This window comes from Cibotium barometz, chromosome 23, assembly GCF_041138505.1.
Source record: "Cibotium barometz isolate CiBa-2024 chromosome 23, ASM4113850v1, whole genome shotgun sequence".
NCBI classification, from domain to species: domain Eukaryota; kingdom Viridiplantae; phylum Streptophyta; class Polypodiopsida; order Cyatheales; family Cibotiaceae; genus Cibotium; species Cibotium barometz.
The window spans coordinates 2,631,795-2,775,973 of record NC_141068.1 but is presented as its reverse complement, the minus strand read 5'-3'; the positions used below and the strand labels follow the sequence as shown (position 1 = coordinate 2,775,973).

At 41.7% G+C, this 144,179-nt stretch overlaps 1 protein-coding gene across 1 annotated transcript; it reads right to left on the bottom strand.

Annotated features, from left to right (window-relative positions):
* Positions 1-59,817: 59,817 nt before the first annotated feature.
* LOC147625549 (Peptidase S24/S26A/S26B/S26C family protein) lies at positions 59,818-114,441 on the bottom strand. The gene is made up of 4 exons (XM_086817057.1): positions 114,335-114,441; positions 61,483-61,878; positions 60,789-60,954; positions 59,818-60,688 (listed from the first exon to the last, which is right to left on the bottom strand). The coding sequence occupies exons 2-4, from the start codon at positions 61,713-61,715 to the stop codon at positions 60,563-60,565; spliced, it is 525 nt and encodes a 174-aa protein (XP_086673183.1). The 5' UTR covers positions 61,716-61,878; positions 114,335-114,441; the 3' UTR covers positions 59,818-60,562.
* Positions 114,442-144,179: the final 29,738 nt, after the last annotated feature.

Sequence of the window (144,179 nt, the reverse complement as noted above, 5' to 3'; positions counted from 1 at the left end):
TTTCTATGCATAAAAATATGCATAAAAGAATGATTTTTTATTATAAAAGTGTTACTTTTATCATTATTGATTTCTATGCATAAAAGTATGCATAAAAGAATATTTTTTATTATTATAAAAGTGTTACTTTATCATTATTGATTTCTATGCATAAAAGTATGCATAAAAGAATATTTTTTAATTATAAAAGTGTTACTTTTATCATTATTGATTTCTATGCATAAAAGTATGCATAAAAGAATAAATTTTTATTATAAAAGTGTTACTTTTATCATTATTGATTTCTATGCATAAAAGTATACATAAAAGAATATTTTTTTATTATAAAAGTGTTACTTTTATCATTATTGATTCTATGCATAAAAGATATTTTTTATATTAAAAGTGTGATTTTCATCATAAATTATTTTTATGCATAAAAGATATTTTTTTATATTAAAAGTGTGATTTTCATCATAAATGATTTTTATGCATAAATGAAAGAGTGATTTTCAACATAAATGATTTTAATAAAAGTGTCACTTTCATCAGAATTGGATTTTATGTGCATAATAAGATGCATATAGAATCTTTATAATTAAATAAGGGTTCTCCTTAATCCTCTGTCTAATTTCCACAAAAAATTAGAAAAATGAATAAGTAGATAATCTGTGAGAAGAAATGCTACCGTTTCATATTCACTAAGATGGTAATAATGAGAAAATTCAATTAAACTATCGAAGTCGGAGATCGAGATAAATGATTATTTTACTCCTCCTAAGAAATTCATGTTTTAGAAATCTGTAAGCAAATATTCATTGAACGAAATTTAGAAAAAGAGAAATTAAAATAGTACCTTTCGAGAAAGATAGTTTAAGAAGAACCTTTCTAGACCCAAACTCTGATTCAGACTATTGACCAAGACCTAATTCCTTCGTCAATTTCAATCAATGATGATGTGCCCAGTTCTGGAAAAATGTACTCAAATCTCCAACCAAATCTGAAACTAAGTTACGACTTTTGATGTTGATCTGAGGATCAAGTTAACAGAATTCAAGGAATTCTGTTTGGAATTCAGACCTGGATCTAGAAGTATTGGGATATGGATTTAAGATTTATTCATGGTATTCAAACAAAATCAAAACTATAAACTTGCATAGAAACCCTATTTTCTTAAAAGACTATCTTACGCCAGAATGCTGGAGGGAGCATTTGGCATATATGTTTATCTAAGGGAAGTTTGGTTGCAACAGCCGGCGGGGAGTGTTCAAGGGACAGCTCATACGGCAAAAACCTGCTTAGGTCTTGACCAGCCTGGGTATGGTGAAAAATGGTGTGCTTCCGGTACGATGGGCGAGGGCCAATGAAGTGGTCCCTGAGTGAAGTACCAAGACACCTAAGGAGGATCTTGGAGGGTTCTTACCAGGCGATGCACGGGCTCACGGTGCTTAGGACACCCATACGTATGTCGAGGAAGATATATATATGTATGTTGATGAAATGATTATTGTAATCTGTTACTGGATCTCGTTGTTGACTAGCTGGTCCCCCAACGGAGAGTCCAGAGTGGTACTGTTTTTGTGAAACAAGGGATTAAATGGAAATTTTGAATTATGAAATCTGTGATCATATCTGTTTTGTCAATGGATTATCTTTATATTAAAGTTTTAAAGAGGAGTGTGTGTGTATCTGTTTTCTAAAGCTAAAGTTAAGAAAGGCAGTTCAATTATGGGTGGGTGAGTACTTGCTTGGATCTACTGATTCCAGTTACAGGGTGGTAGCTAACCCATGGGCCGGAGGCTAGAATCAATAGAGTTTTAATAATCAAACTGAAAAATCTTAGGATTACGCTAGGATTCGAGTAGCTAGTTAATTCCTTGATAAATTTCTCAATTGAGTGGATCAACGGTTGTGCCTGATCTTGATTAGGAAAAAAGCATTGAAATCACTCAGATGATCAAATTATATCAATGATAATTTCCTTCTATCTGGTTTATTCAGGTGAAGGATAGTTTAGAATTGATCTCGTTAGAAAAATTCATTTAAGAAAAATCAAAATGTGGAATCGTTCCCGCTTTCCAGGCATGGGAAATTTTCCCGGTTTTGGTTTTCGAAGTGACACCAGCCTAGTCTCGTGCCTGGACATTCGTGGGCGAGGCCCCGAGTGAGAAACCCTACCCCGTGCATGAGGGGACTGCTTCCGCTATCAGCTACCGGGAGTTCGGTGCACGGAGGGGGCAGAGGGATCTCACAGTTGGTATCAGAGTAGAAATTGCCTAAATTTTTAATAGAAATCTTGGAAAGAAATGTTTTTCACTTGTTAATACTATGTGAATGAACATAAATTGAAAACTTATAAATTGAATTGGAAATTTATAGATGGACACCCCGAACCTATCTTGAATTCCTAGACTCTCTCAAAGTCAGGATATGATAGCTTTTGTGTTTGATCACCTCGTCAACTTTGCTATGACCCGAATGAGCAGAGTGAGACTTGCTCGCCATTTTGAGAGTCTTTACTTTCCTGATCCTCTTGAGCGACGTCGGTATATGTGGTTCAATGGAGGACGGTGTATTAATATCAGTACTAGTAGTCAACGTCAGAGGCTCAGGCAAAATATTTCCTTGGCCATGATTCTGATAAGACTAGGGCTTGTTCAGTATGTTCAACTCTTTGATCATTCACCCAAGAACTTCAGAACTTCATGCCAATTTTTTAGATTTCTTAGCCGCTTTATCCTGAGAAATAGAATTAGAGCACCTCTTTGTGTAATGAATCGTGTGTACCATGGTATGTCTTCTTTGCAGTTTCGCTTCTTTATGTGATTACGACTGAGGCGGTGATTCTGGAGCCGAGCTACTCTATGTACATATTGTAACTTTTATATAAATATAGAAATATTTTTTGGAGGAAAAAAAAATTCCCTGTTGTATAAGTGATTGTTTACGGACGATCTGATAAACAAAAATCTGTTATCAGACATATGTCATAGATCTCCAATAAGATCATTGTCTTGTTTAAGAAAGTGTTTTCCGAACCTCTTAAGTCTTAGGATCTCATAGATGATATCAAAATAAAAATTCAATAATATATAAATTTTTGGCAGAATCATGAGACGAGGAAACCGTGGCTGTCAACCAGACCCTCTCTTTGAAGATGACGAGCTTGACCCTGATGTTCGCAAGGCTCTTCATAGGACTCAGCCAGGACCCTTCAAAGGAGAAGGGGAGAACTTGGGTGAGGCTATGGAGAAATGGGTGGAAGCCATGGAAGAATATTTTGATGTCACAGGTTACAATGAGCGGAGCAAAATGGCTCTTGCCCGGCTGAAAATAGTGGAAATAGCCAGGGTAGCATGGAGGAACCACTGTGACACCAACCGTCTGGACATAAATACTCAGTCTTGGAACGACCTAAAAACTATCTAAGAAAGAGATTTTGTCCCCCTGGATTTTTGGAAACCAAAATGAACGAATTCTTAGAGCTAAAGAAGAAGAGAAAAACCATCGAGGAATATTACCAGGCCTTTGCTCTTCTACTCAAATATTCACCACCTCTAGATGAAGAATAGCTCATGGGCCAGGTTCATTCGGGGAATGAACGAACCCTTGGACACACTGGTCAAAAATGCCAAGCCAGTGTCCATGGTTGAAGCAGTAAGAATGGCAAAAGATTTTGCCAAAGCCTTCGTAGTAAAGGTCCTGCCAAAGCCTGCACCCTCTAACTTTAAAAGATTCCAAGCCCAGGGAAGTACTTCAAACTTTCCACCCCCAAAGAGGTAGCAAGGCCTGAATCAGAATCAGGATGCAGGAAGATTTCAAAGTGAAGGAAGACTCTTTCCCCAGAATACTTTCTCAGGAGCCCCCCCTCTTTCAAGAAATCAGAAGGATGAACTCAGAAGTGAAAACCAATGTTTTGGATGCCAAGGTTTTGGTTACCAAGTGAAAGACTGCCCGACTCCTACCATGTCAAGGGGACAGGAAAGTCAAGGACCCCGAATTCAGAGACCAACCCCTTCATACCAGTCTAATCAAGGTCCGTCGTCTCGCCCAAGCCAAGAAAACCCTAGAAGTACTCCAGCTCAGCCATCTGCCTCTGTTCAGAGTAACCTCAGAACTCCTTCCCAGAACTAGGGCAACAACCAAAGAGAAAGAGTTCCGCCTCCTCAGGCTGCAGCAGCCAGAGCAGTCACAATTTCAGATGTAGTAGAAGAGGAAAGAGGGCAGATCTTTGCTGCAATTGAAAACCAAGGACCTAACTGTCAGTTCTCAATCATCCATACTCCAACAGAATATCAGGGTAAACCTTTTAAGCTTTTGATTGATTCAGGAAGTTCTCATTCATTCATTTCCCCTGGATGCTTGCGTAAGCTAGTCTTAGAACAGAAATCAGGGAAACCTATGCAAGTTGAATTGGCCAGTGGGAAGATTCTTTTCACTCACCATGAGACAGATCTTATCCAGTTCAATCTAGATGGTAATGTAACCAACTGTTAGTTCAAAGTCTTACCTCTGGGAGTTTTTAACGGGATCCTTGGAATGGATTGGCTCCACAAAAATCAAGCTGACATACATTGCCACAATGGAACCATTTCCTTCCATGACCTTCACGATGAGAACAAAGTTCAAGGAATTGGAGTTTCCGGATCCCCAAACCTTCAGTTAGTAGTAAAAGCTTCCAGGTTGCTGAAAGGACTTAAAAAGAAGCAGCAAATTTATGTTGTCAAAATGAACCCAGTAGACTCAAAGCTTAAGGCTAAAGAACCAGAATGGTTAAGTGAGTTTGAGGATCTATTCCTAACAAAACTAACTAAAATGCCTCCAATCCGGGAAGTAGATCATGTGATTGAATTAACCCCTGGAGCTCAGCCAGTAGCCCTACGCACGTACAAAATGCCAGTTCCTGAAGCCATCGAACTCAAGGAACAGCTTAGGCAGCTGTTAGAACAAGGGTTTGTAAGACCCAATGTTTCACCTTGGGGTGTGCCAGTTCTCTTTCAGAAAAAGAAAGATGGAACGCTTAGACTCTGTGTGGACTACAGAGGTCTAAATCAACTGACAGTTAAGAATAAGTATCCTATCCCAAGAATTGATGAGCTTCTGGACAGGCTAAATGGAGCCTAGATCTTAACAAAGATAGATCTCAAATCCAGGTATTACCAGATCAGGATCAATGATCAAGATATACCAAAAACAGCCATCAATACTCACTATGGGCATTATGAATTTACTGTCATGCCGTTCGGATTAAAAAATTCCCCAGCTACATTCAATCGCTTAATGCAAGACATTCTCAGAGAATACTGGATGATTTTGTTCTAGTTTTCTTTGATGACATTCTTTACTCAAAGAACGCAGCTGACCATGAGACTCATGTCAGAAAAGTTCTTGAGATTCTAAGGAAGCACCAACTCTTTGCAAAAAAGAGCAAATGCACTTTCTTTGCCGACCATGTTGAATACTTGGGATTTCTGGTATCCAAAGATGGAATTTCTCTAGATTTCGCAAAAGTCCAAGCAGTCATAGATTGGCCTGAACCAAAGATAGTGAAAGAAGCCAGAGGATTCTTGGGATTTACTGGTTGGTATAGAATTTTTATACCAAAGTATGCTCTCATAGCTTCCCCCTCTGACTAACCTTCTCAAAAAGAATACCCCATTTTAGTGGTCTGCCAAGTGCCTGAGTGCTTTTGATAAGCTGAAGACCGCCTTGGTAACCAGTCATGTTCTGAAGCTGCCAGATTTCTCTCTACCCTTTGAGGTAGTAACTGATGCAAGTGGTTTTGCCCTGGGAGGTGCACTCATGCAGGAAGGTCATGCAGTGTCCTATGAATCCCGAAAGCTCAGAACGCATGAGAGGAATTATGCTGTTCACGACCTGGAATTACTTTCAGTAGTCTATGCCTTAAAGTTGTGGAGACATTACCTACTGGGAAAAAGATTCACTTTGATGGCATACCATCCGAGTTTAAAGTGGATATTCACTCAAAAGGACCTCAACATGCGCCAAAGAAGGTGGATGCAGACCCTACAGGAATTTGATTTTGAAATCAAGTACCGCCCAGGCAAAGAAAATGTGGTAGCAGATGCCCTCAGCAGAAAAGCCTCCTTGCTTGCAATTACTGTAATATCAAATCCTTTGATTATTGAAGTAAGACAGAAGGTCATGCAGGATAGATTCTTTGGCCCTATTGCTACTCTACTTATGCAGGAAAGCAAAACTCCTCAGGAGTTGAACAAAGTTCAAGGGTACAGCCTGGATGATGGCATTATGTATTATAATCGCAGGCTATGCATTCCCAATGATGAGGGAACCAAGGATCAAATTTTGAATGAAGCCCATGACAGCCTTATAGTAGGACATCCACGTTTCATCAAAACCTACATGTCTATAAAGAAAAGCTTCCTTTGGCCTAGTCTGAAAAAGGATGTATTGAATCATGTACGTCAATGTCTGACATGCCAAAAAGTCAAAGCTGAAAGAGTAAAAATGCCTAGGAAGTTACATCCATTGGACAGATGAAGTGGGAATGTATCAGTATGGACTTTATTACTGGATTACCTTCAGTGCAATCTGGTTACAACTCCATTTTTGTGGTAGTTGACAGACTAACCAAAGTTGCCCATCTGATCCCAGTAAAAGAAACCTACACTGCAGTGGATGTGGCTAGAGTGTTCCTCAAAGAAATCTTCAGATTGCATGGCCTACCCAGGAGAATAGTAAGAGATTGAGATCCCAAATTTACTTCAAGGTTCTGGACTACATTTTTCAAGCAGTGGGAACTTTCTTGGATCTCGCACAGCTTATCACCCTGAGACCGATGGACGAACTGAAAGGGTAAACCAAGTAATCCAAGAGATACTTCAGTCATGCTGTGGTGGCAGGGAACCCAAGAAGTGGCTAAGCTATCTGCACCTAGTCGAGTTTGCCTACAATGCTTCACTGAAGTATCAGGATGAGCCCTTTTAAAGCTCTGTATGGACAAGATTGCTTAACTCCATTAACTTGGTCCGACCCATTGACTAGGGTCGAGATGTCCAGACAGATGCTTGACGACATGGAGCAGCAGATGCAGTCCATTCGTAAAGATATTAAAGCTGCCCAGGATCGACAGAAGCAGTATGCAAATAAGAAGAGAACAGACAGGAAGTTTGAAGAAGCAGATATGGTCTTCATTAGAGTATGGCCCAAAAGAAGTTCTCTATCTCTTGGAAAGTACAAGAAGTTATCCCCTAGATATTGTGGGCCATATCTGATTACATAGAAAGTAGGTGACTTAGCCTACAAGCTTCTTCTGCCTCCTCATCTCAAAGTTCATAATGTATTTCATGTAAGCCTTCTAAAGACATATGTGCCAAGCCTAAATCATGTGTGCTTGATGATGAAATTCTAACCTCTTCAACCCAAGGGTGGATGGAACTCCAACCTGAAGAAATTCTTGATGTTCGAGAAAAGATTCTCAGGAACAAAATTCTCAGAGAATTATTGGTAAAATGGAAGTTCTATCCTTTTGAAGATGCCACCTGGGAGAATGAAGCCGATCTGTTTGCAAGATTATCCCCAGTTTGCGAGATGAGGACATCTCGCGTTTTTCAAGTGGGAGAGAATGTAAGATTCCTCCCCAGCCTCTCAAGATGTCCAGCATCGTCCCTTGTAATCAAATCCCTCTTCACAAATATTAAAGATCTTGTTTCTACCAGTTTTGGCCTAGAGAGAGAAAATATTCTAGAGAGAGAATATTTAGATTTTAAATATTTTTGGATAAAAAATATCTCATCTTATTAAAATAAGTTCCCCTGAAACAGAAGTTCAAAAAGATCTTCAGAAGGTGCATTAGAAATTAAGTATAATCTGTTCAAGAGGCATTATCCTGGGGGCGAAGATTTTTTTCAAAATTTTAAATTAAGGTTCCTATGGACCAATAAGATTCATCCAAATGTAGGAAGGAGATAAATAGAAGAATAAAATAAAAATCCCCCAAAAATGAGTAAATACTCACATAAGATGAAGAGTTGACTAAGGACAAGGTTAATAGTTAAAAAAGAGAGATATTTAGGTGAAATGATGCATTTTTGACACCTCTGTGTGGGGGAATTCTCATCATGAAGTAGGTGCCTATTTCACATGCTTGAATGAGTTTTAAACTCCCAAATAATGAGATATTTTTATCTCTCCTCTCTCCGGTTTCAACTAGATCCAAAAAGTGAGCAAAACTGACCCAAAAATGGTCAAAAATTGACCAAACTGATTTGAAAAATTCTAGAATCAGTTGGCTTGGTTAGAAGCTCACTTTTTCCTTTCTCTTTGATTGTTTACATTAGAATGATTTAAATACTCTTGGTAAAGTTCTAATTAATTTTAGTAAGTTAAAAATTGAAAAATGGTCAGCCATACAAAGGAGGTTATGGCAAAATTTTCTAAAAATTTTTGAAATAAATTTTATTTTTTATTAATCAAAAAGAGTAATCCCCATCGTTAGAGTATTCTAAAAGTGTCATTTTCATTCATGCATAAAAAGATGCATATTGATTAATTTTTATAAAAGAAAGATTTTCAATAGAATTAAATTCTATGAAAGATACTTATTGATAAATTTTTTATTATGAAAGTGTTACTTTCTTCATTATGGAATTTTATGCTTAAAATAATGCATAAAAGTATATTTTTTTATTACAAAAGAGTTATTTTCATCATATTGATTTTTATGCATAAAAGTTTACATAAAAGAATATTTTTTTAATTATAAAAGTGTTACTTTTATCATTATTGATTTCTATGCATAAAAGTATGCATAAAAGAATTTTTTTTATTATAAAAGTGTTACTTTTATCATTATTGATTTCTATGCATAAAAGTATGCATAAAAGAATAATTTTTTATTATAAAAGTGTTACTTTTATCATTATTGATTTCTATGCATAAAGTATGCATAAAAGAATAAATTTTTATTATAAAAGTGTTACTTTTATCATTATTGATTTATATGCATAAAAGTATGCATAAAAGAATATTTTTTTATTATAAAAGTGTTACTTTTATCATTATTGATTCTATGCATAAAAGATATTTTTTTATATTAAAAGTGTGATTTTTATCATAAATTATTCTTATGCATAAACATATGCATAAAAGATATTTTTTTATATTAAAAGTGTGATTTTCATCATAAATGATTTTTATGTATAAACATATGCATAAATGAAATTCTTTCATGATAAAAGAGTGATTTTCAACATAAATGATTTTTATGATAATAAAAGTGTGACTTTCATCAGAATTGGATTTTATGCATAATAAGATACATATAGAATCTTTATAATTAAATAAGGGTTCTCCTTAATCCTCTGTCTAATTTCCATAAAAATTAGAAAAATGAATAAGTAGATAATCTGTGAGAAGAAATGCGACTTTTGATTTTGATCTAAGGATCAAGTTAACAGAATTCGAGGAATTCTGTTTGGAATTCAGACCTGGATCTAGAAGTATTGGGATACGGATTTAAGATTTATTCATGGTATTCAAACAAAATCAAAACTGTAAACTTGCATAGAAACCCTGTTTTCTTAAAAGACTGTCTTACGCCAGAATGCTGGAGGGAGCATTTGGCATATATGTTTATCTAAGGGAAGTTCGGTTGCAACAGCTAGCGGGGAGTGTTCGAGGGACAGCTCACGCGGCAAAAACTTGCCCAGGTCTTGACCAGCCTGGGTATGGTGAAAAATGGTGTGCTTCTGGTACGATGGGCGAGGGCCGACGAAGCGGTCCCTGAGTGAAGTACCAGGACACCTAAGGAGGATCCTGGAGGGTTCTGACCAGGCAATGCACGAGCTCGTGGTGCTTAGGACACCCATACGTATGTCGAGGAAGATATATATATGTATGTTGACGAAATGATTATTGTAATCTGTTTTACTGGATCTCGTTGTTGACCAGCTGGTCCCAACGGAGAGTCTAGAGTGGTACTGTTTTTGTGAAACAAGGGATTAAATGGAAATTTTGAATTATGAAATCTGTGATCATATTTATTTTGTCAATGGATTATCTTTATATTAAAGTTTTAAAGAGGATTGTGTGCATATCTGTTTTCTAAAGCTAAAGTTAAGAAGGGCATTTCAATTATGGGTGGGTGGGTACTTGTTTGGATCTACCGATTCCAGGCAGGGTGGTGGCTAACCCATGGGCCGGATGGGGTTAGGCTGGAATTAGTAGAGTTTTAATAATCAAACTCAAAAATCTTAGGATTACGCTAGGATTCGAGTAGCTAGTTAATTCCTTGATAAATTTCTCAATTAAGTGGATCAACAGCTGTGCCTGATCTTGATTAGGAAAAAAGCTCGAGCATGGGAAATTTTCCCGGTTTCGGTTTTCGGAGTGACCACCAGCCTAGTCTCATGCCCGAACATTCGTGGGCAAGGCCCCGAGTGAGAAACCCTGCCTCGCGCATGAGGGGGCTGCTTCCGCTGTCAGCTACCGAGAGTTCGGTGCGCGGAGGGGGCAGAGGGATCTCACATTGGGGGTGGCATTGAATGGCTTTGGTTCTCTTCTCGATCTTGGATTTGTTAATTAATGGGGTGTTTATAGAGGCATAAGGCACGAGTTTCTTTGACCTTGGAACCTAAATGTAGGGTTTTCTTTATAGAATCCTTGAGCTTCTAGTAGCTTTGTTGGAATCAACCTAAGTGTTACTACTAGTGTGACATTTGGTGTTGGGATCGTTGCTGGACTCTCTTTGGCTTAGGATGTTGTGGTGCAGATGATGAGGTTTTTAGGACATAGAAGGTTTTCCCTTTGAAAAGCCTTGAGCCTCTTAGACTTTGAGTGGGGTGTTGAGTTTAGGGTAAAAGACCCTTACTTATTAAGGCTCTAAATTTGGTAGACCCTTACTTATTAAGGCTCTAAATTTGGTAGACCAAATGGTGGCTGCTAGGTCTTTGCTTTGGCATCATACTTGTCTTGGCTAGCCAGGGTACTCTTAGGTACCCACTCCTTCTTGGTGACCTCCCTGAAGGGTCATTTTAGGGGGTGGATTTCATCTCTGTCGGCAAGGTTTAGGATTTCCATAATGATTAGAAGGGGTGGCCGATGTGTTAAGGTAAGAGGAGTATTATGACTTCGAGGATTGGATTCACGTATACTCATCCCCATTGAAGCTTGGGACAAGGTTTGCATGATTAGATGGTGTCATCCATGTTTGTGCTTGATGCATTCGAAATGGAACCAATGGCGAAATTGACTCACCTTGAGTTAAAGTTTCCCCAAAAAGACTTCACATGAACCAGTGCTCTAATACCATGAGAAGGATGTGGGGGAGAGGGTTAGCTTGAACTCCTTGCCAAGCAAACACAAATGCACGAGAATAGACAATCACACAAGAAAGATAGATGACTGAATTTTCTTCTATTCTCTTCTCTTCGCTACAACCATATATAAAGAGATAAGAGTACATACTATAAGGAAAAGTACTATCCTATTATAACTTACAAAGGTCAATCCACAGTGTAAACCTGATAACATGAGCTGGTGCTATAACTATACTATAACTCTAGTACACCAAAGTGGCTGCACAACCTATAAACCACTGGTGACATATTCCCCATAATCTCATCCACCCAGCTAGTGGCGTAAATATGGAAGCTATCACCTAGGCTAGTCTCATCAATGTTCGCAACACTAGTTGAGCTCGATCTAGCTACATGGCTCGCCTTACTTGACATTGGGCCTAGCCACAACATGTTGTCTTGGCAGACATGGACCTCATTAGGTCACCCACCTCTCGCACCACCTGCGTGAATTTTATATGACCGTTGATTGTTTTGAAGCTGAATTTTATATTGGAGCTAAACCTACATCTTGTAATTTTATGTGAACCCCATAAATATACAATAAAAGAGAACATCATCCTCAGAAGGTGATAGATCATGGCCACGGCTTGCATCGTCAGACTAGGAAAGGAGAAACGTAATGCTTGAGCTTTCCTTATGGAATGGTTACCGTATTTCTGGGGTGGTGGGTGAGTGCCTCGAACTTATCAACATCCCAAGTCTTGTCCTCCAATCATGAGAGCCATCACCTCAAATCCAAGTGGGTGTGGAGATCCAAAGCCAATTTTTTGTGAGCAACTGAGATGTGAGTAATCACATTTTCATAGACAAACTTGGCAGTAGATCATCTCTTATTAGCATTCTATATAGCTTTGGCCTCAACGGACCCACCTCCAATGCCAGCTCCAAAGCTTAAGCAAGAATGGAGGCTTCCACCTTGACTCATGTGCCAACACCATCTTCAAAAAAGTTGGTAGAGCCTTTGGACTCCAAGCAACAAGAGGAAATACCTTGCCCATATCCATCCCTATTTTCATTAAAGAAGTACCACCCATGGTGCCAAACCCTAAAGACAATTTTGCACACACTTCCGTGGCACTACCGAGCAACCCCATGGCTCAAAAAGATCACCATGACCCCACAACACTTGTGTGTGCCACACCACAACACCAACTCGTAAGCTCTATAGAACTAGAAAGACAACGGTAAATCAAGCGTGCCAACAAAGACGACCATGGTGGCACCCAAGCTTTCATTGTGGAATGGCAAATGATTATGTGCTATTGCCAATTGCGCATATAGTAAATATGTAATGTGGCCCTTCCCCAAGTGTACAGTTACTACCTTCACTGAAAATGAGAAAAACACAAAAAACCTAAAAACATATTGAGAATCATTAAAAAAACAACTAAAAACATGCACATGCGGTGTCACACGCACATGGTACACACACACACATTCACACATTATCTTGAACGTGCATGTACACACACATTTGCACTTGCACGTGTATACCTTCACCTAATTGTACCTCGGGCACCCACCTTCATGCACGTGCACACCCATTTACACTCACACACACACACACACGTGGACCCCACACAGTCACAATTGCACACTCACTTGCATTTATTAACTGGCACACGCATGTACCCCTCACACATTTGCATTTGTGCATCGAGCATGTAGATTTTTACCATATGCACATGCATGCACGTGCACTACACCCATGTGCACCACATCCCATGCACATTTATGTCGTGCATACACACTCATGGACACATTCACTTGTGCACAGCTTTGCTCCATGCATACACATCACGCACGTGCACTCACTTCTGCACCACCCACACACACTCGTGCTGCAAACACCTTTGCACACGTACTGCATTTGCACTTATGAAAAAACCAACCCCTCCCCTTATTTTATTTTCTTTAAATTAAAAACACACACACACTCACACAAACATAAAATTGAAAAATTAAAAATCAACTCCACTCAAATCCAACAATCGATTAATTTATTAATTATTGATTCTATTTTGACATGATTCGGGTGTGTTTTGGGCCCCGTTTCTGGTTGTGCAAGTTTTTTGTAGGCACCTTGTAAAGTGTCGATTTTGAATATGAAGTGGGAATGCATCAGTATGGACTTTGTCACTAGATTACCTTCAGTGCAATCAGGTTATAACTCCATTTTTGTGGTAGTTGATAGGCTAACCAAAGTTGCCCATCTGATTTGAGTGAAATAAACATACTCTGCAGTGGATGTTGCCAGAGTTTTCCTTAAGGATATCTTCAGATTGCATGGTTTACCTAGGAGGATACCAAGATCCCAAATTCACATCGAAATTCTGGACTGCATTCTTTGAAGCAGTAGGAACTTTCTTGGATCTCAGCACAGCCTACCACCCCAAAATAGATGGCCAGATAGAAAGGGTGAATCAAGTAATTGAAGATATCCTTCGGTCATGCTGCAGGGAACCCAAGAAGTGGTTTAGTCATTTGCATCTGGTCGAATTTGCTTACAATGCTTCTTATCATCGGAGCATTGGGATGAGTCCTTTCAAAGCTTTGTATGGACAAGATTGCCTTACACCGGTGACTTGGTCTGACCCATTGATCAGAGTCGAAATGTCTAGACAAATGCTTGATGACATGGACCAGCAGATGCAATCAATCTGTGAAGATATAAAGGCAGCCCAAGATGGTATGGGACACGAGATTAATCCTTTGTGAAGGATTCCGATACATACTTATCTCTACATCTATGTGGGATAATTTCTGGTGGTATGGGACACTAGAATTTATTACACATAGAAGTCCTTGATACAATATATTTTGTTATAAATTAGAGAACATACTTAAGTTTATATAGTATATGACAATTGATCTCCTTTACTCACAATAAGTAAACACGCATCTGAGGTCAATTGCTTATCCAAGCAGGACAATGAGCTGGATAAAGATGAACCATTCGATGTAGACATTGGCTTTGATGGTGATGTTCCAAGTCATTTAGAGGAGGAAATTACAGCTGAAAGTGAGCTTAGCCATGTGATTGATTGTTTAATTGATGAGGAGGAGAAGGTTCCCCTTCTAAAATATCACCATTTGTCGAAGTGGATGGGAAGTTGATCTCTAAAAGCACACTTGTCAGCCAATTGAATGGTATTCCCACACTATCTAAAGATAGAATAACAAGAGTATAAATGAGCATATTTTTTGTTGCAAAAGAAGGCAATGATTCATACGGGAACATGTTTTGGTATAGGGTCTGATTGTGTAGTATTGTTTGGAAGCACATCTTTGAATGCAAACAAAAGGACAAGAGGAAAGGGAAAACTTGGGAATACTAGTCAGGGAATTGCCTTGGAATGGTAGTAAGCATACGGAGAAAGATTTGGACTTGTCTAAAAGAGGCAAGAGGTCCCTTTGATCTATTAGATTAGCCACTAAATGTTCAAATTTATTTGTCATAGTATCAACAAGCAAAGGGAACCAGAACCTATAGTTATGATCTTGTTGACCACCAATGTGTCGATTTAGAGTCCATAATATCCTTGGCTAATCTCAACTATGATCCATAATCAAAGAAATACCATCTCGATCAGACAACGACGAATACATGAAGGGTTGAAAAGGTAAATTTAATTTCTTGAGCATTTGATGTGAGATCCTGCTACCCACTCTATGCACCAGATTCCCGAATGGTAGCACAGCAGAAGTAGATCTCTCTTGCACGGGGTAGGGTTTCTCACTCGGGGCCTTGCCCTCGAATGTCCGGGCACGAGACTAAGCTGGTGGTCCTTCCGAAAACCGAAACCGGGAAAATTTTCCATGCTCGGGAAGCGGAGACGATTCCACCATTTTTATTTTATTAAAGAATTTTTCTAACGAGGTCAAGGTACTGAACTAACCTTCATCTTAATAAACCAGATAGAAGGGAAACTATTACAGACTTAACTTGAAAGAATCAACGCTTTTTTTTAATTGAATCAGGCACAGTCATTGATTTATTCTTTAGAGAAGTCTTCAAGATTCTAATTAACTACTCGAGTTTTAAGCATATTCCTATTAATCAATTTTATTATTAAAACTCTACTGATTCCAGCCTAACCCCATCCGGCCCAACCACTGGAATAGTAGAACTAAACAAGTACTCACCCACCCATAATTGAATGCCTTTCTTAACTTTTGCTTTAGAAAACAAATACACACACACTCCTCTTTAAACTTTAACTTATAAAACAATCCATTGACAAACAATTGCAGGTTACACATGTAATAACTCAAAATTTCCATTGAGTTTTTGTTTCTCACAAAACAGTATCACTTTGGACTCTCCGTTGAGACCAGAAGCTCAACAACGAGATCCAGTAAAACAGATTACAATAAACATTGGTCCATCATAAAATATCTTCCTCAACATACGCATGGGTGTCCTCGGCACCACGAGCCTGTGCATCTCCTAGTCAGAACCCTCCAGGATCCTCCTTAGGTGTCCTAGCACTTCACTCAGGGACCGCTTCGTCGGCCCTCGTCCGTCGTACCGGGGAAGCGCACCATTTTAACCATACCGAGGCTGGTCAAGACCTGGGCAGGCTTTGCCACATGAGCTGTCCCTTGAACACTCCCCGCCAGCTGTTGTAACCGAACTTCCCTTAGAAAACACATATACCAAATGCTCTCTCCAGCATTCTGACGTAAGACAGTCTTTTAAGAAAACAGGGTTTCTATGCAAGTTTTCAAATTTGATTTTCTTTTGAATACAATGAATATATCTTAATTCCGTATCCAAGACTTCTAGATCACAGGACTGGATTCTCAAGCAGAATTCCTCGAATTCTGAATTCTTAATCCTTAGATCAAAATCAAAGGTCTCAACTTAGTTTCAGATTCGGTGGGTGATTTGAGTATAGATTCAGAAACTGGTCACATCATCATTTCTTGAAACTGACGAAGGAATTATGTCTTGTGGTCAAAGTCTGATTCAGGTTTTGAGTCTGGAACGGTTCTTCTTGAACTATCTTTATTAAATGGTAATATTTCAATTACTACTTTACTAAATTTAAAACTAATCATTTACCAATATTCATGGGAAGATTAGTCATAGGATTAAGAGAACTCTTATCTTGATATAAAAATTCTTTTATGCATCATTTTTTTTGCATAAAAATCGATATTAGTGAAAGTAACACTTTCACAATTTAAAAAATTCTTTTATGCATCCTTTTATGCATAAAAATCAATAATGATGAAAGTAACTCTTTTATAATAAATAAAAATTCTTTTATGCATTATTTTATGCATAAAAATCAATAATGATAAAAGTAACACTTTTATAATTAAAAAATTCTTTTATGCATCCCTTTATGCATAAAAATCAATAATGATGAAAGAAACACTTTTATAATAAAAAAAATACTTTCATGTATAAAAATCCATTTTGATGAAAGTAACTCTTTCATAATTAAAAAAATTATTCTTTTATGCATAAAAATCCATTTTGATGAAACTAACACTTTTATAATAAAAAAATTATTCTTTTATGCATAAAATCCATTTTGATGAAAGTAACACTTTCATAATAAAAAAATTATTCTTTTATGCATAAAAATCTATTTTGATGAAAGTAACACTTTCATAATTAAAAAAATATATTCTTTTATGCATAAAAATCCATTTTGATGAAAGTAACACTTTCATAATAATAAAAATTATTCTTTTATGCATAAAAATCTATTTTGATGAAAGTAACACTTTCATAATTAAAAAATTATTCTTTTATGCATAAAAATCCATTTTGATGAAAGTAACACTTTCATAATAAAAAATTATTCTTTTATTCATAAAAAATTATTCTTTTATTCATAAAAAATTATTCTTTTATGCATAAAAATCCATTTGATAAAAGTAACACTTTTATAATTAAAAAAATTTCTTTTATGCATAAAAATCCATTTTGATGAAAGTAACACTTTCATAATAATAAAAATTATTCTTTTATGCATATAAAAAGAAATAATAATCAATATGCATCTTCTATGCATGAAAATGACACTTTTAGAGTATAGAAATGATAGGGATTACTCTTTTAGCATAATAAAAGATAATACTTATTTCTAAAAATTTTGCCATAACCTCTTTTGTATGGCTGACCATTTTTCAAATTTTTCTACTTAATTTGTCTTAAAAAATTAACTCTAATTGATTTAAAGTAGTCTAGACTAATCAAAATTCACTTATAAAAGAGAAAACATTATAAAAAGTTTAATTCCGACAATTATCACTTAACTAGGATAAAGAAGGGTTGATTCTAAGAAGAGAGAGGGGAAAAGCCTTTCGATCAAGGCATAGCGTCCATTTATCACTTCAAACAATCATAAAAATTTAGAAAAGTCTAAAAATCAATAAAGAAAATTACAAGATCTCTACTTACATAATTTTTGGGAGCTTTCCTTTGGCTTGATGGTTTGAGGGTTCTACTCTTGTTTGTAACAAGAGTGGCCACCAATCTTTGGAAGAGGGAAACGTCAAAAACTAGTGAATTACTAATAAATTCATAGTTCTTGGCTTGGGAGGAATAGAGTAACAGTGCATAAATACTATTATTTTTCAACAAAGGGGGAGGCTTATATTTATAGGAAAAATTGAGCTCCTAACCAAACAAACTGATTCTAGAATTTTCCAAATCAGTTTGATCAATTTTTGACCATTTTTAGGTCAGTTGGCGGTAACTTTTTGGAACTAGACTTGAATTAGGAGAGAGGAGAGATGAAATATCTCAATTTTGAAGATTTAAAACTCAATTGCACATGTGAAGTAGGCACCTCATTCATGAGGGGGAATCCCCATTGTGAGGTGTCAAAAATCCATTTTTTTAGCTTTTCCTTTGGTCCTTAGTCATGTGAGTATTTATTCATTTTTGGAATTTTTTAAAAATCTAGACCCCTAGGATAAGGCCTCTTGAATAAATTATACTTAATTTCTAATGTACCTTCTGAAAATCTTTTTGAACTTCTGTTTCGGGGGAACTTATTTTAATAAGAAGAGATATTTTTCCATCCAAAAATATTCAAAATCTAAATATTCTCTCTCTAGAATATTTTCTCTCTCTAGATCAAAACAGGTAGAACAAGATCTTTTATATTTCTAAAGAGGGAATTGTTTATAGGGGAAGATGCTGGACATCTTGAGAGGCTAGGGAGGAATCTTACATTCTCTCCCACACTTGAAAAATGCGAGATGTCCTCATCTCGCAAACTGGGGATAATCTCGCAACAGATCGGCTTCTTTCTCCCAGGTGGCATCTTCAAAAGGATAGAACTTCCATTTAACCAATAATTCTCTCAGAATTCTGTTCCTGAGAATCTTTTCTCGAACATCAAGGATTTCTTCAGGTTGGAGTTCCATCTGCCCTTGGGTTGAAGAAGTTAAGATTTCATCATGAAGCACATGATTCCGGCTTGGTATATACGTTTTTAAGAAGGCTGACATGAAATACATTATGTACTTTGAGATGAGGAGGCAGAAGAAGCTCGTAGACTAAGTCTCCTACTTTCTTTGTAATCAGATATGGCCCACAATATCTGGGGGATAACTTCTTGTACTTCCCAAGAGATAGAGAACTTCTTTTGGGGTGTACTCGAATGAAGACCATGAAGACCATATCTGCTTCTTTGAATTCTCTGTCTGTCCTCTTCTTATCTGCATATTGCTTCTGTCTATCCTGGGCATCTTTATATCTTTACAAATTGCCTGCATCTGCTGCTCCATGTCATCAAGTATCTGTCTGGACATCTCGACCCTAATCAATGGGTCGGACCAAGTTAATGGAGTTAAGCAATCTTGTCCATACAAAGCTTTGAAAGGGCTCATCCCAATACTTCTATGATAAGAAGCATTGTAGGCGAACTCGACTAGGTGCAGATAGCTTAGCCACTTCTTGGGTTCCCTGCCACCATAGCATGACCAAAGTATATCTTCGATTACTTGGTTTACCCTTTCTGTTTGACCATCGGTCTCAGGGTGGTAAGCTGTGCTGAGATCCAAGAAAGTTCCTACTGCTTCAAAAAATGCAGTCCAGAATCTTGACGTGAATTTGGGTCTCGATCACTTACTATTCGTCTGGGTAGGCCATGCAATCTGAAGATTCCCTTGAGAAACACTCTGGCCACATCCACTGCAGTGTAGGTTTCTTTTACTGAAATCAGATGGGCAACTTTGGTTAATCTATCAACTACCATAAAGATGGAGTTGTAACCTGATTGCACTGAAGGTAATCCAGTAATAAAATCCATACTGATACATTCCCACTTCATCTGGGGGATGTCTAAAGGATGTAGCTTCCCAGGCATTTTTATTCTCTCGGCCTTGACTTTCTGACAGGTCAGACATTGACGTACATGATTAAGCATATCCCTTTTTAGACCAGGCCAAAAGAAGCTTTTCTTCACAGACATTTTTATTCTCTCGGCCTTGACTTTCTGACAGGTCAGACATTGACGTACATGATTAAGCATATCCCTTTTTAGACCAGGCCAAAAGAAGCTTTTCTTCACAGACATGTAGGTTTTGATGAAACCTGGATGTCTTGCAATAAGGCTGTCATGGGCTTTATTCAAAATTTGTCCCTTGGTTCCCTCATCATTGGGAATGCATAGCCTGCGATTATAATACATAATTCCATCATCCAGGCTATACCCTTGAACTCAGTTCAACTCCTGTGGAGTTTTGCTTTCCTGCACAGACATGTAGGTTTTGATGAAACCTGGATGTCTTGCAATAAGGCTGTCATGGGCTTTATTCAAAATTTGTCCATTGGTTCCCTCATCATTGGGAATGCATAGCCTGCGATTATAATACATAATTCCATCATCCAGGCTATACCCTTGAACTCGGTTCAACTCCTGTGGAGTTTTGCTTTCCTGCATAAGTAGGGTAGCAATAGGGCCAAAGAATCTATCCTGCATGATCTTCTCTCTTGCTTTAATAATCAAAGGATTTGACACTACAGTAATTGCAAGCAAGGAGGCTTTTCTGCTGAGGGCATCTGCTACCACATTTTCTTTGCCTGGGCGATACTTGATTTAAAATTCAAATTCCTACAGGGTCTGCATCCACCTTCTTTGGCGCATGTTGAGATCCTTCTGAGTGAAGATCCACTTTAAGCTCTGATGATCTGTCATCAAAGTGAATCTTTAACCTAGTAGGTAATGTCTCTAAAATTTCAGAGCATATACTACTGAAAGTAGTTCCAAGTCGTGGACAGCATAATTCCTCTCATGCATTTTGAGTTTTCGGGATTCATAGGACACTACATGACCTTCCTATATGAGTGCACCTCCTAGGGCAAAACCACTAGCATCAATTACTATTTCAAAGGGTAGAGAGAAATCTGGCAGCTTCAGAACGGGATTGGTTACCAAGGCAGTCTTCAACTTATCAAAAGCACTCTGGCACCTGGCAAACCATTGAAACGGAATATTCTTCTTGAGAAGATTAGTCAGGGGGGAAGCTATGAGAGCATACTTTGGTATAAAAATTCTATACCAACCATTCAATCCCAAGAATCCTCTGACTTCTTTCACTGTCTTTGGTTCAGGCCAATCTATGACTGCTTGGACTTTTGCGGAATCTGGAGAAATTCCATCTTTTGATAGCATAAAGCCCAAGTATTCAACATGGTCGGCAAAGAAAGTGCATTTGCTCTTTTTGGCAAAGAGTTGGTGCTTCCTTAGAATCTCAAGAACTTTTTTGACATGAGTTTCATGGTCAGCTGCATTCTTTGAGTAATCAGAATATCATCAAAGAAAACAAGAACAAAATCATCCACTGAGAATGTCCTGCATTAAGCAATTGAATGTAGCTGGGGCATTTGTCAATCCAAACGGCATGACAGTGAATTCATAATGCCCATACCAAGTATTGATGGCTGTCTTTGGGATATCTTGCTTATTAATCCTGATCTGATAATATCCTGATTTGAGATCTATCTTTGTGAAAATCTATTTGTTAAAGCTGAAAATGGTGCATAGTGTCATTTTATGTCATTCGACACCTCAGAATTTCAAACTTTCATGCCAAGTCTACAGACTCCTTAGTTGCTTTATTCCTAAGGAGAAGATAATAGCTCCTTTTTCAATAAGCAAACGTTTGTATCAGGGCATGGTTATGGCCCTGTACCGTCATCTTATGCATCTCCTGGGGAGATTTTGAATTCTGGAGCCGAGTTGCTCTATGTACATATTGCAACTTTGATAAACACCTCATGAGGGCGGGCACACCCACAAAAAAGGCCTTGGTGTATAAATCTAGACAGGAGATGACTTCTATGTTTTCTGGAGAAAAATTCCCTGATGTATAAGTGATTGTTTATGGATGATCTGAGAAAGAAAAATCTGTTATCGGACATATGTCATAGATCTCCAATAAGATCATCGTCTTGTTTAAGAAATTGTTTTCCAAATCTCTTAAGTCTTAGGATCTCGTAGATGATATCAAAATAAAAATTTAATAATATATAAATTTTTGGTAGAATCATGAGACGAGAAAACCATGGCCGTTAGCCAGACCCTCTCTCTGAAGTGACGAGCTTGACCTTAATGTTCGCAAGGCTCTTCATAGGACTCAGGCCAGGACCCTTCAAAGGAGAAGGGGAGAACCTAGGCGAGGCTATGGAGAAATGGGTGGAAGCCATGGAAGAATATTTTGACATCACAGGCTACAATGAGCGGAGCAAAATGGCTCTTGCCAGGCTGAAAATAGTGGGAATAGCTAGGGCAGCATAGAGGAACCACTGTGACACCAACCGTCTGGACAGAAATACTCAGTCTTGGACTGACCTTAAAACCTATTTGAGAAAGAGATTTTGTCCCCCTAGATTTTTGGAAACCAAAATGAACGAATTCTTAGAGCTAAAGCAGGGGAGAAAAACCATCGAGGAATATTAATAGGCCTTTGCTCTTCTACTCAAATATTCACCACCTCTAGATGAAGAGCAACTCATGGCCAGGTTCATTCGGGGAATGAACGAACCCTTGGACACACTGGTCAAAAATGCCAAGCCAGTGTCCATGGCTGAAGCTATCAGAATGGAGAAGGACTTTTGCAAAGCCTTCATCGTAAAAGTCCCACCAAAGCTAGCTCCCTCATCCTTCAAGAGATTTCAGACACCTAGAAGTTCTTCCAACTTTCCGCCTCCAACAAAGAGACACCAAGGTCCTAACCAAAATGTGGAAACAGGAAGCTTTCGAAATGAAGGAAGACCTTTCCCCCGAAGTACATTCTCCGGAACTCTGGCTCTCTCCAAAATGCGAAGAGAAGACCTTCAAAAGCGAGAACAGATGCTTCGGATGTCAAGGTCTTGGGCACCATCTCAAGGATTACCCATCTCCTTCTGTGGGCCAAGGAAGCCAGGGTCCCAGAGTTCCGAGATAGACTCCTTCATATGAGTCCAATCAGGGTCCCCCATGCCCGAATTAGGGAAATCCTAGGAGAACTCCAACTCAGCCGTCTGCCTCTCGAGAGCCTCAGAACTCCTTCCCAGAATTGGAATAACCAAAGAGAGAGAGTTCCACCTCAGACTGCAGCAGTCAGATTAGTCACAATTGTAGAAGTGGTGGAAGAGGAAAGAGGACAGATTTATGCTGCAATTGAAAACCAAGGGCCAAATCGTCAATTCTCCGTCATCAATACTCCAGCTGAGTATCAAGGTAAGCCTTTAAAGCTTTTGATTGATTCAGGCAGTACTCATTCTTTCATTTCCCCTGGATGCTTGCGTAAGCTAGTCTTAGATCAAAAATCAGGGAAACCTATGCAAGTTGAATTGGCAAGTGGGAAGATTCTTTTCACTCACCTTGAGACAGATCATATTCAGTTCAATCTAGATGGGAATTTAACTGACTGTCAGTTTAGAGTTATACCTTTGGGAGTTTTCGACGGGATCCTTAGAATGGATTGGCTCCACAAAAATCAAGCTGACATTCACTGTCATAATGGAACCATCTCCTTCCATGACCTTCACGGAAACAAAGTTCAAGGAACTGGAATTTCAGGATCCCCTAGTCTGTAGTTAGTAAAAGTACAGAATCATTGGCAATGAGAGATTCTGCCATAGCATTGCACGCTAGTCGCAAGAGGCGTGTACTGCCCTGCAAACCACTTATGCTATCGTCTCTCCATTGGGTCTGGAAAATATAAATACTCGAAATGGCTTGCGAGTCTTGCTCGACTTGTTCGAGTCGAAGCGGAAGAGATGAGATGCTCAAAGGCAAACGCGGTCATGTCATGTGACTGGGTGAGGTCGGGATTACCGGATAAGTATGGAACTTCCATCTATAATTTCCAATTCGATTTATAAGTTTTCAATTTTTTTTAAGTTTATTCAACATAATATTAACAAGCAAAAACATTATTTCTCAAAATTTTAAGCAATTTCTGCTGCTGTTACGTAAATTTTACAACAGCGCTCTGATACCAACTGTGAGATCCCGCTGCCCCCTTTGCACACCGGATTCCAGGAGCAGAAGTAGATATCTCTTGCACGGGGCAGGGTTTCTCACTCAGGGCCTCGCCCTCGAATGTCTGGGTAGGAGACTAAGCTGGTGGTCCTTCCGAAAACCGAAACCGGGAAAATTTCCCATGCCCGAGAAGCGGGGACGATTCCACCATTTTTATTTTATTAACGAATTTTTCTAACGAGGTCAAGGTACTGAACTAATCTTCATCTTAATAAACCAGATAGAAGGGAAACTATTACAGACTTAACTTGAAGGAATCAACGCTTTTTTCCTAATTGAATCAGGCACAGCCGTTGATTTATTCTTTAGAGAAGTCTTTAGGATTCTAATTAACTACTTGAGTTCTAAGCGTATTCTTATTAATCAATTTTATTATTAAAACTCTATTGATTCTAGCCTACCCCATCCGGCCCATGGGTTAGCCACCGCCCAACCACTCGAATAGTAGAACCAAACAAGTACTCACCCACCCATAATTGAATGCCTTTCTTAACTTTTGCTTTAGAAAACAGATACGCACACACTCCTCTTTAAACTTTAACTTATAAAACAATCCATTGACAACAATTACAGGTTACACATGTCATAACTCAAAATTTCCATTGAGTCTTTGTTTCTTACAAAACAGTATCACTCTGGACTCTCCGTTGAGACCAGCGGGTCAACAACGAGATCCAGTAACAGATTACAATAAACATTGGTCCATCATATAATATCTTCCTTGACATACACATGGGTGTCCTCGGCACCGCGAGCCCGTGCATCTCCTGGTTAGAACCCTCCAGGATCCTCCTTAGGTGTCTTCGCACTTCACTCAGGGACCGCTTTGTCGGCCCTCGTCCATCGTACCGGAAGCGCACCATTTTAACCATACCAAGGCTGGTCAAGACCTAGGCAGGCTTTGCCGCGTGAGCTATCCCTTCACCAGCTGTTACTACCGAACTTCCCTTAGAAGACACATATACCAAATGCTCCCTCCAGCATTCTAGCATAAGACAGTCTTTTAACTCTTTTATAATAAATAAAAAGTAGCTCTTTTATAATAAACAATAATGATGAAAGTAACTCTTTTATAATAAATAAAAATTCTTTTATGCATAAAAATCAATAATGATAAAAGTAACACTTTTATAATTTAAAAAAATTCTTTTATGCATCCCTTTATGCATTAAAATCAATAATGATAAAAGAAACGCTTTTATAATTAAAAAAATATTCTTTCATGCATAAAAATCCATTTTGATGAAAGTAACACTTTCATAATTAAAAAAATTATTCTTTTATGCATAAAAATCCATTTTGATGAAAGTAACACTTTCATAATAAAAAAATTATTCTTTTATGCATAAAAATCCATTTTGATGAAAGTAACACTTTCATAATAAAAAAATTATTCTTTTATGCATAAAAATCTATTTTGATGAAAGTAACAATTTCATAATTTAAAAAATTATTCTTTTATGCATAAAAATCCATTTTGATGAAAGTAACACTTTCATAATTAAAAAAATTATTCTTTTATGCATAAAAATCTATTTTGATGAAAGTAACACTTTCATAATAAAAAATTATTCTTTTATGCATAAAAATCCATTTTGATAAAAGTAACACTTTCATAATAAAAAGTTATTCTTTTATGCATAAAAATCTATTTTGATGAAAGTAACACTTTCATAAAAAAAATATTCTTTTATGCATAAAAATCCATTTTGATTAAAGTAACACTTTCATAATAAAAAAATTATTCTTTTATGCATAAAAATCCATTTTGATGAAAGTAATGTTGGAATTCATGGTGGCTCAAAGAAGGTGATGATGTTCATGGGGTGAAGACAACATTAGTGGCTAAGTAAAGGTGATTAGTATTAATCACATAATTAAGCTAATGAGAGGCATAATGAAAGATGAGAATTTAAGATGTGTTGTATCTCTTCCATTAGGTATGTGCCTTTATATAGGCAAGAGTATAAAAGGATTAGCCAAATGATTAAGCCATAATCCCAATTAACATTCTCCTAGATTTGAGCACCCATCTCATAGAAGTGTGCACCCAAAGCCTAGAGTAGAGAGCAAGAAGTAGAGATTCTCCACTAAGGCATATAAAAAAACTGAAAATAGGACCATCCAAAAGGAGCTACTAACCCTTAGAGAAATAATCTGCTGAGGTCCAAATCTAAAGCCAAGCTACTAAACCTTAGAGGAGCCATAAATTCCAATACCCTCCCTGGACCTCAACATGGCCAGAAAATAAGACAAGAGCGTCCAAAAAGTGTGAAGGAATACCAAAATACCCTCCCATGTTCCAAACACTAACTATGGGACTAACCAAAAAGATTTGCCCTCCCAGGAGAGGAAAATGTCTAAAACGTTACATGAGCTACATCATGTGGTGTTGAGAGGTAACCATACAAAAGTCCCACTACTACTACTAAGAAAGTTTCATGAGCTACATCATGCGGTGCTCAGAGGTAACATACATCAAAAAAGACTTCAAAAAGCCCAATCAGAATCAATAGAAGCAAAATTTGCTTCTTCTTCCTTTGTCAAAACTCCTCCTTAATCCTGTGACTTTGAGTATTTAGAATGATCCCCCCTTGATTATATGTGTGTATGCAAGGTGGATTTTGAGATGAGTATAGAAATCCCATTGTCCCAAACAATGCTGATACAGATTTATACCCGATTTTGGATTAACAAATTGACCACTCAAATCAAGGAAAAAATCTGATTTGATGCTTTACAGAGGTTTAGCAACACTCAAATGTGAGATATGAACCATCAATGGCCCTAAAAACCTCAGATAACTAACACTAATCAAGGTATTAGTGAATGTAATTTTCTAGTTTTTGAGCAGAAAATACCTTGATTTGTAGAGCACCGTCGTCGGAGGGGCAAATCAAGGGGCTTTCTTGATACGAACCTTTGGCAAGCTAAGCAAGTCCTCAATGGTAGGTTTGAACCCTCAATGGTCCAAAATCACCTCAATGATTAGCATTAATCACTTGATTAACAGAGGTAAAAAACTATTTACAGTGCACAAGAAGGGGTAACTTGGAGTGTTTAATTGAAGCCCTTCCACAATTCTTCTTCAAAACATCTTCAAGGGGTACTTATAGCAGAAGATCTAGTTGTGTTTGAAGCCCATAAACATGAGATTCACCAAAGTATGCATACCTTCATCTCTCTTTGACCAAAATGGCTAAGCAAGACCAATGCTGTAGTGATTTCTCCAAGCGTTTTTTTTGAAAAAATAATATTGCAGACGGATTTGGCAACCTCAAAAACCCCCGAAGACGAGTAGATTCACTCTGATTTGAAGCAACTAAGCCGCCATGACGTTTTTGCCCAAAAACTTGCGTTATTTTAATTCGCTTCTCTTGGCTACTTTAATGGACCAAAAAAGCTCAAAAGTTGTGAGCTCGTAGCTCTTATCATACAGTAGCTACAGCAAGGAGGACTTGGGCAAATTCAAACCGAAGACGATGAATTTGAAGAAAAACTCCAGATTGCTACGTTTTGTTAATCGTTTTCTTCCGGCTTCTTCGTGCGTGAATTGGCTTGATTTGAGACAGCCGGAGGATGTGCCTATGAGCTGTTGTGAAGCTTAAACTCGAAGTCCTTGATTTGGTTGTGTATCTAAGGAGAAATCGTGGCTACAATGGTAGGGGGTAGAAGATAGAGATGACCTAAATGAGAAAAATAAAAAAATAGCTAATTATTCACTAATCAAGATGAAGGTATGTGAGGATGAGGCTAATGAGAGTGGATTAGATGATAAGCATAGCATAATCACTAAATAACCTGGCTCTGATACCATGTTGGAATTCATGGTGGCTCAAAGAAGGTGATGATGTTCATGGTGGCTCAAACAAGGTGATGATGTTCATGGTGAAGACAACATTAGTGGCTAAGCAAAGGTGATTAGTATTAATCACATAATTAAGTTAATGAGAGGTATAATGCAAATGTGATTAGTATTAATCACATAATTAAGCTAATGAGAGGCATAATGAAAATGTGGACAGCATATAGATGAGAATTTAAGATGTGTTGTATCTCTTCCATCAGGTATGTGCCTTTATATAGGTAAGAGTACAAAAGGATTAGCCAAATGATTAAGCCATAATCCCAATTAACATTCTCCTAGATTTGAGCACCCATCTCCTAGAAGTGTGCACCCAAAGCCTAGAGTAGAGAGCAAGAAGTAGAGATTCTCCACTAAGGCATATAAAAAAGCTGAAAATAGGACCATCCAAAAAGGAGCTACTAACCCTTAGAAAAATAATCTACTAAGGTCCAAATCTAAAGCCAAGCTACTAAACCTCAGAGAAATAATCTACTAAGGTCCACTACTAAAGCCATGTAGAGGGGCCATAAATTCCAATAAGTAACACTTTCATAATAAAAAAATTTATTCTTTTATGCATATAAAAAGAAATAATAATCAATATGCATCTTCTATGCATGAAAATGACACTTTTAGAGTATAGAAATGATAGGGATTACTCTTTTAGCATAATAAAAGATAATATTTATTTCCAAAAATTTTGCCATAACCTCCTTTGTATGGCTAACCATTTTTCAAATTTTCCTACTTAATTTGTCTTAAAAATTAACTCTAATTAATTTAAAGTAGTCTAGACTAATCAAAATTCACTTATAAAAGAGAAAACATTATAAAAAGTTTAATTCCAACCATTATCACTTAACTAGGATAAAGAAGGGTTGATTCTAAGAAGAGAGAGGGGGAAAGCCTTTCGATCTAGGCATAGCGTCCATTTATCACTTCAAACAATCATAAAAATTTCGAAAAGTATAAAAATCAATAAAGAAAATTACAAGATCTCTACTTACATAATTTCTGGGAGCTTTCCTTTGGCTTGATGGTTTGAGGGTTCTACTCTTGTTTGTAACAAGAGTGGCCACCAATCTTTGGAAGAGGGAAACGTCAAAAACTAGTGAATTACTAATAAATTCACAGTTCTTGGCTTGGGAGGAATAGAGTAACAGTGCATAAACCTATTATTTTTCAACAAAGGGGAAGGCTTCTATTTATAGGAAAAATTGACCTCGTAACCAAACAAACTGATTCTAGAATTTTCCAAATCAGTTTGGTCAATTTTTGACCATTTTTAGGTCAGTTGAGCTAACTTTTTGGAACTAGACTTTAATTAGGAAAGAGGAGAGATGAAATATCTCAATTTTTGAAGATTTATAACTCAATTACACATGTGAAGTAGGCGTCTCATTCATGAGGGGGAATCCCCATTGTGAGGTGTCAAAAATCTATTTTTTTTAGCTTTTCCTTTGGTCCTTAGTCCACTCTTTATCTTATGTGAGTATTTACTCATTTTTGGGGCTGATTTTCTTTATTTCTTCTATTTATCTTCTTCATACATTTGGATGAATTTGATTGGCCCTTCAAAATCTTATGGAGTTTCTCATACCGAGGTGGTGTTGGATTTATGTTTTGGATTATTGGATGTGCCGTTATGTCTTCCTTTCAATCCAAGAGGTCACACATTTGTTTTCATGATTGGATGATCTACATTGTGGTTATCCATTCGACCCAGGAGGATTGGCTAGTCGCGTCACCGACATGGACTTTCTATATTCTTTGTTCGATCCAAGCAGTTTGAGAGCCATTGCTTTGGATTCTACATGACTTGGATTTACATTTCGTCCATGCGGTTGCAGTTATATGGGATTACCTCATCTTCGGGGCGATATTCATAGTTTTCCTATTTGATCCGGGACGATACATACTTAGCCTCGCCTTCAATGATAATTTTCAACATTGGCCATTTGATATGCATTATATGGGCTCTTATGACTCCTATAACAGAAGATGTGCATTCGGGAATTTTCTGGATAGATTTGGCAAATGCACTTTTTTGAGTCTTTTGGTGATCTCAATGAGCTGTAATGGTTACTATGATGGTAGTTTATGATATGTAGATGCTTTGGCATCATGCACATGTCATTTTTAAGTGTCCATGAGAGATTTGCAAATGGTTTTGACATCGACTTGGGCTACCATAGCAGTCCACTATGCTCAAGAGAACTTCTTTCATGATTGGAGGGTCTAGTTTCACATTGCTTTCATGGATGAGGCTACTTGGCAATCTTTAGAGTATGTGAAACAATATAGTATACTTGAGGAAGGTGTGTGCTTGACCAAGTGGCATGATTTGTATGGAGAAAACATCAAATACTTGGGATTATAGGTATGCTGTAATTTCTAGACAATTTTGGTGAGGTTCATTGTTGGGGTCGATGCTCTACTCCAACAAGCTTCAATGGTCATCACAATGGAAGAATATGAAGCGGGACATGTTTAGCTAAGTGTATGCATCATTTGCGGCTTATTTTATGGGATTTGTTTGAAGAATTTTTCAAAGGATTTCATCTACAACAAGGACTGCCACACAACAGTTCCACACATATACATTGGAGATGAGTTTCATGGACTTCCTTAGATTTGAAGAGCATATTTGGGACCTTCACCACTTTCCATTGATTTCATTTGAGGCTATGTTGAATTATAGATATCTTGTATGATTTTGAAGACAAAATCTTTGGAAAGGGATGGTTTTTGTAATGAAGCGCAACTAAGGTAAAAAACATGTAAATAATGGGCCATGGACAAGGCTACTATAAATAGGGCCTTGGGTTCATTGTAGGGATCTTTTATTCATTCATATCTTGGACATCTACATGTACTCTTGGCTTCTTTCTTCGAGATGGCCTTTCATGGTCTAGGGCTCATAGCAAGCTTGATAGGTATCCTCATGGTGGTAAGAGGTTAAATAACTTAGGCCTTATGCACATACCTTCTTTGCTACATGTACTCTTGGCTCCTTTCTTGGAGATGGTCTTTCATGGTCTAGGTCTCATAGCAAGCTTGATAGGTATCCTCATGGTGGTAAGAGGTTAAATAACTTAGGCCTTATGCACATACCTTCTTTGCTACATGTACGTATATGGATTTATTTTATTTTTATCATAATCACATGTGTTTCTCATATGTGTTTGATGCCCATCAAATGGATGCTAAATGGATGCTAGATTTGGACTTTATGTGTTGATTTCTTGATCTTTGGTCTAGATCCATTTCAAGATCTCTATTTGGGTACATGGATCGCATTTGATTAGGTAAGATGGAGGATTCTCCAATGGGCATCTTCACCAAGTACAAGTGTGACGTGCTTGAATGGAAGGCTAGTAGCCTTTGTGAGTGTATAGATGCCAAGGCATGTTCATGAACCCACAAGCAAGAGCACACAACTAGTGATGCCCCAAGATCGAGAAAGTAATCTTGAAGAAAACCCTCTGTGTGGCCCACACATATCTCATTATCTTGACTAATGGCCACACTATGCTGTGGTCTACCATGGCATGCCACATAATCATATACCATGCATGTCAAGTGACATGATGCACGTGAAATTAAATGCTCCATTCCCATTGATCATAGAATCATGTTGGTATCCATAGAATGTAAAGGCACATACTTCATAACTAACATCCCTATAAGCTTAGGTGTCATCATCTCAAGAACAACATGTTTGCTACCAATGCATACTTCATCATCAACATATATAGTATGCATAAAATCCATGTGATAGTCATGATAGGAATATAATATGTCACCTTAGGACTATCATCATCTCTCCCATGAACAACATGTGTACTACCCATATATGCATGATCATCAACACATGTATGGACAATCTTGTCATGTGATAGTTCTCCCTTGTATGTGCATCATGATCCACATCTTCTAAGACTTCATAGTCAAACAAGAGACAATCATATGTCTTCCAACCGAGCTTGAAAATAGATCATACAATGCATTCTCATGAATCTTCCACGAACCACTCGATGTGTCACCTAATGCATGATCATCCAAAGCATGGTCATCACATGTATCACCAAAAAATTTGTCATCATCCCATTCATCATCAACAAATGAGTACTCATCCAAAATGTCATCAATGACCATGTCTTAAAAACCTCGTGGTGTCATATTATGAGCTAAAAATTCTTCAATTAGAGAACTTATGAAAGCTATCCAATCGCACCCATTTTTAGCTTATGTATCCTCTTTAACTACGGATACATTGGTGACTTGTCGAGAAAGATTCGGCAACAAATTATCTTCATCTTCTTGTTGTCCATAAATTACAGCACAAGTGTCTCATCCACTTCAGCACAACGACAATGTGTGCATAAAGACCCACATAGTTATACTCTATATAATGACCAAATGTGATAGTGAATGGAAGTCCTCTTTTGCATTTTCTCAAGCCAAAATCTTGCAACATTGTTTCCCCGCTCAAAGTAAGAGGAAGACCAAGTGTAGGTACCAACAATTCACATATATTACCCTTGTTTATCTTGGCTTCACTCGTAGAGGTTTTAACACCAATCATTGCACATTGTCTTCTTCCAATCACTCCCTTTTTGAAGAAAATAAAGTTTGACTATGTGCCTCATCATGTGTACCAACTTGATACATGGGTATATCAAACTCATTTGTCCCACCTTGTTGCAGAGGCATCCTCAATACACTTGTCCCCTCTTGGTGCATCAATGGTAGAAGTGCAATTTTCCTCCTAAAAATAGAACCACAACTATGATCACCTTGTTGCAAATTAAGTATGAAGTGTCATAAGCTTGCAGTTTGACTATCATAGCTTAGTTTGACTATCATAGCTTGAGAATTTTGTCTCTCTGTGCATCAAACAAATCTTTCCTAGAGGACATCCAAGTGCTCATTTCTTCTCCCCACCATTAAGCATTGACAATGCATAGCTCCTTGCTTGCATTGCATCAACATACTCTTCATATCAATATCCTCATCAATTAAGAATTACATGTAAGAATTAACAAATTGAGCAAAGTCTTTGTAATCCTTCTTAATAAAAGAAGGCAATTCTATCCAGCTATCATGACCTTCCACTTGTCTTTGTGGAAAAGACATGTGCTCCCAATCACGATCAGCCAAGCCCTATCCTTATCCCCAAGCATCTCCTCATTTATCATGATGGAATGATTTTATTTTAAATAAGACTATTTAAAATTGAATAAAAATGGATGTCCAACATCCATTTTATTTTAATTTGGATGTCCAACATCTTTTATTTCAATTTGGATATTTCAATGTACATGTTTATGTTCTTGTTTATAGCTTAAAGGTTGAACAACATCCTAGGCATGTTGTTACAATTTTGATGGTTTTTTTACATTTATCTTTGTGTACTTTGGATGTCTCACATCCAAATTTTTATAATCTAGTGAGATGTGGGGTGAGTTATCTATTGCACATGGGTTGAAAATTTTGGGTCCGTCGTGGCACACAGTTGGAACAATAATGATCCCGCTCAATAGGACACATTAGCAGGGGGTGCGAGCGACAGTACGTCCCCCAGGAGGGATCCTAAGGGACACACCCCTACACGTACCCCTTAACCCAAAGGGTCGTTTATGGTATGGCCTACATGGTTTTTGAGATGCAACTATTAGTGTTGTTGATAGTCATTTGCATGCCACTTTCTTAAAAGCGCAGCGTTTAGAGGTTATATCAAGTAGGTTCACTTCTATCCTCCTAAGTCAGCACTTCAAACATGCATATGGATGTTTTGCATCCAAATTGATGCAATTTGGATTTTCGATATCCAAATTGTAATGATTTGAATGTTGAACATCTAAATTGTGGTGATTTAGATGTTGAACATCTAAATTGTTATACAAAACTTTGGGGCATCTTTATGTATAAGTGCATGGAAATCTCATCTCAAATGTGCATCAAGTGTCATTGAAGAATCCATTGAAGATACCAACAAAGCAATGGAGTTGCAAACATGGAAGAAGTATGTGGAAACCTATTGAACCTCACCAACAACATCAAATTCTTGTAATGGATCTTTTGATTGCGTATGAAATTATAAATGCCACATGTAAGAAAGCTTTATAGTCCTTCATTTGAAGCTTACACATCTCACACACATTGTTCTTATAGATTCATTTGAAGCTTACACATCTCACACACATTGTTCTTACAGATTCATTTGTAGAATCTAGATGTGCATGAGAGTACCCTTGGCATTGGAGGAGAGGCCAAGGGGGATTACATCTTGAACTTTCTATGTGGTGAGTGCCGTGGGAAAGCAGTACAAAAATGGATATAGTAACATAGTGGCAAAGACATGGACTCAACCCTTGTCTCGGATTGAAACTTGGTAAAGGGGTGAGAAGTGCTTGGCAGCCAAAAAATTGGCAAGCATCGGTGTGCTACATTGAATCAATCATCACTAAGTGGCAAGACTTCCATTGGCAAATGCAAATGCAAGGGTTGGCAATGGATACATGCATGGTTTTGTGGCGAAAAAGTGCAAAGATGGACAATTGCCGGTGCATTGACTATACGCATTAGATAGCCTATGATACTGTGCTTTTGGCTATGTGTATTGATGTCTTGATTCATGGAGATTTGGCACCAAATACAAAGGAGGTTATGCCAAAATTTTGATTTGGTTATTTCTATAGTAGCAACACAAAACACCAATTCAGTCTAGACCCATTAGTACTTATTTTAAGTGGTTTACACATCTTGAATCTACGTTTGGAGTCCTCAAGCACCCAATTCTAACATTGATTGTATTCTTAACCCCAGCAAAGTTCATCACTAGGTCAAAACCTGGCCGAGTAAAAAACAAGTAGTTAATTTTGACATTTGAGTATATGGGTGGTTAGTACATGTCATAAGCATCCCAATAAACCAAAGATACCTTGATTTGGAAGCCGTTTGCAATGTCAATCGACATAGAATACCTAGCCTTTGATTGAAGGAAAATGGTTGGGGGGTGAATAGTACTAACCAATAGTTTCCCATTAAGCTAATACAATCAAGATTCCAACCAATATTCAAGGTGTTAGGGCCATTTCTTCATTTTCAACAGTGTGATACTTTGAAGCCCTAAAACAGAGAATATTTGGGCATCTTAAAATTTTACTATGGCCTAAGGGGGTAGACCTCAAAGAGCAAAAGAGGCATCAGTTGAAGAAATGAAAGAGAATGCAAATATGGGTAATGTGCCCATGCATGAAGAAGGCGTGGACATTGATGAGGGATTGGAGCATAACTATGATGAGCTGGTTACTAACACTCATGTGAATGTAAGTGGGCATGCTAGCCCAAGTGTGCAAGTGACACCGGCAAGCAATGATACACAAGCAATACTTGACATGATGCATGTGATGATTTAATCAATCAACCAAAATCAAGCCATATTGGTTGATAGCATGAACAAGAATCAAGCCCAATAAGCTAATGCCTTGATTGAAAGTATGAACCGGAATCACAAGTCTTTGCTTGAAGTTTTCAAGGGGGATTCCATCCACAAGCAAAGAGCTCTGGTGAAAAAGTTACCTACACAAGGTAATGCAAATGTGCTAGATCGGGCAAAAGGGTTGAGTCCACAACAACTTGGAGACTTCTTCAATCAAGCCAAGAAGATGGGTGGCAATGAGCATGTGCAATTGGAAAATAAAGAAAATTTGCCATCAAAATCATTATCTTTTGGGAGTTTGCCCCCACACACATTCCGTCTAGATCACGCACTGATTCAAAAGGGAAGCGTGTGGATTTCGATTTTACAAATGTAGATGAGTCTTGGGATCATGATGTCCCATCCGTGAGGTCATGCATGTGTAATGCCCAATAGGATAATGATGAGTTCAAATGCATCAAGGATAAGGTTGTCTTCTCAAAATTCAAAGGAGAAGGATCAAGAAATGAGGAATATGATGAATGGGTTGGAACCCAAGAAGTGATCGTGCTAAGGTGTACTTTGCCTCACTCCACATGGAGGGGTATACACATAGTGATTGTATTTTCAATCAAATTATCATAATTATATTAATTAACTAACACCACTGAGGTAACATTTAATTAATACAACCTTAGTACATGAACCCCCCTTCCCCCCTCCTCTTGCCTTCCTCTACTCGTAGAATGAGACCTTAAATAGAAAGGACATGGGTGATTGTATGCAAATAGAAAGGCCAAGGAGAGCATTAATCATCATTACATGCTAAAATAAAACTTTAGAAAAACACTTATTCTTGAAAATTTCACAATGGAAATGCAAAACATGTTTTTTTTAAGAAGCCACATGCAATGTCTTACCTGCCCTTGCATGTCTCTATTTGGGATCTCGAACATAAATGAGGTCTCTCTCTCTCTCTCTCTCTCTCTCTCTCTCTCTCTCTCTCTCTCTCTCTCTCTCTCAGGCACACACACACAGTGAGAGGAATTTTCATGTAGCAAAAAGGAGACGTACATAATTTAGGTGGGGGAGATGCCTTGTTGTTGAGAGCAGCGTGAGCATGTGACGAATCGTGATCATAGTCGATTGGCGAGAGGAAAGGCTTGGTCAAGGGTGCCGGTATACATATTCACCCTTTCTTGTTGTTACGTTTTAAATAGAGGAAGTATCAAATTAATAACTCATATAAGGTGATTGTGCACATTCAATGCAAAAGAGATCTCTTTGATGACCGCATGTAAAGGCCAAGGTGTGCACACATCACATTCCCTCTATGTTGGTGTTTTAGGATACCTTAAAGGCTTGCATGTAGGAGTCTTGACCACCATTAGAGCCTTGTCACCTGCCAACCTTTACACCTTGTGAGTGAACTTGCATGTAGGAGTCTTGACCACCATTAGAGCCTTGTCACCTGCCAACCTTTACACCTTGTGAGTGAACTTGCAAAAATAATAAAAAATGATGGGGTGGCATTAGGGCGGTTGCTTGGATATTTTTGGTTTAGGGGGTTATGGTGTTGACCGTGAGGTTTTTGGACCCAAATAAAACGTTTTACCTCATAGAAGCCTTGAGCTTCTAATACCTCGACTAGTAGGCTCCAGTGGGGCGGCTCGGGTTGAGAGTACCACAACTCTATAAGAGATTTGTCTTGCTTGGTAGATTTGTCCCTTAAGGTGGGCTTCGGACCAAATAGTGGCTGGCCAAGGTCTTTGCTTACATCAAACCTGCCTTCGCTAGCTAGGGTACTCTTGGGTACCCACTCCTTCTTAGTGACCTCCTCGAGGGATCATTAAGGTTGACGTTTGGAGGGTGGTCTTCATCTTTGTCAACAAGGTTTTGGATCTCCATTAGGGGTTGGATGGGGTGTGGTGGATGCATTGAGGTGAGAAGATGGGTTATGTGTTAGGGGTGAGGCTTTGGATGAAGGTCAACAACCAATAAAGGAAGAACACACATTTTTTCTATCATAAAAAGTAAAAACTCATCATTAGTTATTACAATCTATTTTTTTTCCCTCGCTCCTCTTCATTTGATTAATCAAGCTCTCCGAGCTCTCTCCCAGCTAGTTGTGTTTATGATCTTATGTGTGTATGAGTTAAGTCTTTTGAGTGGATTAGTTTACCTCAAGCTTCTCTTGTGTATAAGTTAAGTCTTCTGAGTGGATTAAGTCTTCTTGTGTAACCTCCTATGGAAATTTTTGAAGGAGAAAGTAAAGTGTTACTTTATGTTTAGCACTCTTGTGATAAAAGGAAATATGATGCTTCTGTTACATCTTATGAGTGTAATTATTTTAGCCCACGACTTTGTTTTACATGCATGGCCTGAAAGTTTAATACTTGAATTGCTATTGACTAAAGACAGACTTGCGTATGGAATCATACTAGCTTGTGGATTTATCTTCTAGAAATGTATTGGCCTTTTGTATTTGGTGTTATGAGTTGGATGCATGGTATACTTTACGTCTAGTTTCCTATGGCAGCAAGACCAAGTAAGTGGTTGAGGAATACATGCATATACTATGGGTAAAGCATTATATATATCCATATTGCATTCCCATGACCATTGGGAACAAAGCTCTAAAAAAGGACGGATTACATTTCTTGGTTGGAGATTTAGCAAAGGTCCATGTTTCCCCTATCACAATCTGACATGTAAGGGGGGTGCTTGGAAGAAGCACTGGTAGTATTAAGGATAAGCTAGCGTACCCACATCAAGGGGTGCATTTGCCTAGGGTTTTCCATCCATTCCTAGCTACTAGGATCACCCAATATTGGTAGGTGTTGATTAGGAGGACACACTCCGAAAGACATACAATTTTTGAGCTTTAGATGTGTTTAGTTTATTTCTTGGTGATTTGCATGATTTTGAAGGTCCACAAGATTTAGTTTTCATTGTATTGAATCAAGAAATAGCTTAGCATTTGTAATTAAGAGTCGATTCCACTTAAAAAAACATAAGCTTTGAGATCCATTACATGTGGATTAGTGTGAAGTTAAATTTTTTCATCCATTTTATATTTTTTCATGCATTGTTGGAATTGGTAACTTAGAAGGATGTAAAATTAATCAGAAACAATCTAAAATTAATAATCACTTGCACAACCACCATTAGGAACTTTAATTACTTTTCATCAAGTCAAAAAATCTAAAAAAACTCCAAAAACTAGGCATACAAGGAGGACTTATTCATACAGTCCCCCCATCACAGGGCTTTAAGATAAGGGTAAAGAGTCAAAGTCTGCCAATCAGTAGAAAGCTCAAGCTTCCACCTTGGAGCAAGCAGCTAGAGATGGAGTGTAAACCGCAAAAGCTACAGTAGTCCCTAAAAATGCTAATGAACCTAAACTAGAGGTTTAAGAGAAGAAGACTTCAAAGAGCATGTGAAACCGCAATGTATGATACTAGAGGTTTAAGAGAAGAAGACTTCAAAGAGCATGTGAAACCGCAATGTATGATCAGTTATCAAGGACAATGGTGTTATGACTATCGAAATTGTTTTGCATGAGAGCTACGAAGCTACGTCCTTAAAGGAGACATCCAATAATATATCTCTCAAAATTGATCTTCCCAAAGAAAACAAGCCCATTGATTAAGAAAACCTTCCAAAGAAACTCAAGGATCCCAATCCAATGTTACAACAGAAGGAGCAAGAAAGAAGCCTAAGAGCTTCTAAGGATGGTCAAGGCTGAATTAGAGTCTATTCTTGAGCAAGTGATTGAGTATGAACTACTCATCCCCCACCTGAGTATCCTCAATCCCATATACTAGAGCCAATCCTAGAATCTATGAGGGAACCTTAGAGCATGTAAAAGGTCTTGATCAAATCAATGATCATTCTCAAGGGGTTGCAAAAAGAGTGTCATGTGCATGACATGTACATGCTAATGAAGGGAAATAGAATAAAGAGAAGTTTAGGGCATGAGCCAGGCCCAAGTGTAGGAGAACCCTAAAAAGTCTAGAAGGCTGTCGGCATGTAGCTACTGTAGTAGCTGGCCACGATAGAGATCATGGACATTAGGTTGGGTGGAGTTATCTATTGGGGGCCGATAGCCAGCAGGTTTCTTGGATGTGGAGAGCCTATAAAAGGCTAAGCCAAGATCATTGTTAGGCATTCAATCCTTTTGGGGTTGAGGCAGTAGACGAGAGCTCTCTTGAGTCATGAAAGCCTTTTATGGGGCAGCCTATGGCTTGGCAAGTTGTACACCTTTTTATACTATATTGAATATACTAAAACTCAACTATCTCTCTCTCATGTCTCCATTTTCTATTTGCTATTTTTCATCAAGCATGTTCCTAAAAGGTATTTAGGGTTAAAAGAATACTCCCATAGCTTCTGCATAATGACATTGGTATCAAAGATTTAGGTTGGTTTCTGAGATATTGTTGTTGCCCATGTCCCACCACCCACCCTTGCTGCATCACGCCTGGATGAAACCATAACCCATGCCTTGATCTTTTGGTGGTGTGGTGACCAAGCAACATTGTATTAGCATCAAGCTCAGCAAGGCTAAGCAATGATGGTGTCCTAGTCACCATAATATTTTCTCCAATGTAATACGTGATACTTCATTCTGATCCCATAAGAGGCATCATGTCTCCTAAGGAAAGGTTAATGTGCATCCCTTACACTTTGGTAGGTCGAAGCCCACCTCTAACTAAGGTGAGAATATTACTTGAGGGACATATCAAGCCTCTTATTCTTGGAAGTTTGAGTCTTGATAAGTTCTCTTTTATAAGGAAATTTTCAACTTTGGAGAGACTTACTCGACTAGATGATTGGGAACTTAAGATCCCACACTCCTGAACCTAAAGAGGAGGAGGATGAGCCATGCTACATTGAGCACCCTCTCCTTATACCCAAGACAAAAGAACAGCTGAAAGCGCTCGTAAAATAAGTCGGGACACTATTTTGAAAAGCAATGAAAGTAATGCCATGTTACTTGTCATTTATGAAGGAATGGTGGTCTTTGTAATCTTGGATGGCAGAACCCTTTAGGGAGGTCACCAACAAGGAGTGAGTACCCAAGATTACCTTGGGTAGCCAAGGAAAGTATGATTCCCAAGCAAAAAATCCTATCCATGAGTGGCGATTTGTCAAGTGGGAGTACCATGCGATAGAGTTTTATCCACACCTTTAATCCTGTTGGATTCCTATCGTGTAAGAACCTGAAGGCTTCTATGACTTTCGTTTGGTCCAAAAACCTTGCAGACTGCAACCCACTCTCCAAAGTTAAAGAGGGTGAGGCAGTGGCTTTGAACGCAGGTTTGAGTCTAGTAGCCAACATTCTGTTGGTCCTAACCAAGCTGCTAGAAGTGCAAGGCTTCTACGAAGAACACCCCTACATTTGGGTTTTGAAGTCAAGAAAATCTATTCCACGAGTCTGTGTAACCATGCCATCAAATGCCAAACCAAAGATGGAGTGGAGATGCCTCACACCAACCCCAAAGCTTAAGTAGGAAATGGAGAACAGTGGGTTCCACCTCGACTCATGTGTCGACACAATCTTTAGAAAAGTTAGAGGAGTCCATGGATGCCAAGCATTAACAGACAAAACCTTGCCTATGCAATGGTCTTACCCATTCTTGTTCCCATTAAAGAAGAGCCACCCATGGTGTCAAAGCCTAAAGAGAGCTATGCAGACACTTCCGTGAGTGGCACCATAGAGCAACCCCAAGGCTAAAAAAATTTACCATGATTCCACAACGCCAGTGTGCACCATGTCGTAACACTAACTCGCTAGCCTAGAAAGACAAAGCTCAATCAAGTGCGCTAGTAAAGCCAATGGCAATGCCATCAAGGCTTCCATCGTGGATGGGCAAGCGACTCTCCACCTTTGATCAATGAGGCCACATGGTAAGCAAAACATTAAAACCATGTTGTACATGTAACATAAGACTTCCTATTAATAATACATACATATATACTTGGGAATGATTAAAAACTTGCAACCCAAAACAAAATCTAAAACAATCAAACTACTAAAAACACATGTATGCACCTACATGCACACCACATATACACATCAATACTCTCTCTCTCTCTCTCTCTCTCTCTCTCTCTCTCACACACACACACACACACACACACACACAAAACCTAAAAAAACCTTGAAAAAAAGGATTGCGTGTGCCACATGGCAATGTAGGCCCATGTGTGTGCCATGTGGCACTCTTTAAAAAAACAAAATTAGGGGTACATGTGCCATGTGGCAATGCAAGCCCATGTGTGCCATGTGTCACCCCATTTAAAAATTTCTTGAAATAAAAGAAATGTGTATGCCACATGGCAATGCAGGCCCATAAGTGCCATGTCACACCCACACTAAAAAATAATCTTGAAAAAAAAAGGTTATATGTGCCACGTGGCAACTTAAGCACAAAGTAACACGCATATATATTGAGCTCATAACAGTGCCTCGCAATTGCAAGGTCTCTCTACAGCCCATGTGTCACCCAAAAAAGTCATAAAATTTATTTTAGGTCCACTGCCATGTATCAAACGATCTAATGATCCTAATTCCCCAAAAGGGGATGTCAAGTAAATGTCAAAGAACACAATAAAGAGAGGCAAAGAAAGCAATAGGTTGGAGAAATCTTTAATTTTGGAGGAGTATACACACAAAATACATTTTCTACCCATTGCCTATGCATGTCACTTGCACATTTCATTGCAAGTGTAGAATTTTTTTTCACATCTTACACCTCATGGTATGTACACATACATGCACCTAAAACTAACGTCATTAATGCTAACTCTTCGGGTGCATCTCTTTGGATGAGGGAACAATGCACTTGCGAACCCCATCAATGCTAGCACTTCAGGTACATGACTTGGATGGGGAAACGATGGCAGGTGCACAAGCTTAGCCCATGGTAAGACCCATCATTTTGAGAAACCTCAACCTTCCAGGTACCTCCAAAAAGCTTCAATGCATGAAACCTCTGCTTTGAATCCACTTCTACACACTAACGTAACCTTGCCTTAGCCAACATATTTGCTATGAAGTAGCCTAATCTCTAAGCAGCATGCTATAAGATCGGGACATAACTATTGCACCAAGAATCCAAAGAGCTTCAATGCATGGAACCTCTACTTTGACTCCATTTCCACACCAAAACAACCTCGGCCTCTAGCCAATATATTTTCCATGAAGAAGCCTAATCTCTAAGCATCACACTATGAGATCAGGACATAGTATCAAGTTGCACCAAGAAGATTCAGACCACCATCTATTTACGCAAATCATTCCATGGTGGTCCTAGTCCTCATTCCATCACTCACAAGGTGCGGACCACTTCTAGAAACTACCTAATTTTGAAGGGTCCCAACTATTTTTCATAATAGAATATGTTAGTAGGTTTGTTTGTAGAGGTTTCCCTCTTGTATCCTTGCTTTTTGTGATCTCTAGGGAACCATTGTGAAGGTTATCTCGTCTTGCCTCCATCTAGGCATAGGGAGCCCTTCCCTTCCTTCACCCAATTGGCAACAAAGGAGCATTCTAGCATGACAAATGTGTGACGATGATGCGAGACAGACAAGCTACCGTACCCACATCCAGAAGTTGAAATTGTCGCTCTAAGGAAAGGCCCAAATGATACATTATTCGGTAAGTCTAAGGTAAGATCTAGACGTGAGCTTGGGACAAGGGTTTGCAAGACTGGACCGAACAAAAATAACCTCCCTATTGATGCTTAGTACACAACATCCCTTTTTGGGAGCAAACATTGACTTTGAATCATGAGTAGCTACTAGTGATTCATCTAGTGAGGACTCCTCAATGGAAGGATCCCACAATGCCCACAGTTACCCATAGAAGGAGAAAATTGCATAGGAAGCGTAAGAAGTATCTTCTCCCCATGGAGATAGACCTTCATTTTCTTCGCTATGTTGAGGTTGTGGTGGATGTACATGACACCCACTCTAGACAATGGAAAGCTAACATAAACAAGACCACTCTTTAGGCCAAGTCAGTGGCCTTAAAGGTGACAAGGAGCCCATGAGCTCTGAGAAAGCCAAGCTCTGTCAAGTTATCAAAATACAAGCTCAATATTGTCAAGGTTGAGGTAAAGAAGAAAGACAAACTCAAAGAGCTCCCTAAGCCTCAAGAGGAAGATATGAGACAAGTGTATGAGTTACTTTAAGTCTTACAACATCGGGGACAAAGTGGTACACAGTGAGAAGGCTAGAAGAAGCCTGGGTGAGAGTCTCATGCTTAATATGAGACGGCCCTAGAGAGGTCAAAGAAGTAACTCTTGTTTGCCCACATGAAGCTACTGCCAAATACCTCACCCTTGAGCAAGAAGAAGATTTGATAGCCTTGCTGAAGGAATTTCATGATATTTTTGCTTGGAAATGCATTAACATTAAGGGTTCTTTCTGAAGCAGTGAAATACACCAACCCTCTCCAAGAGTGTGTGTACAACCATCCAAACATAGAGGCTACCACAAGAATCTCAAGTATGGACAAATCGTCATAGAAGAGCTAAACAGGCTCACTGGATTTGCGTATGAAGTTTAACACATTGAGTGGTTGTCATTGATAGTGATGTTCCCAAAGATTGCAGGTCACCATAGTGTAGCTTGGAGGACCTTATACCAAAATGGTCTTACTTAAGAACAGTAAACAAAGGATCTTCATGAATGCACTTTCTCACATGATGTTGTGTTGCCCCTTCGTGTAAAGTATCCCCGCTATCTATTGATAGGGGCCGCAATCCTAATGAGGCATCTAGTTATGTCCTTCTTGATGGGACAGGCAATTGGAAATCTATTGGGCTAGAAGTGGGCAATGTACTTACTCCATTTCAGTACATGGTCAATGTGGAACAATGGAGCATCGAAAAGACCATCTTCCACTCGTAGAAGGCAGTCTTCGTTTGGGGTTCTGGAATGGTGATCACCATGGACATGCACTGAACCCTTCGACACAGTGATGGTGAAACTAAATTCCAAAAGAAGTGGGCAATGTCTTTACTCCATTTTGGTACATGGTCAATGTGGAACAATGGAGCATCGAGAAGACCATCTTCCACTCCAAGAAGGGGGTCTTTATTTGGGATTCTAGAATAGTGATCATCAAGGACCACACACGGCAAACCTTTGGCATTTATCGCAGTGTTTGCCAAATTTTGTTACATCTTCAAAGAGTGTAGGCCACCATAGTCTAGTCTGGAGGACCTTATTGGATGTGTGTTCCTGAGAGAGAGTGTGTGTCCTCCACCTATACCAAAATGGTCTTACTTAAGAACAGCAAACAAAGGATCTTCATGAATGCACTTTCTGACAAGATGTTGTCTTGCCCCTTCCTGTAAAGCATTCCTGCTATCTATTCATAGGGGGCCACAATCCAATGAGGCATCTAGTTATGTCCTTCTTGATGGGATAGCCAATTGGAAATCTATTGGGCCAAGAAGTGGGCAATGCCTTTACTCCATTTTGGTACGTTGCCAATGTAGAACAACAGAGCATCAAAAATACCATCTTCCACTCCTACAAGGGAGTCTTCATTTGGGATTCTGGAATGCTGATCACCATGGACATGCAGTGAACACTTCTACACAGTGATGGGGTGAAAATAAATTCCAAAAGAATGAGCAACCATCTAGTGATACACCTTGTGATTCAAGGCTTGTTCACCAAATATAAAGCAGTGCTTGACGATCGACAAAGAAAAAAAATTCATATCCTAGAGACAATGTCTATACTTCTTTACAACATATACATGGCCAATCCCTCTCTTTCATTAGTTCTATAATTGCTTTCCAACATCATTAAGTTGACGGCTCTAGCAAAGTTTTTAGGGAATTCCATGTTGGGCTTTCTTTCGTTGGTTGTATAATTGCTTCCAACATCATTAAGTTGATGGCTCTATCAAAGGTCATAGGGAATTCCATGTTGTGCTCTTGGTGGTGCTAACATGCATCCAATAGCAAGTGTTGAAGCATCAATATGCACATGGAAAATTAGATCCCAATTAGGGGATCTAAAAATGAGTGCACTTGCTAATGCCTTTTTCAAATTTTTGTATGGCCATTGGCATATTCGTCTATCCATTTGAAGACAATCAGCAGCTTATACAACGGTTTGGCTCATATATGGCATATAAGAATATGAATCTTCTATAATACCTTACATGTCCCATGAATCTACTACACCCCCCTTGTAGTCAATGGGTAGTGCTAACTTAGGGATCACACAAATCTTATTCTCATCTATGGAGGTGCTGTTCTTGGAGACAGTGTGTCTAATGACATCTTGTGACCCAGAATTAGAATTTGAGTAGAGTCTACATCTCTCAAAAACAAGTCTAAGATGAGCAAGATGTTCCTTCTCACTTTGAGTGCACCCAAAGGTCATCAATGAATATCTCCAGTATCTTCCAAAGTAGGTTCTTGAAGGATTTACACGTCAAAAGCATTGGAAGGTGGGCATTAGTCAAGCTAATGGCATGACACGATAAGCATAGGTTCCCCATTCCATAGCAAATAATTATTTGTATTGCCTTGGTTGTAGCCTAAGAAGGCATCCAAGTAGTTATAAGTCTATACTCATATATGTCTTTCCAACATGTGGTCAGTGTAAGCTAGAGAATCATGATCGTGAATTGTGGCGGCATCAATTTTTTTTAGATTAATGACAATCTAAGCTTTATGTTCTTTGGAAACAATCACTATCACTGACAACCACTTGATGTGTTAAATTTCATACGCAAATGCAGTGACGATGAGCTTATTAGGCTCTTATTTGACAATTTGTTCGTACGTGGGATTCATGTGGTAGGCTCTATGTTTGGATGGTTTTACACACACTCGTGGAGAAGGTTGGTGTATTTCACAGCTTCTGAAAGAACCCTTCATATTAGTGCATTTCCAAGCAAAAATATCATGAAATTCCTTGAGCAAGGCTATCAAAACTTCTTTTTGCTCAAGGGTGAGGTATTTGGCACTATCTTCATGTGGGCTAACAAAAGTTACTTCTTTGACCTCTCTGGGGCTGTCTCATATCAAGCATGAGACTCTCTGCCTAGGCTTCTTTGACCCTTCTCACTGTGCACCACTTTGTCCCCAATATTGTAGGACTTAAAAGTAACTCATGCACTTATCTCATATCTTCTCCTTGAGGCTCAGGGAGCTCTTTGAGTTTGGCTTTCTTCTTTACCTCAACCTTGACAATATTGAGCTTGTATTTGATAACTTGGCAGAGCTTGGCTTTCTCAAGGTGTGGATAAAACTCTATTGTATGGGATTCCCACTTGACAAATCGCCACTCATGGATAGGCTTTTGGCTAAGCCTTATGGCTAAATGGTGACTACCAAGTCTTTGATTGGGAATCATACTTTCCTTGGCTACCCAAGGTACTCTTGGTGGGTACTCACTCCTTGTTGGTGACCTCCCTAAAGGGTTCTGCCATCCAAGATTACAAAGACCATCGTTCCTTTTATAAACGACAAGTAGCATGGCATTTCTTTTGTTGCTTCAAAATAGTTTCCCGACTTATTCACACGAGCGCTTTCAACTGTTGTTTTGTCTTGGGTATAGGGAGAGGGTGATCAATGTCGCACGGCTCATCCTCCTCCTCTTCATGTTCAAAAGTGTGGGATCTTAAGTTCCCAATCATCCAGTCAAATAAGTCTCTCCAAAGTTGAGCTCCCTATAGTCATCATCATACCAACTATTTTGGGGCATGCTCCTAGGACGTGGTCGTACTGTGGGCTGCGTGTGTGAGAAGGTTGTCGCTCTGCAGCTGTATGTAAAGCCTCTGTCAGGATATGTGTGAGCTCTGCTAATGGCCTCTGTGGATCCTCTACACTCAACAAGCTGTAGATCTCTGCAGTGTATACTCCATCAGTCTCTCTACAGAAGGTATATCTCGGGTGATAGGAGGACTGCCTAACCTAGCGGGTACTGTAGTGGAAATCTACCGTAAAAAAGGAGAGAAGTGCATGATCCACCGTAACTCCGATGGGCTTGGAGCCAATCGCAAAATCCTGGATACTCGGGATGAAGGTTGGCGAGGCTAATCCACTGTGTTGGCCCCATGTCTATGTGGAAAGCAAGTAAAGCCACTGGCAAGTGGATACCTCTCTAGGCCATTTAAAATGGCCAGCCCATGTGCAATCCCCATCTCCAAGAGGTATCTCCCATACTCAGTACACTCCACCTCATGTCTATGTGGAAAGCAAGTAAAGCCACTGGCAAGTGGATACCTCTCTAGGCCATTTAAAATGGCCAGCCCATGTGCAGTCCCCATCTCCAAGAGGTATCTCCCATACTCAGTACACTCCACCTCATCCTGTGATCTCCAGGTCAAACACATCTCCTCCACATCTGTCTCTCTCAACATCTCCTCCGAAGTGTCAAAGAAGGAGGTCTGGTACTGAGCCGTTCGAGCATCTAAATCCCCAAGTATGATAACGTCTCCCTCCCTGGAGAACTCCCATATGTCCTCATCTAGAATCATATATGGATATTGCCCCTTGGGCACTGCATAATGAGATATGCTCGGTGGAAAGTAACATATAGCAATGTATAGGGGTCTACCCTCATCTGCCCTCACTCTGACCCACATGTACCTCGCGCTCTCATCACGGCGCATAACATGGATGAGTGGCTGAAGCTCCTCTCTAAAAAGAACTGCAGCTCCTCCAGATCCGCGAGACCACCATGCTTTGAACGGGCCTCCTGTCTACAAGTCGTCTCCCATCTGAAGAAGAGAGAGAGAGAGAGAGAGAGAGAGAGAGAGAGAGACAGAGACAGAGTTGAGTTTTAGTATATTCAATATAGTACAAAAAGGTGTACAACTTGGCAAGCCATAGGCTTCCCCATAAAAGGTTGCCTTGACTCAAGAGAGCCCTCGTCTACTGACTCAACCCCTAAAGGACTAAATGCCTAACAATGATCTTGGTTTAGCCTTTTATAGGCTCTCCACATCCAAGAAACCTGTTGGCTATTGGCCCTATTAGATAACTCCACCCGATCTAATGTCCATGATCTCTATTGCGGCCAGCTATAGTAGCTACAACCGACAGCCTTCTAGCCTTTTTTGGGGTTCTCCTACACACTCTTGAGCGTGGCTCATGCCCTAAACCCTCTTGAGTGTGCACGGCTCATACACATGACACTCTTTTTGTGGCCCCTTGAGAATGATCACACATTCGATCAAGACTTTTTACATGCTTTGAGGTTCCCTCATAAATTCTATGATTGGCTCTAGTATATGAGATCAAGGATACACTCAGGTGGGGTGAGTGGTTCATCCTTGATCACTTGCTCAAGAATAGACTTTGATTCAGCCTTAATCATCCTTAGAAGCTCTTGGGCTTCTTTCTCGTTCCTTCTACTGTAACGTTGGATTGGGATACTCCTTGAGTTTCTTCGGAAGGTTTTCTTAATCAGTGGGCTTCTTTTCTTTGGGAAGATCAAGTTTGAGCAATAGATTGTTGGATGTGTCCTTTAAGGAGGAAGCTTTGGAGCTCTCATGCAAAACCACTTTTGATAGTCATGACATCATTGTCCTTGATAACTGATCATACATTGCGGTTCCACATGCTCTTTGAGTCTTCTTCTCTTAAACCTCAGGTTCAGGTCCATTAGCATTTTTAGGGACTACTATAGCCTTTGTGGATTGCACTCCATCTCTAGTTGCTTTCTCCGAGGTGGAAGCTTGAGCTTTTTGCTTATTGGTAGCCTTTGACTCTTTACCCTCGGTCTTATCTTAAAGCCTTGTGATGGGGGGACTATATGAATAAGTCCTCTTTAATTGCCTAGTTTTTGGAGTTTTTAAAGATTTTTTGAAAAGTAATTAAAGTTCCTACTGATGGTTGTGCAAGTGATTAAGCATTTTTAGATTGTTTCTAATTAATTTTGCATCCTTCTAAGCTATCAATTCCAACGATGCATGAAAAAATATAAAATAGATGAAAACAATTAACTTTCACACTCTAATCCAGACCTAATGGAACTCAAAGCTTATGTTTTTGAAGTGGAATCGAGTCTTAATTACAACTACTAACCTATTTCTTGATGCAATACAATGAAAACTAAGTCTTGTGAGCTTCAAAATCATGCAAGTCTTGTGAGCTTCAAAATCATGCAAATCATGCAAATCACCAAGAAATAGGGATAGATCCAAAACAAAATGACTATACATATCTAAAGCTCCAAAATTGTATGCCTTTCGGAGTGTGTCCTCCTAATCAACACCCACCAATATTGGGTGATCCTAATAGAGCTAGGAATGGATGGAAAACCCTAGGCAAATGCACCCCCTGATGTGGGCACACCAGCTTATCCATCGCATTCTCAAAGATTCAAAACTATAATAATCCCCTTAATACTACTAGTGCTTTGCTAAAACTCCAACCAAGAAATGTAATATGTCCTTTTTTAGAGCTATGTCCCCAACGGTCATGGGAATGAAATATACATACATATGATGCTTTTCCTATAGTATATGCATGTACTCCTCAACCACTTACTTGGTCTTGCCATAGAAAACTAGAAGTAAATTATATCATGCATCCAACTCATAACACCAAATACAAAAGGCCAATACATTTCTAGAAGATGAAGCCACAAGCTAGTATGATTCCGTACTCAAGTCTATGTCTTTAGTCAATAGCAATTCAAGTATTAAACTTCCAAGCCAAGCATGTAAAACAAAGTCGTGGGCTAAAATAACTACACTCATAAGATGTAACAAGAAGCATCATATTTCCTTTTATCACAAGAGTGCTAAACATAAAGTAACACTTTACTTTCTTCTTCAAAAACGTCCACAGGAGGTTACACAAGAAGACTTAATCCACTCAAAAGACTTAACTCATACGTACATAAGATCGTAAACACAACTAAGTGGGAGAGAGCTCGGAGAGCTTATTTAATCAAATGAAGAGGAGCAAGGAAAAAAAGCAGATTGTAATAACTAATGATGCGTTTTTAATTTTTATGATAGAAAAAATGTGTGTTCTTCCTTTACTGGTTGTCGACCTTCATCCAAAGTGTAAGGTTCCCCCCTTCCAAAATAGGGGAAACACTTAAGATAGTCTACTAAGTCTTAACTTGGATAAAATTTCCTACTCGTTGTCGACACCTTGACCATGCAAAGATTCAAGGATACGATTTGTAAGTAAGACCTAGTCCTATCCCGCAGGGGGAGCGTAGTCTTCTAAAAAATCAAATCACCCATAAGGTAATTGATCATAATTTGGGCGACTACTAATCTTGATTCCTAGAGACAACGCTTTTTTCCTCATCCATGTAAGGCACACCCGCTGGCCTAGTCTTCTAGAATAGAGTTGCCCGAGAACCTATTTAAATATCTAGCGTAGGGCTTTCACTTAATCTGTTGGAAAGCTACCCGACTAATCAGGTCCACCGCTCGTAGGATGGTGCCGTCGGGGCATTCCATTCTCCCACTTTCCACCCAGGACTCACGCGTCAATTTATTTTCTAATTAATCCTACCACACCGTTTGACATAAATAAACATGTTCCTTAATTAGGACCCTTTCACAAGGTTCGTTAAAATGGCCTCTTTCCACAATATAATAATACTAAAGATAAGATATATATATAAGTTTATATAAGAATCAATTCCATACAAGCTAAACCGGCTCTCTTATTCTTTTCCTTTATACTGCCGATGATCTAGAATTCGGCCTTCCAGCCTCTACAGACTGGGCAAACCCTACGGGACCATACACCTCGACTTGTTGGTAGCTAGCGAGAGGACTCAAGCCGGCCTATCGTCCCCTCGGGCTCTGTCGCTCAATCCTCCCGCCCCTCAGAGGGATGTCTATGCGCTAGGGTGGGCTTATTCACCGCACTAGCTTGGGCCCTCAGAACCAGGCAGCATCACAATCACTCGCCTCAATCGGCGAACCTCATTCTCCCAATGGTATGAGGGATACCATGGGCCAACTCCGCGGGCCTTGCTAATGACGTTGCCCGGCTACATAAGCACGGAAACGGAGTTAGCGTCGAAGCAAGGAGAAAATACCTGTACTCTTTTTCTTAAAAATAGCAATTTTAATACTAACTATCGATTACAAATTACATCATTTCAAATAATAGTTTCATAGAATTTCTAACATTTTTCAATAGAAAAATTCGCATCTTCTTTCTTGATTTATTGATATTAATATTAAAGAATAATCTAAAACTCCTTTTAAATGATGACCAAGCTAACCTGGCCACCGCTCCCTTGTGGAGCTTGCAATCAACAAGAGGGTTGGAGCCGCATTAGGAGCATTTTCTCTAGTCTCACGTTGCATGCGTCTCTCAAGGTGACATTTTGGCATTTCCGGGATAGGGCCATCTTGATCACCGCCTCGTAGTGCTCGCGATCGCCATACTTCAGCCGGATCTCGATTCCGAGATCGTTTGCTCACTCTATGAGCAAAAAATCGCAGCGTGTGAACCTTCTCTAAGCTCAAAAACCTCTTATTAAAGTCTATGCAAATGGGGGGGTGAGATGTCCTAAAGGGCAAAAACGTTTTGCTTCAAGGAGGTGAGGGTTGTAAGTCCCTTCACACCGCAGGCGAGGCGGAGGGGGGGGGAGAAGAGTTAAGAACACCCTCTCCTCAAGGGTGGGGAGATGGCTGATAAGGGGGTGTTGTGAGGAAGGCGGTGAGGGCTACAAGGCACGATTATAGGTGCAGTAAGTACAGTCGAGCACGACTATGGGTACAGCAAGTACAATCAGGCAACAGCTTCTACACAGTATGTAGGCTAATGCTAGGGTTGCAGCTACTGCACAGTTTCGCACAGCATGGCGGTACGGACTGGCAGTACGGCCTCGTGCTGGGTGTTGGGTGCAGCCTAGGGGTGTACTCTACGCAATGTGTTGCTGGCCATGGAGTACACGGGGGTTCATATAGGTGCAGGGTACGGTACATAGCAAAGTACGGGTGAAGGGACGATTGTGCACCATCAAAGTGCACTCATCATTGGTTTGCATGAGCCTAGGGAAAGGTATGGTGGCAGTGCACAAGCAAAGGTGTGGTACGCATGTACCCTTTTGGCCAGAGACATTGGCCAGAGACAGCATGGACATCCACATGGCGATATGTGTGGACCATATAATGGGTGGTCGGCCTTTGGTCCTTACGCGGCCATTGTACGGGCACCGTGGTGAATGTGTACGGTCTTTTTGGGTGGGGTCTCCAAATTTGGGACGTCGGCCTCGATTTGCATGCCAGAGCACCCGAGAGCGAATGTTTTTTTTCAGCGAAAATGTCCGGGATGTTCCCCTGGTCGTTGGAGTGTAGACTATCCGTAAATCGAACACCCGATCATGCATTTATTAAGGTTTAAATGTCGTCGTTTTTTAAACTAAAATAACTAAAATTCGCGTTTAAGCTTGACCTGATGTCCGTTTTGGATGCTGTAAAATCTTATATTATGGTATAATCATGCGTAGATTCCAAATTTGGAATTGAAATTTCAAGATTCTAAGTGGAAATGGCTCGTTAATAAAATCACTGATTTTTACACCATAAAAACTGATAAATTCATCTATTACAAGGACATTTTTTTAATTAATGAAGATGGGCATGTTACACAAAGCCTCACCCCTAACACATAACCCTCTTCTCGCCTCAATGCATCCGCCACACCCCGTCCAACCCCTAATGGAGATCCAAAACTTTGTTGACAAAGATCAAGACCAAGCGTCAACCTTAATGATCCCTCAAGGAGGCCACTAAGAAGGTGTGGTACCCAAGAGTACCCTAGCTGACAAAGGCAGGTTCGATGCAAGCGAAGACCTTGGCAGCCACCATTTGGCCCGAAGGCCACCTTATTAAGGGACAAATCTGCCAAGTCATATAGAGGTGTGGTACTCTCAACCCGAGCCTAGTTGATGTATTAGAAGATCAAGGCTTCTATGAGAAAAAACCTTTTATTTGGGTCCCAAAAACCTCGCAATCCACACCATAATCCCCTAAACCAAAAAGATCCAAGCAACCGCCCCAATGCCACCCCATTATTTTTTATTATTTTTTAAGTTCACTCACGAGGCATAAAGGTTGGCAGCTAACAAGGCTCGGATGGTGGTCAGGGGCTCCTATGTGCAAGCCTCTAAGGTGGATCCAAAATAACAACCTAGAGGGAACGTGATGTGTGCACACCTTGGCCTTTACATGTAGTCATCAAAGAGATCTCTTTTGCACTGAATGTGCACAATCATCGTATATGAGTTATTAATTTGATACTTCCTCTATTTAAAACCTAACGGCAAGAAAGGGTGAATATGTATACAGGAACCCTCGACCAAGCATTTCCTTGCCAATCGACTCTGAATCAAGCTTCATCACATGCTCAGTCTGCTCTCAACAACAAGGCATCTCCCCCACCTAAATTATGTACGTCTCCTTTCTGAAGATAAAACAAGAAGCACAAACATGCTTTCTTGTCCTCATGGAGAGAGGCCCTAGTTGGTAGGAAACAAAACTAGAGAGAGAGAGAGAGAGAGAGAGAGAGAGAGACCTCATTTATGTTCAAGATCGCAATTAGAGACACACAAGGGCAAGTAAGACATTGCGTTTGGCTTCTCAAAAAAAAACATGATATTGAAAAATTAGCTACTAAAATAGGGCACCAAAATGTTGTTTTGCATTTCCATTGTGAGTTTTTCAAGAATAAGTGTTTTGTGTAGGTAACTCTTCCACCGGAGCTCTTTGCTTGTGGATGGAATCCCCCTTGAAAACTTCAAGCAATGACTCGTGATTTCGGTTCATAATTTCAATCAAAGTAGCTTGGCTCTTGTTCATACTCTCAACCAAGCTCCCAAAAGCATTAGCTTGTTGGGCTTGATTCTTGTTCATGCTATCAACCAATATGGCTTGATTTTGGTTGATTGATTGAATCATCACACGCATCATGTCAAGTATTACTTGTGTATCATTGCTTGTCAGCGTCACTTGCACACTTGGGCTAGCATGCCCACTTACATTCACATGAGTGTTAGTGACCAGCTCATCATAGTTATGCTCCCAGTACCTTCTTTATGCATGAGCACATTACCCATATTTGCATTCTCTTTCATTCCTTCAAGTGACGCCTCTTGTGCCCTTTGAGGTCTACCTCATTAGGTCATGGCTAAAAATGAAAAATTGGGTATAAAAGGCTTAAAACTTATGAAATTTGGAGATCTTGAACTCTATGGATAGCCCTAAGTGTCTACTACCCAACTGTGCAAAAATAGTAAAATTTCGAGATGCCCTAATATTCTCTGTTTTAGGGCTTCTAATCACACTGCTGAAAATGAAGAATTGGCCCTAAGACCTTGAATATTGGTTGCAATATTGATGGATTAGCTTGTTCGGAAGCTATTGGTTAGTACTATTCACCCCCCGAACCACTTTCCTTCAATCAAAGGCTAGGTATTCTCTATTTTGACTTTTTGATGAAAGTCAACTATGTCAGTTGATCTTGCAAATGACTTCCAAATCAAGTTATCTTTGGTTTATTGGGAAGCTTATAACATGTACTAACCACCCGTATACTCAAATGTCAAAATTAACTACTTGTTTTTGGACTGTGCCAAGTTTTGACCTAGCGGTGAACTTTGTTGTTTGAAAATTCAATCGATGTCAGAATTGGGCATGTGAGGACTCCAAACATAGCTCTTCGATAGTAATTTCAAGATGTGTAAACCACTTAAAATAAGTCCCAATGGTTTTGGACTTGATTGGTGTTTTTTGCTGCTGTAGAAATTACCAAAATTGTCAAAATTTTGGTATAACCTCCTTTGTATTTGGTGCCAAATCTCCATGAATCAAGACATCAATGCACATAGCCAAAAACATAGCATCATATACTATCTAATTCCTATAGTCAAAATTTTGGCATAACCTCCTTTGTATTTGGTGCCAAATCTCCATAAATCAAGACATCAATGCACATAGCCAAAAACATAGCATCATATACTATCTAATTTCTACAGTCAATGCACCCAACAAGTATCACAATTTTGCCCAATCTTTACACTTTCTCACCACCACAAAACCATGCATGTATCCATTGCCAACCCTTGCATTTGCATTTGTCAAAACGGAAGTCTTGCCACTTAGTGATGATTGATTCAATGTAGCACATCGATGCTTTCCGATCTCTTGGCCAAGCACTTCTCACCCCCTTACCAAGTTTCAATCCAAGGCAAGGGTTGAGGCCATGTCTTTACCACCGTGTGCCTAGATCTCTTTCCGTACTGCTCTCCCACGGCACTCACCGCACGGAAAGTTCAAGATGCAATCCCCGCTGGCCTCTCCTTCAAGGCCAAGGGTACTCTCACGCACATCTAGATTCTACAAATGAATGTGTAAGAGCAATGTGTGTGAGATTCAAATGAATGTGTAAGAACAATGTGTGTGACATGTGTAAGATTCAAATGAAGGATTGTAAAGCTTGCTTACATGTGGCATTTATAATTGCATGCGCAATCAAAAGATCCATTACAAGAATTCTATGTTGTTGATGAGGTGCAATAGGTTTCCACATACTTCTTCCATGGTTGCAACTCCATTGCTTTGTTGGTATCTTCAATGGCTTCTTCAATGACACTTGATGCACATTTGAGATGAGATTTCCATGCACTTATACATAGAGATGCCCCAAAATCAATAGAGTTTGGTTTCAATGATCATCGCTTCATGCATGATATTTCCAAGACATCCCTAATCTTGAAGATTTTCCAAAAAACAATCATGTATCTTGTCGAGAAACCCTAATTATGATGATCAAATTTAACCATAGTGATATGAATGGGAAGAGTAAAGCAAGAAGAAAAGCACTATGGCTTCAATTTTTGGAAAAATTGGTTGGAAACTCTAATTTTTGCAAAGAGGCCATAAGCCCTAATTTTTCACCAAGATTCGAGACACATTTGTGAAGAAGAAAGCATGAAGAAGAAAAGGATGGCAATTATGCAATCATTTCTCCCAAATGAAACCCTAAATGCATTAGGCGCAGCCCGTTTTCCATTATGAGAGTAATTATAGTGCAAATCAAAACCATTAGAAGTACTTTATGCCTTGTGAAGCTTCTAACATGAAGAGACAACATAGGAAAACAAACTTGAGGAGTTGTGATAGTTAGGATATGAAGAATGACCTCTAAAAATGCAGGCGACGTCAAATCGCGCACAGCCGTGGAGCTCTAGCAGTAGGCGGTGGCGATTAGCATCAATTCATTGCCAAAGATCATCACAATGTCTTCCCAAGCCTCCAAGATGAACAAACTAGCTTCAAATCCACCATGGAACTAAAAACGTGAGGATGGAAGATGGAGAAGGGAATGTGCAGGTCCACACCTTCGAATGGTCTTGTTTTCTGTGAGCTTGCAATGCCAAGAAGAAGAAAACTACCTTCATAGCAAGCTGTCTTCTCTTTGCTTCCACCTAGCCAATAGCGCCATTTTTTTCTCTACTTCCAACCAACCAGTAGCGCCCTTGCTGCGTACCATCGACTGCTCTATTACCTGCTACTACCACGTACCATCGATTAATAGCTACGCAGCCACGTCGATTCCCTACTTTTTTTAATTCTTCATTATCCTCTTTCTATTATCAAAAATCAAAACTCTGAAAAGCCTTGTTTACGCGCATGCCCAAAAATAAGTTTCAGACTAAAAATCTTGCATTGTCACCCATTTTTTGCATCACTGCCGAAGGAAAAGTTGTTTGCCATAATATTGTAGGTTTTCTAAGCACTTCAGTTACTGTTTTTTATCACTTTGATTTTTCACAAGCACGCAATCCTTGTAAGAGAGTATAGAAATTGTAAGAGAGTATAGAAACTGCCATAGAGACTTGGCATAAGATCATGGTAAAGACCCTCTCATCCTAGAGTATGTAGAAGTTGTCTCAAGATTTAATGGTGATGGGTCTTACACATCGCAGAGAAAGACCATGTACTTGCTTATGCGTAAGGGGCTTTGGCACCTAATCGAGGATTAACAAGTAGAGGTTAAGTCCCTTCAAAATAACAAAGCATTGGACCTTATTGCTCAAAACCTCGATAAGTGATGATGTGATTAGTCACATTGCTGGCATCAAGGATGCCATGCCAAATTGGCATGGCAAAAGCTTAACAAGATTTTCATCACCGACTCAAAGAGCTCAAAGATCAACCTTCTCATACAGTTTTACAAGCTCGACAAGAAGGACACCGAGACTACAGCACAACACATCAGCAAGTTCAAAGGTATCAAGTAACAACTTAGTGCATTATTCAAGAAGATGAATCTATTGTTTTGTTGTTAAAGAGTGTTGACAATAAACCATATGAATCACTTGTTGCTACACTTAAAAATATGCCCACCACTAAAATTCAAGATATAGAATCATCCTTGCTTGAACATGAATCAAAATTCATGATAAAGAATCATTCAAATCACATTCAAGTGAGCAAGCACTCTATACAAAGGATGAGAGATTTCAAAGAACAAATCAATCATCATCTTAACTTCTAAGATACTATCTGTAAGGTCCCCATCCTAGCTGGCTCAAGGGAATCCTTTTGATAAGCAGCTAAGTCTCCTTTGTCTTTAATTGACGACACCTCGCTCTCTTGGAAATAGGAGGATACAAGCAAACGAAGGGACCTAACTCTATCTCGCAAGGGAAACGTAATTATTCTAATAGGAATCTATTCCTCCGATCAAATGGCACTCGACGATAATGTTACCTGGTCCGACAGAGACGTTGCTTGGTCGTCCGGACCGAGACTTTACTCGGTTCCACGATGTTACTCTCATCCTCACATGCGCATTTGGGTGCCATGACTTAACTTCGCATAATTACAATAACTCTTTGCTGAAAATGATCTATGTGAGGACTCCACCAACGTCTAAGCATATGCACAAGTGAGAATGACGATATATATATACATCTCAAGGTCTAGAATCACCATGGGACTACTTATCTTCTTATTTCTTTTCAGATATTTGGACCTAATATTTTTACTCACTTTCTTAACATTTCTAGCCTTATAGTTTCTGTCGAAATGCACTCTCTTTCTTCTTGAAACCTATATTAAAAGAGAATCGTTACATGGCTTAGGAGGAATCTTATACTATCACTATGGAGAACTTGGCCATACCAAGAACAAATGTCGCAATGTGACTAATGTGAAAAAATTGCTCACCTAGAAGAAGATTACTATCACAAAAAGAAGCAAGCAAACTATATCGAGGTCAAAGACAATCCAACAAAAGATACACTCTTCTAGAGAAAGAACCATTGTATTTTTCACCCCTCTTGTCTCTACAAAAAGTGTGATGTAATCAACCTTTGAGATTATATGATGCACTCAAGCTAGAATTCATAGCCAAAATAACTATAATGTCAAAGTAGCATAAGAACCAAAGTAGCCTAGCACAAGACGAGAGAGAGAGAGAGAGAGAGAGAGAGAGAGAGAAGAAAAGTGAAAGCCTAAAAATTGTACCTAATCTAGCATCAAGGGGAAGTGTTGAAATGAGTGATGCTACAGTGCTAAGTCACCTTGTCAAAATTTATCCCTCATACGCTATTAAAGCTTTGTTGTACCTCTCTCATATAAAAGGGATCATCTTCAATCAATGGAATCAAACAAACTCTCAAGCCTCTTTATAAGCACAAGTCTTAATCTAGTAATCGAATTGGACTTGAGTTTAAAGCTTAATTAGTTTAAGGTATTCATCATGTTTGTGTTTGGGTGTCATCCTCTCTATCTTAGATTAACACTAATCACATTATTAATTAATATAAGATTAAGTCTTTATTATCATCACCATATCCATGGGAGCATGGATCCACAAGCTTTAACATATCACAATCAAGTCCAAAGACAAACACAATTGTTGAGACCTGAACTCCTAGTGAGACACCCAAGCTTGAGGTACACCCCTCACGCTCTCCCATGGCTAAACCTCGAAATCCTATAGTCTACCTCCTGAGGCAGATGCCCCAACCCTAGCCTCCCCTCCGAGTGGGCATGGGTGTGCGAGGCGCCCTCAATAACCCAACCTCTGACATCTGCTGCCCTAGTCGGTTCGGCACCTAGGGAGAAAACACACCCCAGTTCACTATAGCATTGTTTTGTTGCAATCTAGTAGAGAGGTTTCCCACCCTCAAAATAACACTGTTTCCAAGCATAAGATGACCCTTGTGCAACCTCAAAATGTCGAAAGGGTCCTTTCTTTAGATGGACACTAGCCCTACTCTTTAGAGGTTGGGAGGCTGGTGTTGACACTCATAGTAGGCCCCTTGTATTAGCAATGTAGCCTTCCTCCAAGAGCGACCAACCATAAAGCTTCTTGAAGCGCCCCTCTATGTTTTATCTCTTAATTGTTGTAACATTGTTTGTAGTTTGCCTTCTAAGCAAGTCTCTTTTTCACTAATAGAGGGATCTCTTTTATGAAAAAGCAAGAAAGTTGTCAACCCGGCAATAGTTCAATGGGTAGAGTACAGTGATTGTATTATTCCCCAAGGTTGTGGGTTCAATTCGGGTTGACAATAGTTCAATGGATAGAGTAGAGTGATTGTATTATCCCCCAAGGTTGTGTGATTGTATTATCCCCCAAGATTGTGGGTTCAACTCGCGCTGCCTACGGTGGTGACTTCCTTATTGCCAGATGACGAGTATCTCCAAACTTTTAAACAAACTTTTAAAAAAGAAAAAGCCAGAGAAGACACTTATTAATATTTATAGTTACAAATAGGAGGGAAAGCTTCTGGCTGGCATGCAAAGGAAGTAACCTATGTTGTCCGCCATGAACCCACCGGACAGAAGTCTTTGAAATTCATCCACGTCCTCATCGCATCAACTCGAATGCTTTTTCCTTATGTCTGGACGGGAATGTGCAGCTCCATTGCATGCTTTGCTCTTACTCCCGTGATTGCTTTCAAATATCTTCAAATGGTTTGCTTTTGGGAGAGGCTCATTTTGACTGGTGTGAATTTGTGAAAGGTGTTAATGCCTTCTACAGTTCCTTGGCCAAGCAGATGATTATGAATCCCCCTTTACTACGACTTCAATAATTTACCAAAAGCATACCTCAACTTCCAGAAAGGGGACGCTCATGCACAACAGAGAAAATATGTTACAAATCTGCCAAGTCTAGAAGGCTCATGGGGCATGCCAGGCAGACACATAGCAGTCAACATGTGAGAATAAACGAAGACAACATAGTAGTTCAACAACAAGCTGTTAAGCTCAACAAGACAGCAGTTTAACTTCACAACGATCCGAAGAGCAACCATCCCCCCTCAATTGAGACTCTCAAATATGGGGATGGGAGTTGGTCAAGCTCAACCCTGATTGCTTTGATTAAACGGTTTTACATGCATAACTACGGAAAGAATACTTTTTGCCCAAATTTTCATGTTGAAAAGCTAGTTCACATCCTTACCCAGATAAAATAAATTATTGCCCGAGCGTGACATCATCGAGCATGACCCGCCCAGCAGGCAATACTCTCTCCACGCGACCAACTCTACTCGGAGGCCAGATTTTGTGAGTAACTCTTCCTTTAACCAAAGCGAAGGGAATCTAGAAAATTAACATAAAAAAGATTAGTCTCACCATGCCCCACCATGCAGCGCATGCAACTGGTAACTAGTGCCGAGGGCCAGCATGATCAACTACTTACCGCGCCAAAAGTCCTGGAGTCCAGACTAACTTTCCCATTATCACCCTCAACCCAGCATCGACCCTTGGGAATTTGTAAGATTTCATATGATCCGGGAACATTAATCCAATCCCCTTGCAGTGCTATAAGCCGTTTAACCATCCACTGATTGGGTTCCTCCGGTGACCTGAAAACATTTCAAGCCCAGAAGTTGGGACCGAAAACAAAATGTGCAGCGCTTGTAAAGCCAATCAAAGTCCAACCGGCAAAAGGGGGTTATGACAAGCTTCTCACATTGGCAGATGAAGCTTTCAACAAGCAGCAACGGGGCAAAGGAAAGTTATGCCACGTGGAAAGGGGGAGGGGCAGGGGGGGTATATGAAAAGTTGTTTGAGAAGTGACAAGGGGCCATGGAGTATGGAAAGTGGAAGTAAGTCCACGTGGGTTGTGATAAGTGGAAAAGGTTTCTATCAAGTGGCGGATGAACCTTTTGGCAAGTGGTCAAAGGTGAGTTATGACGTGGCAGATGAAGCTTTGGCAAATGGCAGTTATGACAAGTGGCAAGAGGATACTTATGACACGTGGCAAGAGGATACTTATGACACGTGGCAGGAGGAGAGTGTGACAAGTGGCAAAGGGATATGACGAGTTGCATGAGGGGGGCGATTGGAAGTAACTCCTCTTCTATTTAACTACATAAGTGCAAAGCATTTACCTTAACACGACAACATCACCCCGTGAGAATTTGTAAGCCGGAGATGAGAGTTTCTCAAAGAAAACTATGTCCCCTTTCAGAACACCCAACAAATCATCAGTGCCTGGATTTAGGGTCGGCTGCATAGAGTTCCCATGGGTTCTTGCAACACTCCCGACTGTATCTGCCAAGGAAATAGAAACTATCGCGGCTATAGCAGATCTCTTTGCTAGGAGCCACAAAAACTCTGCCATTACCACCAACCAAGCTTGCCACTTGAATGTAAGTCTCTCTGTTTCCTTGAAAGCTTGGAAGCAGCTGAAACCCCTGTCACTAAGGAACTCTAAGGCCAGGTGTGGTCCTTTTCATTTCATATATGTATTTACATGTCAAGTTTTCCCGCATCACTGGACATGCCTGCAAATGAGCCAAAAAGTTAATAATTCCACATAAATAATCACCATAGAATGTTTAACATAATAAATGAGATAAAGTGAATCAAAATAGTTCAAGCCTAGTGTTCAACATATGTCAGATACTGCCTGCATTCATCCACAATGTGTAATGTCTACTTGGGAGCATTAGGAATAAGGTTTGGAACATAGGCCATAAGGGAAGCCGAGGATTAGATATATAATGTTACACACCCACGGATCTCCTAAACACAGAACACAAGTGATTAGAACAAAACCCCTAAGAGGGGTGTTCACTAGCTCACCTCCCACCATAGTCACATGGGACACAAAACGGGGACGGAAAAGATTGAGAATGGCCATTCCCTCTGACTATAGAGTGACATGGGACGGGAATGGGAACGGGAAGATGATGCCATCCCCAACATTCCCGAGTCTAAAAATGCCCATTCCCTGTGACTATGCCTCCCAACCATAGGTTCTATGTTTCAAGCAACCCCCGAGCCAGGGGCTAAGGTTTGACTCCCACATATCCATGCTAGTCTGCCCCATAGAGGCCTTTGGCATGCTGATCTATGCTCTACCACATGCATGACCGAGGTCTTAACCATTGTTATGACAATAATAACCCATGTTTCACTTATATAGTGTCCAATGCTGCTATGAATAACCATCCTGTTATAAATAGTAAGTACACATGGATTTATTGATAATAACCTTAGCCACTTGTATTAGCCTCCTTTCTCTTAATCCTAGGGCTCCCCTAACCTTGTCGGATTAGACCACTAATCTCTGTGAGAATATGTGAATATGAAGCGGAAGCAAATAGAGATCACGCGAGAGAGTAGACAGCCAAGCGGAACCAACACTTGAGCTAGAAAAGTATTGAATGTATTGAATGAATTATGAAGGCACAATGACCGAGCTTATATACATCTCATGTAGAGCAATCGGCTAGTAGCATTGGAGAACAAATGTCCACAACAGATAAAAATGCCTAAAATAGCCTAAGAAATATGGAAAATTTTTCTTAAAATATCATATAAAAATCTGGATAAAAAGGGAATAAAATGGAGTAAAAGAGAGCTGGAGGTGACATGTCCAACACCTCCTCTCAACTCCAGCACGAGGTCCAACTCCCACAAGGATAAGGAGTTGATCAATAGTATCTCGAGGAAGAGGTTTGGTGAAGAGATCAGCAATGTTGTACTAAGAAGAACAATACTCCAATGTAATGATGCCGTCGGCGACCAACTCATGAACAAAGTGAAAGTGGACCTCAATATGTTTGGTCTTGCCATGGAAGGATGAAGTTCGAGCCAACGCAAAGGAACTCTGGCTATCCATAAGAATACGGATCGGAGAATCCAAGAGTACATCAAGATTGCTCAACATCTGGACCAACCATAACAGATCACAACAGGTATTTAGATAAGCACGGTACTTAGCCTCAGTAGAAGATAATCAAATTGTATTTTGCTTCTTGGATCTCCATGAAATAAGACCGGAACCAAGAGTGACGCAATAACCAAAAGTGGATCGTCGAGTATCCTGATCACTTGCCCAATTAGCATCAAAGTATTTAACGAGCTCAATGCCTCCTCTGAAAGAGTGATCATAGTCGAAGGTACCAGATAAGTATCGGAGAACCCTCAGAGCGGCTTGCATGAGAATGTCGAGGAGCGGAAGAAAACTGACTGAGAACACTAACACTGTAAGAAATGTCGGGCCTGGTGTAAGTCAAATAAATAAGAGAACCAACAAGCCTCCGGTACTGTGTACTGTCCTTGACGAGGGGAGAGGGATCATCATGGGAGAGCTTGGAGTTAGGATCCATCAGACAAGAAATTGGATGGCACTTGGTCATCCCGAATGTCTCCAAGAGCTGCTGCAAATATCTTTTTTGGCTAAGAAACACTCCATCAAAAGACTGATAGACTTCCATCCCAAGAAAGTAGTGGAGAAGTTCTAAATCAGTCACCTCAAAGGTGAGAGCTAAATCTAATCGGAGCTGTTCAATTTTGGCAAGATGTGAGCCAGTGAAGCATCTATGAAATCCAAGGGAAAGAAAGAATGCATCAATCTTATCATACCACACCTTGGGTGCCTATTTCCAACCATAAAGGACTTTGTGCAATCTGTACACCTTACCCTCATGTCCAGGAATCTGAAAACCTTGAGATTGTTCAACATACACCTCCTCATGTAAGTCACCATTAAGAAAGGCAGACTTGACATCCATTTGGTAAACTAGCCAGTGCTCATAAGCAGAAAGAGCAAGAATTGTTTTGATGGTGGTGTATCTGGCTGTAAGAGCAAAAGTTTCCTCATAATCCACAACCTTAATCTGAGAGTACCCCTTGGCAACCAATCTAGCTTTGTGTTTAGTCTTAAAAACCCACTTGACGCCGATAACCTGTCGATGCAGAGGCCGGTCCACAAGCTCCCTGTATGATTCCTCTCAATGGAATCAATCTCGGCCTTCATGGCTGCCTACCACTCAGGAAGAGCAAGAGCCTCTTTAGTTGTAGTAGGCTCATATGACTGTATCAATGTACTCATCAAGGCAAGGTTACAAGAATGACGAAGCTGCTGTAATCTCCATGCCCGTGTCAAAGATTGTGCTGAAGAATCAGCAAGTTGATGAAGTTCCATATCAGAGAGAGGAGAATCACGAACAGTGGTTTCCAGCCATGGTGGAATCTTGGGGGCAATCCTCCGTTGCACAGGAGCAGGAGGAGGAGAAGCCGCCAAAGGAGGAAGTGGGGGTGGAGAGGCTGGGGGTAAAGAAGTTGATGGTGGAGAAACTGGTAGCGTTGGGGTGGCCGAGGAAGGAGGAGGGACCTCGATGGTAAGCTCGGGATGAGAGCGAGAATCATCTGATGAGGGTTCAACAAAGTGAAACATCGCGAGAAGTCACCAAGGATCACGACTCCAGATCCCATAATCTGTGATCTTTGGAACGAGAGCTATATCCAATTTGCACTTCTTGGACTTGGGATCAAATTTGGATCTTTCAGAATCAAGGATATGAACATAGGCATCACAACCAAAAACCCTAAAATGAGAGACGAAAGGTTTCTATCCAATAAAAGCCTCCTCTGGAATCATATGAAAAACCGCCTTTGTAGAAGAACGGTTGATGATATAAACAGCAGTGCTCACAACGAACATCGACTCGGATCAAGTCACTCCCCAAACAACCACCCCACAAAGTATGACGGCAAGGATTAACGCGTTGTGCAATGAGGTAAGGGTTTGGTGAGGCAAGGAAGCACAAGCAAATCAAGCTTCCCCATTGGCCTATGCTGAAGGTGCCATAGTAAACAAGTGCTCCTGTCGCAACCACAACTACCAAACCCAAGTACCTACCTATCTTATTCTCAAAAGAAATCCTTCTGCTACTGCATCATAATAAAATACATGCTGCGTCTGGAAATCACAAAAAAGTGGGAGGAACGAACACATTTTACCCGTGAAAATCTAAGAATAATCACGAGGAAAAAACTTACCCTTGCTCCGTGTACAAGAGGAGGGTTGCGAAATCTGTCCCCCAGCGCTTTTGTCCCATGCTTGAACAAAGGAATCAGCTTCTAGCTTTTTTTCCACACAAAAAAACACCCATACTGCTTTTTTCTTTAAAAGAAATGGGTGCCTTCTTTCTAGAACCCCAAAAACGGCAAAAGTTGTTCTATTTAGAAAGTTTTTCTTTAAAAAACAGCACGCATGCTTTCGGTTTTAGAAACTACATCAAAAATAGCAACTTCTGCTTTCCTCTCCCTGGCGGCCTGTTCTAACAGCTCTCTGTAATCCATGTGCGCACACCTGATCTGACCGCTCTCTCTACTGGCCGCCCTAGTCTCAAACTCTCTGCTCTGACTCTAGGTTGCACATCATCTGCCATGTTGCTGCCTTGTAGGAAGCCAGAATGTCTCATACCCGTCTGCTACCCACATAACTATTGTACACAAGCTATAACAGCCCTCTGCCATAGTTTCAGGGCACCAAACTCAATCCCTTACCTACACGTAGATAGTATGTGTCAAGGATAGATAGCTAAGAAAACACCTAACCTAAGAGAAATTAGGGCTTCGTAAGGGTGTTCTTTCTGCCACTTTCAGAAAACTTGGACATAGCATAGAGATACCTTCAACGAGTATGCATCAAATCAACCTTAGCACAAAAGCATAGAGAATACCAAGTTCTTGCTAATCCATGGAAAGCAAAAACGGAAAAGGTTACTCAGACCTTCTGTGCATCATAATACCTTCCATATTTAGGTGGCTCTGATACCAAGTGTTACACCCCCCCAAATCTTCTAAACACAAAACACAAGTGATTAGAAAAAAACCCTTAAGAGGGGTGCATGCTGGCTCACCTCCCAACTGTAGGTTCTATGCTTCGAACCACCCCCAAGCTAGGGGCTAAGGTCTGACTCGCACAGATCCATGCAAGTCTGCCCCATAGAGGCCTTCGGCATGTCGATCTATGCTCTGCCACATGCCTAGCCAGAGTCTTGGTCGAACTCCAACCAATAGTGAGGTTAAAAAACAATAACCCATGTTTCACTTATATAGTGCCCATTGCTACTATAAATAACCATCTTGCTATAAATAGCCAATACACATGGATTTATTAATAATAACCTTAGCCACCTGTATTAGCCTGCTTTTGAATCTATCAATAGATCCATCTAGCCTTTGCTTGACTTTGTACACCCATTTTGTACCAATGACATTTTTACCAAGAGGCAAGTCAACAAGTTCCTAAGTACCATTCTTGATAATGGAACTATATTCATCCTGCATGGCCTTTTCCCAATGTTCATTGCCTTGAACCTGCTCATAAGAAGCTGGCTTCTCTAAATCATACAAACTACCCATACAAGCATAGTCACTTTCATGCCTCCTTAGTTCACCACTTTTTCTTGCCCTTGTCCTACTTTCCAAAGGAGCTCAAAGTTTGCTATCTTCAAGGGTACATATTAGCCATGTAGGGACTGATTTAGCCACTTGTATGGCTGTCCACTCTTCTTGTATAGCGTCTTCAACACCTGTAGTCTTCTCTTGAGGTACATGTGCATATGCCAAACAACCAAATACACGCAAATAGTCCACTCTTGGCTTCTTATTGTACCAAGTTGTTCAATGTCACATGCACTCTGCACTCAGTGCATGGTGACAAGATGGCTCATCATCAGAAGTGCAGCAGTTGTACAGTTTTAGAACCCAATAGGATGATAATTGTCGTACGCCGTGACCCCATTGTACATCCTCAGTCCAGGATAAGTCAGGCACGAGCTACGTAGGTCATTCCTCATCCTTAGTGGGTCAGTCAGTCAGTCAAGTCCCTTAACCCACTTGGAGAGAATCATTCATGATGTAGAGTCAGTAGAAGCCTTAGGGTTTGCATCAGAAAGCACTCTGCATCCTGCATAATATGCATTCATATGCCTGTGCATCATTTAGAACATCCCCGAAGCCTTAGGGAATTTACTAGGATTTATTTGGTATTTTTTCCATATTTAATAGTATTTATTTAGCATTATTTGCATTATTGGGCATTTATAAATATAAACTTTATTAAATGACCAACCTCCAATTAGTATAAATAGGCTTGCATAGAGCTTAGTTTTTCATTCAGTCTTCATTGTGCTAAGAGCTCTGTAGTCCTTTTCGATATGGGTAGTTCTGAAGACGCCATCTCTTCCCAGTTGGCTAATAAATTGAACTGCACATTAGTCCCATATCATCTGAATGTGGATGGGTTTACACCTGGCCTTCGCACCCACATTTCCCAGAAGGCATAGCAATTTGCCTTTGAAGTTCAGAAGGCCTCATTTCAACGAGATTTCATCGTCTCACCTTTGTTGGGGTGTGACATGATCTTAGGAATTCAGTGGTTCCGTCAGTATGAGCCTATTCCCAATTGGGAGCAGGACACTTTTACTATTTGTAAAGGTTTTCTTGAGCCTGTCATGATTCGGGGGGATAGAAGCATTCTTGGCATCCCATTGATTTCACATCTCCAGGCCAGACGAGCTATCCGCAAGGGAGCAGAAGGAGCACTCCTTTATGTTCGTGCTCAAACAACCCCTCCCTCATTAGTAGCATCCATTACATCTTCAGTCCCTCATTTAGCAGACCTCCTATCCAGACACTAGGACATTATGCTTAGGGACGATCTCCCGCCCAGTCTCCCACCCTCTCGCCTTGAGGACCATCACATTGATTTGGTCCCTGGATCAGATCCTCCTAGCAGGTTTCCCTATCGTCTTTCCAAGACTTTAGAGGGCGAGTTAGAAAAGCAGTTATCTGAGCTTCTCCGAGCCGGATTCATTTGGCCTTCTTCCTCCCCATTTGCTGCACCTATCCTATTTGTCCAAAAGAAGGACAAGTCTGCACGCCTTTGTGTAGACTACAGGGCATTAAACAAACTCACTATCAAGAATAAGTTTCCTATGCCCAGGATAGAGTACATTTTGGAGCGTTTAGACGGTGCTAAGTTTTTCACTAAGATCGACCTCAAGAGTGGTTACCATCAGGTCCGCATTTTTGAAGCTGACATTCCAAAAACAAAGCTGCCTCAGAAGCACCTGTATTAAAGTTAGCATCATGGGACGAACCTTTTGAGGTCATCACCGATGCCAGCAATGTAGCCATAGGTGCAGTCCTCCAGCAGGACAATAGACCCGTGGCATATTACAGCAGAAAGTTGGATGTCGCCGAAAAGAATTATTCGGTATATGACAAAGAGCTTTTGGGTGTGATCACAGCGCTCAAACATTGGAAGCCTTTTCTTTATGGACAGGCTTTCACAGTGAAAACAGACCACCAAGCACTTAAGTGGCTTCAGACTATGCCAAGTGCCTAGTGGAGTGATCGACAGGCCAGGTGGAGTCAAATCTTCCAACAGTTTGGAGGTATGATTGAATACATCCCTGGTAAGCATAACCCAGTAGCAAATGCTCTCAGTCGAAAGTCCAGCATCCAGGCAGTCCAAGAAGCTACCATTCTCGAAATCACGGGGAAGGACTTGGAAAGTATGAAAGAACAATATGTCGACTCCCCTGAGTTTGGTACTCAGTATAGTTTGGCCCTCACTTCTGAGCCTGGCCAGTACAGAACGGTTGGTTTTTCTACAAGAACCGTCTCTATGTTACTCAGGAAAAGCGTTCCGCTCTTCTCCACGATGCCCATGACTCCTTAGTTGGAGGACATAGGGGTATCAACAGTACCCTCGAGAAATTAGAACAGTCCTTTTATTGGCCAAAGATGAGGCGTGATGTCTATGCACATGTACAAGCCTGTAAGATTTGTCAAAAAGTCAAGGTTCCCCATACAAAGAAGACAGGTTTACTTCAACCTTTGCCTATCCCCGACAGACCTTTTATCGACATATCTATGGACTTTGTAGGCCCTCTACCAGCATCCACTGGATCCCATAACACTCAGTGTTTTACCATTGTGGATCGCTTTAGTAAATTCTGCATGCTCATCCCATGCAAGCATACGGCCACAGCCAAGGACGTAGCCCGTCTGTTTCTCAAACATTGGTATCCAATTTGTGGTTTGCCTAGCACCATAACATCAGACAGAGATTCCAAGTTTACCTCGCATTTTTGGAGGGCATTATTTGAAAACTTTGGAACTAAGTTGCAGTTGTCTAGTGCATTCCATCCCCAGACAGATGGCCAGACAGAAATTTATAACCAGTTGGCCTTTGATGTCCTCAAGTCATATTGTCATGACCAGCAGTCCAAATGGGAGCACTATCTTCCGTTGGTCCAAGCTATCTTGAACGACACGCATTCATCCAGTGTCGGACGGACTCCATATGAAGCAGCCTTTGGTCGCCGTTTTTCTTCTCTTTTGACGAGAATGGTGTCTCCATCTTTAGAGGCTAATAAAACCACGGAAGCATTTTCCGAGATCATTGAGTCAGTCAAGGACCGCTTGACCAAAGCTCAGGAAGCATATAGCAGACAGGCAAATAAGTCTAGACGAGATGTCCACTTCAAAGAAGGGGATTGGGTCTATTTGCGTATCATGAAGCAGAGATTGAAACAAGTGGGCAAACGTTGTCCCAAGCTTTCATTCCGTAGTTTTGGCCCTTTTCCAATAGTTAAGAAGATAAGTGATGTCTCAATGAAGTTAAAGTTGCCTACCAGTTGGACAATGCATGATGTTTTCCATGTTTCTTGGCTAAAACCATATATTGGTCCAGAAGTGTTTGATGTTTCAGATGAACAGCAGCCAGACGTGGTAGACGAGGCAGAAGTGAGTGAGCCTGAGCAGATCCTTCTTCATCGATGGAAGCATGGTTCCGGTCGACGGATTCGTCAGTTCTATACGAAATTCCGAGATCGAGGCACCCACGAAGCCGTATGGCTCGACGAGGAGTTCTTCCAAGAGTACCCCCAGTTATTGGCGGACTACTTGGAAGCCATGAACCTCCCGCCAAGCTAATCAGGAGGGAATGTCACATGCACTCTGCACTCAGTGCATGGTGACAAGATGGCTCATCATCAGAAGTGCAGCAGTTGTACAGTTTTAGAACCCAATAGGATGATAATTGTCGTACGTCGTGACCCCATTGTACATCCTCAGTCCAGGATAAGTCAGGCACGAGCTACGTCGGTCATTCCTCAGCCTTAGTGGGTCAGTCAGTCAGTCAAGTCCCTTAACCCACTTGGAGAGAATCATTCATGCATGTAGAGTCAGTAGAAGCCTTAGGGTTTGCATCAGAAAGCACTCTGCATCCTGCATAATATGCATTCATATGCCTGTGCATCATTTAGAACATCCCCGAAGCCTTAGGGAATTTACTAGGATTTATCTGGTATTTTTTTCATATTTAATAGTATTTATTTAGCATTATTTGCATTATTGGGCATTTATAAATATAAACTTTATTAAATGACCAACCTCCAGTTAGTATAAATAGGCTTGCATAGAGCTTAGTTTTTCATTCAGTCTTCATTGTGCTAAGAGCTCTTCTCCTCAGCCCTAGGAGCATCATTGCCTTCAGCCCTAGACTAATCCAGCCCTTGGAGCTCATAAGCTTGCTTCTCCAGCCCTTGAGAACCCCTTGCTTCATACAGCCCTAGGCGCCTGCTATCAGCCTCCAATCAGCCTGTTTTCAGCATCAAAGCAGCCCTGATTCAGTCCTCTACAGTCTCTAATTCAGCATACTGTCAAGCCTCAGTTCAACGCCAGCAATCAGCCTGCAGCCAGCCTGCGTTTTCTGTCCAGCAGCAGTACATGCATGCGTTTCTGTCCAACAGCCTCAGGACCTCTGCGTTTCTGTCCAGCAGCCTCAGAACACCTGCGTTTTTCAGTTCAGCAGCTTCCTACAGGTCTGCGTTTCTGTCCACAGCAGTTTCCAGCCCTGAATCAACAGTTTGCAGCAGTTTCCAGCCCTGAATCCAGTTTGCATCAGTATCCAGCCTTCTGTGCATCATCCATGCATGCAGCAGTCATCTGGTGAAGGTAACACAGCATTCTAACATAGTGTAGAACAGTCCACCTTCTTCTTTTCTCAGCCTCAGGTGTGCAGCCCTTCCTCATGCCCTTGGGAAGAGTGCATAGGCTCGAGATCAGGTCATCGAGGTGTTTCTACAGCAGTGTACAGATCAGCCACTCTCCGATCCTCCGAGATCTTGCGTTTGGCTTATCTACAGTCCACAATCATTCTCTCTAAAGAAATAAAGCAAATACTATCTCGTTATCGGGATAGGGGACCCTTCAGTGGGTAATTCGGGACCCAATCTGGTGTACAGTTCTCATATCTCTCTTTCTCTCAACTCTTTAAAGTTTGAAGTATTGAAATGGATTGCTAAACTCACGAAACGCAGGATACAGAAGACGGTGTGAGCATTTGTGTGACAGGATCATCCAATACAAAGACTTCCGCTGCATCACATTCAAGGCTTTTGTAGGGCACCTGTTAAGCACGTGTTGCACATAAGATTGCCTCAAGTCAAAATTTGTGTGGCAAACCTTGACCTTTGACCATGCATCTAGCTGTTTCCATCAAGGATCTATTCTTGTGTTCAGCCACACCGTTTTGTTGAGGTGTGTATGGCACTGCTAGCCCTTGGCTGCCCCTCAAGAGGTGGAAACACCTAATCTAAACCCTAGTCTAATGACTCAGCCCATGGGAGGCTGAATTATATACCCAATGAGCTTTTGGTGCCTTATATAGGTCTTGGACCACCTCAAGGACAGGCCGACTTGTTGTCGGGCAGGTCCATGGACAATAAATCCATATATCCTACAGCTGATAGAAGTATCTCTTCCATGCACTCACCGACAGCCTCCTGACTCCACAAGGTGTTCCCTACTCATACAAGTTGCACCAGCTCCTAAATCTGGTGTCATGTGCATCCGTTCATCCCAATGCTCATAGACATGTATATTCTCATTAGCAAATATATGGGTAGATTTAGGGGCAGATTTTGCAGCCCTACAAGCTCCCGGAAGTGCCCAAAACATAGCCCAATGGTTGGGACACCTCTTGGGCATAGTTTGGACACAAAATATGACTGTTTGGACAATGTTTTGAGCTCGAGCTTGCAGCCGCTGCAAAAGAAGCTCTTTCCAAGGCTCAGCGCCTGGAAGCAGCCCCCGAACAATAAGCTTCCCCAATAAGGCTCTACTCTAATCAACTGGATCTATAATGCCCAAGCCCCCCTGGGCCAGCGAAAGTGTAATAACTGCCCAAGCGACCTTAGCCCGGGCTGACTGACCGTCCCGCCTAGACCAAAGAAAGTTCCTGATCAGCCTCTATACCTAGCTGATGCAAGAGCTCGAGAAGATCCAGCAAGACGTGATGTACCACATGGTCGCTAAAAGCACCTGATTCGCCACCACCACCCTCCCAGCCAAGGTTAGCCGAGCTGTACTCCAATACAAAAGCTTCCTCCGAATGCTCAGAAGAAGCGGGGCAATCTGCTGCTCAGGTGACAAATCTAGTCCAATCTGGCATCCCAAATACCGCACTGCTGTGCCAAGAGGAATCCATCGAAAGCCCGGGTCTGGGCTCCATGCCGGAGTGGGAGCGCTACTGATCCAAAAGGCCACTGTCTTGCGCCAATTGATCAATGCTCCCGAAGCTGCACTAAAAACCTGAAGCAACTGCTCTGCCCTCTGGAGATTGGCCGCCCCCGTCCGCCTGCCATCAGCACCTGGCTACGAGCTGTGGAATATACAGCCGCCACTCCTCGAATCCAAACTAGCTCAAAGCCCAGGTGAAGCATCGTGCCCTCTAAGAAACTCCAATCGACTCGATCGTATGCCTTCTCAAAATCGAGAAGCATCACGACCAGGTCCTCACCGAGAAATCTAGCTCGGGCCGTCGCCTCCCAGAAGGTGAAAATGTTGTCAAGGATACTACGCTCCTTGACGAATCCTGTCTGGGTAGCATGAATCAACTCCCCCAGGAAGGGCTGGATCCTCAAACTCAAGGCCTTTGCTAAGACCTTGTAGACAGTATTGAGGATCGTAATAGGTCTCCAATGCCGAATATCATCTGATACTCCCTCCCCCTTGGGGATAAGAAAGATCAAGCCCTCTAAAAAGCTCTGTGGCATCACCCCAGTGTCCAAAACATACTGAAAGCCCCTGCGGAGGCCTGGCCCCAAAAGGTCCCAATAGCGCATAAAAAAGGCAGGCGTCAATCCGTCCTCCCTAGGGCATATGTGGCGCGGAAGGACTTTCAAGGCCTCAGCAAGCTCAACCTCTGAAAGAGGCTCACCCAGAACTGTACGCATGTGACCCTCCTCTGCACATGGGCCCACACAGTCTGTCTGCAAGCATCCCGAGCCTCAGTGTGGCTGGCTCCACTGAAAGCAGGTCTCTATAGAACTCAATGGCAATGGCTCTGATCTCCTCAAGCTCAGTGGCTACCGATCCGTCCTACCTCCTGAGCTAGCGGACTCCTGCTCGAGCATGGCGAGGTCCAGTAATCTCAAAAAACTCCCCATTCACTCTATCACCAAGCTGCGTCCACTGAGAGGCCTAGCGGTGATAGTAAAACTCATTCCTCTGCTCCTCTGCCTCTCTAACCTCCTGGCGTGCCTGGCTCAGCTGGGACGCCACCCACTCACATGTAGGCTGCTGCTCCTGAAGGCGCTGAAGCGAAGCAATGCTACGTCTCAACCGCCGCTCCTGCTCGCGTGTCTCTCCCAGCCGTGTCAAGGCTGCAGCGTGCAAAAAAGAGCTGAGCTCAATGAGTCCCTGGGCACACTGGCCTGCTACATCCTGGTCAGAGCTCTGGCTATCATGCCATATCCTCTCAATGTCCTCAGCGAGACTAGGATTTGTAAGTATCCTCTCTGGGATCCTCAACTACAAGCTGGTCTCCCGTGTCCTTTCCTCAAGTGTCAAAATAACTGGCGCATGGTCTGAAAAAGAGGTGTCAGCGAGAATGCCAACGGAGCCCCCTCGCTCACCTAACCTGTCGCCCACATAGAAGCGATCAATCCGTGATAGATTAGTCCCTCCTTGCCGGCGATCCGACCAAGAGAAACCAAGACTGTCCTGAGAGCGGGAGAAAGCCTCATGCTGCCATGCATCAGTGATCCTCAATGTCATGCAAAATCGCTCCCAAGCTGCAAGCTCCGTGCCGTGCACTGTAACATGACTGCCTCCCACCCTATCGGCCGGGTCCTCAAGCATGTTGAAGTCTCCCCCGACACACCAATGAGCGGCCTCTGGCAATGCATCCGTAACCTGGGTCCAGAACTCTGCTCTGGCACTAGCATGGTTGGGCGCATAGACATTGAGCACGCCAAAGAGCGCATCATGCATCCTCAGAATGACATACTGTGCTCTACCAGGCACAATGATCCCACGATCCACAATGGCCTGCCGCCATACATCCGCAATGACCATACATACTCCTCCCTGCCCACCCAAGGGGCCAAACCCTGCAGACCAAAAGGTGTCCCATCTACCAGGCATTATCGAACCGTATCTCCGAATCCTGCTCTCACCCAAATGGTGCTCTTGCATCATCAAAATGTCAATAGTGCCCCCAACCAGGCATCTCTGAAGCTCCTGCCTCAAGCAACCACGGTAACGTATATAGTGTGCGCCGCCAAGGCCCTGTACATTCCATGAGATGATCCTCATGGATGACCTGCTGAGGTGGATGCTGTCTCAGCCGTACGGCGGGCCTTCGCAAGCGGCTTGGATGGAGAATAGTCCCCATCCGAGCGGCTATGAATCTGCCCACCCGGTGTGCTACAAGAATCTCGAACCAGGCGCCAGTTGGCTGTGTCCCATGGCGACTGCCTCCCGCTCAGACAGAGCAACCTCGTGCATGCATACATATCCAAGGTCGCGTGCTAAGTCTGCCACTATGCGAACCACCAAATGTCGAATCCCGGAGGCATCAACACTCCCGGGATCAAAGAAAAAATGAGCCAACTCCCATAGTCGGCCTATCACATCTGTCACCTCTAGATCACTCACATGGTAGGAAAACTCAACTGCCTGAGTCATCAAAGTGCTAAGAGCGAGATCCATAGTCCACTCCCAGTCGCTAGGGCCACAGAGAGGGAATGAGAAGGCCACCGCTGAATCAAGTGCCTCCTCCCCTCGGGCCGGAGGCATCACTACATGCACTCTGATGGGTGCTGGCTCATTGGGGACCCTCCGCTCCAAAAAGCCGTGTGAAGGAATAATCAAAAGCCTCCGAGCACTGTCTAGTGTCGAGACGACTCAGCCGACTGTGGATAGAGGATATCCGCGAAGCCCGAATCGGCATGGTAAGTCTCCTCTGCAGTGCTCGAGCAAGGTCGGTGCTCAGTGTCCGCCGGACTGCAGGTGAGCGCCATGGAACTGCCAGGGCCTCTCGGGGAGCTGAGGCGAGGCGGGGGGGGGGGGGGGGGGGGGAGGAGAAAAGGGTGGAGAAGGGGGTGGAGAAGGAGCCGCTGCCAAAACCGGAGTGGGGACGGGAGGAGGCGAAGGTGGAAGCGAGGCGGGAGGGGGGAACGGGGGAGGGGGGGGTGGGGGTGGGGGCGAAGGAGGGGGTGCTGGCATCTCTTGGTCCTTAGTCGGCGTTGGGGTCTCCTCCTGTAAGGGAGCAAAGCTGTTCCTCACGGGAACCCAGTGATGCTGAGACTGTGGTTGCTGCTGCATCGGTCTCTGGGCGTGCTGCTGGGGCTGTCTCCCTCGACGGCGCCCCTGACCAGGCTGCCACTCCGTGGTCTCTGTGGGCTGAGCAGGTGTCCCGGAGGGTGCCTACCGAGCCGCATCTGTGGGCGGGCCATCGGGGGCCTGCTGCTCCGGTGAAGGTCTAGGTCTCCTGTGAGGGCAGGCCTTGGCCAAGTGGCCGACCTGCCTGCAAATAAAGCACTGGTTCGGGAGCCCCGAAAACTCCACTCTCTGATCAATCCTGAAGGGAGAGAGTTAGGGTTTCATGTGGGAGACACACACACAGAGAAGAAGGGAGAGAGAGAGAGAGAGACATGTGGGGATAAGTCAACTCATAGTATGAGTGTGTGACTCCCCTATCACACATGTATATTTGCACTAGTACACATAGTGCACTTAGTACATTAAAAGTACTAAGTGTACTATGTACTATAAAACTTATGGGCTAGTACACACTATAAGGGTGGGCATAATGCCTTTACCCCAACAACCTCCCACTTAAAGGCAAAATGCCCTTAAATGAAGGAAAAGAAAAAATCAGCATGTACATGATAATATACAAGGCCATATCAAGGCTGAAACTGGCCTCATCCAATGCCCATCAAGTGTCTGCAATGAGCAAATCGCTCTGGAGGCAAACTCTTTGTCAACAAATCAGCCGGGTTGTCATCCGTATGAATCTTGACAAGCTGAATCTGCTTGTTCTCTATCACCTCTCATGAAGTGATACTTCACATCCACATGCTTCGTCTTTGCATGAAAGACAGGGTTCTTTGCCAGCTCGATGGCACTCTGACTGTCACAATGTAACAATGGAATATCCCCTGTATAACCCAAATCAACCACTAACCGAGATAGCCATAAAGCCTCCTTGCAATCCTCTGTGGCTGCAATGTACTCGGCCTCTGTAGTAGATAAGGCTGTGCACTTCTGCATCCTGGATATCCATGACACAACACCTCCTGTGAATGTAAACACATAACCGGTAGTAGACTTCCGGTTATCTGGATGACCGGCATAATCCGAATCCGTGTAACCATGCACTAATGCATCCTGTTTGCCAAAGCAAATGCACATATCCTGTGTGCCCTTCAGGTATCTCATGACACCTTTCACTGCTTCCCAATGCTTCTTGCCAGGGTTGGCCATGTATCTAGTAACCACTCCCACTGCAAATGCAATGTCCGGCCTCGTAGCAACCATGGCATACATGAGACTGCCACAAGCTGAAGCATACGGAATCTTGGCCATATCAGCCCTGTCACTATCCGACTGTGGGCTGTCCATAGCACTGAGTTTCACATATGGAGGCAAAGGAGTACTAGTCTTCTTCCCCCCTTCCATATTGAACCTCTGCAAAACTTTGCCAATGTATTCCTTCTGAGACAAATACAACACATGCTGATTTCTGTCCCGAAGTATCCGCATACCCAAAATGTGATTTGCATCACCCAAATCCTTCATATCAAAGGTTTGATGCAGCCTCTTCTTCGAGGCATCCATCTCTTTACGAGATTTCCCGGCAATCAACATATCATCAACATACAAGATGAGGATCAATAGACTGCCATCCGAAGCTTCCTTGGTGTATAAGCAGTGATCTATGTCACTCCTCCTGAAATCTTGGGATTTCATGAATGTATCAAATTTATGATACCATTCCCTTGGTGCCTGTTTGAGCCCATAAAGACTCTTTTTCAGCTTGCATACAAGCTTCTCCTTTCCATTCACTGCATAACCCTCTGGCTATTGCATATATATCGCCTCATGGAGATCACCGTGAAGAAAAGCAGTCTTCACATCTATCTGAATCAAATCCAGATCATCATGAGCAACCAAAGCTAATACAGCTCTAAGTGTGGTCATTTTGACCACTGGAGAGAAGATCTCATCAAAGTCCACACCATATTCCTGCTTGAAGCCCTTAGCCACTAACCTGGCTTTGTATCTTGGCTTTGCATCAAGTGCAACTTTGAGCCTGTAAACCCACTTGCATGGCAAAACCTTCTTGCCTGTAGGCAAATGCACCAACTTCCATGTTCCATTTTTGTGCAGAGAATCCATCTCTGACTTCATAGCACGCTCCCAAAGAGCCTTGTCTGCCCTCTATAACGCCTCCTTATAACAAGAGGGCTCCCCACAGTCAGTGAGCATCAAGTAGTCAACCCCTGGAACAAACCTGTCAGGGGGTCTAGAGGGTCTTGTGGACCTCCGTACCCAATGCCCATCATTTGCAGGTTGCTGTCCAGCCTGCATATCACCTATTGGTGGCTCCTGTTCCATGCCATAAGGTTGAAAGATCATGCCCGGTATCTCCTCTAACTGTGGGATATCCATAGGGATATCTTCTGCCATCTCTGGCTGTCCATTTGGACCATTTTCAGTACCATTTAAGGGCTGGTTCTGATGCTGTAATGGCTGATTTACAGCCCTTGGTTGTTGTCCATGATGTCCATCATCATCAAAGATGACTCTGCCAGGCTCCTGTTGCCTTGCACGCTCCTTATACATGCATGTTTCATCAAAAATGACATCATTGCTGCGTATAATCTTTCTATTCACTGGATTCCAAAGTCTATACCCCATTTCACCTCTGTCACCATATCCTAGGAATATGCATTTGTGAGACTTAGGATCAAGTTTGGTGCGTATTTCCCCGCGTATGTGCACGTACGCAACACAACCAAACACTCTCAAGTGCTTGTAGGACGGAGGCTTCCCTGTCCATACTTCCTCTGGCACTTTCCCACCAAGCCTCGTGTTAGGTGACCTGTTTATAAGATGAACGGCTGTCATAACAGCTTCAGCCCAAAAACCATGAGGTAACGCAGCATGTGACAACATAGAACGGACCTTCTCCTGAATGGTCCTGTTCATCCTCTCTGCTGTCCCGTTTTGTGGAGGATCATAAGGAGTAGAGAGCTCCCTCTTGATGCCTTTAGCATCACAAAAGTCCTGAAACTGTTTGGACATATACTCTCCACCATTGTCAGAACGCAAAGCCTTCAGTGTTTTGCCAGTTTGATTCTCAACATGCGCAACAAACTTCTCAAACACTGAGAATGTATCACTCTTCAAACGAAGAGCATAAACCCACACCTTACGTGTGGCATCATCAATAAAAGACACAAAATATTTTGCCCCTCCCAAAGAAAGCTGAGGCATCTCACATATCTGTATGCACAAGCTCTAACTGAGCATCTTTCTGTCCAAGAGCTTTCTTGTGGGGGCACTGGAGTTGCCTGCCATATATACAATGCTCACAAAACTGAAAACTTAAGAACTTTAGAGAAGGCAAGTAACCAAAACGAGACAATTGCTCCATTCCTTTGACACTCATGTGGCCCAACCGGCTATGCCACATAGAGATTTCCGACAGCTCGGTTGCATTTACATTAACATGGTGACAAACACCAGCATGCATAAAGTAAAGAGTGTCCACCTTAGAGCCTCTAGCAACAACCAGTGAGCCCTTACTAATCTTCCACTTTCCACGACCAAATGTGGTAACATAATCAGCATCATCAAGCTGTTCAGTAGAAAGCAGGTTCTTCTTGATCTCAGGCACATGCCTGACATCATGGAGCATAAGCTGTGAGCCATCTGAAAACACAAGCCTCACATCACCTCTGCCAAGAATCTGGCATGCATGGTTGTCACCCAAATAAACTACTCCTTCATTGCCAGCAGTATACCTGACAAACAAGTCTCTGCAACCTGTGACATGAAAGGGGAGGCACCTGCATCAATGATCCATGAGTGCATACCATGACCTTTTTCTGCAAGGAATGAATGGGCATCAAGTGAAGACGTGAATAGGACTTCATCCTCACTGTCACCTGCATGTGACACATTGACTTCTTCAATCTTGACTCCACTTTTGCCCTTTGGCTTTGCATCTTTGTCTTTGTCTTTTCCTTTGCCATTTTCCTTTTGATCATTCTTCCATTTGTAGCATTGCTTTTTGATATGTCCCTTCTTGCCACAATAATGGCATTCCAAGTCCTTTTTGGAGCGGGACTTGCTCCTTCCCCGTTCTTGGCTTTTACCCCTTTGCTGGGATCTCCCACGTGCATTCATTGCATTGGACTTTCCAACAGAGTTGTTCTTCCTGTTCATCTCCTCTTGAAGGAGAGCACCCTCCACATCTGCATATGACAGCATAGCATTTGAATTGCTAGTGGCTGTCCTGAATGTGTCCCAACTCTCTGGCAAAGTGCATAAGAGAAAGGTGGCTTTGAACTCATCGTCCATTGCCAACTTTTGATTGATGACCCGGCTGACAACACCATTAAACTCATTTAGATGGGCTGTCATAGACGCCCCTTCCTTCATTTGAAGACCTATCAGTTTCTTCAACCAATACACTTTGCTTGAGGCACTTTGCTGGGCATACAAGTCCTGCAATCTTTGCCACATTCCCCAAGCTGTCTTCTCTTCACGTATGCTGAAAAGTAAAGTGTCTGACACAGACAACATGATGGTGGATCTTGCTAGCTCATCCATATCTTCCCATTCTTCAGCAGTAAGAGAAGCGGGCATTACACCCCTTTCTTTGATGGCTTCTTCTGGAGCAACACATTATAGCACTGGGTTTGCCAAATGTCATAATTATGTGAGCCTTCAAGCTTTTTGATGTGAAGCAATGAAAAGCTCTCACCTGTGGTTGCCATAGCAATATGCAACCTTTGACACAGTCAATGCCTGACTCCCTGCAAGATGTGCAAACACTGCACCAAAAGCACACAAAGTGCTCACAGTTGTTCTCCCAAAGTTTATCTCCCACTGCGGAAGCACGAATGCAACTCTCCTCCCACTGATGTGATAAAATCACCAAAATCTGGTTGCTGCAGATTTATGACAGCACCTTAGATGTGCTCTGTTCCCCTTCCAAAGTACTGTACAGTAGTACTAAGTGCTCACCAATGATGTACCAAATCTGTACCGGCAAGTAAAGCAACTGAAAATGAGCCTTTTCCTCACTCAAAGCAATGTACAGTCATGCCAAAACTTGTACAAAGTTGTACCAAATCTGTACCAGCAAGTACAGTAGCAATAAATGCTCTCCTGGCTGTCCAAATGAGTGAAAATCAGACCTTGACAGTCCCCACCACAGCATACAACAGTCCCAGACAGAAAATGGGCAAAAGCCCCTTTTCTGCATCTGCAACAGAAATCAGCTGATTTCAGAGGTATTTGCTTCAATTTTGGGATTTGCATGTCCATTTTCATCAATTGAGCAGGTACAGGTCCAAATGGCTCAGATTTTGAGCAAAATTGGCAACATTGGGTGACATTGGTCACATTCCGGGTCAATTTGCAAGAAATTGGGTGTCAACATTTTGGGCTTTTGATGTAATTGTGCCATTGGGCATTCATACATGCTGTATGATGTGAGCAATCTCACATTCCGGGCAAAATTGCAGGAACTTGGAGTGCAAATCAAAGGGCTTTTGTGCCAATTGGGTTGATTTGCATGCAGGCACTGGCATTTGATGCTTTGGGCAATGTGTTGATGCCGGTCAAGCACTCAATGTGCCAGTAAATCAAGGGGCTTTTATGTATTGGATGTATATGTGGCCAGGGGGAAGCATTGTGAAGACTCTGGATGCCTTCATGTGCATAAATGTACCATTCATGATCAGAAATTGATCTTGAATCAAGGGGCTTTTCAAGATTTTGTGCTTGTTGAGCTTGGCAAAGCAGCAGGGAAGACTTTTATGCCTTGAATCACTTGAAGCAAGAGAGTTAGGGTTTCATGTGGGAGACACACACAGAGAGAAGAAGGGAGAGAGAGAGAGAGAGACATGTGGGGATAAGTCAACTCATAGTATGAGTGTGTGACTCCCCTATCACACATGTATATTTGAACTAGTACACATAGTGCACTTAGTACATTAAAAGTACTAAGTGTACTATGTACTATAAAACTTATGGGCTAGTACACACTATAAGGGTGGGCATAATGCCTTTACCCCAACAAATCCATCTCCCCCCTATCCTAGGTAGCTGAATGACCTTCGGAAGGGAGATGTCAGGAACCAAAACTCTGACCGAAGGTAGTCCAGCTGCTCTGGCCACCACTGAAGCTGCTGTGGGGCCAGCCTCAAGCACCGAACCCACCAATGCTCCTAGCCTAGAAAGGAGCGGGAGGTACTCACGGTGGAGCCCAGGGAAGCAAACTGTAACATGGAAAAGGCGCTCTCCCTGCTCGGCCGCTGCTAGGTCAAAGCCATGCTGCCAAGGTCTGAAGAATGCCCGAGTGCCCCTGATGTCAAGGGGACTCATGGCAAGGACCTTGGCCATGCTCTGGGCTGTCTCGAACTCGATCTGGTAGTGTCCACGGCCCAGTAGCTGTACGTCCAAGATCTTGCCCACATCTGCAAGAAGGCAGGCCTGGAGAAGATCCCGGATCTCCCCTCTGCTAGAGCGAGTGCCGACTATACGGCAGATGGTGGAATGTACCTGGAGCCGTTCCACCTCTGCGGCGAGGCTCGCTTCCTCTTCTGGCGAAAGAGAAAGCCTGATGGGGATATCCTCAGGGACGGGCGAGGGGGCTGCGGGAGAGTCCCTCTGAGGTGGGGCGGGAGGAGCCTCCATCAGAGTCTTGCGTGAGGGCAGGCAGGGGGGAGCTTGCGTGAGGGCAGGCAGGGGGGAGCTTGCGTGAGGGCAGGCAGGGGGGAGCAGACGCGTGGGCGAGAAGGGGGGGAGTGTGCGCAGGCAGCAGCGCGAGCGGGGGGGGGGGGGGGGGGCGAGCGTGAGAGCTTCAGCGAGCCGAAAAAATCATCGCCAGAACAAATTGTACAGAGGCCTGGATGACTAGGTTGGGATGAAGTGGCAGTCGATGAAGAGGTTTGCTGTCTTGGAGAGGTTTCTCGTGCCGATCATTGCTTCGACGGTCTTGTCGGGACCGATCTCGGTTTTTGCTGCCAGAGGATTTGGTCTGAGAGGATCCTGTGTTTGACGCGGGAGCTTGCCCGAAGAAGCGCGACCGGAAGGACTGTTGCCCAGAATATGATCGCGGAGAGTTGGGTTGTCCAGGATTGGGACGCTGGGGTTGGCTAGTCCCATTGGGTCGATTCCGCTGGTAAGAACGGGTGCCGGAGGAAAAGTTCCTGGGAGGACGCCTGTAATCACTAATGCGCTCGACATACAAGATTGCTTCATCCAGGGTGGCAGGATTGTACTTATGGACTTCGTCTTGGATCGTGGGTTCAAGCCCGTCAATGAAGCTGTGAAGCTGGTCAGAGGGGCTGAGTGTCTCTATCTCGAGAGCCAGTTTTTGAAACTCTGAGATGTACACGGCCACGGAGCCAGTTTGACTCAGGCGGCAGAGAGAAGACCTGGCATGAAAGTTCGCATTTGCAGGCTCAAAAGCCTTGCGAAGAGCACGCCGGAATTTATCCCACGTCGGAGTAGACTTGCCATCTGAAATCCTGCATCGCCACCAAAAGAAGGTGGTATCTTTCAAGAGGGTACTGGCCAATGCCACCTTTTTGTTTTCGGGCAATTCGGTATTTGAGAAATAAACCTCCATCTTGTAGAGCCAGTGATAGATTAACCGCTTATCGCGGCGGCCATTGTAGGGCTCAGGTAACTTGATATCCATCTTTCTTGTTTGTGCTGTGGTCATTAATTTATACAAAAGTTTGAGTTCAACATTGTCTACCTCAACGGTTGGATCAGGAGGAGTTGAAGGATCGTCCTGCTGGCCCACCGAGGATGATGATGATGATGTTGGAGAACGCGAACGACGCGCTCGCTGTGACTTCCTGGATCCCTCGCGCTGGTGTTGGTGCCGTTGTTGCATGTCTTCCATTTGTGATCGCATTGATGCCATACCGTCGAAAAGGGCCCGTTGCAAGTCTTCCATCTGTTGTTGAAGAGTGGTCATCTGCAAGGCCTCCATCTGAGGATCGGCGAGGAAAAAATTTTGCTCTAATACCACTGTGAGGATTATGTTGTTAATCCCTCATGTTGTGTACTAATTACTACTTAAGTAATTAACTTAGAGAACAAGAACCTTCAGGAGAACACTTGAGAGAAGATTGAATTGACTTGAATTGTATTGATTAAACTGAGTACAATAGGTCTCTTATATAGGAGATGAAGAGACACATTTGAAGAGGCATGTCCTTTGACGAAAGGACATGACCATAGACGAAAGAATACAACTTTAGGCTAAGGGATGTGTCTATTCGATGTAGAGGCACAACCATTCATCAAGGGATACAACCATTCGTCGAAGAGATGTGGCTATTCGATGAAGAGGTACATCCTTTGATGAAGAGTCGCAACCCATCGAGGGTAGGGGTTCCCTTGGCTGGTTACTCTTTGTATCTGCAACAGGAATCAGCAATGAAGAGAATATATGATATATACATACGTCACAATCGTGACATACATGGGCGGGCCCATCCACAACAATGGCCCTAATGTGTAATATGTACAGACAAGAGATGATTGCTAACACATGCTTGGTAAGGTTAGAAAAAATAGGATTGCCGGCAAGGGCAATCGCACTATGACTGTCGATGATGATGATGGCAGTAGCGGTGTCCATGGGAACGCGCATCTCCTCAAGAAGCTGGCGAAGATACATAGCCTCAGTGGTGGCATCATAGAGGGCCCAGTACTCGGCCTCAGCTGAAGAACCTGCAATGGTATCCTGCTACTTGCTAGACCAAGAGAAAGGACCAGATCCAAGTGAATACAAATAACCACCATGAGAACAACAGAAATCGATATCACCGGCCCAGTCAGAGTCTGTGTAACCACGCAAGGTGAACCCACAAGTGAAGTGAAGTACGAACATATAGGCACCCGCTAGATAGCGAACAACCCTCATCGATGAACTCCAATGTGGCTCCTTCGGAGCATTGAAATACTGACTTAAAATCAATATGCAATAGGAAATGTCAAGTCTAGAGTTAGTGAGCCATATGACCTTCTTATGATGAGGGCAAACCACAAGGGACCACGTGCCATTACGGTCCATGCTTATTTGGTTGCCTCTTCCCATGATGTTGGCTCATCATACACCATATAGTTTGCAGAAAACGCAGAGGCAAATGAGGCATGAGGATCGTCCAACGGGGTATTGCTGGCATGCCTGAATCCCACATGGTCTCTTGGTACCAGCACAGTGAAGGGTCCTTGGGTGGCTATCGGGAGGAGGAAGGCTCCTCAAGTGGCAGAGTGATAGTCAACTCATTGGGTTCATGTGGCACAGTCGGAGATTCTTGTTTGGGTGGTATGGACAGAGGAAGGCAAAGTAAGTCCTACCCATCAAAGACAAAGACAATGTCTCGATGAACAAAGACTTTGTTCGATCTTGGATCAAAGACTTTGTACGCCTTTGATTCAAAAGAGTAGCCCACAAAAATAAGCAACTCACTCCTTGGCTCAAGCTTGCCCCTCATGTCATTCAGAGTGTGTGTGTAAGCACGACACCCAAAGACACGAAGATGGGAAACAATAGGTTTCTCGCCATAAAATGCCTCAAGCGAGGTCCTGTGAGGGACAACGACCATAGGGCAACGGTTCAAACGGTACACCGCAATGTTAACTGCTTCTAACTGAAGGCGTTCAGACAGTTTTGCAATATCCATAACGGTACGGTTCTTGCGTTCAACCACTCCATTTTGTGAGGGGGAGTTAGTAGAGGTGAGCTAGCCATGAAAGCCCTACTCTTGCAAACTCAGCGAATGGATGGGAGATAAACTCACCACCATCGTCACTACGAGCAATCCCAATCGAGATGCCCATTTGGTTAGTGACTAACTGAACCCACGTGCTAAAGTATTGGAAAGCATCTAATTTATGCTTCAAAAAATATACCCACATGTACCTCGAATAGTCATCTACAATCAACACGTAGAAGAGTGACCCGTTCAAGGAGGGGGTTAGGCATTTCCCACTCAAGTCGAAGTGAATCAACTTGAGGATACCCTGAGCACGATGAGTAGCATACTATGGGAACTGTGTACGATGCTACTTACCCATTTGACATGGCTCGCAAACGTCCTTGGTCAATTTGAGACTATTGGTGGTCAAGTGTATTTGGGCACATTCAAAAGCCCATGCGAACATGTTTTTAATGTGTGAGTGCCACATTTAAAAAAGGGTGCTAAGGCAAGGTCAACAAAACTTAACAAAATATATACCAATCTAATCGCCCCGGGAAGGCGACCAACTTTCCCTCTTGTCTTTTTGGCAAATTCTATTTCTATGTTGAGTTATGAGCAAAATCGATGGGCAGCCATATCCTGCTTACGTATTTTGCAAAAGTGCATCTCAAAATAGTATGCATGTAAAAAGTTTTCTTGCCCATTTGATCGTAGGTCATCTCATCCTCTTTTCTACATCTATAAATCAAAGTTTGCAGCCCACGATGGTGTGAGGAGTACTACTTGAAGCTGGTCAACTATCTCTTGTTCACTTTGCTGCTGTTTTTGCTGAAGTTGAAGTTCATCTACAGCCTGTATTTTGAAGACTCAAGAGGTACATCAAAGCTCATTTTACAGCCTGCTTCTGTTCAAGTTTTCTGGAGCTGTTTTAGGACTGAGTTTTCAGCCTATTCTGAGGCTTCTTCACGGTTCACAAGGCTTTTCCCAAGTTTTATCTGCAGCCCTTAAATTTGTAGATTTGTTAGCCCTGTGATTTACTCAGATTCCTATTGCATGAGCATATTGTATCTCTATAGCATATCTCCTATGCATTTTGGGTCTCTTTCTCTTTGTATAAGTGTGAACTGAAGCTTGATGCACGCAAACACTTTGATAATATGATTTTGGGCCTGCTTGGCTACCAAGTCACAAGGGATGGGGGCGGGGACGGGGACGGGGGATGGCCATAAGTAGGGAACGGGGACGGGGGAGGGGTTTTTCTACTCTACAATTATTCTACTTTGGAAGTACATCAAAATGAGCACAAATTTACACTAAAATGGTAAGCTTTTGAGTCATATTAACAAAATACGCCGATCAAAGAGTGAAGGCGTTGACGGTTGATTGTATTAATAATTAAGTAGATACAAAATGAGTCAAGACTAAGCCTTAAGGAGGCAGAATACATGGAAGGACTCAAATGAGTCAATGACAAAAAGTGCTAAAGCCTAGAGGCTAGAGGCTAGAGCCAAGTAGTAAGGCCCATGAATCATGATCCATGAATGATCATCCAAGTGAAGTGCTCGCCTCATGGTCATGGGTAGCTTGTGCCAAAGGAGCATCAAGCTCATCCTCACTCTCATCCTCACTGGCATGCTGCTGCTGCACCTCATCCTCTTGTTGCTCTTCTTGTTGACTCATCTCTCACTCGGTGAAGGGATCTGCCTTCTTGGTCACGCTCTTGCAAAGCATTCGCAAGTTCGCGCTGACGAAGACAAGGTATTTGGCACGCTCTACGCCGAGTCGGTTCCTTTTCCTAGAGGCAATGTGGCTGTAGGTGCTCCAAAGTGCTCGAAGCAAGAGGAGCTGAGGGCCTGGCTAAGTATGCGGATGGCCAGCTACTGTAGCTCTGGTCCATCCGAACCAAAGTCGTCCCACCATAGAGCAGCACCAACTTTGGAGCGGTCGATCTGTGCATCATGACAACGATAGAAGCCATGAAATGACCTGTACATGGAAAGCTGGTCCTCCCTGATCTTGCACTTGACCGATGCATCAGGCACAAGACGGTCCAAGATGATCCTCCATCCAGTGCTCACCTTTCGGTCACTCTCTTGCTTGTTGCCTTGGAATTCTGGGTCCACCACATAAGCTGCTGCATGCAATAGAGTGGTAGGAATTCCACCTTCTTAGACACAAGACATGGATCTCCTCGTATTTGTCTTCGTCAGGCACGAAGTCGCTGGAAATTCAGTATATTTCTATGATACAAAAAGGTATCTGAATCTGCAGCCATGGGCTGCCTTACATAAAAGGTGATGACACCTAAATCTGTCCCCTATGGGACCTCTAATGATCCAATCCCCTAGTGGGAGAGAATGATTATAATCCATGAGCACTTGGGCTATTTATAGCCCCTTGGAATCCATGTTGAACTGGCCGACTGCTGGTCGGCCAGTTCAGATATTCATAAATGCCCTTTTTATGCAGCCGACTGCTCATATTCCTTATTCATGATGCGCTTGTTGCCCACACTCTGCTGACGTCAGCCAACAGCTCTTCTGGCAGCCAGCATCCTCTAACCTGCAGCCGACAGCCATCTGATCCGTGCCTTGCTTCAATCTACACTGTAAAAGGTGTGCTCTGTGCTCTATCTACCTGGTTCATACTCTTTATCTGGTTGCCTATTCTGGATCTAGCCCTGAGAATGTCCATGGCATCTATGATGCACATGACATCCCCCTCTGCTAAACTTGATGACGGGAATCCAACCTGCTCTTGGATGACTATCATCATCCCAATCCTATCCCGAAGTCCCTCTGTCATCATCCATCCTTGGCAACCGTTTTCTCTGAAAAACCCGACCTGTTCTCCAAACCACTCTGTCTCTGATGAAGATCTATGCATCTGGTCTTCCTCTAGTCCACAATCCATTCCTGCCCTGACTCTAAACACCGTCTTGGTCTTCATTCCTGGAACTAAGTCTGGCACTCTCACATCACCCTTGGAGGATCAACCTCCCTTGGGACCGTTACCTGAGAACCTATCTGGCTCACGGAACTGCCATCCCCATCTGGCACTGTGGAACACCACCAACAAACCTCCTGGGAGTTCTTCCCGATCTGTGTTCCCACCTTGGGCTTCGAATCCGTGTACTTTCCTGTACCTTGGACCTGTACACCATCATCTGGGACTGAATCAGTGTTTAGCTTTGCTGAGCCTGATGCTCTGATACCAATATAACATGCAGAAGCTCTGGGAGTCTTCTTTCAGCCCTAAACACTCTTGAGAACCATCTGATGCAAAAACGCAGGTATAGAGAGAGAGTAGAGAGAGAGAGAGAAGTGCTAGAAATTCAGTATATTTCTATGATACAAAAAGGTATCTGAATCTGCAGCCATGGGCTGCCTTACATAAAAGGTGATGACACCTAAATCTGTCCCCTATGGGACCTCTAATGATCCAATCCCCTAGTGGGAGAGAATGATTATAATCCATGAGCACTTGGGCTATTTATAGCCCCTTGGAATCCATGTTGAACTGGCCGACTGCTGGTCGGCCAGTTCAGATATTCATAAATGCCCTTTTTATGCAGCCAACTGCTCATATTCCTTATTCATGATGCGCTTGTTGCCCACACTCTGCTGACGTCAGCCGACAGCTCTTCTGGCAACCAGCATCCTCTGTCCTGCAGCCGACAGCCATCTGATCCGTGCCTTGCTTCAATCTACACTGTAAAAGGTGTGCTCTGTGCTCTATCTATCTGGTTCATACTCTTTATCTGGTTGCCTATTCTGGATCTAGCCCTGAGAATGTCCATGGCATCTATGATGCACATGACACTTTCAACTTCTCTATCATGCGATCCATGGCCTCGTAGACCTTGCCTATGCATGGTTGCATAGCATCTACAATCTTCAATAGGTGGACTATGGGCCTCACCATAGCATCCGTGGTCTCCGCACACTCCCACCAAGAGGCGTCATCCGCCCGTAACCTACACTCTTGGCCAGTGTTTGTACGGGACTCTTGCATGTTGACAAACTCATCACTAAGGAAAAGTCCCCTCACAGCACCGCTACAATCCTTCAACCGGCCCAACATGAGGAAGTTGTAGACAAACCAGGTGTCGGAATATTTGAGGAGAGAGAGAGAGAGAGAGAGGACCTCTTGTTGAACTCATGCCGAAGTCTTTCGTGGTTGAGGACAAAGGAGACCGTGGTGTTGGACTCCTCAATGAGCGGGCTTATCCATGGCAATGCCCCTATGTCCTTGAGGAGGTTGTTTAGGCAATGAGCCACACAAAAGAACACCGTGACATGTCCATACATACCTTGGAGGATAGCTGCCGCCACCCTATTGGAAGGCTCCCCATCTGCAACAATGCCCACTACATGCTCAAGGCCAATGATCTCCATGGTGGTAAGCCCATTGCGCCGCAAGCACATCCGCGCTCTTCCCGGTGCCGGATGCATCATGAGATGAGATGAAGTACATCTCTCCGCGGCAATATGCAACCACGCCATGCATACTCCTCTTGCGGGTGTCACTCCATCCATCCACAATGAGGGAGACTCCGTTCCTCTCCCATTGCCGCTTTTTGTTGTTGGATGAGGGGACGCATATAGGTTGAGCCATACTCCCCAATCTTCTTAACCATGACCTTGAAGTATTCCGACCTATTCAAGAAAGCAATTTACTAATGAGAAGGAGACTAGGATGATGAAAACATGAATGATGAATTGGCAATGATCGATTGCACTTACCTAGCCGCTTGAAAGGCAATGTGGTCGTGGAAGAAGAAGTGGGCCACCGCCATATCCACCTCCTCCTTCAACTTGGGGTTCCAATTCTCCCCAAGTGTAGATTGTTGCCATGGGCCACGCAAGGGTTGAGAGGTCGTGGAGATGGAGGGTGCCGGCATCATGGATGGAGCAACATTCCGACTCGACGGTGAAGGTGATGGCGTGCATGATCCCAATCCACCACATGACTCCATCATAGAGGCTTGAGTTCCTCTCCCCATTGTCACGGGATTCACGGCCACTCGTGGTGTCCTTCTTGCCGCTTCGACCGCCTCGTAAACGGCAAGCTTATCAAGAAGTTCCCATCCCTTTTCGGGCGTGATATTCGTGCAAAACCGCACTTCATGTCCACTCTCATGCAAGAGGTGGGCTCGCACTTTATCGGCGCCACCCGTTCGCCGGTACGGGCAAAGCTTGCATGCCCATGGCCAAGAACCGCCTCCATGAGCAGATGGGGTGTACTTAACCTCCTCCCACCATGTCCATCCTATTGTCCTTCTACGGGATACCCCGGCACATGAGGAGGATGCCATGGTTGAAGATGGCTTGAGCCTTGAGCCTTGAGAGAGAGAGAGAGAGAGAGAGAGAGACTAGAGACTAGAGTCTAGAGTGCTTGTGTGAGCCTAGAGGCTTGGAAGTTGGAAGACTCAAGAGGCTTGAGGGAGAGAGAGAGAGAGAGAGAGTCTAGATAGTAGAGAGTAGAGCCTTGTGTGAGAGGCTTTGTCATGTGCATCATAGATGCCATGGACATTTTCAGGGCTAAATCCAGAAGAAGCAGCCAGATAAAGAGTATGAACCAGTTAGAATCAGAAAATGGAGCACAGAGTGCTATTGGCAGTGTGGACTTGGAGCAAGGCTTGGAGAGCAAAGGAAAAGGCCTGTCGGCTGCACACAGATGATGTGAGATGAAGCCAAAAGCCTGTCGGCTGCACTAGAAGAGGTCAGCTGCAGCAGGCGTTTCAATCTATGGTGTGTCGCAGCCCGACCAGCACATAGTGGAGTCCAAGCATCAGTCGGCTAATCCGAGCAGTCGGCCAGCTCCTCCAATTATCCAAGTGACTATAAATAGCAAGGATGCTCTTCATTAGTAATCATTCGTTCCACTAGGGAGTGGATCATTAGGGTCCTAGTTTAGGACAGATTTTTGGTGTGTTACCACCTTTTATGTAAGGCAGCCCATGGCTGCAGATTTAGGTACCTTTTTGTACCATTAGAATATACTGAATTTCCAGCACTTCTCTCTCTCTCTACTCTCTCTCTATATCTGCGTTTTGCATCAGATGGTTTCCAAGAGTGTTTAGGGCTGAAAGAAGACTCACAGAGCTTCCGCGTGTTACAGGCTTGAAACTTGGAAGTTAGAAGAAGCTTGAGGGAGAGAGACTAGAGAGAGTAGATACACTCATAGAGTGTGGCTTGCCGCTTGAAGCTTGAGGCTTGAGCAATGAGCATGTTGGGGCAAAGGCACTATGCCCACCCTTATAGTGTGTACAAGCCCATAAGTTATAGTACATAGTACACTTAGTACTTTTAATGTACTAAGTGCACTATGTGTACTAGTGCAATATACATGTGTGATAGGGGAGTCACACACTCATATCATCATGAGTTGACTTATCCCCACAACTCTCTCTCTCTCTCTCCCTTGTTGCTTCTCTGTGTATGTCTCCCACACATTAACCTAACCCTAATTCTTATCTCTCCCATTCAACTGGTATCAGAGCCAGCCTGCAGCTCTCTGCATGTGCATTTTCCTTCCAACAAGTTTCATTGCAGTACATCCGTCAACAGCCTGCATAATTTCTTATCAATTTTGGGAATTACGTTGCTGCACTGTGGCCAGATAGCGCTGCCCCATCACCCAAGTCAAGGCCATTGACAGAACTGTTTCGAGCAGAAACGTGCACAATGGTAATCAAGGCCTCTGCCAGCGGGTGTCATCCTCACCAACGAGCTCTTATGGTGGGAGTTCTTCCTGGATGCTTCGCAATGCTGGGGCAATCGGCGTAGGCAGTGTAAGCAGCAAGGCGCTGGTGGCCACAAAGCGTAACAAGAAGCGACTGGCGCTAGGCGAGCGAAGAAGCAAGCGGACACGTAAAAGCAGTCGAAGCGTGGAGTTCCAGCGGGAGTTCTAGCGCACAGCAGGCGAAGGCAGGCGCATACCTAGCCTTGAGGGCACGTGCGTAACACACAGAGAAATCCCTACTCCGACTTATTAACACACGTACGCCCTGCCTGAAACGGGCCAGCAGACAAGCTGTTGATGAGGCAAGCCCCTTCATAAACCCTCAAACAGGCACAGACTGATCTCCATAGCCACCGCCCTTTTCTGCAACAGCAAAAATCATCAACCCCTTTTCTTGCAACAAAAAGAAAAATCAGAAATTTCAAGGTATTCTGCTTCAATTTTTTTTTTGGGATTTGCAATTGAGCAAGTACAGTAATCAATTGAGCAGGTACAGGTGCCCAATTGCTCAATTTTTGAGCAAAATTGGCAAAATTGGGTGACATTGGTCACAATCAGGATCAATTTGCAGGAAATTGGTCACAATCAGGATCAATTTGCAGGAAATTGGATGTCGAAATTTGGGGCTTTTGATGTAATTGTGCAATTAAGCACTCATACATGCTGTATGATGTGAGAAATCGCACATTTGGGCAAAATTGCAGCAAATTGCAGTGCAAATCAAGGGGCTTTTGTGCCGATTGGATTGATTTGCATGCAGGCAATCGCATTTGATGCTGTGGATAATGTGTTGATGCCTTACAAGCACTCAATGTGCCTGTAAATCAAGGGGCATTCATGTATTTGATGTATATGTGGCCAGGGGGAAGCATCGTGAACACTCTGGATGCCTTCATGTGCGTCAATGTACCATGTATGATCAGCAATTGACCTTAAATCAAGGGACTTTTCAAGATTTTATGCTTGTTAAGCTTGGCAAAGCAGCAGGCAAGACATTTATGCCTTGAATCCTCAGAAATCAGCTTGCAGTCAAGGGGCTTTTGCCCAATTTCTGTTCGGAACTGTTGTATGCAGTGTTCGGGACTGTAAAAGTCTGATTTTCACTCATTTGGACAGCCAGGAGAGCATTTATTGCTATTGTACCTGCTGGTACAGATTTGGCACAGCTTTGTGCAAGTTTTGGCATGGCTGCACATTGATTTGAGTGAGCAAAAGGTTCAATTTCAGCTGCTGTACTTGCCGGTACAGGTTTGGTACATCATTGGTGAGCACTTGGTACTGCTGTACAGTACTTTGGAAGGGCAACAGAGCACATTTAAGGTGCTGTCCAAAATCTGCAGCAACCAGATTTTGGTGATTTCATCACAAACAGTGGGAGAAAAGTTGCATTCTTGCTTCCGCAGTGGGAGATAAAGCTTGGGAGAACAATTGTGAGCACTTTGTGTGCTTTTGGTGCAGTGTTTGCACACTTGCAGGGAGTCAGGCATTGACAGGTTGCATATTGCTATGGCAACCACAGGTGAGAGCTCTTCATTACTTCACATCAAGAAGCTTGAAGGCTCACATAACTATGATATTTGGCAAACCCAGTGCTATAATGTGTTGCTCCAGAAAAAGCAGTACAAGCCTATCAAAGAAAGGGGTGTAATGCCCGCTTCTCTTACTGCTGAAGAGTGGGAAGATATGGATGAGCTGGCAAGATCTACTATCATGTTGTCTGTGTCAGACTCATTACTTTTCAGCATTCGTGAAGAGAAGACAGCTTGGGGAATGTGGCAGAGATTGCAGGACTTGTATGCCCAACAAAGTGCCTCAAGCAAAGTGTATTGGTTGAAGAAACTCATAGGTCTTCAGATGAAGGAAGGGGCGTCTATGACAGCCCATCTAAATGAGTTTAATGGTATTGTCAGCCAAGTCATTAATCAAAAGTTGGCAATGGACGATGAGTTCAAAGCCACTTTTCTGTTATGCACTTTGCCAGAGAGTTGGGACACATTCAGGACAGCCACTAGCAATTCGCATGCTATGCTGTCATATGCAGATGTTGAGGGTGCTCTTCTTCAAGAAGAGATGAACAGGAAAAACAACTCTGTTGGAAAGTCCAATGCAATGAATGCACGTGGGAGATCCCAGCAAAGGGGTAAAAGCCAAGAAAGGGGAAGGAGCAAGTCTCGCTCCAAAAAGGATTTGGAATGCCGTTATTGTGGCAAGAAGGGACACATTAAAAAGCAATGCTACAAATGGAAAAATGATCAAAAGGAAAAGGGAAAAGGCAAAGACAAAGAGAAAGATGAAGCCAAAGGGCAAAAGTGGAGTCAAGATTGAAGAAGTCAATGTGTCACATGCAGGTGGCAGTGAGGATGAGGTCCTATTTACGTCTTCACTTGATGCCCATTCACTTCTTACAGGTGGTCATGGTATGCACTCATGGATCATTGATTCAGGTGCCTCCTTTCATGTCACAGGTTGCAGAGACTTGTTTGTCAGGTATACTGCTGGCTGGCAATGAAGGAGTGGTTTATTTGGGTGATAACCATGCATGCAAGATTCTTGGCAGAGGTGATGTGAGGCTTGTATTTTCAGATGGCTCACAGCTTATGCTCCATGATGTCAGGCATGTGCCTGAGATCAAGAAGAATCTGCTTTCTATTGGACAGCTTGATGATGCTGATTATGTTACTACATTTGGTGGTGGAAAGTGGAAAATTAGTAAGGGCTCACTGGTTGTTGCCAGAGGCTCTAAGGTGGACACTCTTTATTTCATGCATGCAGGTGTTTGTCACCATGCTAATGTAAATGCAACCGAGCTGCCGGAAATTTCTATGTGGCATAGCCGGTTGGGACACATGAGTGTCAAGGGAATGGAGCAATTGTCTCGTTTGGGTTACTTGCCTTCTCTAAAGTTTTCAAGTTTTCAGTTTTGTGAGCATTGTATATATGGTAGGCAACTACAGTGCCCCCACAAGAAAGCTCTTGGACAGAAAGATGCTCAGTTAGAGCTTGTGCATACAGATGTATGTGAGATGCCTCAGCTTTCTTTGGGAGGGGCAAAATACTTTGTGTCTTTTATAGATGATGCCACACGCAAGGTGTGGGTTTATCCTCTTCGTTTGAAGAGTGATACATTCGCAGTGTTTCAGAAGTTTGTTGCTCATGTTGAGAATCAAACTGGCAAAACACTGAAGGCTTTGCGTTCCGACAATTGGAGAGTATATGTCCAAACAGTTTCAGGACTTTTGTGATGCTAAAGGCATCAAGAGGAAGCTCCCTACTCCTTATGATCCTCCACAAAACGGGACAGCAGAGAGGATGAACAGGACCATTCAGGAGAAGGTCCGTTCTATGTTGTCACATGCTGCATTACCTCATGGTTTTTGGGCTGAAGCTGTTATGACAGCCGTTCACCTTATAAACAGGTCACCTAACACGAGGCTTGGTGGGAAAGTGTCAGAAGAAGTATGGACAGGGAAGCCTCCGTCATACAAGCACTTGAGAGTGTTTGGTTGCGTTGCGTACGTGCACATACGCAGGGAAATGCGCACCAAACTTGATCCTAAGTCTCACAAATGCATATTCCTAGGATATGGTGACAGAGGTGAAATGGGGTATAGACTTTGGGATCCCGTGAATAGAAAGATTATACGCAGCAATGATGTCATTTTTGATGAAACATGCATGTATAAGGAGCGTGCAAGGCAACAGGAGCCTGGCAGAGTCATCTTTGATGATGATGGACATCATGGACAACAACCAAGGGCTGTAAATCAGCCATTACAGCATCAGAACCAGCCCTTAAATGGTACTGAAAATGGTCCAAATGGACAGCCAGAGATGGCAGAAGATATCCCTATGGATATCCCACAGTTAGAGGAGATACCGGGCATGATCTTTCAGCCTTATGGCATGGAACAGGAGCCACCAATGGGTGATATGCAGGCTGGACAGCAACCTGCAAATGATGGTCATTGGGTACGGAGGTCCACAAGACCCTCTAGACCCCCTGACAGGTTTGTTCCAGGGGTTGACTACTTGATGCTCACTGACTGTGGGGAGCCCTCATGTTATAAGGAGGCTTTACAGAGGGCAGACAAGGCTCTTTGGGAGCGTGCTATGAAGTCAGAGATGGATTCTCTGCACAAAAATGGAACATGGAAGTTGGTGCATTTGCCTGCAGGCAAGAAGGTTTTGCCATGCAAGTGGGTTTACAGGCTCAAAGTTGCACCTGATGCAAAGCCAAGATACAAAGCCAGGTTAGTGGCTAAGGGCTTCAAGCAGGAATATGGTGTGGACTTTGATGAGATCGTCTCTCCAGTGGTCAAAATGACCACACTTAGAGCTGTGTTAGCTTTGGTTGCTCATGATGATCTGGATTTGATTCAGATGGATGTGAAGATTGCTTTTCTTCACGGTGATCTCCATGAGGAGATATATATGCAACAGCCAGAGGGTTATGCAGTGAATGGAAAGGAGAAGCTTGTATGCAAGCTGAAAAAGAGTCTTTATGGGCTCAAGCAGGCACCAAGGGAATGGTATCATAAATTTGATACATTCATGAAATCCCAGGATTTCAGGAGGAGTGACATAGATCACTGCTTATACACCAAGAAAGCTTTGGATGGCAGTCTATTGATCCTCATCTTGTATGTTGATGATATGTTGATTGCCGGGAAATCTCGTAAAGAGATGGATGCCTTGAAGAAAAGGCTGCATCAGACCTTTGATATGAAGGATTTGGGTGATGCAAATCACATTTTGGGTATGCGGATACTTCGGGACAGAAATCAGCATGTGTTGTATTTGTCCCAGAAGGAATACATTGGCAAAGTTTTGCAGAGGTTCAATATGGACGGGGGGAAGAAGACTAGTATTCCTTTGCCTCCATATGTGAAACTCAGTGCTATGGACAGCCCACAGTCAGATAGTGGCAGGGCTGATATGGCCAAGATTCCGTATGCTTCAGCTTGTGGCAGTCTCATGTATGCCATGGTTGCTACCAGGCCGGACATTGCATTTGCAGTGGGAGTGGTTTCTAGATACATGGCCAAACCTGGCAAGAAGCATTGGGAAGCAGTGAAAGGTGTCATGAGATACGTGTAGGGCACACAGGATATGTGCATCTGCTTTGGCAAACAGGATGCATTAGTGCATGGTTACACGGATTCGGATTATGCCGGTCATCCAGATAACCGGAAGTCTACTACTGGTTATGTGTTTACATTCACAGGAGGTGCTGTGTCATGGATATCCAGGATGCAGAAGTGCACAGCCTTATCTACTACAGAGGCCGAGTATATTGCAGCCACAGAGGCTTGCAAGGAGGCATTATGGCTATCTCGGTTAGTGGTTGATTTGGGCTATACAGGGGATATTCCATTGTTGCATTGTGATAGTCAGAGTGCCATCAAGTTGGCAAAGAACCCTGTCTTTCATGCAAAGACAAAGCATGTGGATGTGAAGTATCACTTCATCAGAGAGGTGATAGAGAACAAGCAAATTCAGCTTGTTAAGATTCATACGAATGACAACCCGGCTGATCTGTTGACAAAGAGTTTGCCTCCGGAGCGGTTTGCTCATTGCAGACACTTGATGGGCATTGGATGAGGCCAGTTTCAGCCTTGATATGGCCTTGTATATTATCATGTACATGCTGATTTTTCTTTTCCTTTACTTAAGGGCACTTTGCCTTTAAGTGGGAGGTTGTTGGGGTAAAGGCACTATGCCCACCCTTATAGTGTGTACAAGCCCATAAGTTATAGTACATAGTACACTTAGTACTTTTAATGTACTAAGTGCACTATGTGTACTAGTGCAATATACATGTGTGATAGGGGAGTCACACACTCATATCATCATGAGTTGACTTATCCCCACAACTCTCTCTCTCTCTCCCTTGTTGCTTCTCTGTGTATGTCTCCCACACATTAACCTAACCCTAATTCTTATCTCTCCCATTCAGAGCAAACTTGCAAAGTGCCAAAGACTCAAGACTCAAGAGACTAGAGAGAGAGAGCGTTGCTTGAAGGTGTGTGTGTGTGTGCTTGTAGCCTTGTAGCCTTGTTCTTATATAGATATTAGATAGGCAAGAGAGAGAGGCAAGGGCCAAGCCTCAAAGGCCCAAGCGTCCCCAAACGGCCACCCAAACAGCCAGAAACGACCAAAAATGACCAAAAAACAGGCAAAAAAACAAACGTTGTAGGGCGCAACAGCTCCCTGCCGTCCCCCCACTGCCGTCCCCCCACAGTTCCATCCCCCACAACGTTCCCTGGCCAACAGCCATCCCCATCCCCTGTCCCTTGTGAGGGACGCCTCCAGGGGGGCGTCCGACCGTCCCCTTCCGTCCCCGTTTCTGACACGTCCCGAGATGGCGTCCCGGCGTCCCAAGCTGCCGTACCGTCCATCCCCTATGACTATGTTGTCTACATGTTCATGTTTATTCTCCCGTTCAAATCTCAATATATTGATGTGGAGTAATTGTCTCTTCAACCACCACACTTCCAACAGAGACAGAGTATGCCTTCAACCAATTGGTCCCTAGACAACTCATAGAGCATGTCATAGGGCAGGTGACCATAGCGATAGTGCCATAGTCGTTTAGTGTCCGAAGGAGCTTTGGTCAAATATGCAGAACCCGATGAAACTCAAAACCCTCAGAAGATGGCTCAAATAGAAAAGTAGACATCTCGTATAAGCCATCCTTCTGTGCTTGACCCCAGGCAACAATGAGACTGGTAATCTCATCAATCACCTTGACAACTCGCTTGTTGAAGTAAACTCCACGGGTCACCTGGGATACAGAAAGTATGTCGAGGCCCAAGTTAGAAACAAGATAAGACATTGTCCAAGGTTGCCTAGTTGTGGCCTATGGTAGTGTCAAATAATACAGTGCCAACAGATTTGATGGGCATCAGTGTATTGTTGCCACATCGAACTCACCCTATGCAAGACACTCAGAGATGAAAAATGTTGGCATTGCGTGCCATATGGCGTGTAGCTCCACTGTCGACTATCCAAGTGACCGGATGGCCACAAGGAAGAGTTGGGTGGGCTTCAATGATTAGCACAGATGGATCATCAAGTAACTGATATATCTTAACGAGGGCAAAAGCCTCGTCTAGCCCGATGTTTCTTCTTCCTTTCGGAAGAGTGGCCTGGCTTGACCAACGTTGGCCTAGGTCTTCCCAGTGGAGAACTACTCATCAAGTGGCTCAAGGTCCATCCCCCCCAGTCAGTATCCTTCGCCACCCCGAAAGGGATGTCTGATTGGTCATCTCTTACACCTCATCCCGGCCCCTCTCGCACACCTAGTCCTTTCATCCTTTTGCCCTCACAAGGCATCAGAGCAGATCAACACAGCATGAAATGGATGAATGAATGTATCTATAATGGTGAATGTAATCCAGTACAAGAGGTCCTCTGATGTGAGGTGACTCTCTGATGTGAGGTGACTCTGAGTAGTAGATCGGCAAGCAAAGACGAAGTCGAAGCAAGAGTGTCGGTCGATGACGAAGGCCCGCATATCGGGGACAACAGAGGCACTCCAAGTGAAGTAGAGGTAGAAGGCTCCAAATGCAGAACTGCTGTTGATGAAGGTATAGGATGCTCCGCACAAGCAGCCTGATGGAGTAGGAGCAGGCCGGGAGCAGAACTATGATTGATGTGTTGCATTGCGTTGGGTTGCTGCGGTGGTGTGCTGCCTAAGGTGGTACAGAGTCGATTGATGATGATGATGATCGATCATAAAGCAAGGACAGTCTCGTGAATACACCCGTCCAGAAACGTGTGTATACACCCGTCCAAAAATGCGTGTATATGCGCGTGAACAGTCTGTGCAGACAGGATACACCCAGACATACACGCGTTCCTACACGTGACCTGCGAAATTTTTTTTTTGAAAGCGACCGACCTCCGACAATGTGTCCTTATAAAAGGCCCATTGTCGCCCCTGTCAGAATCTTTCACCAGATGGCAACCAGAGAAGGAGAAGGACGGAGACAAACCTATAAAGGAAAGAGACAATAGCATAAACAAATCTGAGGAAAGAGACAAGGCAAAGGACAAACTGACTCACCTCTGAAAAAGTGAGTCTTCTTTTTGGTCGGTTTCCTTCACCCGTGTGTGCTCCTTGTCTGCTCCTTGCACTTAGGTTTAGTGCTTTGTTGGTGTCACATGCACTCTGCACTATAGTGCATGGTGACAAACTAGCTTATCATCTCACTGCAAAATTGTGCAGTATTAATTCCATTTAGGATAATATTTGTCATACGCCGTGACCCCATTGTAATCCTCAGTCCGGGATAAGTCAGGTACAAGCTACGTAGGTCATTCTCAGCCATAGCAAGTCAGTCAGTCAATCTAAGTCCCTTAACCCACTTAAAGAGACACATTCATGCATATATATACAATCAGTAGAAACCTTAGGGTTTGCATTAGAAAGCATCCTGCATATTGCACATAATTCATGCAGCATCTAGACCATTGCAAGAACCCCAGATACCATCTAGTATTTATCAAGATATTTACTAGGATTTTTTTGGTATTTTTCCCAGCATGTTATACACATTTATGTATTATTTATTGGACATGAGCAGTCAGCCAGCTCAGTAGCCAGCCGACTGGCTCATATGGTCCATATAAATAGAGCCCTTGCATAATCATTCATTCATTCAATCATATTCAGCAAAGGAGCCTTCAAGCGCTTGTCATCCTCACCACTAGGAGAATAAGCGATTGCAGTTTCAGCCTCCTTCTCTCAGCGTTTTCCTCCTACAGCCCTAGGCGCATCAACGCGTGAGCATTCAGCCCCTACAACAAAACGCAGCAGTTTCAGCATTCAGCCTTGCGTTTTCTGCATTCATCATATCATCGTTTTGCTCCAGCCACTTGGTGAAGGTAAAATGCAGCATTCATATTCAGTCTAGAACAGTCCAAAACAGCCCCTCTCTCAACCCTAGCTTTGCGTCCCTCCCTCATTCCATTGGGAAGAGTGCATAGGCTCAAGATTGGACATCTTTGGTACTTCTACAGCCGTGCACAGTTCAGCCCAACACTTGGTCTTCAGAGGTCTTACGTTTGGCTTATCGTCGGTCTCTTTAAAGATAATAAAGCAAATACTATCTCGGTAACGGGATAGGGGGCCCTTCAGTGGGTAATTCGGGACCCCATACGGTGTACAGTTCTCATCTCTCTCTCTCTCATATCTCTCTAAAGTTTGAAGTATTAAAGTGGATTGCTAAACTCGCGAAACTCAGGATACAGAAAGACGGTGTGAGCATTTGTGTGACAGGATCCTCCAATACAAATACTTCCGCTGCATGTTACATTGGTATCAAATTCAGCTTGTCCACACACACCGTATCCTAACGTGAGGGCATCCTTGGATGGTCAGATTACGTTCTGGCACGACTACCGACTTCAGCATCATGTTTACAAAGGAGAGTATCCATCAGTCGGAAGAAGTCTCCCCCGAAGGAGACCTTGCTCTTCCAACTACATCAGACACCATAGCTCTTCTTAAAGCTCAAAACCAGAGCTCAGAACCAGCTGCTCATGGAGCGTCTCCAACTCTTGGAGGCAGCAGCAGCACGTCCTCCTCCGCCTCCAGCAACCCCCCGACTACATCTCCCTCTTCTTTCAGATGGAACAACAAAGGAGAGAAGACAGAGGCAGCAGCAGCACATCCTCCTCCGCCTCCAGCAACCCCCCGACTACATCTCCCTCTTCTTTCAGATGGAACAACAAAGGAGAGAAGACGAGGCCCGAAGGAGAGAAGAAAAGCAGAAGCAGAAGCTCGAAAGCAACAAGAAAGAGCAGAAAGACGGGACTATGAGGAAGCCCAACGCAGGATCGACAAAGACCGACGTCAGGCTGAACTCGCCGCTCGGGAGCACCAACAAGAGCTCGATCGAGAACGTATGTTACTCGAGCACCAAAGGGAAAAGGAGGCCATTCATCTTAGATACCAGCACCTCTCTTCAACATCCCCCGCCTCAGGTGCCACAAGCCAGTAGTCCACAGCATCAACTACCGTCATTCGCAGTCAACCAAATTTCAGTAAGTATGATGGTAAGTGTGATCATTTGGCAGTTAATCAGCTTATTCATCAATTTACTTAATCAACTTATTCATCAATTCACTGCTCATTTTCCATTAGCTAGGATCACAGATCCTCAGGATAGAGTCCACGTAGCGGCTCCCCATCTCACTGGTGAGGCAATCACTTGGTGGCAGCATTGGTCTAATCTTTATACAGACCAGACCACACGTGTCACAGCTTTTAGCTAGGATACCTTTGTCCATGACCTGAAGACCAGATTCCTCCCGCCCCAGTACATGACCGGTCTGGCAGATGAGTTCTATGGACTCAAACAGAACGGATCCCCAGTGCTTGAGTTTTCCGGCAAGGTTATTACTTTAGCACAGCAGTTAGGGCTATCTGCGCAGGCCAAGATGGAGCAATTCATTCGTGGATTGGATCCTCACATTCAGTTCACAGTTCATAACTTTGAACCCAGCACATATGACCAGGCTTTGACTCTCGCTTAGAATGAAGAAATGAAGATGAACGGAGGCAAGCCCAAGCAGTCATCACAATCCAATACCAAACCCCAACCAAGGCAGGGTAATTCGTCTTCTAAAGACACTAAGACAAACAACAGTCCTAGCTCTAGTTCAGGGGGTAAAGAATCGTGGCCTAAGAAAACCCTTGAGGAAAAGGCTAAAGCAGGCATCACTAGAGACTATCTTCCTCTAGAGTAGCAAAGACAATATCAATCAGAAAACCAATGTTTTTAATGTCATACCATGGTAAGAAGGATTGTCCAAAAAGGCAAGCGGAGCAAGCCTCCAAAGAGCCTTCTGCCACAGTTGCCCCGCTCCTCCAGACCCGCCTACTACCACAAACGCAGTTCAAATCTTACCTTCTATGCATCCCATGCCATCCGTGGTACTTGATGCTAAGCAGGAGGGTGAGGCAACAACCACACATAAAAGCCTGATCCGAGCTTATGGCTCTGCCAAGGGCCGCCAGTTCATAATCCTTTTTGACATGGGTAGTTCTGAGAACGCCATCTCTCCCCAGTTGGCTACCAATATCAGCTGTACCTTAGTGCCCTATCATTTGGAGGTAGACGGGTTTACACCTGGTCTCCGCACCCACATATCTGAACAGGCACAGCAGTTTTCTTTTCAGGTTCAAAAGGCCTCATTCCAACGAGATTTCATTGTCTCTCCTCTTCTGGGATGTGACATGATCTTACGAATCCAGTGGTTTCGTCAATATGAACCTATTCCCAATTGGGGGCAGGACACCTTTATTATCTCTAAAGGTTTTCCTGAGCCTGTCATGATTCGGGGAGATAGGAGCATTCTTGGCATTCCTAATATTTCACTTCTCCAAGCCCGACGAGCTATCCGCAAGGGAGCGGAAGGAGCATTGATTTATGCTCAGACAGCTTCTATCTCATCGATAACCGCTGTCTCATCTTTTTCAGTCCCTCAGTTGGCAGATCTCCTTTCTCATTCAGACATTTTTAAGATGATCTCCTTTCTCATTCAGACATTTTTAAGATGATCTCCCACCCAGTATCCCACCCTCTCGTCCCGTGGATCATCATATCGATTTGGTCCCTAGGACAGAACCTCTTAGCAAGTTTCCCTCTTGTCTTTCTAAGACTTTCAAAGGCAAGCTAGAACAGCAGTCAATTCTCACACATTTGAAACCCGTTCCTTATGAACGCATTTTTACAATCATCACAGACCACCAAGCACTTAAGTGGCTCCCGACGATGCCAAGTGCCCAGTGGAGTGCTCAGCACACTAGACAAGGTCAGCTCTTCCACCAGGTTGGAGGAATAATCAAGTACATCCCTGGTTAGCATAATCCGATAGCAGATGTTCTTAGTAGAAAGACCAACATCCAGACCATTTAGGAGTCTACCATTCTCAACATCTCTGGAAAAGACTTAAAAAGCATAGAAGATCAGTATGTCGATTCCGCAGAGTTTGGTACTCAACCCAATTTAGCCCTCAGTTTTGAGCCTGGCCATTATTCAGTTCATAGACAGGCAAGTAAGTGTCACATGCACTCTGCACTTAGTGCATGGTGACAAGATGGCTCATCATCAGAAGTGCAACAGTTGTACAGTTTTAGAACCCAATAGGATGATAATTGTCGTACGCCGTGACCCCATTGTACATCCTCAGTCCAGGATAAGTCAGGCACGAGCTACGTAGGTCATTCCTCAACCTTAGCAGGTCAGTCAGTCAGTCAAGTCCCTTAACCCACTTGGAGAGAATCATTCATGCATGTAGAGTCAGTAGAAGCCTTAGGGTTTGCATCAGAAAGCACTCTGCATCCTGCATAATATGCATGCATATGCCTGTGCATCATTTAGAACATCCCAGAAGACTTAGGGAATTTACTAGGATTTATCTGGTATTTTTTCCATATTTAATAGTATTTATTTAGCATTATTTGCATTATTGGACATTTATAAATATAAACTTTATTAAATGACCAACCTCCAGTTAGTATAAATAGGCTTGCATAGAGCCTATTTTCTCATTCAGTCTTCATTGTGCTAAGAGCTCTCCTCCTCAGCCCTAGGAGTATCCTTGCCTTCAGCCCTAGACTAATCCAGCTCTTGGAGCTCATAAGCTTGCTTCTCCAGCCTTCAGAACCCTTGCTTCAGTCAGCCCTAGGCGCCTGCTATCAGCCTCCAATCAGCTTGTTTTCAGCATCAAAGCAGCCCTGATTCAGTCCTCTACAGTCTCTAATTCAGCATACTGTCAAGCATCAGTTCAATGCCAGCATTCAGCCTGCAATACCCTGCGTTTTTCTGTCCAGCAGCAGAATACCTCTGCGTTTCTGTCCAGCAGCCTCAGTACCCTGCAGTTTCTGTCCAGCAGCCCCAAAACCTCTGCGTTTCAGTCCCTCAGCACCCCTAAAGGCCTGCGTTTCTGTCCACAGCAGTTTCCAGCCCTGAATCAACAGTCTACAGCAGTTTCCAGCCCTAAATCTGCAGTTTGCATCAGTATCCAGCCTTTTGTGCATCATCCATACATGCAGCAGTCATCTGGTGAAGGTAACACAGCATTCATAAGTGTTTTCAGCATTCTAACATAGTGTAGTACAGTCCACCTTCTTCTTCTCTCAGCCTCAGGTGTGCAACCCTTCCTCATGCCCTTGGGAAGAGTGCATAGGCTCGAGATCAGGTCATCGAGGTGTTTCTACAGTAGTGTACAGATCAGCCACTCTCCGATCCTCCGAGATCTTGCGTTTGGCTTATCTACAGTCCAGTCATTCTCTCTAAAGAAATAAAGCAAATACTATCTCGTTATCGGGATAGGGGGCCCTTCAGTGGGTAATTCGGGACCCAATCTGGTGTACAGTTCTCATATCTCGCTCTCTCATCTCTTTAAAGTTTGAAGTATTAAAGTGGATTGCTAAACTCACGAAACTCAGGATACAGAAGACGGTGTGAGCATTTGTGTGACAGGATCTTCCAATACAAAGACTTCCGCTGCATATCACATTGGTATCAGATTCAGATTGTCCACACACACCGTATCCTAGCGTGGGGGCATCCTTGGATGGTTAGATTGCGTTCCGGCACGACCACCGACTTCAGCATCATGTCTACAGGAAAGAGTACTCATCAGCCGGAAGCCATCTCCCCCGAAGGAGAGCTCGTTCTTCCGCCTACAGCAGACACCATAGCTCTTCTTAGAGCTCAGAACCAGTTGCTCATGGAGCGTCTCCAACTCTTGGAGGCAGCAGCAGCACGTCCTTCTACACCTCCAACAGCACCCGACTACATCTCCCTCTTCTTTCAGATGGAACAACAAAGGAGAGAGAACGAGGCCCGAAGGAAAAGAGAAAAAGAAGAAAGACGGGACTATGAGGAAGCCCAACGCAGGATCGACGAAGACCGGCATCAGGCTGAACTCGCCGCTCGGGAACACCAACGTGAGCTTGATCGAGAACGTATGTTACTCGAACACCAACAGGAAAAGGAGGCCATACACTTGAGGCATCAGCAGCTCTCCTCAGTCTCCCCAGTCATAGGTGTCACCAGCCAGTAGCCCGCAGCAGCATCAACCACCATCATTCGCAGTCAACCAAACTTCAGTAAGTATGATAGTAAGTGTGATCATTCATCAGTTAATCAATTTGTTCATCAGTTTAATGCTCATTTTCCATTAGCTAGGATCACATACCCACAAGACACCATCTCACTGGTGAGGCAGTCACTTGGTGGCAGCATTGGTCTAGTATTCATACAGACCAGGCCACAGGTGTCACAACCTTTGACTGGGACATCTTTGTCCATGACCTGAAGACCAAATTTCTCCCGCCCCAGTACATGACCGGTCTGAAAGACGAGTTCTATGGACTCAGACAGAACGGATCCCCAGTGCTTCAGTTTTCCGGTAAGGTTATTACTTTAGCACAGCAGTTAGGGCTATCTGAGCAGGCCAAGATGGAGCAATTCATTCCTGGATTGGACTCCAACATTCGGTTCACAGTTCGTAACTTTGAACCAAGTACATATGACCGGGCTCTGACTCTCGCTCAGAATGAAGAAATGAAGATGAACGGAGGCAAGCCCAAGCAGTCATCTCAGTCCAGTACCAAACCCCAACAGGGGAAGTGTAATTCGTCTTCTAAAGACACTAAGACAGACAACAGTCCTAGCTCTAGTTCAGGGGGTAAGGAATCCAAGCCTAAGACCCGTGAGGAAAAGGCTCAAGCAGGCATCACTGGAGGCTATCTTCCTCCAGAGGAGCAAAGACAGTATCAGTCAAAAAACAGATGTTTTTTCTGTCATACCATTGGGCATGGTAAGAAGGATTGTCCAAAAAGACAAGCGGAGCAAGCCTCCAAAGAGCCTTCTGCCACAGTTGCCGCAGTATCCCCCGCTCCTCCAGACCTGCCTGCTACCACCAATGCGGTTCAAATCTTACCTTCTATGCATTCCATGCCATCCGTGGTACTTGATGCTATGCAGGAGGGTGAGGCAACAACCACACAGAAAAGCCTGATCCGAGCTTATGGCTCTGCCAAGGGCCAACAGTTCATAATCCTTTTTGACATGGGCAGTTCTGAGGACGCCATCTCTCCCCAGTTGGCTACCAACATGAGCTGTACCTTAGTGCCCTATCATTTGGAGGTAGACGGGTTTACACCTGGTCTTCGCACCCACATCTCTCAGAAGGCACAACAGTTTTCTTTTCAAGTTCAAAAGGCCTCATTCCAACGAGATTTCATTGTCTCTCCTCTTTTGGAATGTGACATGATCTTAGGAATCCAGTGGTTTCGTCAGTATAAACCTATTCCCAATTGGGGGCAGGACACCTTTATCATCTCTAAAGGTTTTCCTGAGCCTGTCATGATTTGGGGGGATAGCAGCATTCTATGATTTCTCATCTCCAGGCCCTACGAGCTATGTGCAAGGGAACAGCAAAAGGAGCATTAATTTATGCTCAGACAGCTTCTATCTCATCAATAACCGCTGTCTCATCATCTTCAGTCTCTCAGTTAGCAGATCTCCTTTCTCATTTAGACATTTTTAAGGATGATCTCCTACCCAGTATCCCACAGTTAGCAAAACCTCCTAGCAAGTTTCCCTCTTGTCTTTCCAAGACTTTCAAGGGCAAGCTAGAACAGCAGTTAGTTCTCAAACATTTGAAACATGTTCCTTATGGACACATTTTCACAGTCACCACAGACCACCAAGCACTTAAGTGGCTCCCGACGAAGCACACTAGACAGTGGAGTGCTCAGCACACTAGACAGGGTCAGCTCTTCCACCAAGTTGGAGGAATGATCAAGTACATCCCTGGTCAACATAACCTAGTAGTAGCAGATGTTCTTAGTAGAAAGACCAGCATCCTGACCAGTCAGGAGTCTACCATTCTCAACATCTCTGGAAAAGACTTAGAAGATCAGTATGTCGATTCCGTAGAGTTTGGTACTCAACCCAGTTTGGCCCTCAATTTTGAGCCTGGCCATCATTCAGTTCACAGACAGGCATGTAAGTTTAGACGAGATGTCCACTTCAAAGAAGGGGATTGGGTCTATTTGCGTATCATGAAGCAGAGATTGAAACAAGTGGACAAACGTTGTCCCAAGCTTTCATTCCGTAGTTTTGGCCCTTTTCCAATAGTTAAGAAGATAAGTGATGTCTCAATGAAGTTAAAGTTGCCTACCAGTTGGACAATGCATGATGTTTTCCATGTTTCTTGGCTAAAACCATATGTTGGTCCAGAAGTGTTTGATGTTTCAGATGAACAGCAGCCAGACGTGGTAGACGAGGCAGAAGTGATTGAGCCTGAGCAGATCCTTCTTCATCGATGGAAGCATGGTTCCGGTCGACGGATTCGTCAGTTCTATACGAAATTCCGAGATCGAGACACCCACGAAGCCGTATGGCTCGACGAGGAGTTCTTCCAGGAGTACCCCCAGTTATTGGCGGACTACTTGGAAGCCATGAACCTGCCACCAAGCTAATCAGGAGGGAATGTCACATGCACTCTGCACTCAGTGCATGGTGACAAGATGGCTCATCATCAGAAGTACAGCAATTGTACAATTTTAGAACCCAATAGGATGATAATTGTCGTACGCCGTGACCCCATTGTACATCCTCAGTCCAAGATAAGTCAGGCACGAGCTACGTAGGTCATTCCTCAGCCTTAGCGGGTCAGTCAGTCAGTCAAGTCCCTTAACCCACTTGGAGAGAATCATTCATGCATGTAGAGTCAGTAGAAGCCTTAGGGTTTGCATCAGAAAGCACTCTGCATCCTGCATAATATGCATGCATATGCCTCTGTATCATTTAGAACATCCCAGAAGACTTAGGGAATTTACTAGGATTTATCTGGTATTTTTTTCATATTTAATAGTATTTATTTAGCATTATTTGCATTATTGGGCATTTATAAATATAAACTTTATTAAATGACCAACCTCCAGTTAGTATAAATAGGCTTGCATAGAGCCTATTTTCTCATTCAGTCTTCATTGTGCTAAGAGCTCACCTCCTCAGCCCTAGGAGTATCCTTGCCTTTAGTCCTAGACTAATCCAGCCCTTGGAGCTCATAAGCTTGCTTCTCCAGCCTTGAGAACCCTTGCTTCAGTCAGCCCTAGGCGCTTGCTATCAGCCTCCAATCAGCTTGTTTTCAGCATCAAAGCAGCCCTGATTCAGTCCTCTACAGTCTCTAATTCAGCATACTGTCAAGCATCAGTTCAACGCCAGCATTCAGCCTGCAGTACCCTGCGTTTTTTTGTCCAGCAGCAGAATACCTCTGCGTTTCTGTCCAGCAGCCTCAGTACCCTGCAGCTTCTGTCCAGTAGCCCCAAAACCTCTGCGTTTCAGTCCCTCAGCACCCCTACAGGCCTGCGTTTCTGTCCACAGCAGTTTCCAGCCCTGAATCAACAGTCTACAGCAGTTTCCAGCCCTGAATCTGTAGTTTGCATCAGTATCCAGCCTTCTGTGCATCATCCATACATGCAGCAGTCATCTGGTGAAGGTAACACAGCATTCATAAGTGTTTTCAGCATTCTAACATAGTGTAGAACAGTCCACCTTCTTCTTCTCTCAGCCTTAGGTGTGCAGCCCTTCCTCATGCCCTTGGGAAGAGTGCATAGGCTCGAGATCAGGTCATCGAGGTGCTTCTACAGCAGTGTACAGATCAGCCACTCTCCGATCCTCCGAGATCTTGCGTTTGGCTTATCTACAGTCCACAGTCATTCTCTCTAAAGAAATAAAGCAAATACTATCTCGTTATCGGGATAGGGGGCCCTTCAGTGGGTAATTCGGGACCCAATCTGGTGTACAGTTCTCATATCTCTCTCTCTCATCTCTTTAAAGTTTGAAGTATTGAAGTGGATTGCTAAACTCACGAAACTCAGGATACAGAAGACGGTGTGAGCATTTGTGTGACAGGATCTTCCAATACAAAGACTTCCGCTGCATATCACAGTAAGTCTAGACGAGATGTCCACTTCAAGGAAGGGAATTGGGTCTACTGTATCATGAAACAAAGATTGAAACAAGTGGACAAACGTTGTCCCAAGCTTTCATTCCGTAGTTTTGGCCCTTTTCCAATAGTTAAGAAGTTAAGTGATGTCTCCATGAAGTTAAAGTTGCCTACCAGTTGGACATGATGTTTTCCATGTTTCTTGACTAAAACCATATGTTGGACCAGAAGTGTGTGATGTTTCAGATGAACAGCAGCCAGACGTGATAGATGAAGCAGAAGTCATCGAGCCCGAGCAGATTCTTCTTCATCGTTGGAAGCATGGTTACGGTTGACGGATACGTCAGTTCTATACGAAGTTCCGATATCAAGGTACCCACGAAGCCGTATGGCTAGACAAGGAGTTCTTTCAAGAGTACCCTAATTGTTGGTAGACTACTTGGAAGCCATGAACCTGCCCTGCCGCCAAGCTAAGCAAGAGGAAATGTCGCATGCACTCTGCACTGTAGTGCATGGTGACAAACTAGCTCATCATCATCAGTGCAACATTGTACAATATTAGTTCCATTTAGGATGATATTTGTCGTACGCCGTGACCCCATTGTAATCCTCAGTCCAGGATAAGTCAGGCATGAGCTAAGTAGGTCATTCTTAGCCATAGTAAGTCAGTCAATCAGTCTAACTCCCTTAACCCACTTAAAGAGACACATTCATGCATATACAATCAGCAGAAACCTTAGGGTTTGCATTAGAAAGCATCCTGCATATTGCACATCATTCATGCATAGCATCTAGACCATTGCAGGAACCCCAAATACCATCCAATATTTATCAAGATATTTAATAGAATTTTTTGGGTATTTTTTCAGCATTTTATACACATTTATGTATTATTTATTGGACATGAGCAGTCGGCCAGCTCAGTAGCCAGCCAACTGGCTCATATGGTCCATATAAATAGAGCCCTTGCATAATCATTCATTCATTCAATCATATTCAGCAAAGGAGCCTTCAAGCGCTTGTCATCCTCGGCACTAGGAGCATAAGCGATTGCAGTTTCAGCCTCCTCCTCTCAACGTTTTCCTCCTACAGTCCTAGGCGCAATAACGTGTAAGCATTCAACCCCTACATCAGCAAAACACAGCAGTTTAAGCATTCAGCCTTGCGTTTTCTGCATCCATACAATTTTCAGCATTCATCATATCATCGTTTTGCTCCAGCCACTTGGTGAAGGTAAAACACAGCATTCATACTCAGTGTCCAAACAGCCCCTCTCTCAGTCCTCGCTTTGCATCCCTCCCTCATTCCATTGGGAAGAATGCATAGGCTCGAGATTGGACATCTTTGGTACTACTACAGCAGTGCACAGTTCAACCCAACACTAAGTCTTCAGAGGTCTTGCGTTTGGCTTATCGTCAGTCACACCATCAGTCTCTTTAAAGATAATAAAGCAAATACTATCTCGGTAACGGGATAGGGGGCCCTTCAATGGGTAATTCGGGACCCCATACGGTGTACAGTTCTCATCTCTCTCTCTCTCATATCTCTCTAAAGTTTGAAGTATTAAAGTGGATTGCTAAACTAGCGAAACTCACGATACAGAAGACGGTGTGAGCATTTGTGTGACAAGATCCTCCAATACAAATACATCCGCTGCATGTTACAAAGGGACGGGAACGCTGTTGCTGGATGATGATGCAAGTTGCCTTGCATTGATAGCCAGGCTCCTACAATGGTATGCTAAGCCGACGGTTGCTTGATGATGATAATCGAAGTTGATGATCATCGGGCTACTGCTGTGTGCGCTACATGGGTGGTATAGCGCCAGCCTATTGATATTCGGTGATAATATTTGTTTGTTGATTGAGTTGATGAAGGTTTCAGCCGGGTGACTTTATATAGTGCTGGTCTCCCACCCGACCAGGTTGGCTGGTCTCCCACCCGACTAGGTTGGCTGGCCGAGTCGGCTGGCCTGGCCGACCTGGTCAGAAAAACCTTTTTAGAGAGGGCCATTTTGATTGTCACACATCTCTCTGCCGAAGTTATCGATCATTAACAAAAAGTAAAATTATTGATAGATATGCCACAATCCCAATCCGTTGCATCTCTTTTAAGACTACAAAACTCAGGTGCCCAAATCTTTCATGCCATAGCTTGCTTGTCCTGACATCAGCTTGGGCAATAAAAGTCAACAGCTCATGCAAGTTGTCGTGCCGGATTCCTCTCCCTACAACATTGCCGCTTGTTCACATGTGTTTAGAAGTGGGACCACAATTTATTTAAAAAAGGCTGGACAAAGAGGACCAACGTCTATTAAAAAGGGCCGGATATCATTCATAAAGCGAGTAAGCAAGTGGAAGAAAAGGCAAGATATTTATCAAAAAAAAAGCACATTAAAGAAAAGCAACCTGATCCATACAGATAAGCAGTATGGGTTATTGTGGAATTATAAAGAGCAAGGCATCTCTCTCTCTCTCTCTCTCTCTCTCTCTCTCTCTCTCTCTCTCTCTCTCGCGTCATCGTTGTATGGACTGCTTCAACGCCATCATCCTAATCTATACGGACAATGCCATCAACATCTATATGAACAGACCCATACAAACGGTACTACCACCTGCACCATCACCTGCGCCTTCAGGTGAGTCAGAGCAAGCAAGAGACCCACTTGTGTTGAGCCAGGGCTTTTGGATCCTCTGGGCCACAAGACCACATCGACTGGGGAGAATTGGAATCTCGTACTCAGAAGGAATCAGTCCTAGATTGTATTTGGTATTAATAAATCCTTGACGGAGAGGGGTTGGCCTAGAGCATTATTCCGACCCCTAGCGTTGTGTCTTGTCTCTTTGTGTTGCTATTTGTTTGTTAATTCCTATGTTGTTAAGTGAATTCCGTTAACTACACACCTCCCGCTGTTACATCATCTGTGTCATCAGAAGGTTCTGGGTCCTTAAGATGGTCACTCATCTACACCTAAGGAAGATCAAGACCATTGATCTACGTATGATTTCAACATGGACAAAGAGGTGGCCCCTGCCATGCTTTTTTAAAGTTGATGCCAAATAGTGTCTATGATGGTTCCCAAGACTGATAACACTATTGTAATATTTCCTGTTAATGACTTGCTGCTCATGAGTATCAACTAAGGGGCCTAAGATTATTCCCTCTTAGACCTTCTATAAAACCACAAGGAGGTGCTGTTGTTTTGGAGCTTCCTCTTAACCCCTTTACATCACCCCCCTCAATATCCCTTCTTAACCCCCCTCAGTGCCGGCAGGTTGACCTGCACCCTTTTGAGTCCCCAATACAAGCTTGTGCCATTGTAGGTGCAGGTTGACCCACTCATTTTATGCCACTTGCCTTTCTGCTGAACGGCTCACCGTGGGCACTCAACATAGGTGCATGCTCTGCTGAACGAAAGGGTAGTGCAGGCATTGCTGCTCACCGTGAGCACTCTTCACAGGTGCAGATTGACCCACACCCTTTAAACTATCGGAATCCATTCATCAACACTTTGGCTTCATGTTACACGTCTATCCACTCTCTATTCCCTGCAGGTTGCCCCGCGTAACTAATGCATCTTGATGTTTCATCTTCACTCTTCATATCTTCTTTCTTCCCATCCTGCTCTTCATATGGATCTCACCTCTTGCCGGTTGACCCATGCCGCCCTTTAAGCCATCACAATCCCTTCAGCAACACTAGAGCTTGACCAGCAACATTATGCACATCTAACCCCTCCCTGTCCCTTGCAGGTTAACCGACGCGATTTTTGCAGCCTGATGATGCGTCTTCTCTCTCCCCATCATCACCTTCATATTGCCCTTGGAGGCTGCAGGTTGACCCGCACAATTTCCTCACAAGCAAGAGCTGAGGAGCGCAATGCCCTTATGCTTCTTATCAGCAAGAATGAGAACACTGAAGGATGAGAAAGAGTGCCTACCTGGTGAGCAGTTGAAAGGCTTCACAAGCAACCTTGGAAACTCCGGAACCTTCAAGCCTTCGAAGTGAACAAGATTTTTGTGACTGGTGCACTTTTGTGAATTATTTTCCAGCAGGTACCTTAGGATACCGAATATCGTGTACCGATGTGACATGTCACTTAAGATATTTTAAACAGAAAAGACAGAAACGAAAGCAAACTTTGTTTTATTGATCCACCAGAAGGATGTTTAGAAACGATCACACACAAACATGCATGGAAACATGCACCAAAAAAACACGCAAGAAAGCAAAGGAACATGTGCAGATGAAGGAACAAAAATCCAGCAACTATGCAGGAGGAGGTTCGTCAGGAAGCTGCGAAGGCGACGACGCCTTCGCCCGTCTACGAGAGCGCTCAGGCATGCCGAGGCAAACATGGCATGCACAACAAAACAAGACAACCATATAAGAGGATAGCCCAGAAATAGCTGGCACGGAAAACGTAATAAGCGGAGCAGACATTCGCCTAGAACCTCCTAGCAGATGTTCGCCCAGAGGCTCGACGCAGAGAAGCGGCTAGAAGCTCCAGCCCAGAGGCTCCACGCAGAGAAGCGCCCAGAAGCTCCACGCAGACAAGCCTTCGAACGCGTACACCAACAAGCAGGTCGACACGCGTACACCATGCAACACGAGTAATTGACACACGTAATTCATGCGGTCATCTACAACAACAGAAGAATCCGAAGATACCTTGGAACCCAGAGGCTCCACATAGAGAAGCGGCCAGAAGCTCCGGCCAAAGGCTCCACGTAGAGAAGCCCACAAATAGCTGGCACACGGAAAACGTCATAGGAGACATTCGCCTAGAACCTCCTAGAAGACGTTCGCCCAGAGGCTCCATGCAGAGAAGCGCCCAGAAGCTCCACGCAAATAAGCCTTCGAACAAGTACACCAACAAGCAGGTTGACATGCGTACACCGTGCAACACGAGTAATTGACACGCGTAATTCATGCGATCATCTACAAGAACAGAAGAATCCGAAGATACCTTGGAATATACCACATTTAAAACAAACATGTTTGCCACATATTCCCTTTCTTTTTCTTTTTCTTTATTGGGAACAATAGTTATATATATTTTTATTTTTATTTTCAAAAATAACCCTAGCTTTACATTCAAATAGTGCTCCAAAATAGTCTTCAAATTCTACATCTCCATGTTGAGCAAATTACATATTAAAGTCCACCTATCATCTTCTAACACAAAGGAAAACTGCCCCCCCCAGGAAATCTGGTATCCCATCTGAATGCATGCCTCAATCGTAGCTTTAGTTGTGTGAGACAGTTTCTCCACAACTTGGTCCATATTTTAACTACTGGTCTAGTTCCAACAAGGTTCTCAATGAAAGCCACATAAGTGTATACAATTCGCTTCTTTTTGAGGTACCACCTTTAGGTCTTTGGCCCAAACTTCACTATTTTTGAATTCATATCTAGCCCTGTAACTCGTTTGAAACATAAAGATAGCCTGTTAGGTTTTACCTAGTATGCATGAAAGTCACCCAAGGAGATATAGGGGTCAAGCTATGCCAACTTACAATGCCTGAATTATCTGCACCATCTCATCCTTATTCAGATTATTCACATCGTATACAAACCAAAACATGTATATACATTTATGCATCAACTCTATCACATCCAACCCTAGATTGGTTTCTTTTAAGACTATATAGTTTCTAGTATTCCATATCTCCCATAGATAGCAGAACTTGATTATGTTGAAGATTAAATCAGTAGCTCCATCACTAGCTCCAATCTCCCTAAGATCCAGTCCCCCCACTAGCCTTGCATTCCTATGCTACAGGCAGACTCATTTCCCAGTTCTGCCCCATGCCCCTCTGATAAGCAAGGCAGTCCCTTTCTATCATAAGTGTCTATAGACTATATCTTGCTTGCCTATCTATCTATTCTATTCTATATTATTCTATATTTCTAATATTAATTATATAATTCAAGCAAACTATATCTATTAATTAATGCCCACGTTAAGGCATTAATTAATATCATAAATTACTACATTAACCTTAGTCCCTAAAGTTTAACCCTTTGCCCCTCCATTGCCCTGCCTCGTCGGCCTCTCCGCCTAGCACAAATGCCCCCTCCAACGTCCCATATGTCTACTCTTCCTTTCTCATCATGCTACCTCCCCAATCCAGCCTCCACCACATTCTCTTCCTCATCATCCTCAATAATTGCATCATCTAAACAAGGAAGAGAGATAAAAGAGAAGCTTTGGCCTCATTTATAGAGAGATGCAAGTCAAATAGAAAAACAACCCACAAATCATGAAGCCATGAGGAAGAAGGTGAAGAGGGCAATGCTGACAAGATGAAGGTTGATGCAAGAAGCTACATGCATTAAACTCTCTTGCATGAGCATGCAAGCTAAACATGCTATGCTCACTTTAAACTACGAGAGAAAGAGAGAGGAGTTGTAGACATGTATACAAATTATGATTTAAAATAAGATTGAAAGAGATTTGTTGCTAATTTTGAAAAATGACTTAACCTTAACTCAATGTGGGTTAAATGTTAAATTAGGAGAAGAGGGGATTTCATGTAGCATGGATGGCAAAGCTTGCAGTATGCATGCAATTGGAAAACAAAACAAACCAAAATTATTAGATAGACCATTCATGAGTTATAAATAAACCTTTGCCAAGCATGCATGCAATTGGCAACCCAAAAAAAGGGAAAATTATTAGACATACTATTCATGGGTGATAAAAACCTTTGCCACTCAAAAAAAAAAGTTGCATAACCTTGTAAGGTCCAAAAAATTTCCATACATTATTCATTAATACATGACAAAAAAAAGATTTTGGTCACTTATTATGCTTCCCAAGTATTAATGGTTAGATTAAAAGAGAAAACTTGAAGCCCTATGAGTTTTTTAAAACCCCCTTGTGAGTGGTGTCATGTCATCATTTCAATGTATTATTTAATGGCCGTTGATATTGGGCATTAAACAACACCATAAGTCCCTGACCGAGTCCACATGTACGCACATGACCGCCATGGTCCCATACGTGTGCATGCGTGCGCATGAGAGAGAGAGAGAGAGAGAGAGAGAGAGGTTTTTGTGTGAGAGAGAAAGACCACTGTAGAACTGTACTCTAGCGATTCTGCGATGCCCGTCTTCACGTCTATCCTACTCTACTCATGTGCACCTGTTGGTACATGTCTTTGCAGACGTGCATTTGCGTGTGTGTACAAGCGTACGTTGTGTTGTTGGTGTTCAACGTGTCCTGCAAAACCTCCAACGCGACCTCTCGCATCCTTGTGCTCTGGCACTTCCTTGCTTGCTCTCTCTCTCTCTCTCTCTCTCTCTCTCTCTCTCTCTTTCCTCTTTGCTCAGCACTTGTTGCTCCTCGCTTTTTCTTCTCTATACAGCCCTGTGTGTGTGTGCGCGGTCACACGTGTGTCACGCATGTGTGTGTGTAGGTGTGAACAACAGAATCTCTCTTTAGTGCATGGTTCAGTAGAATGTGACTATCAAGGTTTATCATCATGCTTACAAGAATGTTAAGCATGGGAACAAGGTTCTATGTACTAAACTTGGCAAATCTCTCTAAGAGTTATCGCCTGAGGAATGTTTTGTTCATGATATGCTGCTTGATGACTTTGTGGACAGTTAAAAGGATTGGCAATCACTAAAGAAGTTCTCAAAAAATGCTACAGTGTATTTTTTTTCTAGGCAAAATGCCTCTTGCGAATGAGGTGGCACAAATAAAATCAAAATTGCAGGGAAATGTAGTTGATGGTGTGTACTAGGCTTATGAGGTTCTTTTTAAAGAACCTAAACACATAGTAGCTTTGTTGGAGAAATCTCCTCTCATGTTTGGCACTAAGATGGTTACGGTGGTTGGCGAATAAAGTCTACAAAAGCGTCAATAAGCATAAATGCCCGATGTGGGTCACAATGAAGCATTTCCGAGAGTATTTTCGTTGAAATTTGCCTATGTTAGCTGCTTCATTGGGTAAGGTGATTTGTCCTCCTTGACCTACTGAAGATGGAAATCATTTTAGGGATACAACTAGGCATATTGTTCTCTCGTTCTCTATCGGAATAAAATGTATTAATAATAGACAGGTTGGGATTGGTTGCGCCGTCATAACTATGAGCTTATTCGGGGCACCTTTGCTGGTGCATGCTTTAAATGTAAACAATTTGGGCATATCTCCAATAAATGTCCCACTATATTTCACAAACCACCAATTGTGGCCCAGCCTTTGGTGGCATTAGTTTTGCCTTCTAATTCTATTGTAAATGGCATTCCTATGTCATCCTCTACTACTATGGCTAAGTAGCAAGAAAACCAAAAGACTTATTATCTATAGGTAATCAGCAAGCCTCCACCAATAAGCTTGTGTCATTTGGCAAATCTAAAGGGAAAAGTACAACAAATAAGGATGGTTTTATTACCCTGAAAAGATTATCAAGGTGCCTTTGCATAGAACTCGTAATTGGATCCAGACCTAGGAGAATGTAGCACATAATGTGTATTCTTTAGTGGCTAATATTCTCAATGCAAAAGCGAATCCCACTGCCAATGTAGTCTCACGTAATAGGGTTCTTGCATCACAAACAGAGAGAGCTCGGGCCTTAGAAAAATAAAGAGATATATAAAGGTGGGACCTCTACGCTCCCTGTGTGGAAATCCACAACATGATAGAGTACTAATGATAACTAGTGATTAGATTAGCAAAATAACAAGGCAATGATATGAGATGAACTCACAAATTGCATTAGATGGATACCTCTTAAATAGGCTGAGAATATATCATCATTAGCCATTAATTTGACTCCATAATCATGCTTAATCAAGCTCCCACTAATCAAGCCACCTCCCCCCCACTCTCAAGTGCATTAAATGTTGATTATTAAGACCACCACTCATTCACTAGCCCATAACTCATCCACTTTCAGTTGCATTACATGTTGAAATGGCTAAGTGACAAATCATGTCGCTCACGACACTTAGTCATCTTCAAACTCTTAACAAAATGTGTTGTGCGACGCCAAATGCGTGTCTAACTGAATCAATAAAGAAAGATACAAAAATGGCAAATCCCATCGAGATGTAAGCAAATCCAAGATAAAGGTTACTCATCAAAATAAATTTTCAAAAGCTTGCATGTTGATAGGCAAAGACATAAAATTGTGTGTGTTAAGAAATTTGATGGCACATGGACAGCAAAAATCTATGCATCAAGGATGCCCTCTCAGTGTATTCCTTTATGCAAGTGCTAGCACAGGATGTCTTGATTGCACATGGGAAATTACATGGTCTATAATGGTTTGCATTTTGTGGCCCCTGCAGGCTATGTAGATAATTCTTTGTTCATGCACATAAATGATCCAAATGATATCAAGTACATCATGAGAACTTTGGAACGACTTTCTAAAGCAACTGGACTTTCTAAGTCTAAACTGCGAGGATAAATTATTTCAGCAAACCACCTGGTTAGACATTTGGGATACCACCAGCATGGTATGTGTCTATGTAGAATGCCATTCATTGGGTATTGAACAAATTGAAGGCTAAGCTAGCATATTGGAAGCTTTCTACATGGCTTTTACATGTGTTTCTGAGAATTGTTCAATTGATCATTATGGCCTATGTGCAATTTTACTTGATGTGTTGATTTGGCATAAAATTGATATCGATACTTTGATGTATGATGCCCCGTAATTGTTGTGGAAATCCAAGCATCATACAAGATTGCTCTGCGTCTTCTGAGACGACCTTTGATCTACACACCTAAAATGCATGGTGGACTAAATATACTTAATTTGCATTCCTATCTCTTGGCAAGAAAGGCCACCATGATTCCCACTTTTTTCCAACTTTGGCAGCCATGGGCCATAATACTTACAGACAGGTGAGCTTCCATCAAGACTAGAGCTTATGGTGATTGGCACATTTTGCACTGGGAAGTAATGCTTAGTAAATTTGAAGGGAAAATTCTAGGATGCCCTTGTGCATCTTCCCTTCTTTGTGATTAGAAATTAACTTTGTCTTCTATTCAGTGGCATGGTAGAGATGCATTGATTATGAATTCTTTTCAATTGGAAAGCATTCATTATTCTTCGGTGTTCCCTGAGCCGCATGTAGTACAAGAAGCATGAAAGGCCTCCTATTTGGCCTCGATCGGAGTTAGCATTGTGGTGGATGTTGTAACAGATGAGAGATTTGTATTGACTTTCCCACTAGTCTGTTTGAAACATAACTTGGGTATGCATCACAGGCGAGTGTGGAAAACTAGTACTACACTATTGTGACCTTTGAACCCATCCCACCCTTGGATGATCAAGACAGGCTTCATGATTAGCAACTTGTTGGTCATACCAATACTCTTAGATTGGATGCACTTTCAGCAAGTAATGTGTATAAATTGTTGCTTCCTTCCTTGTAGATCCAGCCTCACACCAATACTTTATGGGGATTGCATAAGAATACTAACTGGTGGAAACAAAGGCTTTGACTAATTTGGGGTTGTAAGATGCCTCTCAAACAATGTCTATTCTAACAGAGATTCCTTGTGGGAATAATTCCAGTTTCCACTTTTTGGCAAAACGACATATCTCGAGTGATAGATGTTGTAAATGTAGACGACATTCAGAGTCCGATCCAAATCTTCTTTAGCATTGCATGGAGTCTAGGATTTTTTTGCAAGCACTGATTCACAATCTTTGAGGATGTTTTCCATTCTTCAAAGGAGGAAAACTCCTCTGGATTTTTACATGTTTTGCCATCTTACATGGCTGGCTAGATTTGACACTTTCATGATTTGTATGAGATACTAGGCACTCTGAACTATTTGGAGGCTAGGAACCATATTATGTTTCGACAACCTTCTCTAGATGCTTATGCTTTCTTTCGTGCTATTCTTTGCCAGTCCCTACATGACTCTAGCTGGCAAGCTATTGACATAGGTTGAAGTCTTTTCCTATTGTTTATAGCTTTCTTCCTTAGATAACTTCCCTCTAAAGTACATCCTCCTCATGTATATTGCTCCTTGGTAAAAGAACATTGGTTTTTTACTTTAAAAAAAAGTGTGTGTGTGTGTGTGTGTGTGTGTGTGTGTGTGTGTGTGTGTGTGTGAGAGAGAGAGAGAGAGAGAGAGAGAGAGAGAGAGAGAGAGATGATCTCTAGTTCATCCATTCACTCGCCCTTTCAATCATCCCTTACCTTCCTCCAAATCTCCTCCTCTTCCTTCCCTTATAGAAACAAAAAAAATGTTATTGTTGTAGAGAGAGAGTGGTAGAGAGGGAGATAGAGATGAACTTTTAAACCTATTCAATTCCTTGAGATATAGAGATGAAATTTTAAACCTATTCAATTCCTTGAGATATAGAGATGTGAAGAGAGAGAGAGAGAGAGAGAGAGAGAGAGAGAGAGAGAGAGAGAGAGAGAGAGAGAGAGAGAGAATTTTGCCCTTGAAACTCTTGTGGGATGATAGCAACGATAAAGAGACATGTTGATGAAACATGCATATACATGCAAGGTTTTTGCTAAGAAAGGACGATTTCAAAATTATAATCGGCATGAACAATTAAAGCAAAAGCATCTAGATTATTCTAAGAATCTTCCAATGAATCGATATTTTAATGTTTCAGTGTCCTATTCACTCAAATTGGATGATGCATTAGGTATAATGTCTAACTTACCTCGAGGTAAGAAACCTAAGGTATCTTAGTAAATTTATGTTCCTACTCCTCTACCTTCTCCTTCGCCATAGCCATCGGCCTTAGCTTTTCCACTCCCTTTGCACCCTACCTCCCTCCTTGGCCATGTTCCTCCCTTTTCTTACATCACAAACAAAGAGAGCTCGTGCCCTAGCAAAAGAAAGAGATAGATAAATGTGGGACCTCTGCCCTCCCCCTATGGAAATCCACAACATGATAGAGTACTAATGATAATTAATTAGATTAGCAAAATAACAAGGCAATGATATGAGATGAACTCACAAATTGCATTAGATGGGTGCCTATTAAATAGGCTGAGAATATATCATCATTAGTCCATTAATTTCGCTCCATAATCATGCTTAATCAAGCTCTCACTTATTAAACCACCTCCCCCAGGCTTTTCAACCCATCCCACCCTTGGATAAGCAAGATAGGCTTCATGATTGGCAACTTGTTGGTCATACCAATTTTGTTCAATTGGATGCGCTTTTGGCAAGTAATGTGTCCAAATTGTTGCTTCCTTCCCCGTGGATCCAGCCTCATGCCGATACTTTATGGGGCAATATTGCATAAGAATACTAAATGGTGGAAAAAAAGGTTTTGACTAATTGGGGGTTGTAATATGCCTCTCAAATACTGTTTATTCTTATGGAGATGCCTTGTGGGAATACTTCTAGTTTCCACTTTTTTGGCATATCTCTAGCGATAGATGTTGTAGATGTGGACGACATGCAGAGTCCATTCCACATCTTCTTTGGCATTGCATGGAGTCTAGGATTTTCTTTGCAAGCATTGATTCACAATCTTTGAGGACATTTTCCATCCTTCAAAGGCGAAAAACTCTTTTGGATTTTTTTTGGGTGTTTTGCCATTTTACATGGCTCGATTTGACACTTTCATGTCCTGGATGAGATACTAGGCACTCTGAACTATTTGGAAGGCTAGGAACCATATTAAATTTTGACAACCTTCTCTAGATGCTTATGCTTTCTTTTGTGCCAATCTTTGTTAGTCCCTACATGACGGTCGATACAAGGCTATGGACATAGGTTGAAGTCTTTTTATATTGTTTATAGCTTTCTTCCTTGGATGACTTCCCTTTGAAGTACATCCTCCACATGTATATTGCTCCTTGGTAAGAGAACATTGGTTTTGTACTTTTAAAAATTGTGTGTGCGTGTGTGTGTCTGAGAGAGAGAGAGAGAGAGAGAGAGAGAGAGAGAGAGAGAGAGAGAGAGAGAGAGAGAGAGAGAGAGTCCATATGTAGATCTCTGGTTCATCCATTCACTTTCCCTTTCAATCATCCCTTACCTTCCTCCAAAACTCCTCCTCTTCCTTCCCTTATAGAAACAAAAAAACTATTGTGATTGTTGTAGAGAAAAATGGCTAGAGAGGGAGATAGAGCTGAACTTTTAAACCTATTCAATTGCTTTAGATATAGAGATGTAGAGAGAGAGAGAGAGAGAGAGAGAGAGAGAGAGAGAGAGAGAGAGAGAGACCTGGTGTAGCCTCGTGAATCCCTCCATGTTGAGAGAGAGAGAGAGAGAGAGAGAGAGAGAGAGAGAGAGAGAGAGAGAGAGAGAATTTTACCCTTGAAACTCTTGTGCAATAATAGCAATGATAAAGAGACATGTTGATGAAACATGCATATACATGCAAGGTTTTTGCTAAGAATGGACAATTTCAAAATCATAATTGGCATACACAATTAAAGCAAAAGCATTTAGATTATTTTAAGAGTCTTCCAATGAATCAACATTTTAATGTTTTAGTGCCCTATTCACTCAAATTGGATGATGCATTAGGGATAATGCCTAAGGTACCTTGAGGCAAGAAATGTAAGGTATCTTAGTAAATTTATGTTCCTACTTTACCTTCTCCTTTGCCTTAGCCACATCCCTTAGCTTTACCACTCCCCTTGCACCCTACCTCCCTCCTTGGCCATGTTCCTCGCTTTTCTTACATCACAAACAGAGAGAGCTCGTGCCTAGCAGAAGAAAGAGATATTAAAATGTGGGACCTATGCCCTCCCTTGTGGAATCCACAACATGATAAGAGTACTAATGAGCAAATTAGATTAGCAAAATAACAAGAAAATGATATGAGATGAACTCACAAATTGCATTAGAACTCACAAATTGCATTAGATGGGTACCTATTAAAATAGGCTGAGAATATATCATCATTACACCATTAATTTGGCTCTATAATCATGCTTAATCAAGCTCCCACTAATCAAGCCACCTCCGCCCACTTTCAAGTGCATCAAATGTTGATTATTAAGACCACAACTCATCCACTTTCAGTTGCATTAAATGTTGAAATGGCTAAGCAACAAATCCTATCACTCACGACACTTAGCCATCTTCAAACTCTTATTACGTAAGGTCAACAAAATGTGTTGTGTGATGCCAAAGTGCATGTCTTGGTGAATCGATAAAGAAAATTACAAAAATGACAAATCCGATCTAGATGTAAGCAAATTCAAGATAAAGATTGCTCATCGAAACAATTTTTTGAAAGCTTGTATGTTGATATGCAGAGACAAAATTGTGCGTGTTAAGAAATTTGATGGCACATGGACATCCACAAAAATGGAGCTTGCAATTGTATGTGTCGATCATTATCAACACATATTTCATAGTTCATCTATTGTGGATGCTGATGTTCATGATGCTTGTAATTTTTCATTAATTGTGTGCATCCCATTATTGACAATGAATTTGCTTTGAGAAATGATATGTCTTTCTCTGAGGAAGAGCCGACATGTGTTACGACCATGATTAATGTTGCATGGGAGATAGGATGTATATCTACTTCCTGGAAAGAAGGCCTTGTGACTTTGGTACTAAAAAAAGCATTAGGAGAATCCTTTAATGATTGGCATCCAATCACATTCCGAGTTATTTATAAATTGGCAGCTCAAATGCTTGTAAATTGTGTTGGCGGACTACTGTTTTGTGGTTTGTACCCACAATAATATGGTTTTGTCACCAAAAGACTAATCATGGATAATATTGCTAATGTATATCTAGTGATGGAATATGCCAAATATGCTCATCAAGACGTCCTTGTTATGCAAGTGGATGCAGCAAAAGCTTTTGATATGGTTCAATGGGACTATATAGGTGAGGTCATGGCTGCAATGGGCTTTGGTCATAAAATACAACAAGCTATTTTTTGTTTATATCAAGATAGTATTGCCCATATTGTGTTTGGGGGTCGTGATCTCTCATCAAAGTGGAAATTGCAAAAATCTATGCATCAAGGATGCCCTCTTAGTGCATTACTCTATGCGATTACAATTACTCTTAGTATATATGGATGTCTTGACTACATAGGGGAAATTAGATGGTCTATAATGGTTTGCATTTTGTGCCTCCTATTGTAGGCTATGCAGATAATTCTTTGTTCATGCCCAAAAATGATCCAAATGATCTCAAGTACATCATAAGAACTTTGGAATTATTTGGTAAAACTGCTAAAATTTATATCAACTTTTCTAAGTCTAAATTGCTTCCCTTGGCTTCTCATGATTGGCATGCACTATATTATGGCCAGGATAAATTATTTCACCAAACCACTTGGTTAGACATTTGGGATACCACTAGCATGGTATGTGTCTATGTAGGATGCCATTCATTGGGTATTAAACAAATTGAAGGCCAAGCTAGCACATTTGAAGCTTTCTACATGGCCTTCACATTTGCGTCTCAGAATTGTTCAATCGATCATTATGGCCTATGTGCAATTTTACTTGCTGTGTTGATTTGGCATAAACTTGATAGTGATACTTTGATGTACGATGCCTCGAAATTGTTGTGGAAATCCAAGCATCATACAAGATTGCTCTGACTCTTCTGAGATGACCTTTGGTCTGCACACCTAAAATGCATGGTGGACTAAATATACTTGATCTGCATTATTATCTCTTGGCAAGAAAGGCCATTATGATTCCCACTTTTTTCCATTTTTGGCAACCATGGGCCATAATACTTACAGACAGGTGTGCTTCCATCAACACTAGAGCTTATGGCAATTGGCACATTTTACACTGGGAAGTAATGCTTAGTAAATTTGAAGGGAAAATTATGGGATGCCCTTATGCATCTTCCCTTCTTCGTGATTAGAAATTAGGTTTGTCTTCAATTCGCTAGCATTGTAGAGATGCATTGACTGTGAATTCTTTTTGATTGGAAAGCGAATCATTGTTCTTTAATGTTTCCTCAGCTACATGTAGTACAGGAACCACATAAGGCCTGCTATTTGGCCTACATTGGGGTTATCACTATGGTGGATGTTGTAACAGATGAGAGGTTTGTGTTGACTTTCACACTAGTCTATCTGAAACATAACTTGGGTCTGTATCTCAGGCGAGTGTGGAAAACTATTACTACACTATTGCGGCCTTTTGAACCCATCCCCCCTTGGATGATCAAGGCAAGATTCCTGATTGGCAACTTGTTGGTCATACCAGTTCTTTTCGATTGGATGTGCTTTTGGCAAGTAATGTGTACAAATTGTTACTTCCTTCCCCGTGGGATCCATTGTCTTCATGCTCATTCTTTATGGGGATTGCATAAGAATACTAAAAGGTGGAAACAAAGGCTTCGACTAATTGGGGGTTGTAAGATGCCTCTCAAACAATATCTATTATTTTGGAGATGCCTTGTGGGAATACTTCTACTTTCCACTTTTTTTTGCTTTGCAAAATGACATATCTCTAGTGATAGATGTAGATCTGGACGACATGCAGATTCCGTTTCACATCTTCTTTGGCATTTCATGGAGTCTAAGATTTTTTTACAAGCACCAATTCATAATCTTTGAGGACGTTTTCCATCCTTCAAAGGAGGAAAACTCTTCTACATTTTTTGGCGTGCTTTTCCATCTTACATGGCTAGATTTGACACTCATGATCTGGATGAGATATTAGGCACTCTGAAGAACTATTTGGAAGGCAAGGAACCATATTATGTTTCAACACCCTTCTCTAGATGCTTATGCTCTTTTACATTAAAAGCATCAGCCTATTTCTACACTCCACAACTTACTCCCATGTTGGATTTCCATATGGTATTAGAGCCTCCACCATGCCCTTATTAATCTAGAGCATCTAATTATCTGTATTAGTTATCTACAATTAAGCCTTAAAATCACTCTACTAATCCATTTTCACCATTCTCTAACCACCTTCAAATCTAGCTCAAAAACTCATTATTCAAGATTTTGTACTATGATTTCAGCTGCCCTCACCTCTCAACACATTGTGGAGCATCATGATCAAGTTTCATAGGTAAATTTAAGCAAAACAAAAGGGTACAAGGTACTAGTTTTTGTGGGAAACACAACCAAAACCCATGTCCATTGTCTAAGGTTAAAAGGGGGCACAATCATTTGGCAATAATTTCTTATAAAAGCCAATAATCTACCACTGCGCACCTACCTCAAGTGGAGGCGTAGAAGAATGTAGGGCATTAAATTCAAGGCAATATGTTGACCTCTAGCCCACATGGAGCCTAGAATCAAGGAGAAGAATATGGGTTACCTTTTTGCATCATCAATGATGTCATTGGCATTGTATCTCAAACCTATATAGGAGAGGACACACTTTAATGCAAAACTACAATTCATATCCTTATCATTAAGTTCACATTATGATTGATTAAGTGTGTCTTCAACACTAATCTCTATAGCTCATCATTATTCTGATCATTGAGTTCACATTTTGATTGATTAATGTGTCTAATCTCTCTAGCAACCATTATGGTAATCTAGCCATGATTATCTACTTTAATCCTCCTTAAATAGCACTAATATGTTCTCTAATTCCAATATTTGGTATCAAATCTAGAGATTATTTTTTGTTTCAAACTCTACAGTACTCATAGCCAAACATCTTGCTTATTCTCACTCCACACACATTGCATCTTAGCTCAAACCCTTTAAGGGGCATCTAGCCCACTCCTCGGCGACAACTCTCAAAACTCCACATTGACAGATTCACTCATTTTGGGCTTGATCAAACTCTTGCACAGCCTCGATGCCATCGATTTTGAGGGAAATCGTCCATTCTCCTCACATAAAGCAAAACTGGCTCTAAGGCTAGGTTTTCTAGCATGAGTAAAATGATGGTGATGCTCATTCTACTCAAAAACATTGCCAGCATGGAGGATTAATACTATGGACATTACACTTCAATCTACTTTTTTGAGCTAAAAAAGAGGTGTTTTTTGCTATAATCAAAGGTCTTGTCTAGTCATCTAGAGCAAGAGGAAGAGGTATACAACTTCTCTTTTATCAAATTTATCTCACATCGCTCAATTTCACAAGAACCCCAAAATCTATTAGCTTGTGTGATTAATTTGTGATTAAGTCACTAATCCCAACAATTGGGTACTCACTTCTAACATTGGGGACCATATGCATTAGGGAAAAAGGGAGCTCATTTTGGGGCCTTTTACGGTTTGGAAAAATAAGCTCTCAAAACCAATGAACAGAGGGCCAACGTAACGTTGGAAATTCACAAAAATGAGAGAAAATAGATAAAAGAAACAATATTTTATGTAGGTACAAGCGTGCTACATTAATGTGGAGATTGGTTTTTTATTCTCACAAGATCTTTGGACATGAAGATAGAATCTAGTCTGACATTTTCTCTGACAAGGGCCTTCCCGCTTCCACCTTCCTTTGAACTTTGAAATGTTGTGCTGCCTTTCCTTCGAAAGGTCTACCATTCTACACCACTGCCTCATTGTGCAGCAGCCTCTTCTTTTCCAAAACTGCTCCCTTCATCCTGTTTGGCTTAGAGTAAGATGTTTCTTGTCAACTATCTGTCTGCCCACTTTCTCTTTCTTGAAACTTCACTTTGTTATCTTATTTACATTACTTTGCTGTGGTTACAGATTCACAAGGTCTCCATGGTGAATAAAAACTATGGCCGTTCTTGTGGAAGATGCTCTGTGGATGATAATGCTATGAAGGCAGAATTATACCACACATCCTTACCCCGTCGACCTGCTTCTTCTATTTCTTCGGTAGAGAATTCAAGTACAGTCAAAACGGAAGGAACTTGGGAAAGGTTTACTGTTTCGAAAGGAGCATGGGTGCTCATGCAACCTAGCAAAAGAAAGAGACCCCAGACAAAAAACATTTTCTTGGCATCATGGAAGGGAAGAGTACGAGATTTTAAAATCACCAGAGGGAAGATATCGGTGAAAGAAGTTTTGATTCAGCATGTGTACATGCATAAAGAACTTGTCTTGCGAGACTATCCAAATGATCTTCCGCAACACAGGCCTAATTGTATATTTTTCTATTGTGGTTTTGTTCTTTAAGGTGTATGGATTTTTAAGACAAAGCTTTCTTTCTTTGCTTATTGACATTCTTGTGTTATTTTATTTCAGATTTATACCCTTCATTGTATGAGACATGGCAAAACATCGATTGTATTCTGGGATTTATAGATGTTTTGCATGGATCGATAGGAGAACAACAATACCAAGGTCGATGTGCAACAGAGCTACCTCAATCCGGTATATTTTTTATTGATCATTTTTATCAGTTGTTGCTGGACAATGCAAACACACATGGTGTGTTAAGAAAACAAGATCTTCCGGCATGGAATTTAGTGGATTGGCCTCTCCCACATTTTAGTGTTACAGAGGCATATAGGGTCAAGCTTTTCAAAGAAGTACAGAAAGCTCTGAGGCCCAATATTGCCACAAGGATAATAAAAATTTCTTTATGCATGCCTCTCACAGTTTTTGTAGACTTGTTTAATACCTTTCCAGTGAAGGTTTCAAAAACAATGTTCACAGTTAAAGCAACAAGTCTGGCATGCATGCCACAATTTTTGGATAAAGGTTGGGATAAGAAGACATGAAGTTCAGTGTTTTGTGAGGTTGTCCAACCTTCTATGCAACTGAAGTACATGGTTGTATCACAAAATTTCATTTTTTTCTTTTTATTATAAGCGCAGTCGAATGCTAGGTACAAAACTAGTCCCAATGGATCAAGATGAAGATTCTTTTGGCGCAGAAAATAAACTTCTTGATATTGATGTTGTTGAGAATGGTGATGTGCTAGTCAATATCTCATTAAGACAATGTTGCTCCCTAGCTCAATTGCGCAATGACATTCTATTTGAGACAGAAGGTTCTATTTCAAAGGACTTTTTATTTATCTACAACAATAAGACGGTATACCATGTGACTTATCCTAGTCTCATTAAGCACTGCTATTAGTTTACTTTACCCTATTGTTTCATATTGCTTTTTTGCAGGTGCTAAAAAGAAGAGAGAGTTCAATAAAATGCAAAGACATTGAAAATTTGAAAATTGAGATAACACAGACTCCATAAACAAAGGTATTATATTCAATAAAGTAAAATTCTGTACAGAAGTGTTTAATTATATATATGTAGAACATATTCTTGACAACAATTTTCTATTTATCTATACAGGCTGATCTAGAGGCTGCTCTACATGGTCCAAGCTCACCGTATCATCTTTATTTGGAGAATCTATTTTCTGTTGCTCCATCCTGTCGTGTACAGTCTCTTGGTGATGCTCCATTGTCTCCTCTACTGCCCCTGGAGCATCTGTTTGCTGCTGCTCCATCATCTCCTCAATAACATCAGCAGCAGCAGGTCCTTGTTCTTGTGGCTTCTCCTCATCAGCACTAGGTCCTTGTTCCTATGGCACCACATCTGCATCATCTCTGTCATCAAGGTGTATGACACCTTCTCGGACTTTAGAGCTCTCACCCAACTCGACAGTAGCTGGTACAATAGGTTTGGGGGAGGCATACTTCAAAAACTTCCAAATTATATCAGCTCTGAAACTATACACATAGTTCGAGCTGAAGCTATCTTCTCTCATCTGCAATGAGATATGATGATTTAGAACACTTTGTACCAATATCAAATTTTTTGAAGCTAAATGAAAATTATTTTTTCTTACAAGCTCTAGCCGTCCTATCTCAAAATAGCTTGAAAGTATATATTTGGCACTAATCAGCACTCTCCAGCCCACAGCTACTTGAATCATCTTGTTGTGGTGTCTGGATAGTTGGAAAGATATGTTAGAAACTGTTAATATCTGAACAAAATAAAATTATTCAATAAGTTCAAAGGCATAGCATGAAATAGACATCAGTAGAGGGAACGACTTTCTACCTCTAAATCTATTGGCTCTATTGAATCCAAAATATTGACATTAGGAGGACAGTGATCCAATGCATCTAGAAGTCTTTTAATACAACTGCAATACATATAATTCAGTTAGTGTGTATTAAATCCAAATAATGAAGTTTAAAGTTAAAAATAGCACACAAACCACTTACAATTTCACCTCCCTGTGTGTGTTTCTATGGGTGGCTCTCGAAACCTTATGAGCTTGTGTTTTCCATAGCCCTCCAGACATTTGGGCTCCTTAACACCACATGCTAATGCATAAGAAGTGTAAGACAAAAAGTAAGAGGCCCTAGAGGCCCTAGAGGCCTACTTATTCACATAATCCCCAAATATATCTATGGCAGACAACCTCTCTATTAAAATGATCTTTTCCTTTTGCCATGGAAGATCATGTCCACCTAAAACCCTAGACAAACATTTAAAGAAGTAAACAATGGCTTCTCCATTGTTGCTTAACTGCCTATGGTAAATCAAGATCTTACCACTGCCTAGATCATGAATATAATGAGCTAGGCTTGACATTTTGCCAAACCCAACTGGCCTGCTTCCACTTGTTCTTATTGTCCAGAGTGAGATGGAGGTATGACAAGCTGGTCCATCCTGTGGAATGGCAGGACATAAAAATGAGAGACATATTATTAATTCCACCTACAAGGAAATTGTGAAGGCAGATAAGGTGAAGGTTGTTGAAGTGACCTACTCAAAGAGCACCAGAGGGAAAGCTGCTTATGAGGAGTCACTGAAGCAGCAAATAGAAGAATCCAAATCTGCTATAGATGTGGAGACTGTACAGATGGAGCTGCAGATACAGAGAAGGTTGCAGGAGCTGGGCCCTAACATAGTTGTCCATATTGAAGATGATTTTTCAGAGAATAATTTTGACTTGACAAAAGCATGCTTGGTAGCATTGGCTCATAAGAATGAGTATTGCTCAGATACTATCATTCTTGCAATGCTCTAGTAAGTGTCTTTTATTTTACATTTGTTTGCAAAACAATCCTTATTGTACCTCCTTCCTTACACCTTACCCTAATTATTGTTTTGTCCAATGTAGCATGATGAGACCCTGTGCAGGTCAGAAATGAGACAGTACTAAGAGCAGAAGTACAGAAATGAAAGAGAGGAGAGGGTAGCTGGCTGAACCATGCTGTACAGCATACAGTTCATATTATTGATCCTACAATTTCCTTCAAGTTAAGAGATCCAAAGGAAACTCCCATGGATATTTCCAATTGGTTCAGACACTGTGATTTTGATCATGTTGATATTTTGCTACTTCCATACCATAACAAGTATGTGGGTGGCTGCTTCTTTTGGGATTTTTCTTCAAGATTGAGTACTCTTGTAGCCTTTGATTTCTTAATGCTTTTTTCCTTATGCAGTGACCACTGGAGCTTTGCTTCTATTGACATCCAGCAGAAGCAAAGCATTGATAAACAGAAAGTCGACATCAAGCCAAAAAGGAAGAAAAAGAGTCCAATCAAGTTCAAAAAGAGAGTTCCGACTGGCAGGCCTTGGGAGTAATAGGATTTAGTCATCAAATATAGCACAAACATTATGTTGAAGTTGAACTGATTTGTACAAAGTCTTTGATCCTCATCAGTTCCTTGTCCGTACGGACGATCAGTACCCTTTTGCATTTGTCCCATCACCGTACGACACTTCAGTACTCTTCCCACACTCAGTAGCTTCTAAAAGCGTTTGACACTCAGTACCTTATTGGTAAGGATCAATACTGTGTCTAGCATAATTAAGTAGTATTGATTGAATTTTTTGTGTGTAGCTCATGGATGTATTGATGCTTGTTAATATAGATCACATGTTTCACAAAAGAAATACTTTTGATGGAGTCTCAAAACATATAGGCATAACACCAAGAGTCACTTGTTCCACAGAATAAAAATCTATTTATTGAGTTTGAAAACATGTGGACATAACACCAATAAGTTACAAACTGCTATTCATGTTTACTTGTCCATTTATGGTTTCTAAATATCTTCGAATCCCTCCATTGTCTATGTCTCTCTGCTGCCATTGAATTGTCCAAAGTTTGTCTTCGTCTTTGCTTTTGGGCTAGAATAAAAGCAAGCTTGACTTTGGAACTAGCAACTTTTCTTTTAGCATGCAGCCTTTGTAGAATGCCTCGGTAAAACCATTGGAAGACTTCCTTTAGACTATTTGCCTTTTGACTCCCTCCATAGTGTTGTGTGTGTCTGAAAAATCCATTACGTGCCATGTAGTGAGACTTCTCCATGCCTTGGGTAGACCAAATTGCTGGGCATCCATACTTTTTGACAAAATAGGGAAGGTGGTTGTAGATGATATGCTGTTTTCATAGAGACATAAGAATGCATAGTAAGTTATAAAAGAAAAGAGGATCACACTTAAGTAAAAGAAGAAGACATCACTTTACCATGTAGTGAGTTATATTGCAGGCTGTCCACGCATCTTTCATTGACTTCCCAAAATGTTTAATTGCCTCTTCAAAGTTCTTGTGATCACTCTTTGTCCATGTTACATTGTCACAGAACATGAAGAGTTGATCAAGAGACCTCCACACCTCTGCCTTCACATTTCGTGCTTCCCCATCTGCCTCATGATCTTTCACGGCATTATGGACTTGCTTCCACAATCCATAACTAATCCTTGAAACTGTTCTACCTTGCCTTACTTGCTTACTACTGTGTTTGGGTCGAGACAAGAATCTTCTTGCCTTAACACCACCAATAGAGGGCTTGATTGGTACCTCCTTGCCATTGGTAGACTTTTTAAAATCCTTTGTGATATGAACATCACCTCCATGTAGACCTATATTGGATAACACTTTTTCCAATGCATGAAGAGCATCCTTTCTATTTCTTTCGGGACGGAGTTTCCAAGCAAATCCAATATACAAAAATACCAATTTCTCAACAATTCGACATAGAGCATGCAATGTGCATATGTGAACATTACATAGTGGAATGTCAAGAATGGCCTTGAAGTCAGGGTCAACTTTATCTCTATTAGGTGCTCTCTTCCACCATTTGGAATCCATTACTTGAGCTGATTCTTTGCAGTAAAGACAAGGAGACTTTGAGTTACCTCCTTTACTAACGTTATACATGCACTTAAGTGTTTTAAGATCCCCCGCCATGTGCCACTCTACTTGAAAATCACCTTTTCCTGCAACATGGAGATTCTCTCCTTGCACTTGTCTTTTAATTATTCTTGGTATTTCCGTGTGGTGAAACACCCAATCTAGTGTTTCGTGGTCTTCTGTCTTTACCTGTGATTATACAAAACAAAAGTCTTACTATAAAAGATTTGAAAACATTGACTAAAATCAAGTACGAAATAAAAAATGATCATACCTGGAACGAGCCTAACCACCATATGTGTTTCTTTGACTGTACACTAAAATACTTCGAACTCGCTTCAGTCAATGATGTATCAAGTGCTCCATTCATCAATGTGATAGTAATCCTTTCCATTTTCTTTTCCTTTACAACCTCACACTCATCCAGTTTGATAACAAATTTCAAAATGCCTTTGCACTCTTCAAATGTTATTCCATAAAACTCGACCATTCTTCTTTGAAGTTGTTGTAGATCTACAAATATATTGTTCCAAGGGTCATACACAGTGGTTCCTTTACCACCATGAAATATTTCTTCAATATGGATATATTGAAGAAATATGGATATATTTCTTCAATATGGATATATTGAAATATTTCTTCAATATGGATATATTGTCCAATAAACTCATCTATGCTTTCATTCAAATGACCTCTTATCTTCCACACTGTTGCTGGATTTGGCAGTAAAACTCGTTTAATCCTTTGATCCCTCAAAGTTGAGGATATCGCATGGAAAATCGAACTATATCCCTTCCTGCTAACTCCACTAACATCAAGAGCCTCTTGGATTGTAGTACCATCAACTTGATTATTGGATATAAAGTACTCTACAACATTGCGTTTGATTGTTTTGTATTTTTTTTTCTTCAATCAAACCTTTTGCTACACCACAAGAAAGCAATCCTTTCATTTGTTTAATTGGAAGAAGGTTGGGATCTATATTTTCTTTTGCAGGCTCCAATAGTTTCCTATAGTAACAACACAATATGCCTATATTATTCAACGCTTCCAATCCTGTTAGTCATTTGAGAGCATTTTTTAGTATAAAAAATAAAAAATTACAAACTAACCTTGCTTCCTGAATTCTTCGCTTGCATCCACCAGTCCCAGCCTTCAAATTTGCAATGTTTTTAATCTTCCTACTTCGTTGTCTGTCTCCAAGCACGGTTCTCTTCCTTCTTGATCTTGTCAACTCTTTTTTACTCTTTGAATGCTCCTCAATTTTATTCTGCAACTGCTGCTCCAATTTTGCAAGAATAGCTATCTCTTGAATCCTGGCCCCCTTTTCTTGTAGGTACATTGTTTTATATGTTTCTGCAAATGCAGACTGTGCTGAAATATAACCAAGAAGTCCATTTTGTCCATCGCCCACAAACCTCAGTAGTGTGGTTGGATTGACAAATGGAGGTGTAGAGTTTTTTACTAGACATTTTGGATATATACTTCCATCACACCATAAGTCAATATGTTGGAGCCCTTCTCTTCTCATATTTTCCCGTTGTTGAGCATTCAGCACCGTATCCTTTTGTCTTTTTTATGCTGGAGCATATTGTTCTTCTAAGTCGATGTGAAGATGGTGTAATCGCTTCTTCTGAGATTGTAACTCACTAGTATCAGCTATTTTTTGTGCTTCTGAGGTTGCAAAGTTTGCTTGTCAATCTCATAGTCTTTTTGTAACATGAATTGTGGAAGTGTGACGGTATCCATACAATCATTAAGTTCAGTGATGGATTCTTTATGAGAGGCCTGCACACGTCGTCAAAAGAGATGCGGAATCTTCGAGAAACAAAAAAAATTAAGGAGATATTTAATGCAAAATCGTGTTAGTTAGATAAAAGATTATCTTATTCTTTTCTGAACTGACAGTTCAGTAGTCCTTACTGACAGTTCTGAGCCACGTTTCCATATTTTATTATTTTTGAGATCTTTTAGGAGAGAAATAAATCGAAAATAAGTGAATTTCTTACAGGGCCCCAAAATGAGCTCCCTTTTTCCCTAATGGTTATTTTGCAAGACCTTTGATTAAGGTTATCATGTCAATCCTCAAAATCAGGTGATTTAATATGATCATTCACAATTCCCTCATCTTGTAAAGGGCTCTCAGATTTTCTTTGCACTAATATTGATATCTATGGAAAAGGCTAAATTCTTTACATTAATCTCTCACATGTAAGAGGATTAGACACTGCCATTGCAATCATTGTCAATTGGTAAGACCTTCCTCCTAAGCATTTTCCTCCTTTGAAGGATGAAAAATGTCCTCAAAGATTGTGAATACTAGTGCTTCCTAGATTCTATGCAATCCCAAAGAAGATGTGGATTTTGCATATCACTGGAGATCTGTCATTTTGCCAAAAAAGTGAAAAATCAAAGTATTCCCACAAGACATCTCCAAAATAATAGATATTGTTTGAGAGGCATCTTACAACCCCCAATTAGTCGAAGCCTTTGTTTCCACCATTTAGTATTCTTATGCATTCCCCATAAAGAATCAGCATGAAGCTGGATCCATGGGGAACGAAGCGACAATTTGTACACATTACTTGCCAAAAGCGCATCCAATCGAAAAGAATCGGTATGACCAACAAGTTGTAAATCATGAAGCTTGCCTTGATCATCCAAGGGTGGGATGGGTTCAAAAGGCCGCAATAGTGTAGTAATAGTTTTCCACACTCGCTTGTGATGTAGACCCAAGTTATGTTTCAAATAGACTAGTGCGAAAGTCAACACAAACCTCTCATGTGTTACATCCACCACAATGATAACTCCAATGCAGGCCAAATAGTAGGCCTTGCATTGTTCCTGTACTATATGCAGTTGAGGAAACACCAAAGAATAATGAATGCTTTCTAATTGAAAAGAATTCACAGTTAGTACATCTCTAATAGAAGACAGAGCTAATTTGTAATCATGAAGAAGGGAAGATGCATAAGGGCATTCCATAATTTTCCTTGCAAATTTACTAAGCATTACTTCCCAGTAAGAAATGTGCTAATAGCCATAAGATCTAGTCTTGATGGAAGTACATATGTCTGTAAGTATTATGGCCCATGGCTGCCGAAGTTGGAAAAAAGTGGGAATCATGGTGGCCTTTCTTGCCAAGAGATAATAATGTAGATCAAGTATATTTAGTCCACCATACATTTTAGTTGTGCAGACCAAAGATCGTCTTAGAGACACAGAGCACTATCATATGATGCTTGGTTATCCACAACAATTCCAAGGCATCAGACACAAAAGTAAAGTTGCAAAAAGGCCATAACGATCAATCGAACAATTCTGAGATGCACATATAAAGGCCATGTAGAAGCTTCTAATATGCTAGCTTTGCCTTCAATTTATTCAATACCCAGTGAATGGCATCCTACATAGACACATACCATGCTAGTGGTATTCCAAATGTCTAAGCAGGTGGTTTGGTGAAATAATTTACCCTGGCCATAATATAGTGCATGCTAATCACAAGAAGTCAAGGGAAGTAGTTTAGACTTAAAAAAGTTGATATAAAATCCAACTTCTTTACCAAATAACTCCAAAGTTCTCATGATGTACTTGAGATCATTTGGATCCATTCTAGGAATGAACAAAGAATTATCTGCATAGCCTATAGGGGCCACAAAATGCAAACCATTATATACCATGTACTTTCCCTTGTGCAGTCAAGAAATCCATATATATCAAAAGTGGATGTGTTGGCAATCGCATAGACTAATGCACTAAGAGGGCATCCTTGATGCATTGATTTTTGCAATTTCCACTTTGATGAGAGATCACGACTCAAAACACATTATGGGCACTACTATCTTGATGTAACCAAAAATAGCTTGTATTTTATGACCAAAGCCCATTGCAGCCCCATGAGCTCCACTATGTAGTCCCATTGAACTATATCAAAAGCTTTTCTACATCCACTTGCATAACAAGGAAGTCCTGATAAGCATATTCCATCGTGCTAGATATACATTAGCAATATTATTTACGATTTGTCTTCTTGGGACAAAACCATATGATTATGGTGGATGCAAATCATCAAAAAAGTAGTTTGCCAATACGTTTTGCAAGCATTTGAGTTGCCAATTTATAAATAACTAGCATCAACGTGATTGGTTGCCAATCATAAAAGGATTCTCCTAATGCTTTTTTAGGTACCAAAGTCACAAGGCCTTCTTTACAAGAAGTAGACATACATCCTATCTCCCATGCAACATTAATTATGGTCAAGATTGGAAGTTTAAGCTCTTGCCAAAAGGCAACAAAGAATTCAACTCTCAGACCATCCCAACCAGGTGACTTCCAACATCTCATGCCACATAACACATGTCAGCTCTTCCTCGATAAAAGGTAGATCATATATCAAAGTAGGTTCATTGTCAATAATGGGATGCACACAATTTAAGAAAAATTGCGAATATGTGCTGATAACAATTGACGCATTCAAATGTATACTCAATTTTTGTGGATGTCCATGTGCCATCAAATTTCTTAACACGCACAATTTTGTGTCTCTGACTATCAACATGCAAACTTTTGAAAAAAAAAATTGATGAGGAACCTATATCTTGGATTTGCTTACATCTCGATCGGATTTGCCATTTTTGTATTTTTCTTTATTGATACACAAAGACACGCATTTTGGCTTCACACAACACATTTTGTTGATATTATACGTGAGTTTGAAGATAATCAAGTGTCGTCAATGATAGGAATTGTCGCTTAGCTATTTCAACATTTAATGCAATTGAAAGAGCATGAGTTATGGTCTTAATAATCAACATTTAATGGACCTAAAAGTGGGTGGAGGTGGTTTGATTAGTAGGAACTTGATTAAGCATGATTTGGAGCCAAATTAATGGGCTACTACTGGTAATTAGAAATTAGATTTGCAAAATAACAAGGCAATGATATGAGATGAAATCATAGTACAAAATCTTTAATAATGAGTTTTTGAGCTAGATCTGAAGGTGGTTAGATAATGGTGAAAATGGATTAGTAGAGTGATTTTAAGGCTTAATTGTAGATAACTAATAGAGATGATTAGATGCTCTAGATTGATGAGGGATGGTGGAGGCTTTGATACCATATGGATATCCAACATGGGAGTAAGCTATGGAGTGTAGAACTAGACTGATGCTTTTAACATAAAAGAGTTCTAATGGTAATTAGCAATTAGATTAGCAAAATAACAGGGCAATGATATGAAACAAAATCATAGTACAAAATCGTTAATAATGAGTTATTGAGCTTAATTTAAAGGTGGTCAGAGAATGGTGAAAATGGATTAGTAGGGTGATTTTAAGGCCTAATTGCAGATAGCTAATAGAGATGGTTAGATGCTCTAGATTGGCGAGGGGATGGTTTATACCATTTGGAAATCCAACATGGGAGTAAGCTATGGAGTGTAGAAATGGACTCATGCTTTTAACATAAAAGAGTACTAATGGTAATTAGCAATTAGAGTAGAAAAATAACAAGGCAATGATATGAGATGAACACACAAATTGCATTAGTAGAATACATAATTATTACCCACTAGTTTGGCTCCATAATCATGCTTAATAAAGCTGTCCCCCCACTTTTACTCGCATTAAATGTTGATTGTTGCTGCAATTCAGACATATCGTAAATATGCAAAGAAAAAGGGATTTTAATCTATTTTCCACTAAAATATGTTTTTCAAAATAATAAAAAGTAAGGTATATATAAAATGTACGATTTGTATCTTCCTATGGAATAATTGAAACGACTGATTTCATCATGGGTGGTACCACATCATCTGAGAGCCCCCATCCCACCAAGGGCAACAAGGCTACCATAAATTGAGCTCAATTTTAGTACTTCTCCCTCTCATCCCAAAAATATAGAACTCTTAAGCAATTTGCTTCAATGATGTGGAAAACAAAAAACCTTTACTTATATAAAGACTAAAATGATACCAAAAAAAAACTTTGCGTACTTCAATGATGTGGGGAAAAAAACCTTTACTTATAAAAACCAAAATATTACTCTCTTTTTACTAAAATTAACTTGGTATAAACACTTTCTTGCAAGTTTCTTGCATTTACTGGTCTATCTTCCACCATAATATGCTCTAAGGATCAAGTAGCTCCATCCACCATTATAATTATGCCATGGCAAAATGGCCCAATAAAATCCCAAGATGAGAGAGAAATTACAACTAGCAAATCATAAATCAACCAACAAATCAATGGCATCAAAAGTTAGAGATGAAAGCCATAACTGAGAGGGAAAGAATCCAGTCTCGTCTTTTTTATGCATTTCACTTAATCTAGTGACATATAGCCATGAAAAATATATGAATTAGTTGTTCTCATTAAACTTAAAATGTAAGAATATAGTATGGCCCCTCTTCTCAATTTAAGTTTGTGGGGTAATGGTACTGCCCAAAATTTGGTTTGTAGCTCTGGCATAAGACATCTTTGTAAACAAGAATAGGAAGCCCGGAAACCCCATACTCCCCCTTGGGTGGGACAAGGCTCTAAAAGAAGCTACATATCTCTTTTCTAGGGGAACCTTTGATTCGACATCTTTCGTGAACTTCACCAAGCACCCATTTTTCATAGCACATGGATAACTTACACAAATATATGAGCATGACTAGAGCCCTAGCCTCATTTGTAAAAAAAAAGCCTATCATGAAAAAAAAAAACTTCATTTTAAGTTAAGCAAATTTATTCCTAAACTAAAATTTTTAAAATTTAAGGGTTTTCCTTCAACAATATATCATGATTTGCACATTCTAAGACCTTAAATCTTAGTTATATTATTCAAAATATGAAGTTACAGTTCACACAAAAACCCATTTTTTCACGTGGCCCAGTCCCTTTGGAGAAAGGCTCTTAGTTAGCAGATTTCTAAATATGGGAGAGAGCCACAAGATTTAATATTAGCTCCCTCGTAGTGGCATAGACTTATAAAGGTACTTACTTAGAAAGTAAGTACATTTTTAGGTACCTTTTTAAGTCTAAGTACCTTCCTAAATATAGGGGGAGGGAGCCACAACATTTAATATTAGCTCCTACGTAGTGGCATAGACTTAAAAAGGTACTTTCTTAGAAAGCAAGTACCATTTTAAGTCTGTACCTTTCTAAATATGGGGGGAGAGAGCCACAAGATCTATTAGTAGCTCCCCCATAGTGGCATAGACTTAAAAAGGTACTTACTTAGAGAGTATAACATATACTTTACAAACACATTTGTAGATTGCAGTTTTTCCCAAAAAAAACTTAGCATCATCTTACATAAAGAGCATCTTGGCTTTCCTATAATTTTTACTTTTAGATGCTCATCACCTAATCAAACAAAGATGCTTGCAAATGAAAGGGTGGTAAAATAGTAAAGAGACTAGTGGATCCTCTTAGTAATGCATTTGAAGGTTGCCTTACATCATGACTTATATATTTTGTATAAAACTAGGTGATGCACTATTTGCTTCTTTTTTTTGTGGAGATTTTTTAGGTGCATTAACACAAATTTTTAGAGCACATCACCACACTAATAACCTTTTCCCATGGTGCAGTTTACTATGCTGCCATGAGAGATTCTAGGGCATTTAATGATTTTAAGAGCTAAAGTTCCCACACCCAAGTAGATGAGCATTGATATATGTGGCCAAGTTTTGCTTGTCATTTTCTAAATGTGCGGATTCAGCACAATTAGATTGTTGGAGTGTCTAGGTTACCCACGAATGTACTTAGCTTGCATTTCCCATTTATAGAATTTTCTTATACTTTTTTGTGATCAAGGTTCAATGTAACAAAACTCTTAGATTGTAGCATTACTCAAAAATCTATAGGTGGTGAGGGGCTACATTAACACGCATTGCATTGGAAAGCCATTCATTAGAAATGGCATAAAAACCTCAATTTGATTCTTTCAATGCCATACAACATGAGATATTTCATTTTATAATCTCATGGGCACTAGCACTACCTGATTTGCTCACATGAAGTGCACTACCCAAGCAAGAGTATCTCTATTTATAGGTCATTAAAGAACTAGCTTGCATTCTTCCATCTAAATATAAAGCAACAAATTAATGCTAATCATATAGAATCACCATTGTTACTTTTCGGTTTCATGAAATATTATAATTTCAAGAAAAACTCAAAAGATGGTGGTGCCAACAGGGTAAAAATAATTAAGGGGATTCATAGGCTTGTGCAAGCTTAGCTAGAGAATGATCTACATATTAACATCGTAGTTGCACTCATGCAGGAGGAAAAATTCTTTTGGAGAGCATGCTTCAAATACTTTTTGAAGAGTAGGGGATATGGAGATTAACAAAGAGATAAGTTTTATGGTGCATGTACCTCATGAAGCCAAAGAAGCTTGTTGATTTGACATAAGCAGCTCTTGAAGAAAGTGGTGTTTCTATAAACTACAACTTGGATGGTGAGTATAGAATTGTAAGAAAGAAGAGATCACAAAAATTTAGACAGAGAATCTTGGAAACCAATGGCCATAGACCAAATTACCAAAATGTCACAAACAATGAGAGTTAGGAAAGCAAGAAGATGTCTTGTGTTCCATAAAGCAAATTATACAATAAAAAGGATAGCTCTAAGAAGTTATGTGACTTACTTTGCTTATTTTTTCAGGACAATCGTGAACTCGTGAATAATGTGGTAGTTTGATTAATCCATTGGGAAGTAAAGCTAAAAATGGAATCTAATATCATGTTTTAAAGTAAGAGGAAACATAGCTAGGGAGTAGTAAAAGTAAGAGAAACAAGAGTTTATTGTTAGTAGTTTTACCTTTGAGTAAAACATGGCTAAATGAACCTTCAAGTGAAGGCACCTTGTGTAGACATGTGTGCATGACTAGAATAAATGAAAGAGTTAATGAACAATTCTTCATGGTTTCGTGCCTCTATAATTGCTCACAAGTAAGAGAAACAAGAGTTTATTGTGTTAGTAGTTTTACCTTTGAGTAAAACATGGCTAAATGAACCTTCAAGTGAAGGCACCTTGTGTAGACATGTGTGCATGACTAGAATAAATGAAAGAGTTAATGAATAATTCTTCATGGTTTCGTGCCTCTATAATTGCTCACATATGGTGTGGATGAATGTGTGCTTGAGTATTGAGAGATACCCTTGACATTTTAAGATATCAAAAGGGTACCATACTAAAAGTAAGAGAAACAAGAGATTATTGTTAGTAGTTTTACCTTTGAGTAAAACATGGCTACCATAGGGATGGCTACTGTGTGAATAGGAGGGGATAGTGCCATATCCTGGTGGGGAGCCCTCTTTGTTTCAGGCCCAAAGGACTTTATATTACTATTTTGGCCATTTGGAGTCACTTCGAATGCCGTTTTAACCTTGTAAGGCTTTTACCATAAACACTTTGTAGAAGTGTCCATGGTTGTGACAATTTTTACTTGTGTAGTATTTATGTGCATGCTTCGCACAAGCTATAGTGTGAGTGTATTTCATCAAAGAGAAAAGTGGAATGTTTACTTGTGTAGTATTTATGTGCATGCTTCGCACAAGCTATAGTGTGAGTGTATTTCATCAAAGAGAAAAGTGGAATGTTTACTTACTTTTAGAGTTTCAAAGCTATGGTAGAGAAAGAAAAAGGCATGCACTTAAAATGCCTAAGTCAGATGGTGGGAGAGAATATATTATAATGAATTTAGTGACTATTTGATAGATCACGGGATAAAAAGTTAATTTACATGTAGATATACCTAGCAAATTGGGGTTGTAGAAAGAGAAACCAAGCATATTATATAACTTACTTGTGAATTGCTAAATGCGAAAGGAATGCC

Coding starts and splice junctions, on each gene's coding strand:
- LOC147625549 (XM_086817057.1), bottom strand. CDS start 61,715: ATGGCAGAGTTTTTGTGGCTCCTAGCAAAGAGATCTGCTATAGCCGCG. Junction 60,955..61,482: donor GGTGATGTTGTCGTGTTAAG/GTAAATGCTTTG, acceptor AAATGTTTTCAG/GTCACCGGAGGAACCCAATC. Junction 60,689..60,788: donor ACTCCAGGACTTTTGGCGCG/GTAAGTAGTTGA, acceptor TTAATTTTCTAG/ATTCCCTTCGCTTTGGTTAA.